We start from the raw sequence: 144,179 nt of genomic DNA, 5'->3' as shown, positions 1-144,179 counted from the left end.
GAAGCTGCTCCGGTGGTTGGGTTAAGGATGGTGTCGACGATGCAGATCTGCGGCCGTGGACGGGGCGTCAGAAGCTGCTCCGGTGGTTGGGTTAAGGGTGGTGTCGACGATGCGGATCTGCGGCCGTGGATAGGGCGTCAGAAGCTGCTCCGGTAGGTTGGATGAGGGTGTGAGGAAGCGGATCTGAGGCCGTGGACATGTGAGTTGGTAAAGCGGCCCCGGTAGGGTTGAGAATGATATAGGCGAAGCTACTCCGGTAGGGTTGAGGAAGGTGTCGCCGAAGCGGCTCCGGTAGGGTTGAGGAAGGTGTCGACGAAGAGGATCAGAGGCCGTCGACAGGGGTGTCGGTGGGGCGGCTCCGGGGGGTGTGGACGAAGCGTCTCCGGTGGGGAGTACGAATGAGCCGCTGCAGATGCGCGATGGTTGACGAGAGTACCGGCGAAGCAGATCCGGCACCATGGACAAGGCCGGCACTGAATGGGCTGTGGTACAGTGGTGGATGAGCAGTCTACTTGTTTCTAGGGGGTGGGAGGGGTAGATGCGGCCGCAGAAGCAGATCCGGCAAGGTGGACGCCGCTGGTAGTGAATGGGCTATGGTACGCTGGTGGATGAGCAGTCTAGGGTTTCGAGAGGGGAGGGGAGAAAGGGCGATGAAGTACGGACGGCGTGATGTAAGATGCTCTGGTGCTATGGAGTGTGGAGTTAGTCATTTTTGCGGGAGGGTGAGAGGAAATGGGGGTGCCGTGTAGTGGGGGAACCGGAAGTTACCAAAGCAGCCCCGACCTATCATGTAGACGAGGGCGGTATTGTAACTGTTGGTCTCTGTGCACCAAGGACAAAAGGGGGATTTCGCATGCTAAAGACTAAGGTGGCGGAAATTTTAGAAGGAGGCGGGAGATTTTGCCGCCCGCGGGATCGTTCGTATCTAGTTTCAACAAATTTTGGACCGTGCTAGCGGGAAGGTCATGCTAGACTGTGTACACGGGGCACGCGTCAACAGTTAATAACTGGTGTGAAGTCCACCCCAGAAAAAAGACAATAACTCAGGATGATGCGCCGATAACTTGGACGTTCACACGGGCGTGGCCAATCGTACGGGTGTAGTGGCGCGTTCACAAAAGAGGGATCAAACGCTCAGCCTATGTATTTCTCGTGTAAATAGATAATTTAGTGCCATTGGTTATTTACTTAACATAATGCATTGACATGTTAGTGTAGAGGCGCACAATAAGAAATGGATATTGTAGTCAGCTACTTAAAAGTGTTACCTCATATGATTACATAGCCTCCATTTCATAAATTGCGTACCCGTTGAATTCATATATGAATATTACATATATTACTTCAAAATAGAAACTTAAATCATCCAAGACTAATGAATTTGAATGCAAGAGTAACAATGGTGCATGTTCATGATAGCTACATTGGTTGTTTGAAGAAACATCACTGTAACTTTGGCATGCACAACTAAAAGGGCTTATTTAAATAGAAAAAAATGTGATATGTGAGTGTCCAATCTTTATAGCGTTGAATCGATTTGTACCTTTGGCCACGATGCGAAGTAGATATTGACTTATGTTCAAGCGATGCATGTCCACGATCGCTAGATAGTGATATGTGAATGAATTGTGCAATCTCTCTCACACGCATACATATCTCATTTCCCTGTGGGCATCGGAATCACACACACGCACTTTGTGTATTTCTCTCCCTCCGTCAGGGTTAAATTCGTCTTTCTACCCCATCCTACAAGTCTCTCACACAGAAACACACACGCTCTCTATGTCTAACACGCCCACCCCTTTAATTCCGCCCACCCACAGCAACTAATGTCTCTCACACATATGCTATCTACCTATCCCTTAATATAGCTAGATATGTGTCACACAAACTTCTTCTCCCTACTAGCAAGATGCCCATGCGTTGCACAGAACATCAAGATGCATTTGTATGAGAAGTTTATCTTATGGGAGAAAAGGATGAACGAGGGAATGCCTTATTTGTGAATGCGGAGAGGGGTGTGGGTATTTTTTTGCAAAATTGCCATAGTTTCCTTCCTGTCCATCGGATATAAACTGGATGGCCTATATTGGAGGATGGCAGGAACACCATCATCACCAACTCTGTTTTTTATAAGAGTAGAGATATGTGAGTGTCACTGCCCCCTCCCCACACACCCACACTTCCCAGCATCGAAGGAGTAGGGTGACACCTCGATCTTGATACTAATCTATCGACTAGCTTCTCTCTCAAACATACACACACACACACACACACACTACCCGGCACCGAAGGAGCTAGTAGGGTGGCACATCGATCTTGATAATAATCTATCTACTCCTCTTTCAAACACACACACACACACACACTCGCTAGTTGTGCCTCTGTGCCTACCACGCACACTCTCGATACGTCTTTCTCTCCCCCCCCCCAACAATGGCAGCAGAAGGGTGACAACTCGATCTGATCATAATCTGTCAATTGGTTTCTCTCTCAAACATTGTGTCTCGGTGCCTCGCTCGGTAGCCCCTCGATATGTAGACTTCTCGCGCGCGCACAGCTATAGTGACGATTCCGCTGAACCCAGTCTGCCTTGTTTTTACCGGCCTCATGTGATAGTTTTCACCCTATTTTCTGTTAATTAACAAGGCAACCTTTTCTTTGTTACTACCAATGAATCTGAAATCATTCGGGGCAAACATAAAATATATCACTTCAACCCAATTATCGCAGCAACTATTTTAAAAGAAATAAGCTAGCTGCCCGTGCGTTGCACGGAACATCAAGATGCATTTGTATGAGTAGTTTATCTTGTGAGAGAAAAGGTTGAACGAGGGAAGGCCTTATTTGCGAACATGGAGAGACGTGTGGGTATATTTTGCAAAATTGCCATAGTTTCTTTCCTATCCGTTAGATATAAATCCGACGGCCTATATTGCAGGATGGCACGCACACCATCATCACCAACTCTGTTTTCTACTCCCTCCGTCCGAAAATACTTGTCATCAAAATGGATAAAAAGAGATGTATCTAAAACTAAAATACGTGTAGATACATTTCCTTTTATCCATTTTGATGACAACTATTTCCGGACGGAGGGAGTATTTGTCTTTTTAGAGATTTCAACAAGTGACTATGAACGGACCTTACCAACATACTCAAAAAAGTAGTCCATAATTTTGATGTTACCCTCTTTTCTTGGCGGTGCAGTGCCATCTGGATACCTCATGAATAAATAAAGTACTACATGATACTAATATATGATACATGGCGCAGGAGTACTAAGTATTATTAATACAGTTTTGCTAGAACTCATCTAGATGAGATATAATTTGGTCTCATTCATCTTTTATAGCCATTGGATGTGATGCTATATAATATGCGTGTGTGCTGACATGGGTTGTATTTGTTCTTGTGCAACGAACTGACCACTACATGTCATGTTTGATAGTCTCAAGTCATTAAAAGCATACAAGCCCCACATCTCTTCTTGGTTGATTCCTCTATTTATGTCAAAAAATAAGAAACAATGTGAGAGTTAATGCACCACGCCTGTGTGTTTACTATTTCGTTTTCGTAAGATGATTTAATACTCACCTAGACGGAGGGAGTATTCGATTTGACAGCGGGCGGCGCAGTTCCTGATACGGCTTTAATGCAGACGAGGGAGGGAGTAGCGGTTCCCGATATGTTGAATGGCCAATGCATCCTCCTTCAATTAATGCATGAGGGAAGTAATGGGAGGAGGTCCGGGAAAAGAGGCTGCACGATGTGAATGCAACGCAGTTTGCCCTCATTGCCCTCATATAAAGGCGCCCCTCCATTCCAATTCATCTACGACATCGTACGCAACTAAGCATTTGCCTAAGCACCAACACTAAGCACAAAAGAGCTCACTCCAGACCCATGGCGGCGATGCTCGTGAGCGGCCAGTGGCTGCACCAGATGGTCCACGACGCCGGCCTGCGGCATGGCGCCGAGGATCGTCTCCAGACGGTGTTGGAGACCGGCTGGTGGATGGCCGCCTTCGACGCCAACTACGACTCTCAGTTGGACCAGATGATCATTGCCACCAGCAACAAGTTCACCGTCCTCAAGAAGCTCACGGACAACATCGCCGTACTCCTCCAGCCCGCACGCCCGGGCTCCTCATTGCCTGCCAGCCTAATCGGCCTCCATGGCCGGAACCTCTTTCAAGCACTGGTGGCCCTGCGACTGCCCGCTGACGCCACAAAGAATGTCCACCTAGAGGTTGGGCTCGCCACGAGGCGCCTTGCCCTGCAAGAATTCATCGACCTACACATCCACATGTACGAGGAAATCGTGTACATAGGTATCTACAAGGCCAGTGAGGACGCTACGACGTTGGCCTTCCTCAACCGGCTGGAAGCCTTGGATGCCTTTGCTGAGAAGCACCTCGACCTCCCCACAAAAGCCGCCGGTCGGTGGCCTGGCGCACTAAGTTGAGGAGGAGGAGGTCGTACGTTCGTGGATCCATCTTTCTTCTTGCCTTCTGTAACCACCATTGTGATCGCATCATCGTGGCCTTAATTCTGTGTTGTTGCATTCTCGTTCCAGTCAATACCAACATGTGCGATCCCTTTGCTTAATTATATGCATCGCTGTAACTAGTACTCCATCCGTCAATTTATAAGTTGTGCTTACCTTTTCCATCAACTTCGTGCAACACGCAGGCATCTTGCTAGAAACACTAGAATATGTCTATATAATCCGTATGTGATAGTCCATTTGAAATCTCAAAAAAGACAAATATTTAGGTACGGAGGGAGTAATATATTAGGAGTATATCAAAAAAATAGTGATTTCTTTCAAATTTGTGAACAAATACTACTATTCTACTACTTTGGATCTGTCGCAACGCACGAGCACATTGCTGGTAAAACGAAAAGGCCTGCCGCGTTCACGTCGCACCCCCACACACCCGGGAATCGGGAGTACAACACGGCCCGTCCGGAATGACACATGCCTTAGGGATGGCGTGTTGCCTAGCATTTTCACTTTCATGTGGGACCGCCGTTGAGCAAACCGACACCCCACCCGCCGCCGGGTTGGAAAAAAGAAACGAGGGGAAGATCTAGCTGTAGCACAGAAGCCAAGAAATTTGGTGTCAGACGGGGCTCGTTGATAGAGTAGGAGCATTCCGTACTAGTACTACTCCTACTAGTACCAAGTTTGTACTCCTAATACTATATTACTAGTACTACCACTATACAACTAGTAGGTACGTGCACGGCACAACATCGTAGGAACAAAAAAGGGAAGATCTTGTTTTGGGTGATTTATATTTTTTTCAATCAACGTAGTAGGAATAATATGATGTGGGGGGCACCCATGAAGCTTATGTGGCTTGGTTGCATGGCTACAGAAGGTTAGAGAAAAATAAATAGATAATGTGTTTAGAGTGCACTCCACTAAATAGATATATATACTTTGGATCCATTGCAACGGACCGGCACATCTATATCTATACCCCCTATATAGTGTGTGAAAAACTTTGAAAGTTGGTCATTGGATGAAGCCAATCCGACGGTACAAAGATGGCAAATCCGAGCACTACTGGCCATTGGATATCATCCACCAGATTCTGCCACATGTATAATCTAGAAGACTCCATGGTTGAACTTAATTCATGACTAAGGGCCTCTTTGATTCATAGGATTGCAGAAACACAGGAATAGGAAAAAAGTAGGATTGGAATGGCATGTTCATTGGATCCCTATAGGATTTGAGTTTGTTTGATTGTGTCACATGAAAAACAAAGGATTTCTTTCAAGAGGTTGGAGTGCATGTTAGAATTCCTGTGAAACGTAGTACAAATGAATCCTTAGGAAAATATTCTACATGATTCAATCCTACGAATCAAACGACCAACATAGGAAAAATTCCTAAGGATTCGAATCCTTCAAAGATCCTATGAAAATCCTTTGAATCAAACAGACCCTAACTTTGCCACAACTAAGCTTAGGCAAAGTTATTAGTTCTTCAAAACGAGAGAAACAAGTTGGCAAGCCTAAGGGAATCTTGCCACATTTTTTGTGTGTATGTCATGTGGGGCCTTAGTGTGGCTTGCCTAAGGTGTGGCTTGAATCAAACACTCGCCTAAGTTCATCAAACTTGCCTAACCTTACATTCCACCAGATTTTGCCACATGTTAGAATCCAGAAAGCTCCACATGTAGAAGCATAATGCACAAACCACCAGAATCTCATGCGTGCAATGCACGTGTACCTTACTAGTGCTAGTTGGTAGTAGTAAGAAACAAATTCCAGTTTTGGCACGAGCTCGTACTGCGGAAGCACCACAAGGCCTGCCGCAGGAGTTATATTTCCCTCTCAGGGCCCACGGGACCGAACTTCAGTGGCTTAGTGGTAGAAACAAGAAACGTGATGGTCGCCGTGGTTCAACTTCCATGGACAAGCTGTCATGTCTGCTGACACATGTATATCAAAACTAGAGTGTTTATATTTCAAGCACGTGAACAAGTATTATTCTACTACTTTGGATCCATTGCAACGCACGGGCCAGCACATTGGTAGTAGTAGTGTCCATCTCTATCTCTAGAGGCCTTCCCTCGTTCATCCTTTTCTCTCACAACATAAACTACTCATACAAATGCATCTTGATGTTCCGTGGAATGCACGAGGATGTTTCCTTGGGGGTCTCTCCAGCGCGGCGTGGCCGTAGTTGCAAGTTGACGCCCCTTGAGATGCCGACATTGAGGGGCACTCGAATTTCCTCCGATGAGCAGGTAAGATGAGTTTGATCACGTAGTAAATGCATTCTAAAGACTACTTCCATGTCCATTTCCTAATTCTCCCCCTGCCCACTGTTTCACAGGTTAGGCTCGGTGCGAGTGGAGATTGGCTTGCATATGTACGGGAGGGTACCAACATCAATTTGCACAACATTTACAATGGTGAAACCGTTCCCGTAGAACCTTTGTCCAACATTGGGATCAGCCATGCAACGGGCGACCACATGAATTGGTACGATGGAACCACGGTGAGATTGAATAAGATAGCATGAACCTTGCACATGGCGGTCAAAGGCGGACAATGCTGGCTGCGGCCGATTTGTTGCCGTACGAGTAGGAAGATGTTGTGCTCCTTTCTATCCTACGATATACTCCCTCTCTCCCAGTTTATTTGTTTTGAATCTTTTCGTCTTATAAGTTTCAAATTCAAATTTAGAGCTCCCCATCACATGTTGAGATTACAATGTCTATTAAATCGTTGTGTGCATGCATAATAAAGAAACAAATCTCGAGTTTGGCACGAGTTCGTGCTGCGGGAGCACCACAAGCCCTGGCGCAGGAGTTACATTTCCCTCTCAGGGCCATCGGGACTGAGCTTCAGTGCCTTACTACACCTACCTTTGAGTCAATAACATGTGGACCCGATAGGTGACTGGTCCACATGTAATGCTCCCATAGGCAGAGGGGCAGTGGGGCCAAGAGGGGTGAGCCACAGGTCGGGGGACGTGTGGTTTCAAGGGTTCGAGCGACGTCATGGGAATCGCGGGTGGTTGTGGTAGAAACTTGATGTTCGCCGCATTTTAGGTGGCCCACATGTCATGCACACAAAGGCAGAGGGGCGGTGCGGCCGAGAGGGGTGAGGCGCACGTCGGGGGGTGTGGTGCCGTGGGTTGGAGAGGCGTCGTGGGAATCGCGAGATGAAACATGATGGTCGCCGTAGTTGAACTTCCATGGACAAGCGGTCATGTCTACGGACACATGCACTGCATACCGATCACTCGAAGGAGTAGCAGAGAAAGCTATATATGCGGATAAATAGTTCCTTATAGTCAAGAGGACCCATGCTACTACTCTGTTCCAAAGACATGCACACCATCGAAATAGTCCATCTATATCAATATACACTGAGAGGGGATACATTTTTTACAAGAGAGGAAATAGTTCATCCATCCATAATGCCCTCCTGCTGGTGCAGCCTTTTCTTCTTCTTCTTCTTCTTCTTTTTCTTCTTGTTCTCATTCTCTATGGGAGACCGCTTTGCAACAAGCTCTTTGGACCTTGCAGCTATCTCAAAACTCACACAGGCATCGAGGGCAGCATATTTTATCCGCTCGTACATCAAGGGATAATTCTCCCATGCAGACGACCTTAATGCCACCATCTCATCACCCTTCTGAAGATTTGTACCGAGCATAAAAATTTCTACGTCGAATAGGGATGGTGTCTGTTTATCACAAACTTCTACAGGAATTTTGATTCTGGTTTGTAGGTCAGTGATGCTATTCAAATCAAGCTTGTACGGCTCCAGCTTCTGTTTGTCCCCTTCGATGGCTGACCCACAGAAGTATATGTCCTTCCGAGACAAGAAATCGTGAAGCTCACCTGGTATGGAGGGCGAGTGCATGATGTGGTACACCAAAACATCATCTTCGAAGCACAGCTGCAGGACGGCGGCACGCTCGATCTTCCCAGGGGCACGCTCCGTGTACTCTGCATCGGGACCGATGACCCTCATCTCTACCTTTTTGAGGGAGTTGGATACATTGTTAATCCACTGCCGAACAACCCTTGGGTGGACGGTGACAGTGGCAACTATGCGCATCGAGCCTTCCACGAGGACATGTTGGACGCTAAAAACCTGCATCTCGATCTCTATCGCCATTTGGAACCGCTGGAACGGAGGGCTATGGTTTGGAGAATTAGGATTAGATGGCTAGTCTAACTGAAGTAGTAGATGATTATTTAAAGAGGTTAAAACAATGTGAACGCAGTGGGGTTTGGATGCAAATGAAGACGAAGGGGAGGTGAAGAAGCCGAGGAGAATTGGTTCCCGATGGAGAAGTAAATGGGAGAAGTGGCGTGCAGGCAGTTGATTAGACGACTAGGTAGACTAAACGAAAAGGCTATGCGTGTAGACTGATGAGTCGTACCTGTTCGTGTACGTGCCCATCCTGGGACCTATGCAAACAGATAAAAAAATGTGTCGTAGTTTTTTTTTAGCGTGTGAGTGCGAGACACAACATTCTCTGGTTAAGGAATACTCCCTCCGTTTAGGTGAGTATAAGTCACTTTATGAAAATCAGGTTTTCCCAAAACATTTAGGCGTGGAGCATTAACTTCCTACTCGATCCCCTCCCAGCCTTGTTAGCCAGCATTCTCTTCCTCTGCTGCCGCGTTCTACCTTTCCATTTTTCCTCTTCTCAAGTGTGGAACGATCTGCATGCCATCCTTGATGCACCAGAACGACCACTGCATGCATCTCGGCAGAGCGTTGATTGGGCATGCACGAGAATTTGGTTCTACTCGCAATATGGATGATACCTGAACGATGAAGTGAACAGGCATGCTAGCACGGGAGACCTATTTACGCTATACAATACTGGAGTACTCATGTACCTACTGGTAGTAGTAGTAGTAGTACAACTGTGGTACACTTGATAGTCAAAATACTATTCATCCGGTCCTCACAGTGAAGTGACAACACCCTGCGCCTGACACTAGTCCAGGCGGCGTGTTCAGGTTGCCAAAGTCAGCTTCACCATGTGCACAGTGCAATCTGTCACCGCCGCTGTACAGCACATTGGCGCCTCGCCTCGTCTCCCTCTCTGCTCCCATAGCACCACTCCATCTCCATCTCCTTCTCCGTCTCCATCTCACTGTGCCCCCGTGTACCGTCGCCTCACTCGCCTCCCCCAGTACCACTATTCCCTCGCTAGCCGCTCCAGCACCGACATCTTTCTCCCCCATAAATCAAGCCCCCTTCCACACTCCACCATGTCCGAACGCGAACCGCGTAGCATCCATATGAGCCGCGATTGGAGCAATCTCCCCAGTGACATCCTCGACCTCTGTTGTTCGTGTATGGATATGTTGAGCGCCCTGCGGCTGGCTGCATGCTCGAGGGACATGCACACGGCCATCATCGAAGCGAGGCCTAAGCTTTTCAAAACACCCTGCTTGCTGCTATCTGGTCTTGCGAGATTGGCTCACCATGATACGGAGGCGTGCATGATGCCCCTCGACTTCAATCCGATCTCCATTAGCCGAAACTTCTTTGCAGGTATGTACTGGGTCGCCGTACATCGTTTCCCTCGACATCGATCCAATCACCATCACCCGAAACTTCTTGGCAGGTATGTACTGGGTCGGCATGAACTCCCACTGGATGGCTGCCTTCAGAGAAGACGGTAAAAAGTTGGTGCTCGTGAACTTCCAGATCTCTCGTGAGATTATCCTTCCTCCGTTGGATTATATAGAGTATTACCATCGCGGTCCAAGTCATCTAGATTACTACGTCAGTTGGACGAACCTTGTTTTGCAGAAGATTGTAATCTGCCAAGTGCCCACACGACATGCGAATTACGCAGACTTCAAGCTAATTGCCTTTGTCGACCGCTGACTCGCCTATCTTTATGTCGGTGCCTTCTTTAGCTGGAGACAACTCGGCTCGCAGTGGATCATCGTCAAAGCTGATACACACTTCTGTGATGCTATTGAACACAATGGCATCATCTACGCGATCGACAAAGCAGATGGCACCACGTATTGCTGGGACGGCGCGTGTAAGTTGTTTCCTCTCATGTTAATGATGACGCCATGACACTGTTTGAACTTTTTGTGATGATTGGCATATCTCTGTTTGAGCAGAATTTGAGTAGAACTATGGCAATGCATTAGAGATGCCGTAAATCAGCTATATTTGGAATGAGTTAATTCGTGCGATTGTGACCATGTCATTACAGCCAATTTGTACCCTGAATAATCACACGGTTAGGAATATATGGATATTATCCTTATTTTACAGTAATCTATATACTACTACTAAATATGAGTGTGTATCAATGGCCATGTTAGTTTCCTCATTTTCATGATGTAGAAACATGCACCACACTGTTGGTTTCATCCAACCATACATTAGGGAAGTAAATGTGCATATGGAGAACTCTATATTTGGAAGTAGTGAAATCCTGCAATGCTTACCATGTGTACATACCTATATTCGCCCTTCAGCAATCAATGGCTAGAATAATATCCTCACAAATTTTTTCCCACAGAACACGAGTATATAACAATGCATGGTCTGTTAGTTTCCTTGAAGAATTTGTTTGTGAGGACAGAACATGATTACATAACATGCATGACATGGTAGTTTCCTGTGAAGAATCGATTCCGAGATAACATGAGTATAACCATTCATGGCACTTCTATATTTTTGAACCCAGTCTACATTTCCCTGTATTTTCCTCCCAGTTCCAACAGGGACATATCAATGTTGTTTCTTGCATTATCCTACTCATACTCTGAACAATGTTGATCTTACATTAACAATGCATGTCCTTTTTGATATGATACAGTGTCCCTACAGTTACTGCCCTTTGTAGTCACACCACCTTTGCCAAAAACAGGGAAGCACAACTGGTTCCTCGCTCGATCAGACGACGGCAAAAGACTGATGATCATTCGGACACATGACCCGGAAAAGCTATATTGCAAAAACCCCACTGTATACAAGCACCGTGTAATACGTGAGTATCCGGATAGTGGTTGTTACGTCTATGAGCAGGATACCGGCTTGTTGGGGCCTTTAGGACTTTTTAGTTGGAGGCGGGTAAACAGCCTTGCTTCACACTCTCTGTTTCTCGGACTCAATTATCCGATTAACCAGGAGATCACCGTTGGCAAGGACCTTGATGGCAGAGAGGCTCTGTTTGCTATGGAAAACTGTGTCTACACGACGAGCCCTAGGAGTTCGGGAGCAAACTCCCCTGATTGTCAATGATACAGCCTGCAGCCAAAAGAAGGTGAGAATGACAAAGGCATCCGGATTAACTTTGATCCTTGGATGTCTCAATTACGACAGGCAGTGATGTGGTTCGAGCCTTCAGGTTGATAGGTAATTGGGCTATTGCATCGAAAGGGTGGAGTACTGGTGTCTCCGGATCACTGGTCGCTGAAGCGGGGCTGCAAATTATGATGGTGTTGAATCATATCTTCGAATGACTTTGTTGTCTTTGTTGTTGGTTCTGGATGGGTAGTTCTTTCTTTTGTTATGCATATTCCTTGTCATTTGGTCATCCTCGTCTATGTCACTCTTACTATGTAATAGGTGCTTCTGTTTAGAATGTCATTCTCGTCTAGATCACGAGAGTCTGAGCACTGCAGATGGGTGCGTTTTGGTGGTGTAGCAAGACTTCTTATGAACTATCATGTCTTGCTGTTTATGTCAGTAGTAGTCACTAGTCAGTGTTTGAATGTTGTATATATCGTTGTTTGGAACTGTTTATTGTCTCGAACTACTGGTGGGCTAAATGAGGGCATCACCATTCTCCAGTGTTTAGAGTATATCTCCTTTTTTCAAGTTATATAATTTGAGCTCAGTGTATTTTCGATGATGTACACTTGTTTGGGCTAGTGAGGTGTCGTTGAATATGGGCCGAGTAGTAACGCAATGCCAAACAGGTCAATTATGACTCTCAGACCGGGCTCTCAAAAGATCCTGAAAAAAAGGTCGGGCTCTCCAAAAAAGAATGAATAAGGACTCTTAGGCCGACATGTGGGCGCCACCGGTGTTTTCGTGCGCTTGCGCGCCGAGAGCATATTGGCGCGTGCTCGAAATTCATGCTACCTTTTCATCCGCAGTCTCCCGCCCCTCCCCCACCTCTGGAATCTCGATTCCTACTCCAGTTCCCCTAAATCGCCCTCCTGTACTCCCTATACTCAAGCGCACTATCATGTCGCCAGTCAACGCGGATCTCCGAGCCGGAGATCCTGAGCTCCGTCCTGCCTTCGGTCGTTGCGTGCTGTCGCTCAACAGTGGCATGGCGGCGCTTGACGACCAGTTTGCCAGCAAAGTGCTGATGGTAACCATCAACGGCGACCGGCCTCCCGTCTCGCCGGATGACCTTGTCAAAGCTCTTGGCATTGCGCACGGCATCCAAATAAGTGACTTGCTCATCGAAGTCTGTCTGCCACAGGATGATTTCTTCATCAGGTTCAGGACAACTTTCGACTGCAGTCGTGTGTTTGAATCTTCCCGGCATTTGTTCTGCGATGGTGCGCGGGTGAGCTTTGATCGGTGGCACCCAGGATGGGGCTTGGTGCCCTCTGAGCTTGAGTTTTTAACAAAGCTTACCTTCCACGGCATGCCTCGACGTGCTTGGAACAGCGAGTACATGAACGAGCTTATCAACAACTTTGGAGGTGAGCTCGTAAGTATGTTTGTTCCTCCAGACAATTGGGCTCTGACGGTTATGGCATGGATGAAGAAGCCGTCCAGCATACCGAAGGTGATTGGTGTTGAGATACCGGTGCAGGAACCGGGGTTGTACTATTCGTCGCCACCAAGGCCGCCACGGACCACATTAGGGATGTACCTGCATCGAGTGTTTGTGCATGTCGAAGAAGTGGTCAATCCATCAATCGAAGTCCTGTCGCCGCCGCTGGTGCCAGGGTCCGTCGACGACGTCCATTACAGGAGTCAACGTCAGACTTTCCCCGTGTTGCTTGGAACGATGGATGGCACAGGGCCTACTCCATCGCGCGGTGGAGGCCACTGCTTCTTTGGGAGAAGAGGCAGGGCTGGCTGCCTGGATGTGCTCTAATTTGAGGTAACAAATGAATCTTGTCAGATACTAGTTAAATCCGAGCTATGGGTGTGAAGCACTGATATGCCAGTACATTTGATTGTGACATGTTCTAATTTTGTACCTAAACTTTTTTTAGAAAGGGTTGTACGTCAACTTAATGTGCTAGGAGAACTTATTGTGTTGTCTGTCTGTTTTCTTTGCACAACATTCAAGATATTTCCCCGTCATTGATAAAGACGATGAACCGTTATGTATGACTTTGTTGGTTTCAACATAGCCCTTCCTGTAGCGATCCACTGCTTCCATCCTGATTGTGCCGCCTGCGTGAAATTTTTGTATGCAAGTTCAGTGTGCTATGATGTTCAGTGTGTCAACTATATAAGTTTTTACTGAGCATCAGCAAAGCATATGGCTGAAAGATGTATTTACGAGCATCGACTGATGGGTCTCTCTCTCTCTCTCACACACGCACACACACACGCGTGCATGCACACACACACACACAAGTGGGACCCGTTGAATTATTTATTCGCTCGTGACAGCTTTTAATTAGGTTCCACTCTAATCTAACTTTTTTCTTAAGTTATTAATTGAGCTCAGTGACTTCAAAAAGTTATACAAAAGCCTTGTTTGGGCCTTTCCGGCGTCGTTGAATGTGGGCTGAGTAACCATGTTAGGTTGTACTGTACTACACAGGCCTTTTTTCGCTATTTTTTCTTAAACAATACATTTTTTTATTAATTTTCACAAATATTACGCTGGGTAATATTTTTTTCAAAAATAATACATCGTCTGCCCGCTGCAGGCCGACTGGGCCTAGTCGGCCCACAGCAGGCTGATTGGATTCCAGTCGGCCTACAGCTGGCCGACTGGCCCCTGTCGGCCCACTGTGGGCCGACTAGAGCTAGTTGGCTCACTGTGGGCTAATTGTTTTTGCAAATGTGTTAATCATGTATTTAAAAAAAATGTGTATTGTGACCTCCTCCGCTCGCTGTGAGCCCACTGTTGACTAAAATATATGTTTTAAAAAGTGTTAATCATGTATTTAAAAATTGTTAAATGTGTGTATAAAAATGTTCCTTATCTATACAATTTTTTTAATGTGTGTATAAAAAATAGCTTTTTTTCAACATCAGCAATGCAACCGGGCCTACAGTTGTACACAATATCCGAATTAACTTGTTATTCTCCGCCCCGCTGGGCTGCAAACTTTCCTAGGAGGTATGCATTAGGCGTAACAAGAAAATGGACTTTAAGAAATAATAAATGGAATGTAATTATAATAACTGGACAGATACAATGCACCAAACACGTAATTAGTTTGAAAATATATTATTTTTGGAAATTTGAAAAATTTAATTTCATTACTTGTTGCGCGCGCAATATTTCGTTGGATTTTAACGTAATACAACTTTATTTCAAAATTATATTTAACCTGACTAGAAATTTCGGATACAAATATTTCGGATCCCATCAAAATGTGGGATTTTTTTTTTAATTCTGTTTTGAGCGGTTGTTTGAAATTATTAATCGTTGTCCTAGCTAGAAGATGGGTTGTACTTTTAACAAACTGTAAATGGGCTGTAGTAAATTCCATTAGAATTAAAAAATGGGCTGTACATTCTTACAAATCGCAAATGGGCTATATGTTCTCTGCCAAATCCGAGCTGTGGGCCTACTAAGTTAACGCGTACCAAGGGCTTTGTCAACTTAGTCAATATAAACGATTCTAATTGCAGTGATCGTACGATGTCCATCCAACGGTCGTAGTGCTTCTTCAACCTCTGGTCTTCTTGCTCCAGCCGCCCAAAGCAGCGCCGGTCGTGTCGCGTGCTCCTGCCTCCCGTGGCCGGCTGTGATGCCGCGGAGGCCTCACCACCCCGTACTACTCCCACCGCTGGCCAGGCCATCCCTCTACTCACCCACACCCCCTGTTATTCTGCGGCGACGGCAGCCTCACACCGCAGCCGAACCAGTGAACCCTCGTACTCCTCTCCGCGCGGGCTTCCACTGCTGCGTCTTCCCCGGCTCTGCTTCGTCCCCTTCCTAGGCCTCGCCGTCGTCTAGACCACTGCCATGGTGCTCTCGGCGCGGCGTGGTCAACGTGGTCAACGACCGACTTCCATCGAAAGAGTACTGTACGTGGAGAGGCTGACAGCTGGGTCCACGGCACCCGCAAGGAAGTGCTTCCTTATTACGCGCAAAATAATTATTCCTCCACCTGACAGCGGGGACCCATCGGACGGGCCACCGTATTTCGCGAATAAAATGATTCACCCGCTGACTGCTGGGACCCACGAGCTACATCTTCGCATGCAAGGAAGTGCGTCCGAAAAAAATGATTCGCCCCCAGACTACTGGGACCCACCAGGCCCCCGACTGTTGGGACCCACCAGCTACATCTTCGCATGCAAGGAAGTGTGTTCGGGCAAAAAAAATGATTCGCCCCCTGACTGCTGGGACCGACCAGCTACATCTTCGTAGGCAAGGAAGTGCCTGACAGTCGGGACCCACCTGGTCGAAGCGTACGTAGCGTTGTCATTCTGGTCGCGAACATGTACGTACATACTGTTCGATGTAGAGGCGCGCACGTGCCATAGTAGAGGCGCACGCGTGTCGTAGTAGAGGCGCGCACGTAGCATGTACACGTACGTACAGCGGCTAGGGTGCAAGAAAGAAAATACGGCCATGTATGTGTACATACGGGCGGGGTCTCGAACGCCTACTCGCGCATACGTACAGCGAGGGCTCGTGTACATGGCTGGGTCGGAATGGAGAAACAACGTCGTCGTCGTGTTCATGGGGAGGCAACGGAATGCGTCGTGTTCATGAGGAGGCAACGGAATGCGTCGCGTTCATGGGGAGGCAACGGAATGCGTCGTGTTCATCGGGAGGGCTTGGACGGAACAGGCGATGGAAACGAGGCCTGGCGTACCGCAGAACGGAGGAAACGGCCTTGTGTTCGACCGGCCACAATCGAAACGGGATCCTGTTCATCGGGAGAGGTCTGGTGTACCGCAAGACGGAGGAAACGGACCTCCTACGGTCCAAACAGGGGTCCTGTTGATCAGGAGGGGTGTGGCGTACCGCAAAATGGAGGAAACATACTTGTGTTGGAGCGCTACGGTCGAAACGGAGGTCTTGTTCATCGGGAGGGGTGTGGCGTACCGCAAAACGGGACTCCATGGGATATTGTTCATCTGCACCATCGACCCCCTCCAGCCTCCACGAGCTACTGTTCATCCACCGTCGACCTCCTCCAGCCTCCACCTGCGACTGTTCATCCACGGGCTCCTGTTCATCCAGCCTCCACCGCGCGCTACTCCACCGGCTACTGTTCAACCACCCCTCCACCGTCTACTGTTCATCCAGCCCTCCACACCATGGGGTCCTGTTCAACCACCCCTCCATGGGCACCCCTCCACCGTCTACTGTTCATCCAGCCCTCCACACCACGGGGTCCTGTTCAACCACCCCTCCACTATCTACTATTCATCCAGCCCTCCACACCACGGGGTCCTGTTCATCCACCCCTCCACGGGCACCCCTCCACCATCTACTGTTCATCCAGCCCTCCACCACACCACGGGGTCCTGTTCATCCAGAGGCAACGCCACCGCTCACTGTTCATCCAACCCCCCCGCCCCCGCAACGCTCACTGTTCATCCCATCGATCGGCTTCAGTTAGCAGTAGTAGCGAAGGAATCGCTCGATCGGGTTCAGTTAACAGCCATCGATCGATCGCTCAGGTTCAGTAACGCCTAGCCTGCAGTGCAATTGCTCAGGTTCAGTTAGAGCCCAATGCCTCGCTCGGGTTCAGTTAGAGCCAACGCCTCGCACACACGCGCGTACATGTACGAGAGAAACGCGCATCGCTCGGTGTCGGTGTAAAAACCGGCGGATCTCGGGTAGGGGGTCCCGAACTGTGCGTCTAGGCCGGATGGTAACAGGAGACAAGGGACACGATGTTTTTACCCAGGTTCGTGCCCTCTCGATGGAGGTAAAACCCTACTCCTGCTTGATTAATATTGATGATATGGGTAGTACAAGAGTAGATCTACCACGAGATCAAGGAGGCTAAACCCTAGAAGCTAGCCTATGGTATGATTGTTGTATATCTATCGACTAGCCTGGCCTCGGTTTATATAATGCACCAGAGGCCTAGGATAACAAGAGTCCTAGCCGAATACGCTGGTGGGGTGGAGTCCTTGTCTTGATCGCCAAGTCTTGTGGAATCTTCCTTGTATGCGACAGCTGTCCGAACTGGCCCATGAGTATGCGGCCATGGGGGTCCTCGGCCCAATCCAACTGATCGGGAGACGATGTGATGAGTACCCCCTAGTCCAGGACACCGTCAGTAGCCCCCTGAACCGGTCTTCAAGTTAGGGACGCTCCTCGATTCTTCCGAATTGTTCTTCATCTTCGGTTGACGGTCTTGAAAACTGGTTCAACAAATCTTCTCATCTTCGATCTTGAGGATCGCCAAAATGCATTCGGCGAGTTTACACGTCGGGTATCCGAGGAGCCCCTTTAAGTTTCCGGCCTTTATCAATGCCTTATTATTTTTATGCCACACCTCGGGTTTGAAGTTGTTCCCGGAAGGCAGTGTCCTCTTGCGTCCGAGCTCTAACGCCGGACTGTATTCGAGGTATCTTTTGCAGCCGAGCACCAATGTCGGACCGCTTCCCAGCTCTAACGCCGAAATGTATCCGAGCTCCAACGCCGGACTATGTATCCGAGCTCCAACGCTTGACTATATCCGAGGTGTCATATCACCTTGGTTCAAAAAAGTTTGAAGGAGTTTAGTCGAGCTTAACGCTGGAAATGCCCTCTACGGAGCCAGCCACTAGCGCCCGAGCTTTATGCCGGACTGCTTCCGAGGTGGTGCACCAGCCCGAATGTGGGCCGATTTTTGTGAATATTTTTTGTTGGTGCAATTTATTCTCTGCCGAGATATATAGCCAGTAGCCCTCAAGGTGTGTATCGGTCTAAAACCCGAGATGCACCTGAAGGATGATGTAAGACCGCTGATCCTAGTAGCCCTTGAGACTCAGGTTGATTTGCAAAATCGGCCTGAGGATCAAGTCCAAGCTCGGCAGAATACTTTGGGTCACTAAAAGCGGCGTGCTCAGTCCTCGAGACTCAGGTTGGGTGCGGCCGACCAACCTGAGGATCAAAATCTCCTCGGAAACTATATTGCACATAAAATTTTCTGCATTGGACAAGCAATGCAGTAGCCCCCGAGACACTGGTCAGGTGACAACACCAGATCAGGGGATCGATGTGCCCCTTTAATATATGTAAATAATAAGCCCGAAGCCCAGTAGACCCCGAGCCTTAATGCGGGCACGGGTGGCCGAATTAAGGATCAATATCCATAATAAAATCACAAATTATGTGTAATGACTCTATGTATCCAAGTGCTTTACGTCATTAATGCTCAGATCCACATTGTACAAAACTTTGTTAACCGACCATCGGCTTCCACCTCCTCGGCCAGTAGCCGAGGAGTGTTTGTCCTACTTTATAAAACCTTTATGAGGGCAAAGATTTACAACAAACAAGGCAATCTGGCCATACGGTTTATAAACAAAGGTACGCAGAGAGTTATATTACTGTTTAACAGAAGAAATGTCTTCCAAAGAAAATAGTCCCGCTATCGGTTCCTTTCTTTGGGTTGTCATGCTAAGCATGATCATTAAACCTCAGCTCTAATGTAAGAGCAAAATATCGAGGATTTAGTTTGGGAGGCCAGTTAATAGCCCCCGGTAGTGTTTGGCGACAGTCGGGGTCAAGCCGTAAACACTTCAGCCAATGTTATGAACGGCCCGTCATTTAACATAGTCATCGGATCGCTGACCAGTTTACGCTTATTGTGACAGTCAATTTTCGGCTTTCTCCACTGAGGTGCTTAACCATGTGAGCTGGAAGCACAATCGCAGTGGTTCTCCCTTTGCACGCTTAGCCGAACAAAACGGAACGTAGGAAGCAAGTGCAGGAGCCGGGCAACCCAACTATTGACTGAAGACACAATTCGAAACCGATGCATATATAGCAATATCTGAGAATGTTTTTGCCGAATCCCTAAAGGTGTCCGGTGTTGCACTGCGAGACTAATGCTGGAAAAGCACAAATAGTTTAAAAGTGCCAAAAAGCTTGGAAAACCAAGAAACGTCAGTAAAAACATGACGTCCGAACAAGATCAAGTGTTCGGTGCCAATCCGAAAATTGGTCTTAGAAAAAAGAAGTGCTTCTGTCGTGCTTTAACGTGATACATCCTATCTCAAGACTTCGAGCGGGTCAGCCTACGGCTTCAACCTCCTATCCCGAGGGCGGAGTACTTCTCATTAGGCCAGTTTAGCAAACTAAACTCTAGCAGCTTTGAGAGAGAAATTAGGCTCCCCGGCTAGTGACCGCACACTCGCGTCAAAAAAAGGAGTGATAAATAATAATAAAACTTTGCAACGACTAAGAAGAAGAACACTTATTATAAAACGGCTCAAATAAACTTAAGAGCCCCCAAGTGACTTGGGTAGAAGAATGATTGCATGTACCGAAGTACTTATATCATATCTATGTTCAACCGAACTTTAAACGCGTCTTAACCGACCGTCAGCTTCTCCCTCTTCGGTCAAGGACCGAAAAGTGTTATGTACTCCATCGGTCGAGAATATCGACGGTGTTTCCAATAACCAGGCAATCAGGCCATAAGGGTGTAACAGACAAAGCGCGCTCAGGGAACTTATGCTATATTACCGTGAAGTGTAAGAAGCATCTTCGAAGAAAATAGTGCCCCCACCGATACCTTTCTTCGGTGCTCATTGTTATTATGAGACTTGTGCAATAGATTTTTTGTACTCATGAGTTCCGTTGTGTGCCGACCATCATTGAAAACTATAAGAGCGCTAGCTTTCGGCTTCACCCAGTCTGAGGTCCGGCTCGGTTGACCCGATCGCGACAATCGCAGAGGTGCTCCCTTTACTCCCTAGCCGAACAATCGGGAACGTAGGGGTAAACACAGGAGCGAGGCAACCCAGCTTGCAAATTGCTTAAGTCAATATGGTGCATATTGTGGCGTAATACACGAACAAGGAACGAAGCCGTACAAGTATAATCATATGCAACATGAAAAGCTTCATAAAGGAAGCCCCCAAGTAAACAGGGTATTTGAATTTATGCGTCACAAACAAAGTTTGGACAAGAAAAAATTTTACAAGCAACTTTTTTCCAAAAAAGTATAATGCTTGGTCGAACCGAACGCAAGTTAGAAATTAAAGCTTTGAGCATGAAAGCGACTTAGCTGGTTAATGTGTTCGGTATTGATGACGCGGTCCGAGCTTGATGCGGGGCAAGGTTCCATCCCTCAAGCCGGTCCTGAGGTGGCGGAGCGGAGAGCTTGACACGCCGAAGTGGTGACATAGCACGATCAATGCAGACCGGCAGAGTGATGCCGAAGTCCCCGGATCATTTTTCTATGCACAAAAAATAGTGCCAACCGGAGATAATAGTAATAATGATAATTAAAAAACGTTGCATAATAAATAATTTATGCAAAGTGAGTAATAAAAGAAATATGGCCTGGCGCCAAAGTCAATGTCGATGCAGGGCATCGGCGTGATGTAGTAAAGGCGTGGCAAAGCCTGAATTCACAGGTCGGTCCGAGCTCCGGATGCGGCGTTCGCCGGACTATGTACGGAAATTGATCGAACCACCACGCGACCTCGTTAATGCGGTCACCATTTGATAGACCTGTGTACATATCATGGACAAACCAGAGTAATAATTCCTTGGGAAAAATGAACCCAAACAAGCAAAAAATACTGGGATTAATAGCACCTGGTTTACTTGTTGTAGCAATCCGAAGGAAGGCGATTCCCAAAATTGGGACTCGCTCCGCACACCCATTACCTGATGGGCGATAAAACGACGGCATGGCAATGCTGGTAAAGGTTGGCTCACCGAGGCAAAGCCCTCGGTCCAGCTAACGTGACGGAGCTGGTCGGCTAGTGACGCCAAAGTGTCCGGAGTAGGTTGATGAAGAGATGGCGAAGCCCCCGGTCCAGCCGAGATGTCGAAGCCTCGACGTCAGCCGATGAGTCGAAGTAGGTCGGCGTGATGGACACCAGCTTGAAGAAGCAATAGTGCGGCCCTGTCGATGCAGGTTGTGACATGGTCGATGCCGGCTTCATGAAGCGACCGTGCGGCGATGCCGGTATGCCCGCTCCGTGTAATCCGTGGGGCGGCGATGTTGGTGATGATTTATCCTTCGCGATGTCGGACTCTTGTTCGGCTTGCCGAGATGATGATCCGAAGAAGTTGAGCTCGGCTCAACAAAATGATGCCGTGTCTAGCGCAGGTCGGCAGCCGTGGAGTAATATTGCCGGACTGGTTTGACACCAGCATGATGTTGAAGATCATGTTCAAAAGATCTTAAAGTTAGTGGGATGTGTTCGGGAACAAAACACAATACCCCATACAAAACTTCCTTCAAAAGGGATGTCCGAAATCCCGTTCATAAAAAAGATGAACTCGGGTCGGATTCGTTTTCGCGCAGAAAACAGATCCGAAAAGTGATGCACTAATCGGAAGGTTCCCGGAGTTTGGACGGTCGGATCGAGCTGCAATTTTGAGAGGTGGTAGATACAGGAATTCCGCAGCCGATCAACGGTTGGATCTTCCAAAGGACGTCCGAGCTAGAAGCTGGACACCACGCCCTAAACTCATCCAAATTCCCGTCCAGATTTGACAGGGCTCCGGTATATCGTGGATTGCCAGAGATTCCTCCATCGGAACTCGACGAAATTTTCCAGGGTTGTTGTAGACTCAATTCCGCACAATTCCACCAAAGCGATCGTCAAAGCGATACTCAAGACGGTGGTGGCAGCAGATACGAGTTTGCTGTCCAGAAAAACAGCACGGTCGCTTGAGGGCAATGTTGACGTTGAGCCCCCGAGCTCCATAGATAATTCCTCCGTGATCTTGATAGAGATCGGAGTTGATGTTTGATGAAGGCCCTCATCCAAACATGGTGATCCGAACACGGGGCGCAATTCTTGGTCGAACCAAGGTGACCAGTCGAACTGGTGACGAAGACGCCGAAGTCGCAGTTGATCTGCAGGTGAGCCATCGATCCTTTTGTTGATCACACAGTGGAACTCTCAATGAAAGCACCAATGTCGGTGTCAAAACCGGCGGATCTCGAGTAGGGGGTCCCGAACTGTGCGTCTAGGCCGGATGGTAACAGGAGACAAGGGACACGATGTTTTTACCCAGGTTCGGGCCCTCTCGATGGAGGTAAAACCATACTCCTGCTTGATTAATATTGATGATATGGGTAGTACAAGAGTAGATCTACCACGAGATCAAGGAGGCTAAACCCTAGAAGCTAGCCTATGGTATGATTGTTGTATATCTATCGACTAGCCTGGCCTCGGTTTATATAATGCACCAGAGGCCTAGGATAACAAGAGTCCTAGCCGAATACACCGGTGGGGTGGAGTCCTTGTCTTGATCGCCAAGTCTTGTGGAATCTTCCTTGTATGCGGCAGCTGTCCGAACTGGCCCATGAGTATGTGGCCATGGGGGTCCTCGGCCCAATCCAACTGATCGGGAGACGATGTGATGAGTATCCCCTAGTCCAGGACACCGTCACTCGGCCCTCGACCTCCCACCGTAACCGGGAACTCTCCGAAATTTTCCTCCCCCTCGCTTCTACCATGGTTTTTTCCGTCATGGACGGCCCAAAGAATGTCATGCAGCTGCGTCTCCGGCCCGACCAGGACGAAAAGCCCATTTTCTGTCATGATTTTTTGTCATAGAAGTAGGAGCCCACCACATCTATGATGATACCGGGTTTTGTCACAATTATCGTCGTAGAAGTGTCATATGTATGACAAAAAAATTTCGTTCGGCTCAAAATGTCACGGATGTATCTTTTTTTGTAGTGCATGCAAGTACTTGGGGTTGCAGCTCGCCATCAGATGCCTTACCAGAAATGATTGTCAACCTATGCTTGACCAGGTCAAGCGTTTCGTGCCGGCATGGCAGAGAGGACTCATACAACGACCCGGACGGCTTATCCTTGTGCAGTCGGTCATCTCTGCTAAGCCAATCCACCATCTCATGATCACGGCTGCACCTGACTGGGTTTTTGAGGAGATGGACAAGTGGATGCGGTCCTTTTTCTGGACCGTGAAGGATAAGGTGAACGGCGGCAGTGCCTCATTGCTTGGAGCACTATGTGTCGGCATAAATGCTATGGTGGGCTCGGTGTGAAAAATCTCAAGTTACAAGGACTAGCTATGAGGGTGAGATGGGAATGGCTGAGACGGACGGAACCCAACAGACCTTGGTAGGGGCTGCCTATGACTGTGGATTAGGAGGCACGAGAGGCCTTCGACAGTTTGGTCAGCATCAGAGTGGGGAGAGGCGACCGGGTGCTATTTTGGAGGGACCGATGGATACATGGTTTCGCAGTTAAGCACATAGCCCCACTGGTATTCGCCACGGTACAGACACGAGTTATCAACAAGTGCACGGTGCAGCAAGCTCTCTCCGATAATAGTTGGCTGGAGGACTGCCAGTTAGGATTCTCCTTCATGGCCCAACTACAGTTGATGCACCTCATCCAAGCAATTGGCACGGTTCCACGGGATGCGGAGGTTTCGGACAAGTTTACCTGGCCATGCTCAAGCTTGGGCTGCTACACTGCTAGATCAACGTATAACAGACTATGTTTGGGATACATCAGGTCGCCCATGGCGACTTGCATTTGGAGGAGCTGGGCACCTCTGAAGTGCAAGCTATTCGCGTGGCTAGCTATGCAACATCGCATATGGACTTCAGACCGGAGGGCACATCACGGTTTACAGGACGAGGTTTCCTCTTGCTACACTTGCCTTCAAGATGAAGATAATGTCGAGCATATCCTTTGCACGCGTACCTATGCCCGAGAGGTCTGGCACAGACTTTGGGATCTTCTCGGAATCAATGTCAGAGGTTACTTGGCCGGCGACACAACTCTTGACTGGTGGCTTCGTGCAAGGACGACCTTTCTCTCTGCTGAACGGAGGGGTTTTGATTCCATGTTCATCACGTTGATCTAGGCGCTATGGAAAGAACGGAACGCAAGGGTTTTTAATAGGCTAGAGCAACAACAGACTCCAACGGAACTGGTGGTGACCTTATTGGATGAGGTTGCCGAGTGGAAGGCAGCCGGGCTGGGTGTTGGAGGTCTCCAACATTTCGTGAGAAGTTAGCCTAGGTTCCTTGGTTGGTGTGGGTGTGGATTTGTTCCCGTGCTACCCATTTGTTTGCATTCGTGGTGCACGTCTTGTAAATATTTCTTCCTTCTATAAAAATATGGTACGTCTTTGGCGTACTCTCGAAAAAAAAGAAAACTAAAGACTGCGAACCAATCTGTGGTTATATGGTTAGATGGACAATGATATCCCCAGCCCATCAAGATTCAAGCCCTGATGTTTGCATTTATCATGGATTTATTTCAGGATTTTCATCGATGTACGTTCAGTGGGAGGAAAGATTCCCGTCAACTATGAGGCGCCTACTACAAGGTGCCTACGGTGACTTCGTAAAATCTCAAGATGACCTGTTGCTTGGGTCTGATGCATTAAAAAAACTAAAGACTCGTAATAGTAATTTTAGGACAACAAAAGAGGAGAGAAATTATATAGTTATTTGAAGAATGATGTAATAGAGAAGACAAAATATCAAATTTTGAATAAAGGTGAAATGCTATAGCCATCACAGTGTACGATCGAATGTCCAAAAATTGAATGAAAACGAAAAAAACAGTTGATTCAAAAATCCAGCACGAATCACAGCACGGATCGTACATCCAGAGAAATTTTGAGTGAAGTTTATTCAAAACGAAGAAAAAAACAGTCGATTCGAAAATCCAGCACGAATGGACCTGTGCCCTTGGTGATGATATGGTCGATCAGGCTTCCTCTGAAGATCAGGATCCTTCTAGGCAATGGATCCGGGGCCGCATTCCTTCCGGCGTGGAGGTGCTCAAGCGGCATGGCCCGGGCGATGGGATATGTCCTCTATGTGGGACGGCGGAAGACTCGGACCAGATCTTCTTTTTTTGTGTGTCCCCCAAGTTCCTATGGAGTTGCTTTCGCGAGGTGGTTGGTGTTCGTTGGTGCAACACCAACTTCCAGGATCTCTTTGCCGAGCTTCAGACCTTACCCCTAACGGGCCGCCACATTAGGTGGCTGGCCATTGGGGTCCTTGCATGGACGCTTTGGATGGTTCGAAATAAGCTTGTGAGCTAGCGTGTCCCTCTGTGTTGTGTGACTGACGCAGTGTTCAAAATGTGTATCTATTTGCAGCTGTGGAGGGCTCTTAGCCGCCTTCAAAACCGGAACGCCATCAACATCATCATCGCTGACCTTCGCTCGATGGCTCTTCGCTTGGCATTGCCACTTATTCCACCACCACCGGAGCCGGATTAGCTTCTTCATGTGACGCCCCGAGACCGATGCGCCAGGTGTCTTCCAGTTATTCACTATTGTTGCCATGTCATTCGCTTGCGTGTTGCATCTTGCCATGTCATCATGTGCATTGCATCATCATGTTTTCAAAACTTGCATCCGTCCCGGCCTCCCCGTTCCTTCCGTTGTCCGCTCTGAGTCCAAACACCCTTGCACGCGCCCGCGGCACATCTGAAATATTGTTTTATAAGTGGCCGGAAAATGTTCTCGAATTGGGTTGAAAGTTGGCGTGTGGTCTCATTATAGTGTAGATAGACCGCCTGTCAAGTTTCATCGCATTCGGAGTTCGTTTGATAGCCCAACCGTTAAACTATAGCGGCATTATAGCCGCGCACACGTCGGACGTTTTCGGTCTCCGGAAACAGTCGCCGGGCCTCTCTCTCTTCTCTTCTCTCAGCCTAAAGCTTTCTGCACAGTCCGCTATCAACCGCCAGGCCCCGAAACCCCTCCTTGCACGGTGCATCGACTCCCTCTCGTGCGCGTCCGAAAGTTGTCCCGAACCCGACCCGGGCAGTCGTCACCGTTGGATCCGGATCATCCCCAAACGTCTATAAAACATCACCGTTTCCTTGTTTGGATTCCCTAACCCATTCATCTCCGACCGTCCGATTTTGATCGGATGATCCAAAATACTCCCTCCTTCGATATTCTGGTATATATAGTAGATAAACTCCTAACCCTAAATTTTAGGGACAATGCCCCATCCATCTCCTCAACCGCCGCCGCCACTCTCTCCCTTGGGATCCTCCCAGATCCCCTCCTCATCTCCTCCCGCACCAACCACAGCTCCACCTCGTCTTCAGCGCCGGGCCAACCAGCATCGCCGCTGCCAACAACCAATGGACCGATCCAGCGGCCAGGGAACAGAGACCCCACACCCCTCGCTCCCGAGCGGAGCTCGATCCCCATAACCTGCGCTTGTGCTCCCCTGCATCTGCGCTCGAGGCCGCGGCCTCCTCGTCTCGATCCATGGACGACTCGCCCAAGTCCAGCCGCTAGACCAGCAGCTCCACATCGCCCTGCCTCGACGGCGACCTGTCGGACCAGGTCACTCCATCCTCCTCCTCTTTCTTTTCCTTCTCTTCCTATTTCTTCTTCCCCCTCGGTCTCTCAGCTCTCCCTCTCTTCTCCGTGGGCAGGAGCCTCACCACTGGAAGCCATGCGCCGCTGCCTTCTCGCGCCGACAGCAAGCCCCAACGCTGGCGCCCATCTCCAAGTCCTCCGCCCGTTTCCCCGCCCCCGGTGCCGTCTGCAGCTGTACGAAGACACCAAGGAGTCGTCGCCCCGCCAAGTTCCTCTGTTCGACCCGCAAGTCCGGCCCCACTGTCCCGTTCCTCGCCCGTGCGCCGACGTCTTCAGCTTCGCCCTGCTGCCATGTCCCGCTGCCGCCGTCTTCTGCATCTCCACGGGTATACTCTGCCTCTGTTCTTCAGAGACAAGCAACTCGCACGCCCCGCGTTGACTCCTCGTCGCGTGGATCCAGCCGGCCTCGTTCCGATCCCAAGCCCAGCGCCTCCCCAACCCACATGTGCAGTCTCCGCGTGGCCCAGATCCGCCAAACCAGGCCTTGGGCCGCCTTCCCACGCCGGCCTGCTCCACACCACTGTCCCGCGTGGGCTACTCCCCCTCAACGACCCGGTTTGGCCCAAAGTGAGCGGCCCCTCTCCACTCCCTCTCCTGTACACTATCGGGCCAACCAGATTCGGCCCAATGTGTTTTTTCCCTTGTCTGTGATTTTAGCAATTAATCCTGAGACAACAGTTTTGCAGAAACACCCTTGAACTTCATTCATATTTTAACTCACAAACTAAGCATCACATGTAAAAACTTAATATATGAAACTTGCTTAGAATTTTGTGTAGATTAATAATTTGCCACTTTCATCTATGTTTAAAATGTTGTTTTTTTAAATTTGCTTAAATAACTTGTTAAAATGCTTTATTCCATAACTAAATAACCATAGCTCCAAATTTAATAAACTTTATATGTAAATGGGGTGGAAAAATGCCTAGTTTAACATGGTGACATTGCTTTGCATGTTTAACAACTATAAAATATGGTTTAGGGCAGAACAGTACCAAAACCTAAAATATGCACATGAGGAGTTTTCGGACTTGTTGTTTGTTGTTTCCGCCTCATTTAAACTTGCCTAGATAGGTAGTTTTCATTTGCTTCACCCCTTGCCATGTTAATCAACATTTAATTTTGTTTGGTACATAAACGAGAGAGAACTAAATAAGTCAGGTGGTGTTTTCTTCAATATGCAACTCCGTTGCATATTGAGCTCCATTTAATTTGTAGGATTGTTTGTGCATTTTGCCATGCCATGCCTCATTAAACCGGACATGCATCTTACTTGGTTGCGCATCATGCCATGTCTATGTGGTAGTTATTTACTATGTTGTTTGCTTTTTTCCGGTGTTGCTTCTTCGGGTTGGTTCCGATAACGTTGCGTTTGTGAGGATTCGTTCGACTACGTCCGTTTGTCTTCTTCATGGACTCGTTCTTCTTCCTTGCGGGATCTCAGGCAAGATGACCATACCCTCGAAATCACTTCTATCTTTGCTTGCTAGTTGCTCGCTCTATTGCTATGTCGCGATACCTACCACTTGCTATATCATGCCTCCCATATTGCCATGTGAAGCCTATAACCCACCTTTCCTAGCAAACCGTTGTTTGGCTATGTTACCGCTTTGCTCAGCCCCTCTTATAGCGTTGCTAGCTGCAGGTGAAGTTGGAGTTTGTTCCATGTTTGGAACATGTATTGTTGGGATATAACAATATCTCTTATTTAATTAATGCATCTATATACTTGGTAAAGGGTGGAAGGCTCGACCTTATGCCTGGTGTTTTGTTCCACTCTTGCTGCCCTAATTTCCGTCATACCAGTGTTATGTTCCTTGATTTTGCGTTCCTTACACGGTTGGGTGTTATGGGGACCCCTTGACAGTTCGCTTTGAATAAAACTCCTCCAGCAAGGCTCAACCTTGGATTTACCAATTGCCTCACCACCACCTACTTTTCCCTTGGGAGTCGCTCTCTCGAGGGTCATCTTTATTTTAACCCCCCTGGGGCCAGTGCTTCTCTAAGTGTTGGTCCGAATTTGAGTCCTTTGCAGCGCCACCTCAGGGAAACTTGAGGGCTGGTTTTAGTTGTACGGAGTGCTCATCCGGTGTTGCCCTGAGAACGAGATATGTGCAGCTCCTATCGGGATGTCGGCGCATCGGGCGGTCTTGCTGGTCTTGTTTTACCATTGTCAAAATGTCTTGTAACCAGGATTCCGAGTCTGATCGGGCCGTCCTGGGAGAAGGAATATCCTTCGTTGACCGTGAGAGCTTGTGATGGGCTGAGTTGGGACACCCCTGCAGGGTTTTGAACTTTCGAAAGTCGTGCCCGCGGTTATGGGCAGATGGGAATTTGTTAATATCCGGTTGTAGAGAACTTGAAACTTAACTTAATTAAAATGCATCAACCGCATGTGTAGCCGTGATGGTCTCTTCTCGGCGGAGTCCGGGAAGTGAACACGGTTCTTGTGTTATGCTTGAACGTAAGTAGTTTCAGGATCACTTTTTGATCACTTCTAATTCACGACCGTGCTTTGCTTCTCTTCTCGCTCTTATTTTGCGTAAGTTAGCCACCATATATGCCAGTGCTTGCTGCAGCTCCACCTCATTACCCTATCCTACCCATAAGCTTAAATAGTCTTGATCTCGCGGGTGTGAGATTGCTAAGTCATCGTGGCTCACAGATACTTCCAAACCAGTTTGTAGGTGCCGATGATACCGTGCAGGTGACTCAACCAAGCTCAAGGAGGAGCTCGATGAAGATCTTTTTCATCATGTTGTTTCGTTTCAGTTGATCAGTAGTGGCGACCAGTCGGGGCGATCGGGGATCTTTTGCATTTGGGGTAGTCTTCTTTTATTTTGGTTCCGTAGTCGGACATTGATTGTATCTGGTTGATGTACTGCTATATTTATGTATTGTGTGAAGTGGCGATTGTAAGCCAACTCTGTACCTCTTACTTATTCAGTACATGGGATGTGTAAAATTACCCCTCTTGTGACATGCCTACAATGCGGTTATGCCTCTAAGTCATGCTCCAACACGTGGGAGATATAGCCGCATCGTGGGTGTTACAAGTTGGTATCAGAGCCTTCCCCGACTTAGGAGCCCCCTGCTTGATCGAATCACTGGCGTTGTTGAGTCTAGAAAAATGTTTTGAGTCTTATAGGATTATATGTATCAGAGAGTAGGATTCTTTTTACTCCTCAGTCCCTTCGTCGCTCTGGTGAGGCCTCCTGACATAGAGTTTTGACTCTTCTCTCCTTAAATTTCACGAAATAAAATTTAGGATCACGCGGGTATCTTGGAATTGTTCCGATGGTTTTGTGACGAGAACATTGTTCTTGGTGCCTCCTGACATTTAGGGGTTGTGGCAGTGTCCCGGGGAGTTGAGCTCCAGGTGTTGTCGTCACAATTTTATCGTTGCAATTCTGGAATACCTGAGTTTCGCTGACATCGAAAATCTCTTTTATGCAGTTGTTGGTGAGATAACCTCGACGCCACCCAGTACTGGGGCGGGAGTTCGGGAGTATTGCCATAACTCGTATAACGGATGCTTTTCGAAGGTTGAGGTAAATGATTTCCGAAGGTTTCTTGGTTATGTGTTGAAGGATGAATACAACTAGATGTAGGATTTGCTAGTTTTTGGTGAGATATTATGCTTCCCCTATATCCCCAACACCTGATTGCATAACCAAAAAGTTTCGGGAGTTTATAAGTGGGAATTCAAGTAGCTCTTAGGATATCTTTCCGACAGATGCATGATACGAGATTGGGGTTCGACGTCTAGTGGTCCTCCTATCCACGGTTGGTTTTACAGTGGTCTCATTGTGTCTTAAAGAGTCCTTGGCTATGCTGACTCGGGGACACTTCGTATGTCATGTGCACTGCCTTGTACATGATGGTGTTGTATGATCGAGCCCGTGTGGGCCCCACCACAAAAACTTCAGACGAAATCTCTATCATATGTTTGTTCCGGCTTATTCTGCAAGCCAATCCTTTGTTTTGTTTTCAGTTGTGGTATTCGAGTTGCTTTGAAGTCAAAGGTTGTTTCCATACTTTTCCTAAGCGGTGTTCTCATATTCCTATGCGAATACAAATCCTTATTGATCTTTGAGGTTGCCATCTCAATTTCTTTTGAACCGGTGTGTCTCGCTTCTAGTGGATCCGATCATTTCAACATCCGCAAGATCAACTCAAGTCTTCTCAACATTGTTCGTTTCATCTATCCCCAAGTTTGCCTTTGTTTTCCCGCCCACCCACCCCCTTTTTCTTCAAGGACTCAGATTTCTTAATCAATTATCCATCTTATTGATGTGAAGTCTCTCCATTCTTTTCTGTCAATATTCTTATCCAGTGATTCTCATGAAGATGCTCTACAAGTTCATCATTATTCGTTCTTTTTTCTCCGGTGGATTCAATTCAAGTTTTGTTGATCATATCCTTTCCTCGTTTTAAATGCTTTCCATGCTGTTGCATCTCTTAATCATCCACCTCTCGCTATTCATTTGTTTCGGAGTGCTGAAGATATCTCAGAAGGCTCGTCTTGTCATTCAAGATCCGTTCAACTTATTTCGTGGTTGTTATCTCATTCAAGCCATTTAAGTCAACCGGCACAATCTATATTTTAAATCATCAACGGTGTTTCTCTTGAGTGGGCCCTAACCCACAGGTCTTTTCCTAGGATCTTACCTGACTCTTCTAATTTTCCCGGAGCTTCTCAAATTCTTTTCGAAGTTTGACGTAAGAATGAATTATCATCAGTCTTATGTATTTTCTCCAAGACCTGTCAAATTCTTTTCACCGTTGGCTCAACCTTTCTATTCGTCATCCCGGAGTATCTCAACTGTTCATGGTGGTGTTTCTCTTTGTCATTCTCAACACTTGAAGACCGAAGAAGAGTTTTTCCTCCATATCTTATCCGTTCACTCAGAGATTTGTGGTTCTAGTTTGAGGCCATCCTCTCATAATAGTTTTGATTGTGGGAATTCTTTTCATCCATCCGGAGCATTTCATGAGTTGTTTTCTCTTTTCTTTCCTCTGGAGCCCATCATTTCAGAAGAATTAATCATTTCAGCTTCCAGCTCTCGTTTCTCCAAATCTTACCGGTCCATCATCCAAGTATTCTCTAATCAGCTCGGGATCTCTTCGTTTCGCTTGTATCTAAAAAATTCTCTCAAGTATCTTCATTCATTTCCCAATTATTCCCGGTGAATTGTGCTTTTGCTACTTTTCTTGTTCAATTCTTATGGTGGTTCGTTCAAGAATTCTCTTCTGTTGCTATTCTATTTATTCATTCATTGTTCCCAAATCCTACCGGTGGTTCGTTGAAGACCTTCCGCAAGTTTGCGCTATATCTCTCCTCAATCCTTTTTCAAGAAGAATAAGTAGTATGCCAAATCCACTGCTTGTCATCAATTTAATTGGTGAAGGATAAGCATAATATAATTCTTATTCTTGTTTCATCAAGTAAATTCAATTCCTTATTCCGGAGGCTCATCAAGTTCTCGGTTTTCAATTGTTTCATCTTTTCTTTCCCGGAGTTCCAAGCTCTCGCAATTATATCACCATGGAGATCCATCTAAATCATTACAAGGCTTCACCTTATGTTCTCAACTTCTCTTTCTTTTGATCGTTCTTTTATTTCCGGAGTTCTTCATGGAGGCTCAACATGGTGGTTCATCAAGGATTTAATTCCTTCTCGAAGTGTTCATCGAGATTCTTTTCAGAGGAGCTCAAGTATTCTTTATCTTGCATTTCAAAGTGCAATTCTTTCAACCTTATCATTTGAGGTGGTTGTCGGTGTCAAAACCGGCGGATCTCGGGTAGGGGTCCCGAACTGTGCGTCTAAGGCGGATGGTAACAGGAGGCAGGGGACACGATGTTTTACCCAGGTTCAGGCCCTCTTGAGGGAGGTAAAACCCTACGTCCTGCTTGATTTATTCTTGATGATATGAATATTGCAAGAGTTGATCTACCATGAGATCGGAGAGGCTAAACCCTAGAAGCTAGCCTATGGTATGATTGTATATTGTCCTACGGACTAAAACCCTCCGGTTTATATAGACACCGGAGGGGGCTAGGGTTACACAAGGTCGGTTACAAAGGAGGAGATATACATATCCATATTGCCTAGCTTGCCTTCCACGCCAAGTAGAGTCCCATCCGGACACGAGACGAAGTCTTCAATCTTGTATCTTCATAGTCCAACAGTCTGGCCAAAGGATATAATCCGGCTGTCCGGATACCCCCTAATCCAGGACTCCCTCAGTAGCCCCCGAACCAGGCTTCAATGACAATGAGTCTGGCACAGAGTTGTCTTCGGCATTGCAAGGCGGGTTCTTCTCCATCTTCCGAACGTTTGTAAAGCAGTGTCCAGTCCCATAAATGCTTGGACCTCTTGGCTTCTATGCCCAATAAGGGCTATCTCCCATGCGTTGAATGAATACGAGGCACCAGGGCGTTTTTACATTCACCCCCCTAGCCAGATAAATAAATTGTCTATTAAAGGGATGGGGATCCTTAGATCCAATCCATACCATCCTCCCCCAGCAAGAATCCATCAGAGCGTGTTTCGGGAAGATCCATTCCAGAATGGCCGACCTCGGCAGCTCCTCCTCCCGCCCCCGTAGCCCTAAGCCCGGTGATTGGGAGAGGTGTTCAGTCCTGCACAGTCGATAAGTCGAACTGCAGACTAAGGGATTTCTCCCTCCGGCATATATGGTGCCCATTCGAGCCGGGCTTGCCACCTACAATGGCGGGGAGCAAGTGGAGAGCTTTCCCTGCCCCTCTATGGGGGAACGGGTCTGCCTTGTTCCCTATTTATTAAGAGGACTCGGATTTCCAATTCATCCGTTCCTCCGCGGGCTCCTGGAGTTCTACGGCCTCCAATTACACAATTTCACCCCTGCCTCCATCCTACATATCGCCGGCTATGTTGCTCTCTGTGAGTTGTTCCTGGGCTGCGAGGCTCACTTCAAGCTGTGGAAAAGACTATTTTGCCTCATCCCTCGCACACAGAGGGGGTCACTTTATCAAGTGGGTGGAGCCGAAATATGGCGCATCGCCGATACCGGATACCTGTCCGGTACCCCAAAGAAGTTGTCCGAAGACTGGCCTTCAGAATGGTTTTATATGGAGGACGTTCCCCTTCCGGACCCTGTTCGGCAGGGTCTTCCTGGGTTCAACAATGCTCCTCTAAAGAAACGCCGAAGTTGGCGCCCACGGAGCCCCCAGGTGGAAGACAATGGAGAAGTCCTCTATCTGATGAACCTGATTAAAGCACCGGCTCGATCAGGATTGACAGTAATCGAAGTTATGTCGATTTGCATAATGCGGGGAGTGCAACCACTTCAATATCGTGGGCACCCCTTGTGGTGTTTTAACGGGGCAGATGATGCCACCCATTGCGGGCGTAAGGGTCCGGACAATGTCGCCGCTTTAGCGAAAATTCCGTCCGAATTGTTCAAGGGTGAGGAAGAGGAGTTCACCCACATCAAGCCACGAGATGGATTCTCCATGTACAATCCTCCAAGCTGGGTAAGTTATATCTTCCTACTCCCATTTCTCCTGCATTTTTTGTCATAAGTATTCACCTTGCCAATTTGCGGTAGGAACTGCGAAAAGCCATAAAGGAGGTCAGCAGCCCTTCTCCACAACCAGAGGACCCTGACCGGGCCCTCGACTCCGAACTTGAAGAAGATCTGGTTATATTCGTGGAGCTGATAAACCGGCAGTTCTATCAGTTAAGCTGCGATGATGCCATGGTGGCCATTACGGCCGACTATCCTGGACTGCTCCCTGCATCGCACGTAAGAAAAACCAAAAATCCCAACTCCAAAAACTAGGATCCCCTTTTAGGCACTTCACCCACCATATGGCATTTTTACAGGGAAGGCATTCGGGACGCCCTGCCGAACCCGCAGCAACTCGCCAACAAGAGGCACCGAGGCCGGGTAGGCCAAAATGGAAGGCGGTCAGGATGGAGACGCTGGCGCAAAGGTATGACAAAAGACCCCGCTCCGTGGTTGTCGTCTCTCTTGAAATATAATGACGCCCGTGTTTCTTTAACAGAAAAAACGCTCGCCAGAATATGTCCGGCGATGTTACTAATCACGCTTCCACCAGTCGGACGCCAGGACCGGACATAGAGGCGGAAACCAATATGGGGCGGGCGCCGGATAATCCCCCTACAGAGGATGCGGATAGATTATCCGCTACAAACTCAGAAGTGGAAAGCGCCATGAATCATAGGCGCCGCCGGGCCGTACTCCATGACGTTTGTTTCTCACTAGAGGCATTTGATGCCTTCAATTCTGGAGAGGCATACCTCCGAGCTACTCAAGATGGTCTAGCCAGAGCCACGGATCAGTATGTAAAGGATGTACGGGTAAGTAAATCTGATGATTTATATGTATCAGTAGCCCCTGAGACTTGAAACAGTTAGCAGAACTGATTTAAGGATCATCTTTATTGTGCTTTCTCACAGAGAAGAATACTAGGCTATCACAGGAGCTAGAGGAATGCAAGACCCAACTGCGGGCCGCTATTGCCGCATTGCAGGAACCGAAACAGTCACCCGCTGGTAACATTTACTTTAAAGAATGATGGTTACCATATAGTGTGCGGCGTGGCTGTAGATCGAACAATAGATGTTGCAGATGAATCCGGAGAAAATCCGGAGGACCAACATGTTATGCGATAGCTAGAGGCTGGCAAACGCATGTTGACTGAGGTTAGGCGGGAGGAAAACAATCTACAAGACGCCAATATCAAGCTGAACGTGGAACTAAAAGACGTTCGAGCCCAACTTGCAGACTCCGAGAAGGAGAATAGGCGGCTTCGGCGCGGCATTTTCAGTAAGTGCTTGAACGAATCCTTTTAAAGGAGTTCGGTGAAGAAGCCGACTAACAACGTTATGTCTGTAGGTATGCTGACGGGTCGTCCCATGGAGGAAATGCCCGGGTCTGCGGGTGATCTTCTATCTGAGCTCTCACATCTACACGAACAAGTTCGGCAGGTGATGCAAGGTGTTGCCCATGCCTTGTGGCCATCCGTCTCTCGCCAGAGGGCGTTGCAGAGCTTTCAGAGAAGCTCAAGGGAGCATGGCGGTGCTTCCGATTATGGAAGATATCGGCCTGCCGATAGGGTGCCAGAGAAGCCTGGGCCATGGTGAAGACGCGGTATACCAAGGCAGACCCAAATCACATGGCCGAGGTCGGACCTGTGGGGCCTGACGGAAAAGAGATCCCTGTTAGCTCAGTTTATGGGCAAGTAGAATTAGACGCAAAGTATTCCCAACAGGACTGTAAGCTAGACCGCGTGTTGGATGATATAGAAGAGGAATTTAGTTAGTCCGATGACTATGTAATTAAAGTGACATGTATAATGCCTTCTAGCCGGATTGTAGATCATTTGTCTTGGCGGACCTTTTCGCTTCAACCTCGGGACCCGATAGTCCAGAGTGTATCCGAATACCCGCTCAGTTATATAAGAACCGGGGTATGCGTGGAGACCAGGCGTAGGGGTCATTAGTGCTTGAACAGACAAGTGCCCAACTAGTTATGTTATATTACATGGGTAGTAAGAAACATCTTCTAGGGAGAATAGTTCTGTTAAGGGTTCCTTTCCTGGGTAAGCATGCCCTAAAGTGCATGTCCGGACTGCGATAGGAAACGCAGGAAAAACATCTAGGGGCAGATATGGACAATAAATAAAAAATCATCTTTTGTTCACCGACCGAATATTCCCTTAAGAACGCTAGCTTTCGGCTTCACCCAGTCTGAGGTACACATCCGGCTGACCCGGCAGTAACAATCGCAGAGGTGCTCCCCTTATGCCCTAGCCGAATTAACGGGAACGTAGGGCATAAATACAAGAGCCAGGCAACCCAGCTTGGCCAAAACTTAAGTCATATCTATGCATATAATGGCGAAAAAAGGTACATGCGGAAGCATGACACATGTGTGGGGCCTGAGGCCCAGATAAATAATTAAGCTTCTGTGGAAGAATCCCCCATGTATGATGAGTGCGGCTAGCGCATCTATAATGTGCAAGCGAGGCACAAGTTAGCCCTTGAAGGCCTAGAAAAAGAATAAAAGAAAGGAAGAAAGAAAAACAAGACAGATAATGTATATGCAAAAAGTGGACAAAGGGAGGGGACGAACATAGAGTCCGGTGCTAGGAGTAGAATCTTTGGAGCCTGGCCGCGTTCCATGGGTTCGGTTCGAGTCGACTAGTCGATGCATCCCGCAGTCGGTACGCTCCACCGGTCAGAACTTGGTCAATAATGAAGGGACCTTCCCATTTGGGCTCGAGCTTGTTCTTTTTCTTATCCGGCAGGCGTAGAACTAGTTCGCCAACATTATAAGTTTTGGCCCGTACTTCTCTGCTTTGGTATCTGCGAGCCTATTGCTGATAAAATGCGGAACGGGGTTTGGCTACGTCACGCTCCTCCTCCAGGTGTCCAGACTGTCCTGCCGATTGAGCTCGGCTTCTCTTTCTTCGTACATGCGCACTCAAGGTCAGTCATGAATTATGTCACAGTGCAAGACTGCCTCTGCGCCGTACACCATAAAGAAGGGTGTATATCCGGTACTACGATTTGGCATGGTCCGCAGCCCCCAGAGTACGAAGTCGAGCTCCTCTACCCAGTGAGTGTTAGACTCCGTTAAGGAACGCACTAATCTGGGTTTAATGCCGCTCATTATAAGACCGTTTGCTCGCTCGACTTGACCGTTGGTTTGTGGGTGATAGACTGAAGCATAATCGAGCTTGATGCCCATTTTGCTGCACCAGAGTTTTACCTCATCGGCTGTGAAGTTTGTGCCATTGTCAGTGATGATACTGTGGGGGACGCCATAACGGTGTACGACACCAGATATGAAGTCTATCACTGGTCCGGATTCGGCTGTTTTAACAGGTTTGGCCTCTATCCATTTGGTGAATTTATCCACCATGACAAGTAAGTATTTTTTCTTGTGGGTTCCCCCTTTAAGGGGTCCAACCATGTCAAGCCCCCAGACCGTGAAGGGCCACGTAATGGGGATTGTTTGGAGGGCGGTGGATGGCATGTGGCTTTGATTTGCAAAGAGCTGGCAACCGGCGCAATGTTGGACCAAGTCCTGTGCATCTGCCCGGGCCGTTGGCCAATAGAATCCTGTACAGAAGGCCTTGCTTACAAGAGCCCGGGCTGCGGCATGGTGACCGCCGAGTCCGGCGTGGATTTCTGCCAAAAGGTTCCGCCCTTCCTCTTCGGAGATGCACCTTTGAAGGACTCCGGTAGTGCTTTTTTATACAATTCTCCCTCGTGGACCCTGTAGGCCTTAGATCGCCGCACTATGCAGCGTGCCTCATTTTGGTCCTTCGGAAGTTCCTGCCTAGTTAGGTAGGCCAGGAATGGTTCTGTCCACGAGGCGATAATGGCCATTATTACGTGGGCTGAAGGTGTTATTTCGGTGGGGGGGGGCCTCCGATTGTGTCAGAGTATTCGGTATCGGGCATTTTGGCCGGGTCCGGACTATTGTTACCGGTGTCCCCTTCCCATACTACGGATGGCTTGACCAGCCTTTCCAGAAATATGTTGGGGGGACCGCATCGTGTTTTGCGCCGATGCGGGCGAGGATATCCGCCGCTTGATTGTTTTCCTGAGCCACATGGTGAAATTCGAGTCCCTCAAACCGAGCTGACATTTTTAGGACGGTGTTTCGGTAGGCCGCCATTTTCGGATCCTTGGCGTCAAAGTCTCCATTTATTTGGGATATTGCAAGGTTTGAATCCCCACGCACCTCCAGGCGTTGAATGCCCATGGAGACTGCCATCCGAAGACCATGCAACAGAGCTTCGTATTCGGCTGCGTTGTTGGAGTCTATATACAATATTTGCAGTACGTACTGAACGGTATCTCCGGTTGGGGACGTCAGGACGACGCCAGCCCCTAGATCAGCCAGCATTTTAGAACCGTCGAAGTGCATGATCCCATTGGAGTATGCGTCGTACTCCTTAGGGAGTTCGGCCTCCGTCCATTCGGCGACAAAGTCGGCCAATACTTGCGACTTAATGGCCCGTCGAGGTTTGTATGTTATGTCGAACGGGAGGAACTCAATGGCCCATTTAGCAATCCGGCCCGTAGCGTCGCGGTTGTTTATAATATCACTAAGTGGCACTTTCGACTGTAATCAAACACTCTTGAAAGTAGCATCGCAGCTTCCGGGATGCCATGAATATCGCATAGGCTATCTTTTGATAATGTGGGTATCGTGATTTGCATGGAGTGAGGACAGTGGATACATAGTATACCGGATTTTGAAGAGGGAATTTATGTCCGGCAGCTTCTCGTTCGACGACGAGCACTGCGCTTACAACTTGATGAGTTGCCGCAATGTACACCAGCATTGGTTCGCCGATGTTTGGCGCGGCCAGGATTGGGTTGGTTGCCAAAATGGCCTTTATTTCTTCCAATCCGGCTGTGGCAGCGTCCGTCCACTCAAAGTGTTTGGTGCGCCGAAGGAGGCGATAAAGGGGTAAAGCCTTTTCTCCTAAGCGGGAGATAAAGCGGCTTAGAGCCGCCACGCATCCAGTTAACTTCTGGATTTGTTTGAGGCCTGTTGGGGTAGCCAACTGTGACAAAGCTTGGATTTTGGCCGGATTAGCTTCAATACCTCTACTGGAGACAATGAAACCCAGGAGCTTTCCGGCTGGTACGCCGAAAACGCATTTTTCCGATTGAGCTTGATGTCGTATGTTTGGAGGTTGTCGAATGTGAGCCTCAAGTCGTCTATCAAAGAGTCGACGTGCTTGGTTTTGACGACCACATCGTCTACGTATGCCTCTACTGTTTTGCCGATTTGTTTCTCCAGACATGTCTGAATCATGCGCTGATACGTTGCGCCGGCGTTTTTGATCCCAAAAGGCATTGTGTTGAAATAGAAGGGACCGTATGGTGTGATGAATGCCGTTGCGGCTTGGTCGGACTCCGCCTTCTTGATTTGGTGGTAACCGGAGTATGCGTCGAGGAAACACAATGACTCGTGTCCTGCGGTAGCATCGATAATTTGATCGATGCGGGGGAGGGGGAAGGGATCCTTTGGGCAAGCTTTATTGAGGTCCTTGAAATCGACACAAAGGCTCCAGGATTTATCCTTCTTTGGTACCATCACCAGGTTTGCTAGCCAGTCCGGGTGTTTTATCTCTCTGATGAATCCGGCCTCCAATAACTTGGATAGTTCCTCTCCCATGGCATGTCTCTTAGGTTCGGAGAAACGTTGAAGAGCTTGCTTGACCGGCTTGAATCCTTTTAGGATATTGAGGCTATTCTCGGCCAACCTGCGTGGGATTCCTGGCATGTCTGAGGGGTGCCAGGTGAATATGTCCCAATTCTCGCGCAGGAACTCTCGTAGTGCGGCGTCCACGGCGGGGTTTAACTGTGCTCCGATGGAGGCTGTTTTTGTAGGGTCCGTTGGGTGGACTTGGAATTTGACTATTTCATCCGCTGGTTTAAAAAAGGTGGACTTGGATCTCTTATCGAGTATCACGTCGTCCCTGTCCACTGTGGAGCGTAGCGTGGTTAATTCCTCGGCCGAGAGGGCTTCGGATAATGCCTCGAGGGCCAGTGCGGCTGTTTTGTTTTCGGCGCGGAGTGCTGTGTCCGGATCACTAGCGAGAGTGATGATTCCGTTGGGCCCGGGCATTTTGAGCTTCATGTACCCATAATGGGGTACGGCTTGGAAGATCGTGAACGCCTCACGTCCTAAAAGGGTGTGGTATCCACTGTTGAACGGGGCCACTTGAAATGTAATTTCTTTGGACCTATAATTCTCTGGCGTACCGAATACCACATCTAGTGTGATTTTCCCAACGCATCGTGCCTCCCGACTCGGTATGATTCCTCTGAAGGTTGTGCTACTTTGCTCAATGCGGTTCCAGTCTATTTCCATTTTTTGAAGAGTTTCCTCGTAGATGAGGTTTAATTCGCTGCCGCCGTCCATGGGTACTTTGGTGAGTCGAAAGCCGTCCACAATTGGACTGAGGACCAGTGCGGCTGGTGCTCGGGCTGTTCGGAATTTAGGTTCATCACTTGCATTGAAGGTAATAGCCGTGTCACTCCATGGATTTATTGTTGCTACGTGGCAAATTTCGGCCATGCTGCGGAGTGTTCGCTTGCGCCTATTATTTGACGCAAATGTCTCAAAGACTATTAACACCGTATTGTTATCCACGGGATGGTGCTCTGTGGTATTTGGGATAAGAAGATCCTCACCACTTTTGCCCACCTGCTGGAGTATCCAACATGCTCTAAGGTTGTGCGTTGGTATTGTATCCGATGTACTATGAATTTTGTAGGGTCTGTTAAGCCATCCCTCCAGTACGGTTCCATGCCCTGTAGAGGATTTTTGTTTCTTTGCAACTAGCTCGGGTGTCTTACGATAGTGCACCCTTTTACTTTGGACTGGGTGTGTATTTGGAGCCAAATTATCCCAAAATTTTGTTTCGGTTTTCTAGGCGTTTTCCATCACACAGTACTTTCATACTATGGACGCCAAGTCAGCGAAGCGTGATATGTCACGGCGACTTAAGGCGTTAAGGATTCCCTTGTCCGTGCAATTATTGCAGAAAAGTGAGACTGCATCTTCCTCGCGACAGTCCTTAACCTTATTCATCACAAGGAGGAATCTGGCCCAATAATGATGTACTGTTTCATGGGGCTCTTGCCTGATGTGGGAAAGACCGTTTATGTCTGGGTGGGTGGGTGGATTTGAGTCCGAACCCCTACCCGATCTAAGACCTAGGGGCAGAGGAGTTTCCAATCTTGGAAGCTCGGGTTCCGGAGTGTTTCCCGATAAGTCTGGCCCGCTGCCTGATTCTAGGTTCAGGGCTTGGGTGGTGTCCTCTCGTAAGTGGGTATCCGGCTCGGAGATCTCAGGAATCCGGACATAATTAGTCCTCAAAATAGAGGAAGAGTTGCCGCATTGTTCCTCCACCACCGCAATGTGATGGGTGACCGATGGAGAGTTAATCTCCCTTTGATCGGGTTTAAGCCCAATCCGATCATAGTTCGTAGCGACTCCCAAGGCGGCGATGCGATCCTAGAGTTCGTTTAGGGAAGAGAGCTCCATTGGATCCATCTGCTCGGCGACTTCCGAGCCGATGTGGAAGCTGTTTTTGATGACCCGAGAAGTCATTGTCGGTGCAGCGGCTGAACGGGCAGTCATGATGAAACTGCCTAGCCGGAGAGTTTGGCCGACAACCAGAGCTCCCCCGGCGGTAATGTTGCTTTTAACAACGAGAAGAGGCATCCTTCCTTACGGCGACGTCACAGAGGAACTCTCAATGAAAGCACCAATGTCAGTGTCAAAACCGGCGAATCTCGGGTAGGGGGTCCCGAACTGTGCGTCTAAGGCGGATGGTAACAGGAGGCAGGGGACACGATGTTTTACCCAAGTTCGGGCCCTCTTGATGGAGGTAAAACCCTATGTCCTTCTTGATTTATTCTTGATGATATGAATATTATAAGAGTTGATCTACCATGAGATCGGAGAGGCTAAACCCTAGAAGCTAGCCTATGGTATGATTGTATATTATCCTACGGACTAAAACCCTCCGGTTTATATAGACACCGGAGGGGGCTAGGGTTACACAAGGTCGGTTACAAAGGAGGAGATATACATATCCGTATTGCCTAGCTTGCCTTCCACGCCAAGTAGAGTCCCATCCGGACACAAGACGAAGTCTTCAATCTTGTATCTTCATAGTCCAACAGTCCGGCCAAAGGATATAATCTGGCTGTCCGGATACCCCCTAATCCAGGACTCCCTCAGTGGTGTTATGCCATTCGTGACAATTTGAGTTCGTGTTTCATGATACAACAATTGTCAAGAATGAGATAGTTAAACCCACCAATTTCTTCGAGCATGAGCTCTTCTCAATCCATCAATCGCTTTGTTGGAGTTATCTTGGGTTATATTTCACCTAAAGCTTTCCCTAAGGATTGTTGCTATCTGTGGTGCTTATAAATGATCCAAGTTCTTCATTTATCCTCCCGGTGAAATAAGTTTCTTGTCTCCTTGTTCATATCAATCCAAATCTTGTTTCCATTTATGGCAGGTTTTCATCTCAAGTTCTTGAGATGTTTTCCATAAGCCCTCAACAAGACTGTTCTTTTCGTTGTTGATTTCCCAACAACTCCGTTAAATCCTTCTTTTTTAGGATGCTCTCTCAAATTCATTTGAGGTAGAACATGTTGTTTTCTTCTCCGTTCTTTTCATTGCATTCTTTCATTTCTTCCGGTGGCATTGTGATGATGCTCTGTTCACTCATCATCTCGTATTGTGAAGATCATGCTCTTTCCTTTGCTTATCCATTCAACTGGAGTGTCGTGTTTTCATTCCAGTTCTCTCATCTTATCAAGTTTTAACTCCTTTCTCAACCGGAGTGCTGTCTGAAATCTTTATTACCCCTTGTGCCATTCTTCCAATAGTTCCGGAGGCAGCGTGTTGTTGATTTCATCAAGTATCCTCTCATCTTGTCAAGTTCTTGATAATTCCTTCCATTTGCAGTCGGAGTGTTGTACAAATTATATCATTATTTTTCCTCCTCTATCTTGTTTTAACCGGAGTGTTGTCATAATTGATCTTTATCATTCCTTCTGCATCTCGTTTCTACCGGAGTGCTTGCATGTACTTCTTGTCCTTTGTAACACTTTTCTTATGCCTTTCAACCTACAAGGTTCTAGTAATGTTCCTTGTTCCTCTTTTCTAACGGAGTGTTTTCAACTTTGTTCATCTCTGTTGTATTCTTTTCTCGAAGTTGTTCAACCTCTCAAGGTTCTTTGGTTTCACTCGTTTGTCAAAGAAGCAACTTAGTTTTACCCCTTCCTTTTCCTCTTCCTTTTCCCTCCGGTGCTATCCTAGATCTCGGGACGAGATCCTCTCGTAGTGGTGGAGTATTGTGACGCCCCGAGACCGATGCGCCAGGTGTCTTCCAGTTATTCGCTGTTGTTGCCATGTCATTTGCTTGCGTGTTGCATCTTCCCATGTCATCATGTGCATTGCATCATCATGTTTTCAAAACTTGCATCCGTCCCGGCCTCCCCATTCCTTCTATTGTCCGTTCTGAGTCCAGACACCCTTGCACGCGCCCGCGACACGTCCGAAATATTATTTTATAAGTGGCCGGAAAATGTTCTCGAATTGGGTTGAAAGTTGGCGTGTGGTCTTATTATAGTGTAGATAGACCATCTGTCAAGTTTCATCGCATTCAGAGTTCGTTTGATAGCCCAACCGTTAAACTATAGCGGCATTATAGCCGGGCACATGTCGGACATTTTCGGTCTCCGAAAACAGTCGTCGGGCCTCTCTCTCTTCTCTTCTCTCAGCCTGAAGCTTTCTGCACAGTCCGCTATCAACCGCCAGGCCCCGAAACCCCTCCTTGCATGGTGCATCAACCCCCTCTCGCGGGCGTCCGAAAGTTGTCCCGAACCCGACCCGAGCAGTCGTCACCGTTGGGTCCGGATCATCCCCAAACGTCTATAAAACATCACTGTTTCCTTGTTTGGATTCCCTAACCCATTCGTCTCCGACCGTCCGATTTTGATCGGATGATCCAAAATACTCCCTCCTAACGATATTCTGGTATATATAGTAGATAAACTCCTAACCCTAAATTTTAGGGACAATGCCCCATCCATCTCCTAACCGCCGCCGCCACTCTCTCTCTTGGGATCCTCCCAGATCCCCTCCTCATCTCCTCGTGCAGCAACCACAGCTCCACCTCGTCTTCAGCGTCGGGCCAACCAGCATCGCCGCTGCCAACAACCACTGGATCGGTCCAGCGGCCAGGGAACAGAGACCCCACACCCCTCGCTCCCGAGCGGAGCTCGATCCCCGTCACCTGCGCTTGTGCTCCCCTGCATCTGTGCCCGAGGCCGCGGCCTCCTCGTCCCGATCCATGGACAACTCGCCCAAGTCCAGCCGCTAGACCAGCAACTCCACATCGCCCTGCCTCGACGGCGACCTGCCGGACCAGGTCATGCCATCCTCCTCCTCTTTCTTTTCCTTCTCTTCCTATTTCTTCTTCCCCCTCGGTCTCTCAGCTCTCCCTCTCTTCTCCGTTGGGCAGGAGCCTCACCATCGGAAGCCATGCGCTGCTGCCTTCTCGCGCTGGCAACAAGCCCCAACGCTGGCTCCCATCTCCAAGTCCGCCGCCGCGCCACCTTCAAGCCTTCGGGCGCCTGGTCCCCTGCCTGGCCCGCTTGTTCTCTGCACGAAGGAGGCGCAACGCCAGTGCCTCGTCTGCCTCCCCTGCTAACGCCTCGTCGCCGGGAGCCCCGCTTCAAGTCCCTGCCATGGCTGCTGCCCTTCTGCAGAACCTCGTCGCCAGGGAGCCGTCGTCCCCACCTGCCTCCGCCCGTTTCCCCGCCCCCGGCGCCGTCTGCAGCTATATGAAGACACCAGGGAGTCGTCGCCCTGCCAAGTCCTTTTGTTCGACCCGCCAAGTCCGGCCCCACCGTCCCGTGCCTCGCCTGTGCGCCGATGTCTTCAGCTTCGCCCTGCTGCCATGTCCCTCCGCTGCCGCTGCAAGTCCCGCTGCCGCCGTCTTCTGCATCGACATGGGTATACTGCTGCCTCTGTTCTTCAGAGACGAGCAGCTTGCGCGCCCTGCGTTGACTCCTCGTCTCGTGGATCCAGCCGGCCTCGTTCCGATCCCAAGCCCAGCGCCTCCCCAACCCACATGTGCAGTCTCCGCGTGGCCCAGATCCGCCAAACCAGGCCTTGGGCCGCCTTCCCACGCCGGCCTGCTCCACACCATTGTCCCGCGTGGGCTACTCCCCCTCAACGACCCGATTTGGCCCAAAGTGAGCGGCCCCTCTCCACTCCCTCTCCTGTACACTATCGGGCCAACCAGATTCGGCCCAATGTGTTTTTTCCCTTGTCTGTGATTTTAGCAATTAATCCTGAGACAACAGTTTTGCAGAAACACCCTTGAACTTCATTCATATTTTAACTCACAAACTAAGCATCACATGTAAAAACTTAATATATGAAACTTGCTTAGAATTTTGTGTAGATTAATAATTTGCCACTTTCATCTATGTTTAAAATGTTATTTGTTTAAATTTGCTTAAATAACTCGTTAAAATGCTTTATTCCATAACTAAATAACCGTAGCTCCAAATTTAATAAACTTTATATGTAAATGGGGTGGAAAAATGCCTAATTTAACATGGTGACATTGCTTTGCATGTTTAACAACTATAAAATATGGTTTATGGCAGAACAGTACCAAAACCTAAAATATGCACATGAGGAGTTTCCGGACTTGTTGTTTGTTGTTCCGGCCTCATTTAAACTGGCCTAGATAGGTAGTTTTCATTTGCTTCACCCCTTGCCATGTTAATCAACATTTAATTTGGTTTGGTACATAAACGAGAGAACTAAATAAGTCAGGTGGTGTTTCCTTGCCATGTTTAACAACGAAGTTGCATATTGAGCTCCATTTAATTTGTAGGATTGTTTGTGCATTTTGCCATGCCATGCCTCATTAAACCGGACATGCATCATACTTGGTTGCGCATCATGCCATGTCTATGTGGTGGTTGTTTACTATGTTGTTTGCTTCTTTTCGGTGTTGCTTCTTCGGGTTGGTTCCGATAACGTCGCGTTTGTGAGGATTCGTTGGACTACGTCCGTTTGTCTTCTTCATGGACTCGTGCTTCTTCCTTGTGGGATCTCAGGCAAGATGACCATACCCTCGAAATCACTTCTATCTTTGTTTGCTAGTTGCTCGCTCTATTGCTATGTCGCGATACCTACCACTTGCTATATCATGTCTCCCATATTGCCATGTGAAGCCTCTAACCCACCTTTCCTAGCAAACTGTTGTTTGGCTATGTTACTGCTTTTCTCAGCCCCTCTTATAACGTTGCTAGTTGCAGGTGAAGTTGGAGTTTGTTCCATGTTCGGAACATGGTTATTGTTGGGATATAACAATATCTCTTATTTAATTAATGCATCAATATGCTTGGTAAAGGGTGGAAGGCTCGGCCTTATGCCTGGTGTTTTATTCCACTCTTGCCGCCCTAGTTTCCGTCATACCGGTGTTATGTTCCTTTATTTTGCGTTCCTTACACGGTTGGGTGTTATGGGGACCCCTTAACGATTCGCTTTGAATAAAACTCCTCCAGCAAGGCCCAACCTTGGATTTACCATTTGCCTCACTACCACCTACTTTTCCCTTGGGAGTCGCTCTCTCGAGGGTCATCTTTATTTTAAACCCCCCCTGGTCCAGTGCTTCACTAAGTGTTGGTCTGAACTAGAGTCCTTTGCAGCGCCACCTTGGGGAAACTTGAGGGCTGGTTTTAGTTGTACGGAGTGCTCATCCGGTGTTGCCCTGAGAATGAGATATGTGCAGCTCCTATCGGGATGTCGGCGCATCGGGCGGTCTTGCTGGTCTTGTTTTACCATTGTCAAAATGTCTTGTAACCGGGATTCCGAGTCTGATCGGGCCGTCCTGGGAGAAGGAATATCCTTCGTTGATCGTGAGAGCTTGTGATGGGCTAAGTTGGGACACCCCTGCAGGGTTTTGAACTTTTGAAAGCCGTGCCCGCGGTTATGAGCAGATGGGAATTTGTTAATGTACGGTTGTAGAGAACTTGAAACTTAACTTAATTAAAATGCATCAATCGCGTGTGTAGCCGTGATGGTCTCTTCTCGGTGGAGTCCGGGAAGTGAACACGGTTCTTGTGTTATGCTTGAACGTAAGTAGTTTCAGGATCACTTTTTGATCACTTCTAATTCACGACCGTGCTTTGCTTCTCTTCTCGCTCTTATTTTGCGTAAGTTAGGCACCATATATGCTAGTGCTTGCTGCAGCTCCACCTCATTACCCTATCCTACCCATAAGCTTAAATAGTCTTGATCTCGCGGGTGTGAGATTGCTGAGTCCTCGTGGCTCACAGATACTTCCAAACCAGTTTGCAGGTGCCGATGATACCATGCAGGTGACTCAACCAAGCTCAAGGATGAGCTCGATGAAGATCTTGTTCATCGTGTTGTTTCATTTCAGTTGATCAGTACTGGAGCCCAGTCGGGGCGATCGGGAATCTTTTGCATTAGGGGTAGTCTTCTTTTATTTTGGTTCCGTAGTCGAACATTGATTGTATCTGGTTGATGTAATGCTATATTTATGTATTGTGTGAAGTGGCGATTGTAAGCCAACTCTGTACCTCTTTCTTATTCAGTACATGGGATGTGTAAAGATTACCCCTCTTGCGACATGCCTACAATGCGGTTATGCCTCTAAGTCGTGCTTCGACACGTGGGAGATATAGCCGCATCGTGGGTGTTACACTTCATTTGCGATGTGCCCGCCTTTTTTTATTTTAAAGGCTTGTTGAGCTCTGCCCTCAGCAGTAACCTTTCGTACTCCGTACTTTGTGTCGTGCTACCTTGTGTGTGTGATGTATTGAACCTTGTGGCTGTGATGGTTTGCTTTATATATAAATAAGAAAAATCCTATTTGTACATAGAAAAAAAATTCTGTTCTACTAAGTTAACCTAGCTACAATTACTAGAGCAATGCTAGATCAACGGACTGTTTTACTGGGTTTTACGGATCAATCCAACATGGCAGTCTGTGATTCGATGTTGGTTGGGGTACTCGGCCCACCCCGCTGAAAATCAGCAGGGCAAGATTAGTTTGTTGGAAGCATCCCGTATTAGCCCCGTAATGATCCGTTGTTCTAGCATTTTTGCTCTTATTATGGCCCGTCCGGCACAACATCTCATCCCCAAAAATGCTAGACTACCTTTACAAAACTAATACAGACTAGCAAAACTAGCTTCCCACTGATTTTCAGGAGGGGTGGCCCCTTCTCACCCCTTAAACCCAATCCTATTCTTCCACGTTTGCTACTCTGTGAAGTCTGTAAAAAGTCTCCCGGTAAGTGCAGCATCTCTGCATCTCATGCCATGGCCCATCTGACACAAACAAACACATGAACAGAGGTCCAGATCACGGTCTTCATCACCCGATCTCAGAGCTCTCGCATCCACATTGCGCCCGGAAACCTCCTCACAGCCATGCACCGCTGCTCGCAGGAAAATCCCACCCAAATCTTTCTTGTTAGGATTTGCCTGCTGCTGCTGCATACACTCCGTATCATGCATGCGACACCGGGACACGCATTTCATCTCATCTCATCTCATACCCTCGTATCCGGCGTATCTCCGCCCCGCACAACCAAACCAACCAGCCCGAGAAATTTAAAGCTCACATGGGGTGTAGGTGTAGGTACGTACGCTTGCGCGCGCGCGTGCTCCGTGATCATGCCACTCCATCCGTCCATCCCCCGGCCGGCCGGCCCCAGCCACGCAACGGCGCGAGAGAAAGGAAGGAAGACGGAGCCACCTGCAGGTCCAAGGAGGAGGCGTACTGTGCGCGTACAGCTAGCTAGCGCACGCGATCAGGCCGGCGTGACACGGAGGGCCGGGGGAGGGGACTCATGTGCGCCCGCGCCGAGTTTGGGGAGGAAGCCCATGTGGCCGCCATGTGAGCGCGCCCACGCCGCCCCTTCCTTGCCTTTTCCTCAAAAGCACACACGACACACTCCCTCCCTCTGCCTCGAGAGACACCAAAATTCCATGGACGGCTCCATATGCCACCACCACCATCACCATGGATGCTCCCTATGCCAAGATGAGAGAATTACATTTACCCGATCGGTTCTCACCGAGATATCGTTCTCGATCGGCATCGGCCAATTTTCTACCATCGACGATGTCGGTGCGGCGGGGGTTCCGTTGGGTGTCCCATCTGCGCTAGCTAGCTAGCTTTTGGTGCCTGCCTACACATGCTGGCGGAACATGGCCGGCCATGCATGCGCTGAACCGGCTGCCAAGCCATGACAGCCCATGCGCGCGCGGCCGGCCGGCGACATGCGCATGCCAACGCACCTACGTTTCCCTCATCACTCGCGGGGTTGCCAACCCGGGGGGCGACGCCACATGTGCCGCCATGTGCTCCGCCTGCCCGTCCTGTTTGCCTGCCCCTCTTGGCCCCGGCCCCCCCGTACGTCTCCGTCCGCAGCCTCCGATGATCACCGATGAAAACGGTTTAAGAGCACGGATCACATTCAGCACCCGCATTGTGCTACACATTCGTACGTACATAATATGCTCTACTTTACAAGCCATGTTGCACGCATACATAACATGCGTTTCTCGAAAGGATCATGGCAGAGTGGCAATAACAAAATGCAGAGCAATCAGATACGGGGATGCTCACTCCTACCTTGTACTCCCCAACTCAAGCGTCAGCCACATGCGCGCATGTTCAATTGAAAACAATCCGAGCTGTTCATCCATGTGTTGTGCAAATCCCTGATACTATCTAGTTAACCTTTTTCCAAGCTTAAACAGGATAGGCTGGCGTTGCATGAGAAAAGAGGCAAAAGACGCCTGCCATTGGCCACTCCCAGGACCACGGCCCAGATGGCCGCAACGCATGCTAGCTCACACCACATGTGCGTGGCGGCATGCCGTCTTGCGCCCGCTCTTTTCGTCCCCGCCTCGCGGATATATATTCACGCACACACACAATGTCAGAGTCAGGCACACAACAATTTGGCTAGGCAGTGCGTCGACATCGAGGAGGAGGAGTCCATTGCTCGAGCGGAGCAGCGGCAATGCGGGGACCTGGCGGCAGCAGCACCAAGGCCTTCAAGCAGGGGTTCCTCAGGAGCTTCCTCCTGAGCCTGAGATCCTGCGGGAACGGCGCCATGGGCCTGCAAGAAAGGAAGCGCGCCGTCCGGTCGTCCGCCGACATCGCCATGGCCACCACCCGCGGCAACGGAGCCATGTGGCCGCAGGCCCTTCTAGCAGCAGCATCGTCATCATCTTCGCCGTCGTGGAGTAGGCGGTTGCCGGCTGCAGCCACGGCGAAGGCGACGACGAGGCGGAAGAAGGTGGCGAGGAGGTGCTGTCCCCAGAGGAGGACGACGGCGAGCAGCGGCGAGATCGCGAGGAGGCTGGTGAGGAAGCGGACCAAGGTGCTGCGGGGGATGGTGCCCGGCGGCGAGCTCCTCGACGGCGCCTCGCTGCTCCGCGAGGCCGTGGACTACGTCGTCCACCTGCGCGCGCAGGTCGCCGTGCTCCGCCGCGTCTCCAACGCCATGCAACAGAGACCGTCGTCCCACCACCACATGGCAGGTCTGCTCCATGTCTGTGCCCTGCATGCAAAGCATGACCATGTGATTCACTTTGACTTATCATCATGATTCGTGCAGGGGCTGTTGCACCTGCACCGCCAGTGCAGTTGAAAACAGAGACGACCGGAGCGGCTCAAGCCTCGGATGGAAACCAAGAATAGCGAGGCCGCAGAAATCAGGAGCCTCCGGGAGCGCTTGCGGAATGGCCAAGATCTTGTACTGTTCAGAGGCATGAGATCTAGGATCTCGGAACTGCGAGGCATGAGGTAGGAGGCAGGTGTTAGCAGCGGCCAGTTGTAGTGTCAGCGAGGCACAGAAATTTTTGGGTGCACTAATTTATGGCCAGCCGGGGAGATATGCAGGTGCTGGGAATTGCCAGCTCGATCATGCTTGTAAAAATGGACTTGGAATTCAGTTGTGTTCGCTTCAGTTCATGCTGATTTGTTTGTTTCGTCTTCCTTATTGTCCTCTGTAATATGATACCAAGGTCTTGTCCTCGGCGACGAAAAATTTATGTCGTCTGCTTGTTGGTGTTGTCCTAATGTTGATGTTCTAGTCTTCATTGGTTGGACCGGTATTCATGATGAAAATCCTTATCCCGCCTTCGGGTGGGTCTTGATGATGATGACACAAAGGTGTACTGCCTTTTGACGGTGCTGATGCCGAAGAATGGTCACGTAGTTGTAGGTAATTTTTGCCGCTTCTTGTAATGTGTTGATCTTTGCTGGCCTGTTTCGTATACCTTGTTGCAAGAGGTTTTATCAAATATTCATATTCATGGGGGTTTCGTTCTTATGTCATTTCAAAAATTGAAACAATTGGGACTTTTCGAAGATTGGATGTAGTTAGTCAATTTACTAATGGGTGATCTGGTATGTGCAAAAGGAAACTCCGTCCTCGATTCTGCGAGATTTTTTATGAAATCTTTTCGTGTGCATCTTTTAGGTGGAAGCTTTGATTTCTCACAATATTCTTTTTATTTGGCTTAATTTTTTTCTAATGATCGATCCAACCTCTTTAAAAAAAGAATCGCGTACCACCCTGTTCACTGATTGCACACACCTCTGTCAGACATGGCCTTTTTTTTCCAGGAAATGGACATCATATGGCTTTATTGATTGAACAAACAAGATATAGTTGAGAAAACAAAATCAAACACAGACGATACACAAATTTTGAAATTAATGCCAATGTAATGAAGTCGTCATCTTATGTTCTTCGCAGCTCGGTGTTTCACCATTTCTTTGATGGCAAATCTATAAAAGCCAAGCTAGTACAAGATGGACTGACATAGAACGATTTAAAGAGCCACACGAGCCACCTATTATCATAAGACTTGAGAACCTAAAATTGCTAGATGAGGTATAATTAAGGATATTAGCGCTAGAGATGTAAGAATTTAGTTTTAAGGTTCTAAAACACACATAGCCGATCCCTTGAAGGCTTTAGAGGAGTATATTCTTTACTCCTCGCGTTGGTCCGCCCTTGAATTTATTCATTCTCCGGAAAAACATCCACCCCCTCATCAGCGCCCCTCTCTCTTCCTCGCACCTCATCCTCGCTGCCGCACCCAAATTCACCCTCCAGAAGCCAACACACCGTCGGAGGTTGCCGCTACCGATGTGCAGCACGGATCCACGCCATGGTTCGCAATGAGACCGGCGTCGAGACCGCTGCGGCGCCCCCACTCCACTCCTTCACTGACCAACCGCCGTCGTGGGAGGCCTAGATGTCCGAGATCAAGGATACATACAAACTCCGGCGCCCGGTACTGGGTGGGGTCCTTCCAATCGGCAGAGTTGGCAACGAGGGCTTATCGTATCAAGGTAGTGGGGATCTACGACAGCAAGGCAAAGTTGAACTTCACCTTGGGCTGCCCCAACGTCCCGCCGATAGTCAACCTCGACCCTTATTGGTCTCCCGCCATTAGCTGCGGGAGAACCAGTATGCCATCGAGCGGATCAAGGTGGAGTGTGCCAACGAATCATACATGGTTGAGCTCCACCAGAAGCATCCGAGCTCGTCGTGGAGGAGCATCGGCATCTCGAGCTTTACAACAAGGGGATGTCCGACGAGGACGAGGCCGGGCCATTCAGTGGGTGAGGTGTGGTGTTGTGGACGTGATTGATCTCTCATCGAGATCCGGTAGTGAGCAGATCCGCCTAGATCCGTTTTGCATCTTTGGCCGATGCTTTCGCAACGAAGATGACATGGGCAAGGGCGGTTGTGGATGAACTTTTTCTATTGTCGTTTCATTCCTAGTTAGTAGAACATGTCAAGTTTTGGTAGTTCGATGACATGCGTGAAGAACATTGCATCAGACTAGTATGAATTTGAGGATTTGGTTGAGGGAGCCGATTGTGGAGGCACATTTTATTATGTCATGTCACTGTCCGCAGACGCGTACGGCGATACGGGTGCATCCACAAATATATAGGAGTCCGAATTTGCCAATTCCAGTTGTAGATGTCCTAAGTGCCCAGGTCCAAAAACTTGTTCTTAAGCAGGGTTGTTTTACCCAATTCTTATTTGTCGCCTTAAGCGCCATTTACAGACTATTGGATTAACTGGCGCACACCCCATGCAACATGAGGTAGCAAACGGGCCGTCTCATGTAAGTTCATTTGCCATTGGTTTTGTAGGTTCCGCAGGCTTCTTCGGGCGGGTTTTCTTTTTGTTTTTGCAGCAATGATTTTGCTCAGCGAAATGTTTTTATTTTTCTTTTTATATTTTTCCTTTTTTCCTTTTTTGTAAACTGAAACTTTTTTTCTAATTCATGAACTTTTTTTTTCAAATATATGAACTTTTTCCAATTGCATAAACTTTTAGCTCAAGAACTTTTTTCAAATTCGTGACCTTTTTCAAATTTCATGATTTTCTTCCCAAATTTCATTAACTTTTTGAAAATTAATGAAGTTTTTTCAAATTCATGAAATTCTCTCAAATTCACGAACTTTTTTCGTTTCTGTGAACTTCTTCCAATTTCTACAAACCTTTTTCAATTATGTTAACTTTTTCAAATTCATGGTTGTTTTCAACTTTTTAAGAATCATTTTCTAATTTATGCTTTCTTTTCAAATAATTTATACGGGGTATATAATACCCCCTCTCCGTCCCATATACAAGATCTTATTACATCCAGATTGGATGCAATAAGATCTTATATATGGGACGGAGGGAGTATATGCTAATGTTGTACAAAAGAAATGGTCAAATGGCACTGTTTTCTCATAGTAAACAACTAATTGAGTTCGACCTGGTGCTTATTGGCTACGGCACAACCTGTTAATTTTTTTTCTTTGCGTTTGCTTGTGAGAGCATGTTGCTGGGCCGGCCCGCTACAAGTCACGTTTGAGTGTCAGCAGACCTAACCGGCGCTGACAGCGCCAAATATGAGGTCCCGCTGTTTTATGCTTTCACATCGTTGTCCTCAGCGGTCAGGCCGGCCTAACAAAAAAATGAGTTTTTCTAACCTAATATGGAGGCTACAGAGTTGTTTTTGTAACTTAGGAGCTTTATTGATTACTCAAGGGTAATACATTCGCCGATAATACAATCACGGAGAAATTCTGGAACATAGTTAGTAGCAAGCAGCAGATCCTCAAAAAATAAATAGTAGCAAGCAGCAAAGATCGATTCTCAACAAAGGAAAAAGGCGCATAATAATTGGGACAAATCATTTTTTTTAGTGTGACTGAGATGGGTAGCTATTCTCAGTCTTTTTTTGTGTGACTAAGATGGATAGGATTCTCAGTCTTTTTTTGCGACTGAGATGGATAGCGATTCTCAGTCTTTTCTTTTTTTTAAGAAAAAGCGATTGTCAGTCATAACTAGCAATGGGTCCATTTTTTAACACAAATGAATTGGTGTAATTGAAAACGGAACGACTAAAACTCAGTAGACTAATTTCTTACAAAGTCTCAGTCGATCCCTCGATTGATTTTTTTATGCTAGTTGCTTGTCACGTTTAATCGGCCTGCTAGGATGACACGGCCGGCCGGCCTGTTTTTTTTTTTGTCTGTTGGGTTGTGGATGGAAATAGACCATGCAAAGTGCAAAGTTGTTGTCTTGTTTTTTTAGTAGATCAAGCTATCTGTTCTATCTTCCCCTATATCTTTTAGCATGTCTTAATCAATATACATATTTATTTTCCTCCATGATGTGGGTCAAGGTTTGCTCATATAATATATTTTTTGAACCAGGCATTACCCTTTTCTATTACTGGAACATAATGAAAATATAACAGTCCAAAGAGGGAGAAAAGGGGAAGCGAGTTCAACGCATCGCCGGGAAACCCACCGTGAGCACTCGCCATCGAGATTACTCACTGTGGGACGAAAACCCGACGACGCCATACTTCTGCAACTAGGAACCAGCGCCAGTCAGCCCCAAAAGAGCACAAAACACAAGCTCGCGACAGTCGAGCAGCATAAGTTTTCAGACCCACGCAGGGGAGAGCGACTCAAACATCAAGCTAAACCAGAGGGACGCATCTCCAGCAGAATCAGCAGGCCGCCTCTTCATGGCTCGCAGCACAAATCCTCATCATCATTGATGCATTCTCCTTCAGCATCTTCGCCCCGTCCCTCATGGCAGTCGCGTCATCTTGCTTCATCATTCCTGCCCAGTAGCAAATTAAGGCACAAGCAGAGAAGGTACATTCAAACGGGTTTGTAAGTGGTTTGCATTCAAAAGTAGCCCTGTTGCGACACAACCAAATCGCCCAACACACAGCAGCGATCCCTGCTGTATATAATTTTTCCCCTCCAGGTAAGAATGTAAAACACCACGAATAGGCCTACCAAATATTATCAGGGCACAAAGCAGTGCCAAACATGCATGCCACTGTCCTCCGGGTTATCCTAGCAACAGGGCAAGTAAAGAACAAGTGTTGTGCGGTCTCTCTTCCTCCGCAAAAAGAACATTTTGGATTCCCTTTTGAACCTCAGTGTTTCATCACATCCCTAGTCAGGACAACATCCTGAAAAAATTGCCACAAGAATATTTGAATTTTGAGAGAGATTCTGGCACTCCAGATTCATCTGTAGTCGCATCCAGCAACATTCTTTTTCAGGAACGAGTAAACAGATTTGGTGGTAAAAGAGGTTCGCCCACCCAGGCCCCATTTGATTATATCAGCAGCATCCGAAACACATGCTTCTCTAGCCATTTTCCCCACAACACCCCATTGGTCATTAAGCTCACTATTCAACCTCCTTCTAAAGAATGAGGAGGGATCAGCATTTAGGCATTTATCAACAGTGCACTCTAGATAATTGCAGATAGAGAAAAGACGAGGAAACTGCACAGCTAGAGGGATATTGTCCCCAATGGGGTCAACCCATAATCTAGCAATGTTTCCAGACTGCACAATCACTCTCCTCCCTGCCATATAAAGATATTTCACCTTCATGATGGCTTTCCAGCATGGTGAGTCATTGCACTTCATTTTAATGTCAGCCACAGTAGCCCTACTGAAATATTTAGCTTTCACAATATCCTGCCATAAGCCAGATTTAGTTTCTAACTTCCACCACCATTTAGTAAGCAGGTTGAGGTTCTGCTTATGTAAATCTTTCACACCCAGCCCTCCTTTATTCTTGGATCTACAAATTCTAGTCCACTTAACAAGGTAGTACCGTTTCTTATTCTGGGTCACATGCCAAAAGAATCTCTTTCTACACTTGTCAATCCTGGCAAGTATAGTTTTAGGTAAAAGGAACATGGACATATAGTAGAAAGCAATGCTAGAAATATTCGCATTAAGCAGCGTCAAGCGTCCTCGAGATGAGGCATTTCCCCCCAGGCCAGAGTCACATCTCTTAATAAATCTGGACTCTAAAAATCCCAGTCAGCTACTCGCAAAGAAGAAAAGGTCACTGGCACCCCAAGATATTTCATGGGAAAGTGCCCTATTTGACAATCAAAAATATCAGCATATGCTTTAAGTATATCATCATCCCCCCCTACACACAGGATCTCACTTTTCTGGAAATTGATTTTGAGCCCAGACATGAGCTCAAAAATGTAACAGCAACTTCATGTTCACAGCTTTATCCAGATCATGATCTATGCACAAGACCGTATCATTTGCATATTGCAATATGGCCACTCCATTTTCAACAAGATCTGGAGCGAGTCCAACAACTAGATTATTTTTCTGCGCCTGCAGTACCATTTGTTGGGGAACGTAGTAATTTCAAAAAAATTCCTACGCACACGCAAGATCATGGTGATGCATAGCAACGAGAGGGGAGAGTGTGATCTACGTACCCTTGTAGACCGATAGCGGAAGCGTTAGTACAACGCGGTTGATGTAGTCGTACGTCTTCACGGCCCGACCAATCAAGCACCGAAACTACGACACCTCCGAGTTTTAGCACACATTCAGCTCGATGACGATCCCCGGACTCCAATCCAGCAAAGTGTCGGGGAAGAGTTCCGTCAGCACGACGGCGTGGTGACGATCTTGATGTTCTACCGTCACAGGGCTTCGCCTAAGCACCGCTACAATATTATCGAGGATTATGGTGGAAGGGGGCACCGCACACGGCTAAGAAAACGATCACGTGGATCAACTTGTGTCTAGGGGTGCCCCCTGCCCCCGTATATAAAGGAGCAAGGGGAGGAGGCCGGCCGGCCCTATAGGCGCGCCAAGGAGTCCTCCTCCTCCTAGTAGGAGTAGGACTCCTACTTGGAGGGGGAAGGAAGTGGGGAGGGAGAAGGAAAGGGGGGCGCCGCCCCCCTCTCCTAGTCCAATTCGGACCAGGGGGGAGGAGGCGCGCGGTCCACCCTGGCTGCCCTTCTCTCTCTCCACTAAGGCCCATATAGCCCATTACTTCTTCCGGGGGGGTTCCGGTAACCCTTCGGTACTCCGGTTTTCTCCGAAATCACCCGGAACACTTCCGGTGTCCGAATATAGTCGTCCAATATATCAATCTTTATGTCTCAACCATTTCGAGACTCCTCGTTATGTCCGTGATCACATCCGGGACTCCGAACTAACTTCGGTACATCAAAACTCATAAACTCGTAATATAACTGTCATTGAAACCTTAAGCGTGCGGACCCTACGGGTTCGAGAACAATGTAGACATGACCGAGACATGTGTCCGGTCAATAACCAATAGCGGAACCTGGATGCTCATATTGGCTCCTACATATTCTACGAAGATCTTTATCGGTCAGACCGCATAACAACATATGTTGTTCCCTTTGTCATCGGTATGTTACTTGCCCGAGATTCGATCGTCGGTATCTCAATACCAAGTTCAATCTCGTTACCGGCAAGTCTCTTTACTCGTTTCGTGATACATCATCTCGCAACTAACTCATTAGTTGCAATGCTTGCAAGGCTTATGTGATGTGCATTACCGAGAGGGCCCAGAGATACCTCTCCGACAATCGGAGTGACAAATCCTAATCTCGAAATACGCCAACCCAACATTTACCTTTGGAGACACATGTAGAGCTCCTTTATAATCACCCAGTTACGTTGTGACGTTTGGTAGCACACAAAGTGTTCCTCTGGCAAACGGGAGTTGCATAATCTCATAGTCATAGGAACATGTATAAGTCATGAAGAAAGCAATAGCAACATACTAAACGATCGGGTGCTAAGCTAATGGAATGGGTCATGTCAATCACATCATTCTCCTAATAATGTGATCCCGTTAATCAAATGACAACACATGTCTATGGTTAGGAAACATAACCATCTTTGATTAACGAGCTAGTCAAGTAGAGGCATACTAGTGACGTTTAGTTTGTCTATGTATTCACACAAGTATTATGTTTCCGGATAATACAATTCTAGCATGAATAATAAACATTTATCATGATATAAGGAAATAAAATAATAACATTATTATTGCCTCTAGGGCATATTTCCTTCACCATTTTACACAGGCACTCAGCAGCAATGTTAAAAAGGAAGGGTGACACAGGATCCCCCTGTCTAACCCCTTTAAAGCTCTTGAAATATGGCCCCATAACATTGTTCAACTTCACACTAACTGTGCCATCAACCAAGACACTTTTAATCCATCCACACCATGTGGGACCAAACCCTCTCATCTCGAGACATTCCAAAAGAAAGTCCCAGTTCACTTTGTCATATGCTTTCTCGAAATCAAGCTTAATGACAATACCCACCTTCTTCTTGATGTAAGTATGATGCAGAATTTCATGCAAAGATAATACTCCATCCATGATATTTCTATGTTTGATAAATGCATTCTGGTGTCTGCTAAACAGTTTATCAGCAAAGGGAGCCACCCTGTTATCCAGCACCTTAGTTATCAGCTTGTAGGGGCATCTAAGCAAGCAGATCGGCCTAAACTGCTGAATCTTATTGACCCCATTGATTTTAGGCAGTAAAGTAATAATGCCATAATTCAATCTACAAACATCAAGATCCCCTATATGAAAAGCAGTGAACAATCTCATGATATCACTCTTCACTATCTCCCAGCAATGCTGGTAAAATTCAGCGGGGATATTATCCGGGCCAGGGGCCCTGTTGCTTTTCATGGAAAATAAGGCTCTCTTCAATTCTTCCTCTGTGAAAGGTCTATTAAGAATCTCGTTGTCCAGCTCATCGAGCTTTTCTTCTACCCCCCAAATATCAGGGTCAAGGTGGAACATGTTTCCCTGAGCTGGCCCAAAAAGATTTTTGTAAAAATCAGTGGCATGCTCTAGCAGTTTCTCAGTCCCCTCTATCACCGTATCCCTAATATGAAGCGAGTGTATAGTGTTTTTCCGCTTATTACCGTTAGCAATTTTTTGGTAATAAGCGGTGTTACGACCCCCCCCCCCAAGCAGCCATCTCTCATTAGACTGCTGCAGCAAAAAAAAGCTCCTCATTGACAAGAATTTCATTCATCTCCACAAGAGGTTAGTCTTCCTACAGAACAACTCATGGTCTATATCCCCCTCCTCTTCTATTTTTTCAATGTTAGCAAGTTCTTCTCTAATCTCCTGCTTCCTTTTCTTTTCATGACCAAACTTATTCGATCCCCAGCCTTTGAAAAACTTCTTAAATCTTTTTAATTTGATATTTAGAATATCAACAGGATCGGTGGCATTCACATTCCGATTCCATATTTTGCTAACTAGAGGAATAAATTCATCAGATTTTAGCCAGCTTATTTCAAATCTGAACTCTCTTTTTTGTGGGGCTCTGATAACATGATTATCAGAGTACAATAAAAGAGCATTGTGATCAGAAACCTCCCTAACGAGCTTCTTCATATTAGCCATAGGAAACATCTCCTCCCATTCATTACTCATAAGCACACGATCCAATTTCTCCAAGGTAGGATGAGCTTGATTATTAGACCAAGTGTGCGCCCCCCCACTCATATAAATCTCACGCAAACACATAGTGTTAATAATAGAATTGAACAAGTCAGAATGTGTTGTTCGACGCCATATTTTATTCTTCTCCCCACTATTTCTGAGGATATTGAAGTCTCCCCCAATCAATAAAGGTGTTTGAATATGGCAGCAGAAGTCAGCCAATTCACTAAGAAAATCATTTTTATCCCCCTCATGGGCTGCTCCATAGACACTAAAGAGAGTCCAAATCTTCTTCATACTGATATCATAGAGAGATACCTAGATAATGAACCTGCCTTTTCTCCAAGCAACTACTTCAAACTTCTCCTTCCGAACCCCACACAGGATACCTCCCGCCTTGCCAATTGAGGGGATCCATTCCCACTCAAACAAATTGTGTGGATCGAGCTTCCTAAAATAACTATCCAAAAAAATCTTCTGTAATGTTTCTTGCAAACAAAGAAAGTCAAGGGAATGGTCCTTAATCATATGGGAAAGGCAGGTTTTCACCCCTTTCTTTCTTGCCCCCCTACAATTCCAGAATAGACCTATCATTTATATCTTTTCCCTTTTCGCCCCCCTCTGGTGGCCCTGGTATTATGGACAGGGCTGCCAGCCTGTGTTTTTTCAACAGGATTTTTTTGGCTTCTAGTAATGGGCCTAGAAATAGCCACTTTCACTTTAGGGCTTTTCCTTTTCCTAGACCGAACCAAGGCAAATTGTTCTTCTATGTCCTCTTCCCCATCCCCCCAATCAGTATTAACTGGGGTTTGGTCTCCCTTACCATTAGTGATATACATCACTTCTTCCTCTACCCTCACATTTTGTCCCCTCTCTGTTTTGGACATTTCCCCCTGACTATTTCAAGTTATCTAATAATATCCATATTAGAGAAGTTATTGTCAGGGAAGGCCACCCCCATTTTCACAGCACGAACCATAAGTTCAGGATTAGACAGTGCATCGAATGAGTTATGATTAGCTGAATTACCTTCCAGATTTCTCTTCTTGGAAATGGCAACAGCTCTCTCTTGCATTCTTCCTTCCATATTCTGCAAGTTCCTCAAGCTAAACCTCTGAACCTCTTCAGATAAAAGGGGAGGAGTAGGAATCACCTCTCCCACATCCTCAGAGGGGGAGGCAAAAATATTTGGTAATGCGATAAACCATTTAATCTATGCGCCAAGATTCGTGCAAATTTTTGTTGCATTTCCTTTTTCCGGTCACAACATCGTGTAATATTTTTTTCAAAATGGATTGAGCCAATTCATTTTGGATTTGCAGGTTAGTTTTCCTTTTAATTTTGTTTGTTTTTGTTTGTTCTTTTAAAATTATTAGCTATTTTCATTCTGCTCATTCTTTTCTTGTTCTATTTTTCTCTCATAATTCCTTCTTTGAAATATGTTCGTGCGCTTTTTTATTTTTTATTTTTGGCTTTTATTAATTCTTAATTTTTCACATTTATTGTCGTCAATTTTGTAACCATACTATCAGCTACATGTACATCTATCCACATGCGACTGCACACATCATATCCGCGTGTAACTATGTTTTTTTATTAATTCGTTATTCTTTAGCCTCAAAGGAAAACTTTGCAGTATGCATGTCCATTAATTCATGCACAACTAAATACGTCTTACTACACATGCAATTGCTGAAGGAGTGGCCTTTGCATATATTTCTCTTTTTTCCTTTTTTCGTGTAGAGAGGGGGTAGTTGCATGTTTGTCAATAGGCACGCAACTGCAAGGGTTGTCCCCGACTACAACTGCATGTCTTTGACGCAACCGCAACTTAACGGTTTGTTTGTCAGGAGAGGGGGATAGATGCATGTCTATCAATAGGCATGCAACTACAAGTGTCGTCCCCGAGTGCAATTGCATGTGTTTAATGCGACGGTAACTTTGTGATGTTTTGTCGGGAAGGGATAAGTTGCATGTTTGCCACTAGGCACGTAACTGCAAATGTCACTCCCGCTGCAACTCTTTGCTGTTGCATGTCTATCATTAGGCACGCAACTGCATGCCCACACACCCCGGTCGAAACTGACCTTTGTTTTTTCTTTTGTAAGTGGGTTATGCAAGAGGGGTACAGTTGCATGTCCAACACTAGGCTTTGCGGCTACGAGTATCGCCCCATCTACAACTGCATGTCTCCCTCCTGGCTGCAATTGGTCTTGTGTTTTTATCAGAGGACGGCGGGAGAGGGATGGCAGTTGCATGTCCAATACTAGGCGTCGGGAGATATGGGGCCCAATTGCATGTCCCATGCTAGGCATGCAACTGCATGTCTTCTACCTTGGTCGTAACTGCATGTCTTATAACTTGCTTGCAACTCGACTTCCATTTCTTGTCGTACGGGGAGAGGCGCCAGTTGCGTGTCCCACACTAGACATGCAATTGCATGTCTTCTAACTTGGTCACAACTGGGGACCTTGATTTTCTGAGAGAGAGAGAGAGAGAGACCCAGTTACATGGCCCACACCAGGCACACAACTGCATGTCTTCGAGCATGGTCACAACTGCATGTCTTATAATTTGGCTGCAACTTGACCTTCTCTGTTTGTTGGATGAGGTGAGGGGCCAGTTGCATGTCACAGAATAGGCACACAATTGCATGTCTTCTAACCTGATTGCATTTTGTAAGCACCTTTGTTTTGTCAGAGAGGGCGACGACAAGAGAGAAGCATGTCCAACTATAGCCACATAACTGATCTCACAACTAGCTTTTTTATTTTCTCACAGTGGGGAGTGGGCATTTCTCAAGATATTTTGGTCTTTTTGTTATTTTTTAAAAATCATATACAAAATTTTTTTGCATTGAATTTTTTCCCCAAGGAACCAGAACAAAAAATTAATTTGTTTTTGTGGAAAAAATAGCATATTAAAGCTGAAATAGTTACTTTTGTCTAGATCTAGGGACACATAAATGTTTGTTGTGGTGGAATGGAGTATCTATAGACGGTGTGCTGCTCTTTTTCTGTTTGAAGTCTCTGGAATGTGGACCCACGCTCAACATCTTTCTAGAGGCCACCCCAACGGTACTGTTTGAACTGAGAGACGAGCAGGGACAGAGAGAGAACAGGTGAGGAAGGAAGCCGCATCACGGGGGTAGGCACATCGAAGCTTTCCGCAGCGGAAGTCGCCGGTGACAGGATGCTCGGCGATGCGAGCGCCCCTCCAGACTCCAGTATGTGAATTTATTTCAATTTTTCATTTTTTATTTTGTAGTTTCTGTTTTTATTTCTATTTCTATTTTATGTTTTGGATATGTGTTATTGTTTCTTTTCTAATTTAGTGATGTTTTGGATATTTATCTAAAAAATAATGCCACTCGATTTTGCGCACACGTGGACCACACATTTTTTTCTTAATTTATTTTTCTTCTTTTTTGTGGCAAAAATATGTGCTCAAAGAAATACAAACACGCTACATTTTTTAGAACAACTACACTTTTTGTATGCATTATGTTTGTTTGAGACACACTACAGTGCAAATCGTCTTGGAGAGCTGACAGACACCCATATATTTGACAGCCCAAATACAAACAAAGAAAAAAAAATAAACCAATCTAAAAGAAAGAGAACAAAAAACAATAGGAGGCTGCCCACGTACAAGCAAGAAAAAGAAGCCCAACACGAGACAAGCAATTTGGAAGAACAAAATAAAGGACAAAAGCAGCCCACCAAAGAAGAGAAGAAAAAAAAGACAAAAAGAAAGCCCTGTACACGTTAAACAAGCCCAAAGAGAAACGAAGGAACGACAAGGAAATCGAACCGGGCATCTGCAGAACGTTGAAAACTTTGATAGGACTGATATGCAAAGAGTAACTCTAGTATGTCACCATAATTTGGATCTCCATCACTATAAGAAGTGTGCTCCATATTGGAGGCTGCTGGGCTGTGCGCAAACACATGATCACCAAACGCCAGCCTTTATATTTGTTCTTCTCATCCGCTTTCGTTATTTGGTTTAATTTAAGCGACATTTGATCAAACCAAATGGTTCATAATCGTCATCAGGCATGATAAACATAATTAGCAACTATATTTGCATTACATATATTTTGCAACTTGAATTGTCGTTAAGCGACATTTTCACAATATGCAATGTCTATAATCGACATTGCTAGCTATTACTATCTACACTGCTTCGTCGCCGCCACCATCAAGTCGACGTCCTTGTCCGAGCCCGACAGCTCATCGATGTAGGCGAAGTCGGTATCCTCCTCGAAACAATGAGCGGCGACTGTAAGTTTGTCTTCCTCCTCCTAGTTGATCGTTACGGGGCCGAAGCGGTCGCGGATGTGCTCCCCTTCGTGGTGGCAGACCTTTGCCTAGAGCTTGGAGGGTTGCAATACGACCCCGAGTGGGTCCTGGGGATCAGGTTCGAGCTTGGCCTCGATAGGGATGTGCACAAACGGGACAAGGACGCCACGGGGCCGATGGGACATCGTCGACGACGGTGATGAGGGTCCCAAGGCTCCAGATCAATGAAGTCCATTAGACTAGAGGCGCTCAATCCACGGGAGGCGCCAGAAATTGGCAGCCGCCGCCAATGGAGCCGCCAGTGCCACACATGTTGCAGGAGGATGTAGCGGTTGTCGCGACTAGTTCGCTGTGAAGAGAGTTTGCACAACCTGGGATAGGAGGGTCTCGTATGATAGCACGTTCAACTAATAGGTTGTGTCAAAAGCAGTTTGGGATGCTCTCGGGATCGCACCAGATATCAATTTCGCTAGTATGATTGATCGGCCCGGAGCAGAGACCATGGAGTTTATCCTATGCGACTTACCCTATCGGAGATTGTATTATGGACCGTTGGAGTTGCCGGGGCTCATATCTATGTTGTATTGGTACCTTTGGCGGCAACGTCGGCAATTCGTTCGGGGAGAAGACATTTTCTCTCCAAAAAGGACTACGCCGATGGTCCTTGCTTTAGTTCTGAATTTTTCTCGTGCAACGAAGATAAAAAAACACGCCTAAAATCAACAAGTGCCTGGTGTTTCTCTCTGGACAAAATTTTTTAAATGTTAATGCATCATTTACCGAGGGTGACTACGCAGGCTCATGTGGAGCTGTGATCTGTGATCATTGGGGAAGTTTTATAACGACATCTACGACAAGACTGGAACATATAGCTGACGTGTTCATAGCTGAAGCAGTTGCCTTGCTTGAGGGGATGAAGCTAGCAAGAAATACGGGATGCTCTAATCTAGTGGTGAGATCGGATAACAACACAGTGGTGGATGTTATAAACTGCAACCAAGGGTATTCTATGGTGGTAGCGCCAGTTCTTGATGATTGTCGTAGTATTTTACTAAATTTCGGGAGGGTTAATATTGATAAGTAGAGAGACAACTTATGTAGCTCATGAGTTGGCTAGATAAGAACGTGCAAATAACCCTTCTCTTTGGGTTGATGCCCCACCTGAGTTCATCATAAAACTGTTAGCGGACAATGTAACTATTATTTGATTAATAAAGTAACTCTTCTCGTAAAGAAAGGTTGTGTCACGGCGCGACACCATTGTCATGGTGAGTCGAGGTGTTGGCTAGGGGAGGAGGCAGCGAGGAGGAAGGGAGGTGTTGGCTAGGGTTTTGGAGATGGGACGCCTTGTCGTTGGGGTTTTATAGTCGAGGACCGCTGGAAGATGTTGTCATGTGCGTCCATCCAACAGACCATCATGGGAATCTGAGGCAGCAACCCATCGTTAATAGGATGGGTGGTTAGCGGTAACGTCACCCCTCGCTGGTGATTATCTACGCGGAACTGCTTCGCAGACGACAAATATGCGCACGACCACTGCACGATAAGCATCTAGCGGCCTGCTGTCTGCTGTTGCCATGCAATGGACGGAGCTGATTGCATTGTCGTGCACACATCGTCCGCCACTATCGTGTGTATAGCACTGCTCTTATCTACGACCGTGGCGCGGGGAGGGAGATGATGAAACTTTCTCGCATTGATGATGAAACCTATTTTTGGAGGCTGCGAGGTCATTTTGGAGTGAGCTTCACAAATTTTGCCTTTTGTGATGCATACAAGCGCCTTCACAGTCTAATCTATGGCCTGCTCCGGCTGCTAGGCATGTCACCTTGTCGGTCGACGGCTCGTTTTCCTTCGATGGAACTGCGGGTTTGGATTGATCCTAAGAAACTCAGACAGTGGATTGATCTTTGCAGCCTGCCGAACCTTTTCTTCTGTAACGATGCGCTTGAAGCGGAACTACATGCATTGAGAGAAGGTCTTGCAATCACCATGGAGCGATCAAACCAACCGGTGGTAATTCAGTCTGATCCCTCTATGGTTCTTTCTTCACCGGCCTCAGATATTTTGGACCGGGTCAGCATATGGTCATTTAATCTCGGAGAGTAAGTTTCTTTTAGTTGATAGAGAGTTTTTCCTTTAAAAATTGCTAAAAATCAAATCAGAGTAGCAGATCGTCTGGCAAACTATGAGAGGTTAGAGTGTAACATGATTTGTTGGCTACAGAATTGCCTAGCTTGTATCGCCGAGCTTTTACCAGCTGATTGTAACTCTGCTTTAAAAAAATTCGGCTACCATGGAATAAAACTCTCTTTCTTCCGAAAAAATAAAAAACTGCTATAATATTCTTTTTTCTTTTATTATTGGTCCTTGTGCTAGCAGTTATTGTGGAGTAAAAAGTTGCTCTAAGGCTGGTTGTAATGGATAGTATCATATACTAGTATCATGTATACCTGGCCATGGGAAGCCCGGTCCAGCCCGGCCCGAAAAATCCCGACCCTGCCCGGCCCGAAAAATCCCGACCCTGCCCGGCCCGACGCTGCTCCCGGGCCGGGCCCGGGCCCATCGGTTTTGCACTTTCCTGAAGGTCGGGTCGGGCCGGCCCGAAGCCCAACGGGCTTTTACGTGTTCGGGCCGGACTCGGGTCCAGAAAACAGGCCCGATGGCCGGGCCGGGCCCTGGCCTGGGTTTTTTGCGTCGGGCTTGGCTAGGCCCGGCCTGAAGCCCGGCCCGGCCCAAGGTATGGCTAGGTATAGTATCATGTATGATACTAGTCTATGATACTACATCCCTAATGCATAGTATCATATGTTGGTATCATAGAAGACTACATTTAGAGCATCTCCAAGAGCCGCGCAACACGCCGCGTACTAAAAGTCGTGATACATCGCCGGGTTAGCCAGCTTTTGCGCGCAGCGGTGCGCTGGCTCCAGCGGCCGCCGCAAATTAAAGCGCGCCCATGCCGCTTCAGCAGACGCGCTATATTTCAGTTTTTTCTACTACATATTTGGTTTTGTAGATAGTTCTTCTACTACATATTTGATTTCGTAGATAGTTCTCCTATTACTACTCGTCCGACTCGGACACTGTCTCAGTGATGTCCTCCTCCGACGTCGGAGCGTAGGCGTCAAGGAACCGCTCGTCGCCGGAGTTCCAGGAGGACGCATCTCCTAGCGCCTGGATGTATTTAGCGACCGCCGCGTTCGCTTGTCCTCGCGATAGTCGGCTCGCTCCTCTCTCCTCTTCGCCCTCCTCGCCCTCCTCTGGGCGAAGAACTGTTCCTCGTTGGTGTCTTTCGGGAAGCGATGACTCCACAGCGCCATGGCTTGCTCGTCCATCTCGGCCAGCCTGAGACGATGCTCCCACCTCCGGTGCTTGCGATGATCCTCGTCAGTGAGAAGCCGCGGGAAAGGCGCCAACTCCTGTGCGCGCTCCCGCGTCGCCACGTCGGCGAAGTTCATGTCCTGACGGGACCGCAGGAGGCGCCATGCCGCAGCGTCGTACGCGCGGGCGCCCTCCTGGGCGGTGTCGAAAGTTCCAAGACGGAGCCGCATGCCGCCGCCCGACCGAATCTCGGCGGAGTAGGTGCCGGACGGACGCACGCGAACGCCGCGGTAGCCCGTACATCCCCGACGCCGAGGCGGCATCATGGCGCGGTGGTGGCGTGTCGGTGGCAGAGCGCGGCAGGGGGCGATGGAGAGACGGATAGATCGGCAAAGGGCGATGGAGAGACGGAGAGAGCGGCGGAGGCGCTGCAATTTACGTCCGGCGCGCCAAATGTAGCGCGCGAGCGGCCGCCTTTTCCCTCGCGCGCGAAATCATTTCCCGCGCCCGCTAGTTTCGCGCCGCCGCTGGAGCGCGCGTAAACGTCCCGCGCGCGTTATAAAAGCCAATTTACCGCGCGCGCGTCTTTTGATGCGGTTGTTGGAGATGCTCTTATTGTCATGCATGACACAAAGTAGCACATTATTTAATATGATACAATATCATGATATGATACTCAAACCTTTCTTTCTCCATTTAATTCTATGCCATCTCATTAAAATTGCTTAGTTGACATGCATGATACTACCTATAATACCCATTACGCCTAACCTAATCAATTCTTAGAGAAATCTATGTTGCATGATGCTCCCTCCAACGCGAGAAGCTCTGCCGAAAACAAACACCAAAAACACAGGAGAGGGAGGCGACATCGATTCCTCCCGCGCCGCCGCTCCCTCCTGTCCTCCTGATCCGTCCGATACCCCGATACCCCGATGCCGTCGCGCTCGCTCCGCGTCGCCGTCATCGGCGCCGGGGCCGCCGGCCTGGTGGCGGCGCGCGAGCTGCGGCGCGAAGGCCACGCCCCCGTCGTGTTCGAGCGCACCGACGGCGTGGGCGGCACCTGGGTCTACGAAGCCGACGCCGACGCGTCCGCCTCGCCGGAGCCGCCCGTCACCCAGCGGCGCTCGAACCTCTACGCGTCCCTCCGCACCAACCTCCCGCGCGAGTGCATGGGCTTCCTCGACTTCCCCTTCGTCGCGGGCCCCGACGGCGACCCCCGCAGGTTCCCCGGCCACGCGGAGGTGCTCCGGTACCTCCAGAGCTTCGCGCGGCGGTTCGACCTCCACGGCCTCGTCCGGCTGGAGACGGAGGTGGTCCGGGTGAGCAGGGAGGCGAGCGGCACCAGCTGGCGCGTCAGGTACTCGAGGAAGGCGCCCGGCAGCGAGAAGCGCGAAGCGGAGGAGGAGGTGTTCGACGCCGTCGTCGTCTGCAACGGCCACTACTCCAAGCCGCACTTCGCCGACGTCGCCGGTAACACATTGTCGATCCATTCTCATTCTCCGCCGGCAGGCACTCCTGGTGCTGCGCAACGCGTCGCCGATCGAGCTCGTGACAATTTGCTTTGGTGCCGCAGGCGCGGATGCTTGACCTGGGAAGCAGCTGCACAGCACCGGCTACCGCGTGCCCGAGCCATTCCACGGCCAAGTGCGTCCGTCCTTCCGTGTGTTTTTGCCCAGTGATTGTTTTTTTTTTTTTGAAAGGCCCAGTGATTGTTTTCTTTTGCACTTGTCCGATGGTCGATGCGATCTGAAGTTTCTCAACGCTCTACAGTAAATTCATTTTGGTTGGCAGGTTGTGGTGGTGATAGGGTGTGGACCGAGTGGCACGGACATCTCGAGGGACATCGCTGGCGTCGCCAAAGAGGTCCATCTCGCCAGTAGATGGGCGTTTGCTGCCACTAGCGAGAAGCTGCCCGGACATGCTAACATGTGGCTTCATTCGGAGGTAAGGCCAACTCCACCGCGCGACCCTATCCTATCGGGTCCTGTCTGTTTGAGGTAAAATGGACAAAAAAGACGGTCCAACGCGCGGGAGCAAACGGATTTTTGTCTGCTTTGTGTCCGTTTTCGAACCATCCCCGGCCCAAACTTGCGCCGGTTTTGTGGTGAAACGGACAGCGCACGGACGGGCGGGACGCGCGCGCTTGTCCTCCCCTGGCCCGCCTGTCGGTGGGAGAAACCAAAAACCCCCCGACGGCCATTTGGCGCCATTTTCCTCAAACCCTCCCACGTCCCTCCACCCCCCCCCCCTCTCTCCCCCGTCCATGGCCGATGCCCTGCCGAGTTCCGGCGGCCTGGCCGTCGACCCGACCGCAAAGGTGAAGAAGAAGGCGCCAAGGAAGCCGCGGTCGGAGTACACGCCAGAGGAGATCACCAAGTTGGACGCGGAATCGGTGAAGAGGAGGGAACGGAGAGCGGCCGTCAAGATGAATGTCGCCGCGGCCAAGTTCGCCGCCCAGCGCGAGGAGCTGGAGGCCGCGCGGCGTAAGGCCGCTGCCGACGAGAAGGAGGACCTCGTCAACAAAGCGCATGCCATCCTCATGCTTGGCATGGGCCATTCGGCGGGGTTCCATGCAGCGGCCGTCGGCCCGACGAGCACAGGCTTGTCCGTCGCCCGGCCTACGCACTGCCAGTCGCCGACGTTGCGCGCCGCGCCCATGTCGTCCGGGTTTCCTTCACCCAGGCATGACGACCAGACCCGTTTCTCGGCGTCGCCGGACGTGGGCTTGTTCACGCCGTCCACACCAGGCCCCGCAGCCGTCATCGACCTCAACATGACGCCTGGGTCCAGCAGTGGCGGGCGGCCTTCCATCGAGATGCAAAGAAAGCCGGCGCGTGCACCGTTCACGGGCACCATGCCGGCCCCCCGCTGTTGTTTAACGAAATGCCAACCTCAACGCCGACGGTGGACCACCCCTTCTACAACCAGTACATGGAGGACGTGATCTTCCAAGGTGGGCATGGCCGTGCCTACGACCCCGATGAGACCCAAAGTCAGGATGGCCGCGCCCAGTACGTGCCCGATGAAGAGGCCGACGACCGTGCTGACTACGACCATGGTGATTCGTGGCATGAAGACGATGACATCTATGTCGAAGGTGAAGATGAAGATGAAGCCAATGATGTTGATATTAGTGGCGCTCCATTGTTCATAGACGAGCTCACCCAAAGAGCGGAAGCACAAAAGAAGCGGAAGAGCATTCGCACCGGTTCATATACACAAGATGAGGACAAGTTGATTTGCCAATGTTGGATGGAGATTAGCCAAGATCCAAGGACCGGCACGTAACAAAAGGGCATTGTTTTTTGGACGAGAGTCCACAAAACATTCCATGAAAGGAAGATGTTTGAGCCCTACCAAATTACAAGCAACCATGACATCGGTTCGATTCAAAAAAGATGATTGTTCATCCAACAAGAGTGCAACAAGTATTGTGCCGCATTTGAGAGCGTTGAAGCACGGCCCCTGAGTGGTCTCGGCTTTCTAGCCCTTGCTACGGCCATGAGACTTCGGCCATGTATATGTTTGCATGTTCACTTGTTGTTGATCATGTGGTGTAGGCATTTCAATCTTTGAAGGCATTCAAGGCCCGGCACAATGACAAGCCATTCACTCTTACGCATTGTTGGACGATCATCAACAATTGCCCTAAGTTCAAGGATCAATACCGTGAACTTCAAAGGAAGAGAGGCAAGAAGACGACCAAGTTCGCCGGAGATGGGGATGACGAGGCGTTGAAGAGGCCGAGGGGCAAGACCAACTCAAAGGTGGACGACATACGTGACGCCTCATCCATGGCCTTGTATGAGACTTTGCATGGCATGATGTCACATAAGGATGTGAGGGACGAGAAGAAGCGGCAAAGTAAGGACGAGCAAATGAAGCAATACCTAGACCTCCAACGACAGAAGTGTGAGATGGAGGAGGCGGCCAAGAAGAAGAAGATAGACATGGAGGAGGCGGCCCGGCAAAGGCAGCTCGACATGGAAGAGGCCGCCCGGCAAAGGCAGCTCGACATCGAGGCCGACAACGTTAAAGCCAGGCAGAGGCAGCTCGACATCGAGGCCACCAATGCCGCCACCAAAGCGAAGGAGGTGGCCCTTGCGATCATGAGCGTGGACTTGTCAAAGATGGGCGACAAGACGAGGGCCTGGTTTGAGGCCAAGCAGAAGGAGATGCTCGATGCCGAAGGCCTGAACTAGGTCGTCCGATCGGCGTGGCCGTTCTTTTTGGAGGCTGGCATGGGTGCCGCCCGCCCGCTGGGCCGCTGATAATGTGCCGACAAAAAAACATTCATTTTGGAGGCCGGCTATGTTGCCGGTGAGGACAACTATTCATTTTGGAGGCTGACTGTGTTGTCGGCCGCCGGCTGTGTTGCCGGCGATGGTCGTGTAGGCCGATGGCTTTGTTGCCGGCGTGATGAACTCGGGTCATGAACTGAGGCTTGGCATTTGAAACGTCCTTTTTTTAAAATAGACGCGGACAGGATGGGGCAAAAAGATGCGGCCACATGCTGGGCGCACTGCCACCGCATCCTAGGACAGGCCCGGACACGACCTCAAATCCTTACCCAAAGGGATAAAAATCAGACAAAACAGACGTCTGTTTGAGGTCGCGCGGTAGAGTTGGCCTAATACTTCTATCAGCATATCACAGTAATAGCAACCAAAAAATTTAGAATGCAAACTTTGCACTGTCCAGAACAAAATGAATACTTAATACCAACAAGTCACGCAATTGGTTGGCTAAGCTGATTGCACTGTCCAGAACAAAATGAATACTTAAATTACATGTACCAACCAAGTCACGCAATTGGTTGGCTAAGCTGTTGGGGGGAGGGGGGGGGGGGGGGGGCGTGCGGGGTCACCAGATTTAAGGCTGGTCATAGTGGGAGTAACATAGGTAGTAACATAGATGCCACATAAGCAAAAATGATGATGTGGCAAGTAGTTAATGAGGAGAGAGGCAAATAGAGTAACATAATATGTTACCATCACATAGCGGTTTCCAATGCATAATGAGTCTACAAAGTAATAAATGAAGGCAACTATGTTACCACACCTATGACACTACCCACTATGAAGGTAGTAACATAGACTAGTAACATATGTATGTTACTAGTCTAAGTTACTCCCCACTATGACCAGCCTAAGAGAGAGGAGCACACGCATTTTAACTATGTTGTGTGATTCGAGACTATACTAACTTGAATTACATCGTAATGAGTTCATGCTCCAATTAATTCGTCCAAAAGTCTGAACTAATGAAGAGAGGTAGGCAATATGTTTCAACACACTCCTTCACATATAGGCTTTTTTAGTCCTTCGACCGTTAGACGTGTGATTGATGTAGACTGTAGAATATATTTTCAAATACTGTGTTGGTAGTCTTGAACTCGAGAACTAATCAACTCATCCAAAAGTCTAAGTGGTTGTTTGGTTCTCAGCCACAGTTTGCCAAGCCAAAATCTGGCAGCCACAATTTAGTTGGCATATGTTTGGTTTTTGCTACACTTTGGCTTGCCACACTTTATTGCTCCTATGGTCCACTTGTCATAGAGACAATTTTTTTGCCAAAGTTTGACGTTCAATTTCTCAGCCACATTTGTTTGCCTTGCCACACTTTGGCTTGGCCACACTAGTCTCCAACCAAACAGTCCCTAAGCTTATAGGGAGAGGTGGTATGATATAAATATACTGCATATTCTAGTAGAAGTCATATCACACCCAAGGTGCTGGTGGCATGTTTGGTTGCTGACCTGGGCTCTATGCATGAGGACAATCGATGTCTGGCTAATGAAATACTTTTTCATAGCTAGGCTGCCTAAGCTATTTGTGTACTGATCTCTTGAATTAGTATGGGCTGCTCAGTTTTGTTCGCCATGCATCTCGTTTTTGGATGAGTATGTGACTCACCTAGGCCACCTGGCTCAGTCTGGTCGTATGCCTAGATGACTGGGATTTTTTGTTGAAAAGGAACATCTACGCAAATGAATTGCTAAAAAGGACCACCTGCAAATCAATTTGACAAAAAAGATCCCTTCGATCGTGGCGGCAGGTGCGGCAGACGACAGGTGGCACCAGCCGCCACGCTGCAAGGCGGCAGCACTTTATCGCCTGACAGAATGGGATCTGGCGCCGGCGACGGAACCGCAGCGGCGTGTGGGCCCCGGCCGCCAAGGCGCATGGCGGCAGTACTGTACAGCCTGGCCCCTGCCGCCTCGTGGGCTGGCGGCAACACAATTGCTTGATCAGGCCTGATTGTAATCGATACGATTAATTAAGAAAAAGGAGGGGTTGATCACATGCATGTTGCATGCAGGTAGGCGTCGTTTTCTCTGTGAAAGCACAGAGCAACATCATTTGTTCTCTAGCGGATGTTTATATATGCATCAAAAGCATTGTCACCATTCTGATTTATGTGGCTAGCGGCTGGCCGAGCGACCAGCTCTTCCTATCGACAGAACATGCCATCTTAGGGCATCTCCACCCGTTGGCTCTCTAGGAGGGGCAAAAAATCACTCCCTAGGAACGCACCGGCGCTAAACCGCGTACTGGGGGCGTGATGCCCCCCAGTCGCGGCGTCCATGGTTAATCAAAAAAATCAAATACGGCGCAAAAACGACTCAAATTTAATGCAAACATCGGTGAGTTCGTTCAAACTTAAACATATTTTACAAAAAAAGGAAGAAACTACCGCGGGCTATCCCCGCCGTCTCCCTCGCCGCCCGCCCACGCGGTTCTACATGCCGAGGAGGCTGTAGAACCGCGTGTAGTCACCGCCGTCGTCGTCGTCGTCGTTGTCGTCGCTGCCCCCGCCTACGCCTCCGCCGTCCCTACTGCATCCCTCCCCCGGTTGGCGCGGCGGGTTGGACGGTCCGGGGGCGTCGTCATTGTCGCTGTCGAGGACCACGACGCTGTGCTCGTCCTCGAGCCCACGCTTGCGGGCGGCGATCTCCTCCAGGGCCCGGCACTGCCGGACCATCTCGTCGCGGAGGTAGTCGTCCCGCGCCCACCGCAGGGCGTCCTCGTCGGAGAAGCCGCGCCGGGCTATCTCCTCGTACTCCGCGGGGAGGCCGGGCTTCGGCTTGGGCTCGACGAGGACGAAGCGGCCGATGGGTGGGGAGGCGTTGGCGCCGATGCGGACGCCGGAGCTGCGGGTGCGCGCGCTGACCGGCGTGCCCTGGGGCTCCGGCTTGACGGGGCGGAGGCAGGGCGAGCCGCCGGACGAGGAGGAGGACCCCCCGGTCTCCATGCGCCTCGGGGTCCAGAAGCTTCCTGGCCGGCGTGAGAAGGAAGGGGGACGGGGTACTCGAGGCGCGGCGTGTTGCGCCCTCGATGTACTCGAGGACGGCCTCCAACGTGTGCCCGGGCACGCCCCACCACCGACGCCGGCCGACGGCGTTGAGCCTGCCGCAGGGCTCGACGCCGTTGGTGGCCTCGAATTGCTCGGCGTGTCGGCGGCGGAAGTAGGGCTCCCAGAGCGGGCTGTCAGGGACGTACCGTGGCCCCTCCCTCGCCGCACGCGGCAGGGACGAGCGGATGCGTGCGATCTCCGCACGCCGCGCCGCGCCGGTGGGTATCGGGGGCACCGGCACGCCGCCGGCGCTGATCCTCCACGCCTCGGGTACCCGCATGTCTGGCGGGACCGAGTACTCGCCCTCAAAAAGGAGGCGAGCCTCGCTCTCGTGAAGATGGCGGCGGCCGAATCTGTTCGCCGCCGCGCCGTCGCCTGGGAAGCACCCAGCCATGGGTGCTGGAGACGGCGAGAGAGAGGAGAAGGAGGAACGACGATGGCGAGAGAGAGGCGAGGGAGGAACGACGACGAGAGAGAGTACGAGTCGCCGAGTGCTCTGGGGCGCGTCTTATATAGGCCGAGGCGCCGCCCGTGCGCGAGCCGCCGTGAGTACGCGTGGCGGGCGAGGGAGGGCGAGGGACGCGCGTCATCCGGTCTTCATTGCGCCGCCCGTGAGGCATCAATGGCGCAGGCTGACCGGCGCGGCGGTTTTGGCATTGATTCGCCGTGGGAAACGAGGCGATGAGGACGACGAAGGGCCGAGAAGAGGGTAGAGTCGCTGACGCGGCGGGCCCGCGGCTGTTTTGCGCCAAAACAGTTCGCCCCGGCACCCCCGGGCGCCCCCCAGCGCGCCGGGTTCGGCCTGGGTCCGCCGGCGCTGTTTTCGGTCCAAGCCGGCGAAAATTGGGCTCCTGGGGGGCGCGATTGGGCCGATTTTTCGGCGCCGGCGTAAAAAAAACGCCTGGGGAGGCCTTCCTGGGGGCGCGGCTGGAGATGCCCTCATCGGCTGTAGCACCGACCCCGCAACAGGGCTGCCGCCAGCCCGCGAGGCGGCTGGGCCCAGACTGTACAGTACTGCCGCCATGCGCCTTGGCGGCCAGGCCCCACACACCGTTGTTGTTCCGTCACCGGCGCCAAATCCCGTTCTGCCAGGCGATACAGTACTGCCGCCTTGCAGTGTGGCGGCAGGTGCCACGTGTCGCCTGCCGCACCTGCCGCCACGGCCGAGGAGGTCTTTTTTGTCAAATTGATCTGCAGGTGGTCTTTTTTAGCAATTCGTTCGCGCAGATGGTCCTTTTCGACAAAAAATCGATGGCTGGCCAGGCTAATCGCCCCTGTAGTTCGTCCAGCCAGTCAACCGGAGAATTTATCAGGTCATCAACCAAATAAGGTGCATACAGTTTCCAGACACACTTGAGGCCACACAAGCAAACCAAACACAATTTAAGTTAGATTCGAACTTGAAACTATGAAACCGTAGATATTAGACCCGGTAATTTCCAACCTTAGCCATGATGGAAAAGTAATTTTGCATTCAGGTGTTTCCTTGAAATGTGACAAAATGTAGGGAATGCAAGGAATTCGAAACATGGAAACTTTCATAACAAAATAATAAATGCTTGTGCCATGTGCAAAATAACTTGTCTTCTTTTAGGGTTTCAATGCAAAACCACCTTGAATAACAAGGCTAATGTTTGGGAATGGTTTTTTGATGGTTAATGTTTGGGAGTTGATCTTATTCCAGGATTCTGAAATAAATCTAAATAAGTTACTGGTCTAGCAAAAAAATCATCAACCAATATCAACATTTTTATCCCATAGAAAAAACTATAACGAATTTATCTTCCTATTTTCGCACATTGTCCTTTTTTATGATTCTATGCGGATTATCTCCAAAGCATTCACTACATTCAAATTCACTTTTCAACACTACTACGGTGTTTATTTTAATGGTTGTAGAGAGTTTATGGTTCCATTTAGATAGCTTCCTCGTATGGGGTTCAAGTTGAGCCCGGGACAATAATTAACTAGATGATGGTTGCAATATAATTCATTGATATTTAGTTATATGGAACATTAATATTTGGATTAATTGTATGAGAACTAAATCTGAAAATATGTATGTTGACTATATTTTATTATTGTATAGTTATAAATATTTATTGAATATATGTAACATAATAGAACATGAAGAGTTTCCCATGCATGGTAGCATTTTGAGGTGGGCCTTCTCCGATGCATCACTGCATGTTAACAGAAATACATTAGTGGGGATCATCCATTTAGTTACACAGGATTATGATTCGAAGTGGAATATTTTTTTTAAATGCATACCTTTGTTTATCTTATCCTTTTTGAAATGATGTTTATCTTATCCCAAGGGTAGATACAAGTACAACTTCCCATTCCTCACCAACGATACAACCGTCTCCGTGGACGACAATTGTGTCGATCCACTGTACAAGCATGTGTTCCCGCCACAGGTTGCTCCTCGACTCTCCTTCATCAGGTTGCCTTTAAAGGTTTGTTTCTATCTTAATATTTGTAGTGCGCCTATATAGCAGGCTCACTATTTTTTGGCAATTGCGATGAGTTCTTTATTTATTTTATGTTCATAAGAATAAGGATGTCTGGAATTTTTCAGCTCAAGTAATATATTATTGTACATATGTAGGATGCGGTTTTTTTCGGACATGTATCCAAGCGAGGATTAAATCTGAGCCATCAATAAAGACTTTGAGATCTCAGGGTAATATAGTATAGAACTAAATACTACATGACATATATGAAATGTGTACACCATCAATATAACAAGGAATACTGATCTAGTATACCTCGCGGGTTGTTAGCATGCAATAATTATTGTGTTAGAAGTACATGCCGAGTAGTTATTCCACGCGGTAAGTCATAGCTAGAGTTTCAGTAATCAATGAGATTTAGATTTCGGAGCTAATGAAGGCACGCCTTAGTACCGGTGAAAACCTAGAATCTACTCTATGTTAGACTTCAAAATTACCATCAACTTCAACATACAAGTGAAGTGTGCACCATGACAAAATGGTTAAAGAGGACGAGACATATATGGCATTAGTAAATGGGCACTTGGATGGGGAAGCACGCGGGTCTGGTGCATGAATGCATATACACAAATGCACATGGGTGGACATGCATGCAGATGACGGGGCGGCCGCTCAGATTGCTGGCTAGCTGCAACCCATGATATTGGTGTCCACCTAGTTGACTACGTCACTGGAGATTGGATCCGGGACGGCGGCAGCCTCGCCACGGATTGCTGTCGCCATCAAAACATTTTGTGAGAGTTTCATCTCAACAAATATGGTGGTTCACTTCGGCGGCGAGATGCAAACTATGAATGATGTCTTGATGCAGAGGGATTGTTGTGCAGTGGCGGCGGTCATATCGCTTGTAGCTGCTGGGATCGTGGAAAAGTGGTGGTGACAACACATGAATGACCTCGATGGTGGTGCTACTTGAGCACCCGGTCTTGAGTTCCGGGGTGAAAGCCTTGGTCTGGCCCGAGTTGGGTATACCTGACAATGGCGATGTTTTCACATCGTTACCTTGTTGAAGGCATTGTTCGGAATATTCGGACTGATTCTTCAGGGTGAAAACCTAGATTCCAGCCTTCGGTGGCTGGATCCGGTGACGTAGACACTTGAATGTCACACCCTTCTTTAAGGCGTTGCTGTTGAAGAACCTTGTCGTCCCCGTGGTGTCATGAGATTGTCGGTGCAGATATGGTCATTGTTATAGTTTGTCGATCGTGATGTGATCGCTTTGGAGCTTTTTTCTTCTTTCCTCGCCTACACATAGCTTTGGTCTTGTATGACTTTGCTATTTGTTGGCGTGTTTGTGTGCGTGCGTTGGTGTTGGCTGTGTGCATCCTAGCTATGCAGAGGCCGGGTGTGTGCTCATTATGTTTATAACTTCTTGATGCTCCATTTTGAGTCAATAAAATCCATCCTTTATCGAAAAAAAATGGGCACTTGGATTGCATAGGATGGTAGTACCATTGCACATCTTCTCATAAAAAAGGTACATTTACACATCAATAACAGGCATATGAGATGATAAAAACCAACATAGTGCACTCGTAAAGATTGGGTACATGAAAGCTAAATCCATTGGACATTCTATGGAACACCTGCTATCTATATCCTATTTTTTGCTGATGTTGTCTTGGTGCATTGAACAGTTAGTTTTGATCATCTCCCTAATAAGAATTTTTTGTGGTTTACTACTTTGTTGTTCATGTGTTTTTCTCCGTTTTACCCCATCTGCCTGTGAAGTTGTGCATATTGTGAGTAGGATGGTATTTTCAAATTTCAGGAATCTAACATATGGTTACTTATTTTTTTTTAATTTCCCACTTTCACATACCTCCACTTTGTATGATTATGCTAGTGTTTTGAATGGATGATTTGTTAGTGTTAGTATTAAGTTGTCATATTAATGAAATTTGGAAGTATATCAAACGCAATCGATTATTTGTTATAGGTGGACTAGTTTAATCTTATGTGCTGGACATATTTTCAAAATTAAGATTTCGGATTCGTGAAATTTTTAAATACTTACCGCATTTTAGAAACAGAAATCATTTGTATGCAGTATGCACATACATAACAGAATATGAAGATAGACCTAAAGATGTTCTAGCATGGGACTTCACACTGATTAGCTTATTCAGTACACATTCTTGATTTCTGTTGGCAACCGTGAGAAATTAATGGGTGGTGCAGTTAGTAAACATGTAGTGGGGCCACATGAGGTAAGAGTAGACCGAGTAGAATCCCTCGATTCCATCCATGAATTAAAGAAAACTATAGGAAAAGAAGCGAATTAATCCAAATATACTTGATTTAGTTTCACTTACCCTAGTCAAAGCATAATGATGGTGCATTTCATCTCTTGTTTGATCAATCAGAATTCCAATAACAAGGAGATTGATCAAACGGGTTTCCTAGTAGTTTGGTATAAGAATCAATATTTCCTCGATCTTGGGAGGTACGTGTAGGAATGAAGAAAACTCGGTATAAGGGAAATGCAAAGGGAAACGTTTTCCGCCGGCAGACCGGCTGAACGCTCGGTCGGTCACTCGCGAGCCGCAGGATGGATTGTAATCGTACGATACACAACGCGCCGCTCTACCCAGGAAATATCTCGCCCAACTAGTACTATCCTTATCCGTTTCCTTGGGCGTTCCTTCCCCACCACTCACTCCCAATCTCTCACAGAGCCATGGCTGCCACAAATCTATTGCGTTACTTCCACCGGCCTCCTCCTCTACCCAGCTCCTCGCAGCTGACCCACCGGCAAAGCTCGCTGCAGCGTGCTTCCGTTGGGGCCTCCTCCTCTACCCAGCTCCTCCTTTGCTGACCCACCGGCAAGGCTGGATGCGGGGCGCTGCCGGTGCTTGGTGTTGGTCGTTTAGGTGGTGCACGGTAGGAGCGGGGAGACTATGTGCTGCGCGCGGCCGGGACGGCGCTGCCGCATGCCTGCAGAATCGCGAGCGACGGGGAGCGCTAAGATAGGTTGCTGGAACCACTTCATTTTTTGCTGGAACCTTTTTTTTATTTTGCTGCAATTGATAGGTTGATGGTGCCGTCGCTGCCGTGACTTCTTTTGCTACATCAATTTTGTTGTTAGAACCACATCTGATTTTTGCTGGAACCAGCTCCTGACTTTGCTGCATTAGGCGAAAATGGTGGTGGGCTGCGATGGCAGTGCCCGCCATGTTCTATTTTTGCTGGAACCACTTAAGATTTTTGCTGGAACCCCTTTTCCTTTTTGCTACAAATCGGGGATGCTGGAAACGGGGACATCGGGGATGCTGGAACCCGTGGTGTTTTTTGCTGCTACCAGCTGTAATTTTTGCTGGAACTGGTGTGTTCTTTTTCCTTGGATCGGTGTCGGCGGTGATTTTCTGCTGGAACCAAGTTCTATTTTTGCTGGAACCAGTGATATGTTTTGCTGCTATGGGAGGAATTTTGTGCTGGAACTGGTGTTTCCTTTACTTGAATTGGTGCCAGCGGTGAATTTTGTTGGAACCAAGATGTTTGTTTTGCTGGAAACATAGATGTGTTTTGCTGCCACCGACGGTAATTTTTGCTACATGGTACTACCATCGTCTTTGAATTTTGCTGGAACCAAGATGTTGTTTTGCTGGAAACAGAGATGTGTTTTGCTGCTACTGACGGTAATTTTTGCTACGTGGTAATACCATCGTCTCTGAATTTTGCAGGATCCAGTACTCTTTTTTTGGTACCATTGCTTTGTTTTTTGCTGAAACCAAATGATTTTTTCGCTACCACTGTCTTTGAGTTTTGCTGGAACCAAATGATTTTTTTGCTACCATTGTCTTAGTTTTTGCAGGAACTAGCACCTATTTGTTCTACTACCATCTTTGGATTTTTTGTTGGAACCGTCGTCGATTTTGCTACAACCGGCAAATGTTTTTGCTACGTCCATTCATGACGAAGATTAGCTACATCCTTTTTTTCATGGTGTTTCTGCAGGCTCGACGAAGATTAGCTGCGGGCGGGGGTGGCCGGCAAGCACGGGCGGCGCGGGGGTGGCCGGCAAGCATGGGCGCGAGCGCGGGGGTGGCCGGCGAACACGGGCACGAGCACGGACGGCGCGAGTGTGGCCGGCGAGCATGGGCGCGAGCACGGACGGCGCGAGGGTGGGCGAGCACAGGCGCGGATGCAGACGGCGCGAGGATGGCCAGGGAGCACGGGTCCGACCGTGGGCGGCGCAGGGTGGACGGCAAGCATGGATTGCGCGAGACAGGCGGCGAGCATGGAGATCTTCCTTTTTTCTTTTTTCTTCACGCGTGTGTGAAAGGGAGAAGTCGACTCAATCGCGCTATCCAGACCGTTTATTTGTACGGGATCCAACGCCTGGCAGCGGACCGGCCGAAACTTCGGCCGGTGCGCCGGCGCCTAGCAGCATGCATACATCGTATTCGACTAAAGAGGCGGCGTGGTGCATTATACCGTTCGCGAGCTGATCCTAGCAAATGAGGTGATCGAGTGTGTTGCAGTTTGTCAACTACGTGGCCTGATGCACATTGATCGTTCAATTTAACACAAATTGAATACAGTTAGGAGATACATCACTGATCTCCAACGAATGGTTGGTCCAGATTTACACCTTGCTTGTCACCATGTCCCATAGTGTATTTTTTTTACCTTTATAGCACTTTCTACATACAAATGAAAAACAAATACAGTGTTGATGTAGGTTACGAGCTTAAATGCATGAACATGTGGAGATGAGTGACGATCGTTGTTGAATAGTCAACGGTTAGGAGAAGTTGTTATCTCCATAATTTCTCTATGCGGATTTGCTAATTTTCATATGAGGATGAAATAATAGTTTTTTTCCACTCATGATTGTATATGATGGTTGTTCTGAAGATAAAATATATCCATAACTTCGGATGTTGTGCTTTGGGGAGAGTTGGCGTCAATGCAAGAGCAATTGCTCACGGGGTAGTATGTGGCTAGGTTTTTTTTTAAGGAACCGGCAGGAGCACTGCCTTTTTCTTTATAGAAAGGAAGGAGCAGAAAAGCGCAATTTACAGAGGGGCGAGTGGTTTTAGGTACCGCTGCAGGACTACAGAAGATTGAGAACTACCCAAAACTAGTTAGCCAATACCCGTGTTTGGGAAGCATCCTGTAAATGCCAGGTCCTGCTGAATGATAGCGTCTAGGGCGAGTGCGGCAACCTCACGGTGCGTCAGTCTTTGTCCGGTGAAAACACGCCTATTCCGCTCCTTCCAGATTGACCTAGATGATTCTCCCACTGCGCCGCCGGCGGCCCTGCTTGGACTATGTTGTCAGTGTTTTATCCCACCAGTCGGACACGTTCCCAGGCTCCGGGAGGAAGCCCGAGATTGGTACGCCCTCGTTTGTCCAGGTGTTCACCTGGTTCCAAACCGCGACCGTGAAGGGACAGTCCTTACAAAGGTGAGTTGCAGTTTCAGGCTATTGGAGGCATAGCAGGCACCTGGGGTCATGAAGCCATCCCCTCACAGCCAGTATATCCGCGGTGAGGATTCTCCCATGAAGAATGAGCCAGGCGAAGAATTTGCATTTAGGCTCAGCGTTTGCGTGCCAGACCTTCGTCGTGTCGAACCGTGCATAGGAGCCGAAGAATTGTGCGCCGTAGGCCGAAGCCACGGAATACGCCCCTGAGGTGGTTAAATTCCAGCGAATGCAGTCCTCTTGGGCAGGCTGAAGGGTTGCCTTCCCGATCTGCTCCCAGAGAGTCACAAATTCTCCTAGTTGCTGCATGGTCTAAAGTTTGGCGACCGCCTTTATCCAGTTCTCGTTCGTGAGTTCTTTGTGCACCGATCTGTTCTTTCTGGAGGTGATCTTGTAAAGCTCTAGAGCCACAAGCCTGAGGGGGGCGCTTCCGGTCCAGTTGTCCTGCCAGAAGAGGGCCTTTTGCCCATTGCCCAGCGTAATCAAGGTGCATGCGCGAAAGAGGTTCATGTCTCCTTGGTCACATGGTAACTCGGATCCCACCCATGGCCTCTCTGGGTCAGTCCATTGCAGCCACGGCCACCGTAGACGTAGGGCGCGGCCGAATCTCTCTAGGTCCATGATTCCCAAGCCGCCCAAATGCCTGGGGCGGCAGACAGTCTTCCAGTTAACAAACGAGTGGCCACCCGATGTCTGAGTTTGGTCCTCTTTCTGCCAGACGAAGGCCCGAATGATTTTGCCAATCTTTCGCAGGGTCCCCTTTGACAGGTTAAGGGCGGTGATGTGGAAGGTTGCCATGGCCGTGAGAACGGATTGCGCAAGAGCCACCCTCCCGGGTTTGTTGAGGAGTTTTCCTTTCCATCCAGGCAGCCTACCCGTGAATCTGTCAATGAAAGGTTGCAGATCAATCCCTCTTAGCCGGTGAAAATGCAGTGGTAGCCCCAAATAACGTCCCGGGAAGGTGGCGATCTTGGAGGGGAAGACTGATAGCACATCTTGAAGGTCAATGCCCGCACATCTAATCGGGAAGACCTCAGTCTTGGTCAAGTTTGTGACAAGTCCGCTTGCATCTCCAAAAGTCTTCAGTATTGCCAAAATCGCGTGTAGCTCGCCTTGTCTGGGTTCACAAAAATGCCCGCATCATCGGCGTAAAGGGATATCCTGCATCTGGCCGTCCTTGCATGAATGGGCTTTAGGATGCCTTGCCGGGAGGCAAGTTGAAGGATCTGCTGTAGCAGGTCAATGGCCAGGATGAAAAGCATAGGTGATATTGGATCGCCCTGGCGAAGGCCTTTTGCGTGGCTGAACTTTCTGTCGGGGTTTCCATTAAGAAGCACCCTTGATGAAGAAGAAGACAAGGAGAGGCAGATCCAGTCCCGCCAACGTTGTCCAAACCCCAGGCGTTGCATGACCTCGAGCAAGAAGGCCCAATTTGTTGGGGAACGTAGCATAAATTCAAAATTTTCCTACGTGACACCAAGATCTATCTATGGAGAGACCAGCAACGAGTAGAAAGAGAGTGCATCTACATACCCTTGTAGATCGCTAAGCGGAAGCGTTCAAGTGAACAGGGTTGATGGAGTCGTACTCGTCGTGATCCAAATCACCGATGATCCTAGTGCCGAACGGACGGCACCTCCGCGTTCAACACACGTACAGCCCGGTGACGTCTCCCACGCCTTGATCCAGCAAGGAGAGAGGGAGAGGTTGAGGAAGACTCCATCCAACAGCAGCACAACGGCGTGGTGGTGGTGGAGGAGCGTGGCAATCCAGCAGGGCTTCGCCAAGCACCATGGGAGAGGAGGAGTAGGGAGAGAGGTAGGGCTGTGCCAGAACTTCGTGTATAGCTCACATGCGCCTCTCCACTATATATAGGGGTGGAGGGGCTGGTTTCTTGCCCTCCAAGTCTATTGGGGCGTTGGCCAAGGTGGGAGGAAAGAAATCTCATTATTTCCTTCCCCACCGATTGTTATCCCCCCTTTTTAGGGATCTTGATCTTATCCCTTCGGGATATGATCTTATTCCTTCTAAGGGGGGATCTTGGTGCGCCTTGACCAGGGGTGTGGGGCCTTGCCCCCACTACCCACGTCCATGTGGGTCCCCCCATGCAGGTGGGCCCCACTCCAGAACCTTCTAGAACCTTCCCGGTACAATACCGAAAAATCCCGAACATTTTCCGGTGGCCAAAATAGGACTTCCCATATATAAATCTTTACCTCCGGACCATTCCGGAACTCCTCGTGACGTCCGGGATCTCATCCGGGACTCCGAACAACATTCGGTAACCACATACAAACTTCCTTTATAACCCTAGCGTCATCGAACCTTAAGTGTGTAGACCCTACGGGTTCGGGAGACATGTAGACATGACCGAGACGTTCTCCGGTCAATAACCAACAGCGGGATCTGGATACCCATGATGGCTCCCACATGTTCCACGATGATCTCATCGGATGAACCATGATGTCAAGGACTTAATCAATCCCGTATTCAATTCCCTTTGTCTATCGGTATGTTACTTGCCCGAGATTCGATCGTCGGTATCCAATACCTTGTTCAATCTCGTTACCGGCAAGTCACTTTACTCGTTCCGTAACACATCATCCCGTGATCAACTCCTTGGTCACATTGCGCATATGATGATGTCCTACCGAGTGGGCCCAGAGATACCTCTTCGTTTACACGGAGTGACAAATCCCAGTCTCGATCCGCATAAAACAATAGATACTTTCGGAGATACCTGTAGTGCACCTTTATAGTCACCCAGTTACGTTGTGACGTTTGATACACCCAAAGCACTCCTACGGTATCCAGGAGTTACACGCTCTCATGGTCGAAGGAAGAGATACTTGACATTGGCAAAGCTCTAGCAAATGAACTACACGATCTTTTGTGCTAGTCTTAGGATTGGGTCTTGTCCATCACATCATTCTCCTAATGATGTGATCCCGTTATCAACGACATCCAATGTCCATAGCCAGGAAACCATGACTATCTGTTGATCACAACGAGCTAGTCAACTAGAGGCTCACTAGGGACATATTGTGGTCTATGTATTCACACGTGTATTACGATTTCCGGATAATACAGTTATAGCATGAATAAAAGACAATTATCATGAACAAGGAAATATAATAATAATACTTTTATTATTGCCTCTAGGGCATATTTCCAACAGTCTCCCACTTGCACTAGAGTCAATAATCTAGTTCACATCGCCATGTGATTAACACTCACAGGTCACATCGCCATGTGACTAATACCCAAGAGTTTACTAGAGTCAGTAGTCTAGTTCACATCACTATGTGATTAACACTCAATGAGTTTTATGTTTGATCATGTTGCTTGTGAGAGAGGTTTTAGTCAACGGGTCTGAACCTTTCAGATCCGTGTGTGCTTTACAAATCTCTATGTCATCTCCTAGATGCAGCTACCACGCTCTATTTGGAGCTATTCCAAACAACTGTTCTACTTGGAGCTATTCTAAATTATTGCTCCATTATATGTATCCGGTCTCTCTACTGAGAGCTATCCGGATAGGTGTCAAGCTTGCATCGTCGTAACCTTTACGACGAACTCTTTTACCACCTCCATAATCGAGAAAATTCCTTAGTCCACTAGTTACTAAGGATAACTTTGACCGCTGTCCTGTGAGCCATTCTTGGATCACTCTTGTACCCCTTGACTGACTCATGGCAAGGCACACTTCAGGTGCGGTACACAGCATAGCATACTGAAGAGCCTACGTCTTAAGCATAGGGGACGACCTTCGTCCTTTCTCTCTATTCTGCCGTGGTCGAGCTTTAAGTCTTAACTTCGTACCTTACAACTCAGGCAAGAACTCCTTCTTTGACTGGTCCATCTTGAACACCTTCAAGATCATGTCAAGGTATGTGCTCATTTGAAAGTATTATTAAGTATTTTGATCTATCCTTATAGATCTTGATGCTCAATGTTCAAGTAGCTTAATCCAGGCTTTCCATTGAAAAACACTTTCAAAATAACCCTATATGCTTTCCAGAAATTCTACGTCATTTCTGATCAACAATATGTCAACAACATATACTCATCAGAAATTCTATAGTGCTCCCACTCACTTCTTTGGAAATACAAGTTTCTCATAAACTTTGTACAAACCCAAATTTTTTGATCATCATCAAAGCATACATTCCAACTCCGAGATGCTCACTCCAGTCCTTAGAAGGATTGCTGGAGCTTTGCATACTTATTAGCATCTTTCGGGATTGACAAAACCTTCCGGTTGTATCACATACAACCTTTCCTCATTAAAATCGTCGAGGAAACAATGTTTTGACATCCTATCTGCAAGATTTCATAAATAATGCAGTAATCGCTAATATAATTCCAACAGACTCTTAGCATCGCTACGAGTGAGAAAATCTCATCGTAGTCAACTCCTTGAACTTGTCGGAAAACATCTTAACGACAAGTCGAGCTTTCTTAATGGTGACATTTACCATCATTGTCCGTCTTCCTTTTGAAATCCATCTGTACTCATTAGCCTTATGACCATCGAGCCGTTCTGCCAAAGTCTACACTTTGTTTTCATACATGGATCCTCTCTCGGATTTTATGGCCTCAAGCCATTTATCGGAATCCGGGCCCACCATCGCTTCTCCATAGCTCGTAGGTTCATTGTTGTCTAGCAACATGACCTTCAAGACAGGATTACGTACCACTCTGAAGTAGTACGCATCCTTGTCATCCTACGAGGTTTGGGAGTGACTTGATCCGAAGTTTCATGATCAATATCATAAGCTTCCACTTCAATTGGTGTAGGTGCCACAGGAACAACTCCCTGTGCCCTGTCACACACTAGTTGAAGAGACGGTTCAATAACCTCATCAAGTCTCCACCATCCTCCCACTCAATTCTTTCGAGAGAAACTTTTCCTCGAGAAAGGACCCGATTCTAGAAACAATCCATATTGCTTTCGGATCTGAATTAGGAGGTATACCCAACTGTTTTGGGTTTCCTATGAAGATGCATTTTATCCGCTTTGGGTTCGAGCTTATCAACCTGAAACTTTTTCATATAAGCGTCGCAGCCCCAAACTTTTAAGAAACGACAACTTAGTTTTCTCTAAACCATAATTCATACGGCGTCATCTCATCGGAATTACGTGGTGCCCTATTTAAAGTGAATGTGGTTGTCTCTAATGCCTAACCCATGAACGATAGTGGTAATTCGATAAGAGACATCATGGTACGCACCATATCCAATAGGGTGCAACTATGATGTTCGGACACACCATCACATTATGGTGTTCCAGGCGGTATTAATTGCGAAACAATTTCCACAATGTCTTAATTGTGCGCCAAAACTCGTAGCTCAGATATTCATCTCTATGATCATACCATAGACATTTTATCCTCTTGTCATAATGATCTGCTACTTCACTCTGAAATTACTTGAACCATTCAATAATTCAGACTTGTGTTTCATCAAGTAAATATACTCAACATTTACTCGAATCATCTGTGAAGTAAGAACATAATGATATTCACTGCATGCCTCAGCACTCATTCGACTGCACACATCAAAATGTGTTACTTCCAACAAGTTGCTATCTTGTTCCATCTTACTGAAAATGAGGCTTTTCAGTCATCTTGCCCATGTGGTATGATTTGCATATCTCAAGTGATTCAAAATCAAGTGAGTCCGAACGATCCATTTGCATGTAGTTTCTTCATGCATATACACCAATAGACATGGTTCGCATGTCTCAAACTTTTCAAAAACGAGCGAGTCCAAAGATCCATCAACATGGAGCTTCTTCATGCGTTTTATACCATTGTGACTTACATGGCAGTGCCACAAGTAAGTGGTACTATCATTACTATCTTATATCTTTTAGCATGAAAATGTGTATCACTACGACCGAGATTCAATAAACCATTCCTTTAGGTGCAAGACCATTGAAGGTATTATTCAAAAATAGAGTAACCATTATTCTCCTTAAATGAATAACCGTATTGCGATAGACATAATCCAATCATGTCTATGCTCAACGCAAACACCAATCTCGGTGGTAGAGGGAGCGTGCGATGCTTGATCATATCAACCTTGGAAACACTTCCAACATATATCGTCAGCTCACCTTTAGCTAGTCTCCGTTTATTCCGTAGCTTTTATTTCGAGTTACTAACACTTAGCAACCGAACCGGTATCCAATACCCTGGTGCTACTAGGAGTACTAGTAAAGTACACATTAACATAATGTATATCCAATATACTTCTATCGACCTTGCCAGCCTTCTCATCTACCAAGTATCTAGGGTAATGCTGCTCCAGTGGTTGTTCCCCTTATTACAGAAGCCCTTAGTCTCGGGTTTGGGTTCAACCTTGGGTTTCTTCACTAGAGCAGCAGCTGAATTGCCGTTTCATGAAGTATCCCTTTGTTCCCTTGCCCTTCTTGAAACTAGTGGTTTCACCAACCATCAACAATTGATGCTCCTTCTTGATTTCTAGTTTCGCGGTGTCAAACATCATGAATATTTCAAGGATCATCATATCTATCCCTGATATGTTATAGTTAATCACGAAGCTCTAGCAGCTTGGTGGCAATGACTTTGGGGAAACATCACTATCTCATCTGGAGGATCAACTCCCACTCGATTCAAGTGATTGTTGTGCTCAGACAATCTGAGCACAAGCTCAACGATTGAGCTTTTCTCCCTTAGTTTGCAGGCTAAGAAAATCGTCGGAGGTCTTATACCTCTTGACGTGGGCACGAGCCTGAAATCCCAATTTCAGCCCTCGAAACATCTCATATGTTCCACGACGTTTCGAAAACGTCTTTGGTGCCTCTACTTAAACCATTTAATTGAACTATCACGTAGTTATCAAAACGTGTATGTCCGATGTTCGCAACATCGACAAACGACGTTGGGGTTCAGCACACTGAGCGGTGCATTAAGGACATAAGCTTTCTACTGATCGCATAATTGCTACTATCAACTTTCAACTATATTTTCTCTAGGAACATATCTAAACAGTGGAACTAAAGCGCGAGCTTACGACATAATTTGCAAAAGGTCTTTTGACTATGTTCAGGATAATTAAGTTCATCTTATGAACTCCCACTTAGATAGACATCCCTCTGGTCATCTAAGTGATCACATGATCCGAGTCAACTAGGCCGTGTCCGATCATCACGTGAGACGGACTAGTCATCATCGGTGAACATCTTCATGTTGATCGTATCTACCATACGACTCATGCTCGACCTTTCGGTCTCCGTGTTCCGAGGCCATGTCTGCACATGCTAGGCTCGTCAAGTTAACCCTAAGTGTTTTCGCTGTGTAAAACTGTCTTACACCCGTTGTATGTGAACGTAAGAATCCATCACACCCGATCATCACGTGGTGCTTAGAAGCGACGAACTGTAGCAACGGTGCACAGTTAGGGGAGAACACTTCTTGAAATTTTGTAAGGGATCATCTTATTTACTACCGTCGTCCTAAGCAAACAGGATGCATAAACATGATAAACATCACATGCAATCAAATAGTGACATGATATGGCCAATATCATTTTGCTCCTTTTGATCTTCATCTTCGGGGCTCCATGATCATCATCGTCACCGGCACGACACCATGATCTCCATCATCATGATCTCCATCATCGTGTCTTCATGAAGTTGTCACGCCAACGACTACTTCTACTTCTATGACTAACGCGTTTAGCAATAAAGTAAAGTAGTTTACATGGCGTTCTTCAATGACACGCAGGTCATACAATAAATAAAGACAACTCCTATGGCTCCTGCCGGTTGTCATACTCATCGACATGCAAGTCGTGAATCCTATTACAAGAACATGATCAATCTCATACATCACATATCATTCATCACATTCTTCTTGGCCATATCACATCACATAGCATACCCTGCAAAAACAAGTTAGACGTCCTCTAATTGTTGTTGCATGTTTTACGTGGCTGCTATGGGTTTCTAGCAAGAACGTTTCTTACCTACGCAAGACCACAACGTGATATGCCAATTGCTATTTACCCTTCATAAGGACCCTTTTCATCGAATCCGTTCCGACTAAAGTGGGAGAGACTGGCACCCGCTAGCCACCTTATGCACCAAGTGCATGTCAATCGGTGGAACCTGTCTCACGTAAGAGTACGTGTAAGGTCGGTCCGGGCCGCTTCATCCCACAATACCGTCAAAACAAGATTGGACTAGTAACGGTAAGCATATTGAACAACATCAACGCCCACAACTACTTTGTGTTCTACTCGTGCAAAGAATCTACGCAATAGACCTAGCTCATGATGCCACTGTTGGGGAACGTAGCATAAATTCAAAATTTTCCTACGTGTCACCAAGATCTATCTATGGAGAGACCAGCAACGAGTAGAAAGAGAGTGCATCTACATACCCTTGTAGATCGCTAAGCGGAAGCGTTCAAGTGAACGGGGTTGATGGAGTCGTACTCGTCGTGATTCAAATCACCGATGATCCTAGTGCCGAACGGACGGCACCTCCGCGTTCAACACACGTACAGCCCGGTGACGTCTCCCACGCCTTGATCCAGCAAGGAGAGAGGGAGAGGTTGAGGAAGAATCCATCCAACAGCAGCACAACGGCGTGGTGGTGGTGGAGGAGCGTGGCAATCCAGCAGGGCTTCGCCAAGCACCATGGGAGAGGAGGAGTAGGGAGAGAGGTAGGGCTGTGCCAGAACTTCGTGTATAGCTCCCATGCGCCTCTCCACTATATATAGGGGTGGAGGGGCTGGTTTCTTGCCCTCCAAGTCCATTGGGGCGTTGGCCAAGGTGGGAGGAAAGAAATCTCATTATTTCCTTCCCCACCGATTGTTATCCCCCCTTTTTAGGGATCTTGATCTTATCCCTTCGGGATATGATCTTATTCCTTCTAAGGGGGGGATCTTGGTGCGCCTTGACCAGGGGTGTGGGGCCTTGCCCCCACTACCCACGTCCATGTGGGTCCCCCCATGCAGGTGGGCCCCACTCCAGAACCTTCTAGAACCTTCCCGGTACAATACCCAAAAATCCCGAACATTTTCCGGTGGCCAAAATAGGACTTCCCATATATAAATCTTTATCTCCGGACCATTCCGGAACTCCTCGTGACGTCCGGGATCTCATCCGGGACTCCGAACAACATTCGGTAACCACATACAAACTTCCTTTATAACCCTAGCGTCATCGAACCTTAAGTGTGTAGACCCTACGGGTTCGGGAGACATGTAGACATGACCGAGACGTTCTCCGGTCAATAACCAACAGCGGGATCTGGATACCCATGATGGCTTCCACATGTTCCACGATGATCTCATCGGATGAACCACGATGTCAAGGAATTAATCAATCCCGTATTCAATTCCCTTTGTCTATCGGTATGTTACTTGCCCGAGATTCGATCGTCGGTATCCAATACCTTGTTCAATCTTGTTACCGGCAAGTCACTTTACTCGTTCCATAACACATCATCCCGTGATCAACTCCTTGGTCACATTGCGCATATGATGATGTCCTACCGAGTGGGCCCAGAGATACCTCTCCGTTTACACGGGGTGACAAATCCCAGTCTCGATCCGCATAAAACAATAGATACTTTCGGAGATACCTGTAGTGCACCTTTATAGTCACCCAGTTACGTTGTGACGTTTGATACACCCAAAGCACTCCTACGGTATCCAGGAGTTACACGCTCTCATGGTCGAAGGAAGAGATACTTGACATTGGCAAAGCTCTAGCAAATGAACTACACGATCTTTTGTGCTAGTCTTAGGATTGGGTCTTGTCCATCACATCATTCTCCTAATGATGTGATCCCGTTATCAACGACATCCAATGTCCATAGCCAGGAAACCATGACTATCTGTTGATCACAACGAGCTAGTCAACTAGAGGCTCACTAGGGACATATTGTGGTCTATGTATTCACACGTGTATTACGATTTCCGGATAATACAGTTATAGCATGAATAAAAGACAATTATCATGAACAAGGAAATATAATAATAATACTTTTATTATTGCCTCTAGGGCATATTTCCAACACAATTTACCGAGTCAAAAGCCTTTGAAATATCGAGCTTGAGAAAGAGGCCCGGGATGTTCCGACGATGCAGGTCCTTTATGAGGTTCTGAACATGCAGGAAGTTGTCATGGATGGAGCGTTTCTTCATGAAGGCACTTTGGCATTTGGAGACCAAACTGGGCAGTATAGGAGCGAGTCTATTTGCCAGCAGCTTGGAGACGATCTTGGACAGGCTATGAATCATGCTGATTGGTCTGTAGTCTCTGACCACACGGGTGTCGGCCTTCTTGGGGAGCAGTATGATGTTCGCGGAGTTAATGAGAGAATCACAGTCGCCGCGGAGGTTAGCAAGCTGAAGGATTGCGTCAACAATGTCGGTTCGGATGATGTCCCAACATGCTTTGAAGAAGGCTCCAATGAACCCATCCGGGCCAGGCACTTTTACGGAAGGGAGTGAAAAAACCGTGTCTTTTATCTCGTCCTCATTGAAAGGTGCCTCTAGTTCTGAGAGATCCTGCATGGTCATCTCCAGGTTGTCCCGATTTAAACTTGAGTTACGGGGCGTGGGAGTACCCAAGTGGTCTTGGAAGTGGGAGAGGAGCACATGTTCCTTATCCTCGGCCGAGATGGCAACACCATGGTCCGTGTGTAGTGTCTGAATGTAGTTTTTTCGCCCGCGTCCATTCACCTTTGCATGGAAAAACTTTGAGTTGACGTCCCCAAGCCTGATACGCGTGAGGCGTGCTCGCTGGCGGAGCTTTATCTTTTGGAAGGATAGGAGACCAAGATATGAGAGCTTAAGCCTACGTCTGAGCCCCAGTTCTGCTGGGGAGGGGGACCTTCCCTCCTCGGCCAGGTCGAGCCGCCAGATTACCTCCTTTGCAATGTCAATCTGTGTTTTAAGCACTCCAACTCTTTCTCTTTGCCATTTCTTGAGGGCCTTTGCAGTCCTGGCCAGTTTGATGTGTACCTTGCGAACTGGGTTGGTTGACTGGACGTTTTTATTCCAGGCTGCGGCCACCGTTTCCTTGAAACCTGGGAGACGAAGCCAGAACTCCTCAAACTTGAAAGATGGACGCCGACATACCTCCGTATCCCCAAGGAGGAATAACGGGGCATGATCCGAGCAGGCCGACGAGATGGCTTGAAGGTGCGCATTGGGGAAAAACATCCCAGTCGTCCGAGTGGAAGAAATGATCTATCTTTGTGAGCACTGGATTCACTTGAGCATTTGACCAAGTGAATTTTCTGCCTGACAGTCGAATCTCTTTTAGCTGTAGGTGATTTAGCGCAGAACGGAAACTACCCATGAGGCGGTTATTGATGTTTTGGTTGTTCTTGTCAGCCGCTCTGGTGATGAGGTTGAAATCACCAAGAATGAGCCATCGTGGCTTGACAACATACTTCAGCTCTTTGAGATCGTTGATGAACAGAAGCTTCTCTTGTTCTCCCTGAGGGCCATAAACGCAAGACAGTGTCCAGTCGAGGCCCTCAGCCAGCATGGTCACGGTGGCAGAGATAGTTCTTTACGAAGCGTGGAAGTCCGAAAGACTGAAGTAACAGTCAGAGACAGCCGTTATCATGCCCCCCCTAGAGCCAACAGCCGGGAGGACCTTGTAGTTTGCAGTAAAGGAGGGTCCGAGCATGCTTGTAATCAAAACATCATCGACGTGATCAAGCTTAGTCTCCTGGAGGCAAACAATTGTGGCCTTGCAATCTCGGACGAGGTCCCTCACGGCGTCGCGACGGGCAGGGGCATTTAGTCCACGCACATTCCAGCATATAAGTTTGACATTAGGTTGCGCCATATGAGGAAACAATAAGCACACAGGATCTGAAAACTTGAGACAGTTGACGAGGATGCACACTGGGGTGCCGCTTTGTGAACCTGGGGACACTAAGTTGCGTACACTGGTTCTGAAGAACTCGAAAGGGGGCAGCAACGACTGAGTGGCGAACGACGACACACACGGTAGCAAAGCAGTACGTAGAGGAACTACACATTGTCAACTTCAGGTTCTTCAGTGGTGGTGGCTTTCTTCTTTTCTGGCTTGGAGTTTGCCGCCTTAACATGCTTCGTGAGAGTCTTGATTGCCGGGATGACCGGAGCAGCGAGGGGCGTGTTGAACAGTGCCGCATAGGCCGTCTGCACCCCGGCGTCCATCTCTGACTCCGAGCCGAGCAGGTTGCAGGCACGAGCAATCAACTCCTTTTTTTTCCAACCGGGCTCTCACCCCTTTCCATTAATTTCTCAATCAACGGAAATACATCAGTCAGTATCCAAGTTTTTGCCGACTAACCACAACCCACAAGGGGAACTAGAACCGAACTGAGAAACGCAAAAGGAGACTGAAAGGGGAAGAGCGAGCTGGTGCACCAACAGGAAACCCACTGCATGATGATCCTAGAGCGGACCATCCGCCGTGGGGCGAAAACCTGATGGCACTCACAAGCAACTGCCCGACTGAAAACGAGTTCAACGATAAGACTACTGGCTAACAGGTTTTGCCGCGGCAAAATATTACCAAAAGACGCCATAACCGGCGGGCATCAGACCCCAGTGGTAAGCCAAATCATAAAACACCAACGGAGCTCAGCTAGCGGATCTGAATCCCGTCATTGTCGTCGAGAAGGAGTCTGCCACGAGGAAAGGATCTATCCGCCAATGCAGCAGCCGCCTGAGCCAATCTCTTCACACCCGTCTGAAACTTCACCTTGTCATCTTCTTTAAGTAAACCTGCCCAATAATATAACATAAAAGAGCATGCAGTGAAAACAGCCTCCAACGGAGTGCGAGCAATATGTTTATCAAAAGTGACTTTATTTCGAAGGATCCAGATCCCCCAGCAAACAGCAGCGATAATCATCATATAGAACTTTTCCCCTCCTGGAAAAAACCTATACAGCCACGCCCAACTTTGCCACAGCGATCGGGGGCAGCAAGATGCTCCACCCGTCATTCCCAGTACGCCCCAAACTGTGCGAGCAAGTGGGCAATTAAAGAATAGATGGTTTGCTGTTTCAATATTTGTACAAAAAGAACAAGTAGGATCCCCAGGCCACTGCCTAGCCCGCATATTGTCTCTTGTAAGTACAGCATTTTGAAAAAGCTGCCATAAGAAAATTTTAATTTTTAGAGGGATATGGGCCTTCCACACCCACTTATAGTTGGGGCCAGATAGGTTCTTTTCTAGCCATTCATAAACCGACTTAGTTGTAAATTTTCCTTTACTATTACATTTCCATGAGATAGTATCCGGAGAGCTAGTCAAAGTCAGCTGCCTGGCTTTCTCAACCATCCAAGTCCATTGGTCATTCAACTCTCCAAACAATCTGCGTCTAAAACCCAGATTATAGTCGTTTGCAACCTAGGAAGCAACAGTGCATTCTTGGTCATGGCAAATACTAAATAGATCTGGGAAGCGCTCACATAGAACTGTATCATCCACCCAAGGGTCGTGCCAGACTCTTGCCAGGTTACCACTATTGATATTAACTTTCCTTCCAACCATATATGTGTCTTTGACTTTCATGATAGCTTTCCAACTCGGAGAATCCGAGAAACGGGTCCGTATATTAGCTACTGTTTTGTTTCTAAAGTATATGGCCCTCACAATCCGCTGCCACAGGCCATTGCCTGTTTCAAGCTTCCACCACCATTTAACAAGCACACTAATGTTCTGCTTATGAAGATCCTTGATCCCCAAATCCCCAATCTTCTTAGAACGACATACTCTATCCCACTTCACCATATGGTATCCATGTTTCTTGTTCTTTTTCCTCCAGAAAAATCGTCTGCGATGTTTATTCATTTTTTCAATAAAAGTTTTATTGAAAAGAAACATCGACATAAGATAAGATGGAATCCCATCCAGTCTGGACCCCAACAGAGTAAGTCTGGCTCCTAGTGATGCTGCATAAGCAATCCAGGCATCCATTTTTTTAATCATCTTACCTTCCAGGAAATCCAATTCTATGTTCTTAAGGGTAGAATATGTAACAGGGACACCCAAATATCTCATGGGCAGTGTGCCCACTTGACAATTAAACATGTCCGCATATACTAAGTCAGTCTCGTTATCCCCTCCGATAGTAAAAATCTCACTCTTGTCAAAATTGATTTTCAATCCTGACATGAGCTCAAATAGGTAAAGCAAAAGTTTGACATTGATAGCTTTATCAATGTCATGTTCAAAACATACCACCGTATCATCCGCATATTGGAGGATACCAACACCTCCGTCAATAAGATCAGCCGCCAAACCCTTAATGAGGCTGTTTTTTTGTGCTGAAAGCACCATTTTAGTTAGACATTCAGCCGCCATATTGAATAGAAAGGGGGAATGAGGGTCACCCTGCCGTACCCCCTTAGCACTTTGTATATAAGGGCCGATCTCATCGTTAATCTTGACACTCACCGTGCCGTTCTTAAGGATTTGAGAGACCCACCCACACCACTTAGAGTTAAACCCACGCTTCTCATGGCAGTCAAGCAAAAAATCCCAATTAACTTTGTCATAGGCCTTTTCAAAATCAAGTTTAAGGATCACACCCACTTGCTTTTTGATATGAGTATAATGCAACACTTCTTGCAGGGAGAGAATACCATCAACAATGTGTCTCCCTTTAATAAAAGCATTTTGCTGGACACTAAACAACTTATAGGCATATTTGCTTACTCTAATATCCATAGCTTTGGTGATGAGTTTATAGGGGCAACGAAGTAAGCAAATTGGCCTATATTGCTGGATTTTTGTAGCATCTGCCGATTTGGGTAAAAGAGTTATAATGCCGTAGTTTAGACGTTGCACGTCCAACTTGCCTTCATAAAACCACTCGAAAAGACGGAAAAGATCCGGGGCAACCACCTCCCAGCAATGTTGATAGAACTCAACAGGGATATCATCCGGACCAGGGGCCCAGTTGGATCTCATATCAAAAAGGGCTTTTTTAATCTCCTCAAGAGAAAAAGGTCGAGTTAAGTCTTCATTATCAACATATGTCATCCTCTCTTCCTGAGACCATAAGTCTGCATTGATATGGCAAAGGTTACCCGGAGCCGGCCCAAAAAGGGTTTTATAATACTCTGTGGCATGGGACAACAAGTTTTTGGTCCCTTCTATAGTCACAGATCCATACTCAAGAGATTTCATGGAGTTTTTCCTGCGACGCCCATTAGCTACTTTATGAAAAAAGTCAGTGTTATTATCTCCTTTCAACAACCATCTCTCGTTATAGAATTGGTGCCAATGAAGCTCTTCTTCTACATACATCTCGTTGAGCTCTACTAGGATATCGAGCTTCCTAGTGTAAGCCTCCCCGCACAGCCTAGTGGACTCTTCAATCGCCTCCAACTCTTGCAACTCAAGTTTGATAAGTCTCTTCTTGATCTTATTATGCCCAAATACATTGGACCCCCAACCTTTGAAGAATTTCTTGCACCTCTTCAGTTTAATGTTTAGGACATCAATGGGGTTAATAGTATACACTGGCCTAGCCCAAATATCAGCCACTAAGGGAAGGAACTCTGGATTATTAATCCAAACATTATCAAATTTGAAGCACCTATTCCCTGGTGCTATAGATGAGGCAACCCCACCATCCAATAGTAGGGGATTGTGGTCAGATAATTCCTTAACTAGCTTGCTCACCGAAGCGAGGGGAAATAAGTCTTCCCACTCCAGAGACATCAACACTCTATCCAATTTTTCAAGGGTTGGGTTTTCCTACTTATTGGACCACATATAGCACCCCCAGCCATGTGAATTTCTCTTAAACCAAGAAGGTGGATAACAGAGTTAAAAACATCTGAAAAATGAGATAGGGGTGTTTTTTTGTTTTTCTCGCCACTGTGGCGAATAATATTGAAGCCCCCCCCCACCAAATATGGTCTTTTAATATTATGACACAATGAGGATAATTCTGTGATGAATTCAGGTTTATGCTCATCATGAGCAGCACCATATACTATTAGAAGAGACCAACTACATTTCTTGTTTTTATCAAACAAGTCCATTTGCAGGATATATTGTCCCTGTTTAGATCGGAGAACATCAAATTTATCTTTATTGAGGCCACACAGAATACCTCCCGACTTCCCCCTCGAGGGAACCCATTCCCAATGAAATTTCAGATATGGGTCTATCTTCCTAAAAAAGGAGTATTTATAAGATCCCTTCATAGTCTCTTGTAACCCAATAAAATCCACCTCATTGGCACATATCATGTCCGTGAGGCAAGTAGACATGCCTTTCTTACTTGCCCCCCTACAATTCCAAAAGATGCCTTTCATTTACATCGCCCAGGCTTATTTTTCACTCTGGGGGGTCTGCCAGGATCCATGGCAGCCGTACCCTCTTCTTTTTTCTTTTGACTTCTTGTCATAGGCCTAGCAGATCTTATTGGGGATATAACCACCCCTGATCGTCTGCGTTTATCTCTTTTTTTCCTGTGTTTTGATTGAACAAGGATAAATGGCTCCTCCACATTACTATTATCATCATCCCAGATTAAGGATAAAGGGACATCATTACCCAAACCATCATTTATAGTGATACTAGTATTATTTGCATCATTGTTTTTATCATTTAACAGATTTCTAGAATGCTCTAGCTCTCGAAGAACATCTATAGTAGAGAAATCATCATCAGAAATTTTAACCCCCATAAGAGCAGCGCGTAGAATAATGGCATTATCAGATAGAGCAGAAAATTGGTTTTTAGAGTTGTGTATTTTCATACCTTCAGAGTCTCGTTTCTTCCTGTTGATAGCCACTTCCTCCACTCTCCCCAATTTCTGCATTTGCCTGCATGGAACTTTTCCCTCATCAAACATAGAGTCATGGATAGGGGACCCCGATGGGGACTCAACAGTATAGGTGCTGCATTTCTTTCCCTCTTCTGTGGAACCCTCTTCAAGGGGCACAATATGAGGCAGGGAGGGCCAAACCACATAATCTGACAAGGAAGGAAACATATTCCCGTGAGTGTTTTCATCATGACAAAGGTATAATGGCGAGGGAGGAGTATGAGTAATAATCCCCCACGCACCTTTCTGACTGTTACTCTCAGACGTGGGAGACCCACCCGTTCTCTCCACCTCCAGCACCTCAAAATTTTCCCCATAGGATGTATTGCCAGTCTGAGAACCATAGTTATTTTTTCCCCATCTTCATGCTCTCTAGTCATAGTTTCTATCAGCAATTCAGTGTGGTTTCCCTCCTCACTGTCCTCCTCTTCTTCACTCTCTGCAACAGCAGCAAGTCGCTGTGTTCCTTTTTCATAATTTTGGGATGAATAATTACCAACCATAGATGCACTGGTTTCTCCTTGCCCAACAGAAGAAGAAGGATATAGGTCTGTCCTTGCTTTCTTGGGGAAAGAAGGGGATGCACTACTGTCTACAGCAATAGAATATTGGCTCTTATGAGCCCCCATTGTCACACTTTTTTCAACTTCATAAAAGAAGTCATAATATTGCTCACCCAACATTCCTTCAGCTGAGGGAGCTTTTTCTTCACCTCCATGCACCCCAGCAAGATTCTAGCATATTCAGATTTGTGGATCGTGGCCTCATCCACTTCCAATGTTATCCCCACCAGCCCTCCAACATATGCAATATGTTCAGCACATCTTTTTTCAATAGGAATGTTACGAATCTTTACCCAAGCCTTTTCCATAACCCCTTTGGCCCCTATCGAAGCAGACCAAGGAGTTATGCATACCACAACATCTCCCTCCTTCAGAGGCATGCGCTTCCCATAGCAGCAAGCTCTCTCCACTTCGCTAGCATTGGGAAAGCGCATGACAAACTGATTAGGGCTAATAGAGCGAGTCGTGCAATGCCATTTTTTCTTTCCAGGTTTTCGGGCAAAGATGGCATTAAATTCTTGTTCTATCTCTTTCACAGACGCACATCCTTCCACAACAGTAATCACCACATTGTTTGTTTTTTCAGTATTTTGCTTAGATGCACACAGATCAGGGATATACCAAAAACCATATCCCGGAGATTGAAACCCACACATCGATGGAACACATTCCCAGGGCCTCAAAGTCTGACATAATTGAGCCATATGACCTAATTTGTTGCATTTTTCGCACCGAATGGTAGGACAGCGAGGAGAGAAGTGACCTGGGAGGTTGCAGTTGATGTAGAGTTCGCTGGTGTTCGACGTTGGGGCAGATGGAGGGGGTGGCGGCGCCGCTTTGTTGGTCACCGTCGTCTCCTTGGCCGCCCCGCTCATCGCGCGCGCAGCCGCCTCCCATCTGTCCCCGACTTCACCTCCTCCAGATCTCGGCCCCCCGGACACCGCCGGTGGTGGATCTGGTCGCTGCCAAACCATATTGCGGGTTTGATTTGGCAGCGGTGCCTTGTGCCCTCCGTTGAAGCCGCCTCGCGCCGTGTTGTCGCGCCATCCTCCGGATCTTCCCCCACCTCGATCTCCCATCGCCGCGCTTGACGAATCTCCCGCCCGCTCCGCTGCAACTACTTGAGCGAAGGAGCGACCGTCGTCGTCGACCTTGCCGCGCCACCAGCCGAAGGAATCTCTCGGGGAATATGAGGACAAACCCTAGCTCTCCCCCACAGGTGCCCGAAGAGCGGGGCGAGGTGTGCGTCTCGTGCGCTCACTGTGGTAGGTGGGGGAAGAGATGTAGTTCCCCCTGCCTCGCACGCTCTAGAGAATTCTACGTCCTTAGCGCAGCTGGGGCCCTCCTGGCAGTCGATGTTCACATGCCGCCCATCCGCCATTGGCGGGCGGTGGGTGGGGCTCGAGTCCGCCTCGTCACGGTTCGGCTCGCTCGCCCGATTAACCGCACTTCTCCCATGAATCGCGTCACGTCCCGTACCGTGCGCCGCTGTTGCTGGCGACGACCACGTCGCCGGTAATCGCTCCCGAATCTTCGCGAAGTGACACGGCAGCGAGACGATGTCACCAATGTCGATGTGCTCCCCCGCTCGCAGGAACCGTGCGTCGACCGTGATCCCGCGCCCATCGATCAGGACGATCCTGAGAGCCTCTCGCCGCAGCACCAGCACACCTTGTGGAACAAGAGAGAACGCGTCTGCGGATCGGCAGCGAAGGAGACGTGCCATCGCACGTCGGGCGTGTCGCATGACATCGTAAGAGTTGTGACATGCATATGTTGCTAGTTCAGAATTCGGCGGGAAATGAAACAAGTCGGCAGGCCCTGGCCGTCGGATCGACCCCCGACGGCGTCGACCGGTCACACGGACCCTTCTCCGGCAGGTCCACACAAATCGGCCTCTGCTTTGCCGCCCAACGTCGACCGCCGAACTGCCTTGCAGGGCTTGACGCGTCTTCTTTTGCGCGAGCCTCCCGCTCCTCCGTGGCGAGGAGAGGCTGACTCCTTTGGCTCCTTTGGTCCTGGGCGGTTTAGGCACCGGGGCAGGAAGCAGGGGCACCACAGGGGGGGCTGCCACGGAGTCCAGGAACCGGCGAAGCACACAGGGTGCGGGCGTGGTGCTGTTCTGGAGCGCCATTGCGTCGTCGCCTGTTGGGGAACGTAGCAATAATTCAAAATTTTCCTACGTGTCACCAAGATCAATCTATGGAGTCATCTAGCAACAAGGGAGGAGTGGATCTACATACCCTTGTAGATCGCGCGCGGAAGCGTTCAAGAGAACGGGGTTGATGGAGTCATACTCGTCGTGATCCAAATCACCGATGATCCTAGCGCCGACCGGACGGCACCTCCGCGTTCAACACACGTACGGAGCAGCGACATCTCCTCCTTCTTGATCCAGCAAGGGGGAAGGAGAGGTTGATGGAGATCCAGCAGCACGACGACGTGGTGGTGGAAGTAGCGGGATTCCAACAGGGCTTCGCCAAGCGCTGCGGGAGGAGGGAGATGTGTCATGGGAGGGAGAGGGAGGCGCCAGGGCTTAGGTATGGTTGCCCTCCCTTCCCCCACTATATATAGGGCCAAGGGAGAGGGGGAAGGTGCAGCCTTGCCCCTTCCTCCAAGGAAGGGTGCGGCCAAGGGGGGGAGGAGTCCATCCTCCCCAAGGCACCTCGGAGGTGCCTTCCCCCTTTAGGACTCTCCCCTCCTCTTGTCCCTTTGGCGCATGGGCCTCTAGGGGCTGGTGCCCTTGGCCCATGTAGGCCAAGGCGCACCCCCTACAGCCCATGTGGCCCCCCGGGGCAGGTGGCCCCACCCGGTGGACCCCCGGGACCCTTCCGGTGGTCCCGGTACAATACCGGTGACCCCGAAACTTGTCCCGATGCCCGAAATAGCACTTCCTATATATAATTCTTTACCTCCGGACCATTCCGGAACTCCTCGTGACGTCCGGGATCTCATCCGGGACTCCGAACAACTTTCGGGTTACCGCATACTAATATCTCTATAACCCTAGCGTCACCAAACCTTAAGTGTGTAGACCCTACGGGTTCGGGAGACATGCAGACATGACCGAGATGACTCTCCGGTCAATAAACAACAGCGGGATCTGGATACCCATGTTGGCTCCCACATGTTCCACGATGTCAAGGACTTAATCAATCCCGTATACAATTCCCTTTGTCTAGCGGTACGATACTTGCCCGAGATTCGATCGTCGGTATCCCGATACCTTGTTCAATCTCGTTACCGGCAAGTCTCTTTACTCATTCCGTAACACATCATCCCGTGATCAACTCCTTGATCATATTGTGCACATTATGATGATGTCCTACCGAGTGGGCCCAGAGATACCTCTCCGTTTACACAGAGTGACAAATCCCAGTCTTGATTCGTGCCAACCCAACAGACACTTTCGGAGATACCTGCAGTGTACCTTTATAGCCACCCAGTTACGTTGTGACGTTTGGCACACCCAAAGCATTCCTACGGTATCCGGGAGTTGCACAATCTCATGGTCTAAGGAAATGATACTTGACATTAGAAAAGCTTTAGCATACGAACTACACGATCTTGTGCTATGCTTAGGATTGGGTCTTGTCCATCACATCATTCTCCTAATGATGTGATCCCGTTATCAACGACATCCAATGTCCATGGTCAGGAAACCGTAACCTTCTATTGATCAACGAGCTAGTCAACTGGAAGCTTACTAGGGACGTGGTGTTGTCTATGTATCCACACATGTATCTGAGTTTCCTATCAATACAATTCTAGCATGGATAATAAACGATTATCATGAACAAGGAAATATAATAATAATCAATTTATTATTGCCTCTAGGGCATATTTCCAACAGTCTCCCACTTGCACTAGAGTCAATAATCCAGTTCACATTGCTATGTGATTAACACTCAAGGTCACATCCCCATGTGACTAACACCCAAAGAGTTTACTAGAGTCAACAATCTAGTTCACATTATCATGTGATTAACACTCGATGAGTTCTAGGTTTGATTATGTTATGCTTGTGAGAGATGTTATAGTCAACGGGTCTGAATCTTTCAGATCTATATGTACTTCGCAAATTTCTATGTCATCTCCTAGATGCAGCTAGCTTATTCCAAACAACTGTTCTACTATACGAATCCAGTTTACTACTCAGAATAATCTGGATTAGTGTCAAAGTTTGCATCGGCGTAACCCTTTACGACGAACTCTTTTACCACCTCCATAATCGAGAAAATTCTTTAGTCCACTAGTTACTAAGGATAACTTTGACCGCTGTCTTGTGATCCATTCTTGGATCACTCTTGTACCCCTTGACTGACTCATGGCAAGGCACATTTCAGGTGCGGTACACAGCATAGCATACTGTAGAGCCTATGTTTTAAGCATAGGGGACGACCTTCGTCCTTTCTCTCTCTTCTGCCGTGGTCGAGCTTTAAGTCTTAACTTCATACCTTACAACTCAGACAAGAACTCCTTCTTTGACTGATCCATCTTGAACACCTTCAAGATCATGTCAAGGTATGTGCTCATTTGAAAGTACCATTAAGCGTTTTGATCTATCCTTATAGATCTTGATGCTCAATGTTCAAGTAGCTTAATCCAGGCTTTCCATTGAAAAACACTTTCCAAATAACCCTATATGCTTTCCAGAAATTCTACATCATTTCTGATCCATAATATGTCAACAACATATACTCATCAGAAATTCTATAGTGCTCCCACTCACTTCTTTGGAAATACAAGTTTCTCATAAGCTTTGTATAAACCCAAAACCTTTGATCATCTCATCAAAGCGTACATTCCAACTCCGAGATGCTTACTCCAGTCCTTAGAAGGATTGCTGGAGCTTTGCATACTTATTAGCATCTTTCAGGATTGACAAAACCTTCCGGTTGTATCACATACAACCTTTCCTCAAGAAAATCATCGAGGAAACAATGCTTTGACATCCTATCTGCAAGATTTCATAAATAATGCAGTAATCACTAATATAATTCCAACAGACTCTTAGCATCGCTACGAGTGAGAAAGTCTTATCGTAGTTAACTCCTTGAACTTGTCGGAAAACATCTTAACGACAAGTCGAGCTTTCTTAATGGTGACATTTACCATCATTGTTCGTCTTCCTTTTAAAATCCATATGTACCTAACAGCCTTACGACCATCAAGTAGTTCTTCCAAAGTCTACTCTTTGTTTTCATATATGGATCCTCTCTCAGATTATATGGCCTCGAGCCATTTATCGGAATCCGGGCCCACCATCGCTTCTCCATGGCTCGTAGGTTCATTGTTGTCTAGCAACATGACTTCCAAGACAGGATCACGTACCACTCTGAAGTAGTACGCATCCTTGTCATCCCACGAGGTTTGGTAGTGACTTGATCTGAAGTTTCATGATCACTATCATAAGCTTGCACTTAAATTGGTGTAGGTGCCACAGGAACAACTTCCTGTGCCCTGCCACACACTAGTTGAAGAGACGGTTCAATAACCTCATCAAGTCTCCACCATCCTCCCACTCAATTCTTTCGAGAGAAACTTTTCCTCGAGAAAGGACCCGATTCTAGAAACAATCCCTTATTGCTTTCGGATCTGAGACAGGAGGTATACCCAACTGTTTTGGGTGTCCTATGAAGATGCATTTATCCGCTTAGGGTTCGAGCTTATCAGCCTGAAACTTTTCCACATAAGCGTCGCAGCCCCAAACTTTTAAGAAATGACAGCTTAGGTTTCTCTAAACCATAGTTCATACGGTGTCATCTCATCGGAATTACGTGGTGCCCTATTTAAAGTGAATGTGGTTGTCTCTAATGCCTAACCCATAAACTATCGTGGTAATTCGATAAGAGACATCATGGTATGCATCATATCCAATAGGGTGCAGTTATGATGTTCGGACACACCATCACACTATGGTGTTCCAGGACGTATTAGTTGTGAAACAATTTCCACAATGTCTTAATTTTGTGCCAAACTCGTAATTCAGATATTCATCTCTATGATCATATCATAGATATTTTATCCTCTTGTCACGACGATCTTTCAACTTCACCCTGAAATTACTTGAACCTTTCAATAATTCAGACTCGTGATTCATCAAGTAAATATACTCAACATCTACTCAAATCGTCTGAGAAGTAAGAACATAACGATATCCACTACATGCCTCAGCACTCATTGGACTGCACACATCAAAATGTATTACTTCCAACAAGTTGCTTTCTAGTTCCATTTTACTGAAAACGAGGCTTTCAGTCATCTTGCCCATGTGGTATGATTTGCATGTCTCAAGTGATTCAAAATCAAGTGAGTCCAAACGGTCCATTTGCATGGAGTTTCTTCATGCATATATACCAATAGACATGGTTCGCATGTCTCAAACTTTTCAAAACGAGTGAGCCCAAAGATCCATCAACATGGAGCTTCTTCATGCGTTTTATACCGATATAACTTACGTGGCAGTGCCACAAGTAGGTGGTACTATCATTACTATCTTATATCTTTTGGCATGAACATGTGTATCACTACGATCGAGATTCAATAAACCATTCATTTTAGGTGTAAGACCATTGAAGGTATCATTCAAATAAACAGAGTAACCATTACTCTCTCCTTAAATGAATAACCGTATTGCGATAGACATAATCCAATCATGTCTATGCTCAACGCAAACACCAATCTTGATGGTAGAGGGAGCGTACGATATTTGATCAACCATGGAAATACTTCCAACACATATCGTCATCTCACCTTTTGGCTAGTCTCCGTTTATTCCGTAGCTTTTATTTCGAGTTACTAACACTTAGCAACCGAACCGGTATCTAATACCCTGGTGCTACTTGGAGTACTAGTAAAGTACACATTAACATAATGTATATCCAATATACTTCTATCGATAGCCTTCTCATCTACCAAGTATCTAGGGTAATTCTGCTCCAGTGGCTGTTCCCCTTATTATAGAAGCACTTAGTCTCGGGTTTGGGTTCAACCTTGGGTTTCTTCACTAGAGCAGCAGCTGATTTGCCGTTTCATGAAGCATCCCTTTTTGCCCTTGCCCTCCTTGAAACTAGTGGTTTCACAAACCATCAACAATTGATGCTCCTTTTTGATTTCTACTTTTGTGGTGTCAAACATCGCGAATATCTCAAGGATCATCATATATGTCCCTGATACATTATAGTTCATCACGAAGCTCTAGCAGCTTGGTGGTAATGACTTCGGAGAAACATCACTAACTCATTTGGAAGATCAACTCCCAGTTGATTCAAGCGATTGTTGTACTCAGACAATCTGAGCACAAGCTCAACAATTGAGCTTTTCTCCTTAGTTTGGCTAAGAAAATCGTCGGAGGTCTTATACCTCTTGACGTGGGCACGAGCCTGAAAATCCCAATTTCAGCCCTCGAAACATCTCATATGTTTCGCGACGTTTTAACACGTCTTCGGTGCCTCAACTCTAAACCCTTTAACTGAACTATCACGTAGTTATCAAAATGTGTATGTCAGATGTTCGCAACATCCACAGACAACGTTCGAGGTTCAGCACACTGAGCGGTGCATTAAGGACATAAGCCTTCTATGAAGCAATGAGGACAATCCTCAGTTTACGGACCTAGTCCGCATAATTGCTACTATCAACTTTCAACTAAAATTTCTCTAGGAACATAACTAAACAGTAGAACTGAAGCGCGAGCTACGACATAATTTGCGAAGACCTTTTGACTATGTTCAGGATAATTAAGTTCATCTTATGAACTCCCACTCAGATAGACATCCCTCTAGTCATCTAAGTGATTACATGATCCGAGGCAACTAGGCCGTGTCCGATCATCACGTGAGACGGACTAGTCAACATCGGTGAACATATTCATGTTGATCGTATCTTCTATACGACTCATGCTCGACCTTTCGATCTCTTGTGTTCCGAGGCCATGTTTGTACATGCTAGGCTCGTCAAGTTAACCTAAGTGTTTTGCATGTGTTCCGAGGCCATGTCTGTACCTGCTAGGCTCGTCAACACCCGTTGTATTCGAACGTAAGAATCTATCACACCCGATCATCACGTGGTGCTTCGAAACAACGAACATTCGCAACGGTGCACAGTTAGGGGGAACACTTTCTTGAAATTTTAATGAGGGATCATCTTATTTACTACCGTCATTCTAAGCAAATAAGATCTATAAACATGATAAACATCACATGCAATCAAATACTGACATGATATGGCCATCATCACTTTGCTCCTTTTGATCTCCATCTTCGGGGCTCCATGATCATCATCGTCACCGGCATGACACCATGATCTCCATCATCATGATCTCCATCATCGTGTCTTCATGAAGTTGTCTCGCCAACTATTACTTCTACTACTACAGCTAACGGTTAGCAATAAAGTAAAGTAATTACATGGCGTTGTTCAATGACACGCAGGTCATATAATAAATAAAGACAACTCCTATGGCTCCTGCCGGTTGTCATACTCATCGACATGCAAGTCGTGATTCCTATTACAAGAACATGATCAATCTCATACATCACATATCATTCATCACATTCTTCTTGGCCATATCACATCACATAGCATACCCTGCAAAAACAAGTTAGACGTCCTCTAATTGTTGTTTGCATGTTTTACGTGGCTGCTATGGGTTTCTAACAAGAACGTTTCTTACCTACGCAAAAACCACAATGTGATATGCCAATTGCTATTTACCCTTCATAAGGACCCTTTTCATCGAATCCGATCCGACTAAAGTGGGAGAGACACACACCCGCTAGCCACCTTATGCAACTAGTGCATGTCAGTCGGTGGAACCAGTCTCACGTAAGAGTACGTGTAAGGTCGGTCCGGGCCGCTTCATCCCACAATGCCGCCGAATCAAGATTGGACTAGTAACGGTAAGCATATTGAACAAAATCAACGCCCACAACTACTTTGTGTTCTACTCGTGCATAGTAACTACGCATAGACCTAGCTCATGATGCCACCGTTGGGGAACGTAGCAATAATTCAAAATTTTCCTACGTGTCACCAAGATCAATCTATGGAGTCATCTAGCAACGAGGGAGGAGTGGATCTACATACCCTTGTAGATCGCGCGCGGAAGCGTTCAAGAGAACGGGGTTGATGAAGTCGTACTCGTCGTGATCCAAATCACCGATGATCCTAGCGCCGAACGGACGGCACCTCCGCGTTCAACACACGTACGGAGCAGCGACGTCTCCTCCTTCTTGATCCAGCAAGGGGGAAGGAGAGGTTGATGGAGATCCAGCAGCACGACAGCGTGGTGGTGGAAATAGCGGGATTCCAACAGGGCTTCGCCAAGCGCTGCGGGAGGAGGGAGATGTGTCATGGGAGGGAGAGGGAGGCGCCAGGGCTTAGGTATGGTTGCCCTCCCTTCCCCCCACTATATATAGGGCCAAGGGAGAGGGGGAGGGCGCAGCGTTGCGCCTTCCTCCAAGGAAGGGTGCGGCCAAGGGGGGGAGGAGTCCATCCTCCCCAAGGCACCTCGGAGGTGCCTTCCCCCTTTAGGACTCTCCCCTCCTCTTGTCCCTTTGGCGCATGGGCCTCTAGGGGCTGGTGCCCTTGGCCCATGTAGGCCAAGGCGCACCCCCTACAGCCCATGTGGCCCCCCGGGGCAGGTGGCCCCACCCGGTGGACCCCCGGGACCATTCCGGTGGTCCCGGTACAATACCGGTGACCCCGAAACTTGTCCCGATGCCCGAAATAGCACTTCCTATATATAATTCTTTACCTCCGGACCATTCCGGAACTCCTCGTGACGTTCGGGGTCTCATCCGGGATTCCGAACAACTTTCGGGTTACCGCATACTAATATCTCTATAACCCTAGCGTCACCAAACCCTAAGTGTGTAGACCCTACGGGTTCGGGAGACATGCAGACATGACCGAGATGACTCTCCGGTCAATAACCAACAGCGGGATCTGGATGCCCATGTTGGCTCCCACATGTTCCACGATGATCTCATCGGATGAACCACGATGTCAAGGACTTAATCAATCCCGTATACAATTCCCTTTGTCCAGCGGTATGATACTTGCCTGAGATTCGATCGTCGGTATCCCGATACCTTGTTCAATCTCGTTACCGGTAAGTCTCTTTACTCGTTCCGTAACACATCATCCCGTGATCAACTCCTTGATCACATTGTGCACATTATGATGATGTCCTACCGAGTGGGCCCAGAGATACCTCTCCGTTTACACGGAGTGACAAATCCCAGTCTTGATTCGTGCCAACCCAACAGACACTTTCGGAGATACCTGTAGTGTACCTTTATAGCCACCCAGTTACGTTGTGACGTTTGGCACACCCAAAGCATTCCTACGGTATCCGGGAGTTGCACAATCTCATGGTCTAAGGAAATGATACTTGACATTAGAAAAGCTTTAGCATACGAACTACACGATCTTGTGCTATGCTTAGGATTGGGTCTTGTCCATCACATCATTCTCCTAATGATGTGATCCCGTTATCAATGACATCCAATGTCCATGGTCAGGAAACCGTAACCTTCTATTGATCAACGAGCTAGTCAACTAGAGGCTTACTAGGGACATGGTGTTGTCTATGTATCCACACATGTATCTGAGTTTCCTATCAATACAATTCTAGCATGGATAATAAACGATTATCATGAACAAGGAAATATAATAATAATCAATTTATTATTGCCTCTAGGGCATATTTCCAACACCGTCGTCTAGTGACGTGTGGACAGGGGAGGCCAGAGTCAGAGTTGCCGTGGGCGTCGTGCTGTAGGGCCCCAGCAGCGCCAAGGTCGGTAGTGGCGTGGCCACTGGCGTGCGCACAGGGGAGTCGCGTTCTGGTGACGGGCCGGTCGTGGCCATCGGAGAGTGGGGAGGGGAACCATCGTGGTTTGTTGCCTTCAGGCTGGATAGGGGAGGCATGGCGCCAAAACCCGGAGGAGTGTCGTCGATGCAGAGCGCCTCGAGTGCATGGCCGACGCCAATGCATGCGCCGCCGCCGGACCAGGCTTCCATCCCCACGGTTGAAGGCGCGGGCGTGCCGGCCTCCAGGGACGGTGAAGACACCGAGCCGGCCCCCGCTGGAGTCGTGGCAGACGCGGCCGGCAGGGCGATTAGTCGACGCAGTTCAGACGCCTCGCGGAGCATCACAACGCGAAGAGCCAGGCGCTCGTCCGCCTCCTTGCCACCGAAGACTCGTCGGACCTTTGCCTCGGCCAGCGCCACCACCCCCATCTGCCGGAAGCAGCCCACGGCGGGGGAGGGATCGGCAGCGTGGCGCCTCCCGCCGTTGCGCGCCGACCCCCCGACTGCCCGTCACGCCTTCGTGGGGAACGCGAGCGGGGACGCGGAACGACTGCGTCATGCCTGCGCCCAGAACGCCGGTCGCCGTGCGCACTCGACCTGTCGTCGTTGTTTTCGCCCTCGTCATCACGCCGCCGCGGCCGCAGCTCGCGGCAGGCTCCATCGCTGATGTCGCGGCCCCGGGGTGCATCCCGCGTCGTGGTGCCATGGGAGTCGAACTCCCCTGGGATGACGACGTCGTCAGTGGACACGGGCACATGGCCGTCGATGGTTCCGCGCTGGCATGTAGGAAACACGGATGTTGGTGGCGAGTATGGCATTTGGCGGCCGTCCTGCGTCTCCATGTCAAGGGGAGCTGATGTATAGTCTTCAACACGCAGGAGATGGACGATGACGCGGATGGTGGCGCCGCGAAGGCAGCGTGCCGGCTGCCGCGCGGAGATGTTGCCCCTTGAAACCATTGTATGGCCTTTGCGCCATTAGAGCAAAGGAGTTTCAATCAATTTATATTGAGAATCTGAGATCTTGTAATCATGTCTCATTAGAGGTTTCTCCTTGAATTCCTTTAGTGTAACACACATTCCACTCTAGCACTTACCGTTATAAGAGAATTCTTCTTGTTCATCTACTCAAACCAAATTTACCTCACCCAACTTTGTTGACATATTGATTCTTAAACTCTCATGCAATCAAACAATTATTGTCCAGGTGAACATCTAGGCCCAAAAGGTTTCAAGGGACCACATCAAGTATAGCGGTTTTCATCTTAGTTGAATCAATGAATATATACTTTCAATAGAAATTCAATGTGTCTAACCTAGTATTTCATGGGAATTACCAATTGTTGAGATTTCTGATTTAGACTCCTTGGTTCCACTATTCGGAACTACGACTCTATTCTGTCTTAGAAAAACCGATCCGACTGAGAATCTCGACTTTGGCTACCCTGAATGGCAAAGTACATTTGTATGAGACCAAAAACATGCCTATGTCGGGGAGGGTGGAGGTCCAATCCAAAAACTATGCCGTCGCCTATGTCGAGTAAAAACCTTAATGATCACTTGCTCCAATCACGTACACACTGTTGTGAATAGCAGCCGATACTCCATTCAGCGTAGCATAGACTATGTACGAAGGCAGTGCGTACATTGATAGATAGCCTGCATGGGAGAATGATCACAATATCTCTAGGAATATATATATTGACAACATTTTTTGACGGATACAAATTGGACGCAAGTTTGGAACACTGACCACGTAGAGTGCGCGAATTTGCACGGAAAGAAGAGTTGTTTAATTATCTCGTCATGAGCAAAAAACTACACTTCTTGATTTTTTGTCAATTGCGACGAGCCAGGTTGTCCTTTGTCAAGACTTTGTCTACTGCGAAGGTATCACATGAGAATCTTAAATTTTAGTGGTATCTTCAGTCTTTTGATTTTTTTTAATTGTTCACTGGAATCTTGTGAAAGCGCCTGGTATGTAGAGTTAATCACATCCAAGAGCACATAGGAGTATAAAACATTGCGATCTTGAAAATGCATCTCAGTTCCACTCTGTTCGGAACGTCCATCCAGGTGGTCCCTTTTCCACTGTTCGAGCTGCAGAGCCACTGGGTGGCGGGCGTTCTGTCGGGGCGATTCAAGCTCCCATCCAAGGACGAGATGATGCGAGACGTGGCGGCCTTCTACTCGCGTGTGGGCGCTCGCGGATGGCCCCGAAGATACACCCACAGACTGCGAGACCGCGAGGTGCGCGAAATTCGTCCGAAATAAGATTGCTTTCCCAGCGCTCGATCAACCCGGCGCGGCAAAATTTCTATGTTGACACCGTTCATGCATTCAGTTCGAGAACGAGGACTGGCTCGCGGAGCAATGCCGGCGGGGCGGGCCCGAGGGGTGGAGGAGGGAGATGTTCGACGCGGCGATGCGGGTCATGGTGGAACGCCCGGAGACCTACCGGGACGAGTGGGACGGCGGCGACTACGACCACTTGCTGGCCCGAGCAAACCGAGATTTCACGGTGCATCTTCCCGCCCCTCTCCGGCCTTGATTGATCGCCGTTCATTCCCCATCGAAATGCTGATATAAACCCTATTGTCCCTTTTTGGGGGTTCTTGTCATAGAAAAAAGATGACGGATCAAAACAAGTGTGGTGTCTTTGGGTGGTTCGATTAATCCATTCTCTTGTCTTGTCAAGCCGGTATCAATGGTACATTTGATATGAATGGAGTACAACAATACATATGGATGGAGGAGGGAGCGATCTTAGTTGCTTCGTTCCAGCTGCATTATGCACCTGCGCTTCACCTGCGTCGACGAGGAGCGATCGCATCACACCGGCGTCAGGCCGTGCTTGAGCGCCGCCTTCCACACAACGTCGATCCGGTCGACATCGAGGGCGCCCACCTCGTGGTGCTCCCACCCCTCCAGGAAGTGCACCACTCCGCCGGCGTGGCACGCGTGCACCACCCCTCGCTCCATCGAGTACTGAAACAAACACACGATCGCTGTCAGTACACGCGGGACGGCATGGATCATCAGCCGGTCATGGTTGTGTGCGTCACCTCGCAGGAGCCGAGGCCCTGCACGTCCTTGGGGAGCCTCATGGCGGCGAGCTTGCCGTAGGTGCAGTCGCGGCGGAAGCCGATGATGGGCGGCACGACGAACTGGTGGAAGTGCGTCCCCGGCGGCGCCCACCGCTGCTCCCTCGGCGACAGCCACTTGCCCACGAGCCACGTCTGCAAGCACACCCAACGTTACCACCATGTCAACACATCATACAAGGGTGGAACTACAGATTGATCAGCAATCGGATCGGATGGTTGAACGGCGGTGAGACCTTGCAGTTCTGCGCGGCCTGGTACTTGGTGACCTGCACCAGGTACTGCTGGAACTCCGCCGGCGCCTCCCTCTGGATCTTCAAGAACCTCTCCGACGACATGGTCAGCATCTGAAGCAAAAAGGAAATTGTCACAACTAGTTGACCCTCTCAGTTAGCCATCTTTGTGAATTCAGGGACGGATACGTACGATGACTCTGATCTTCTTCCAGCAGAGGTAGAGGGCGATGGCCCGGCCGAGCTTGGACGTGGCGCCGGTGAGGAACACCTCCTTGGTGTTGCTGGGGATCTCGTTCAGGATGACGGCGGCCGTGAGGGTGTTGCCGTGCACCACCCTCACCCTCAGGTCAGGGTGCTTGTCCACGAACAGTGTGCCACCTCCATTCAATGCCTCGTTCTGTTACAGAAAAAATAAATTAACTGGGAGTTTTCAAGATAAGAAAAAAAAATCAGTTTTGCTAAGTCTCAGCCGACTGAGACTTTGTTATATTTCAGTTCAATAGTCGATGATATATTCCTTTGATCTTGCATTTTTTTTCTTCAGTTTTTTCATTTTTCTTCTTATACTATATCATTTGAGTGAGACCTGAGTCGAGACCTAGCCACACCCTAAAAAAAATTAGGTACTTCTTAGAAAAAGATTGTTCAGAAGCTGGATGGTTGTGGGAGGACTGTTCTCGTATAAACCCGTCACTGTGAACAGCTTGGAATTGTGCAGGTACAGCAATACAGAGGTACACTGTACCGACTTATCTGCCGGCCTCCGTTCGTTCAGCACGGCACAGGCTGACAGTCACAGCCCAGGCCTCGCGCGGGACCAGGCCGCCGAATCCACGCAGAGATCTTGGCAGCAACCAACCCAACCCAACCCACGCGCGACCACTCGGACGGCGCAGGCCGACTCCACTCTTCGCCGGGCCTGGCCTGCTCTCTGCAGGCCCTGTGCCCCTCGATCCACGCACAGTGCTTCTCCACGGCAGGCATGCATGCATGCACCAGACACTGAAATCACGCGCCGCGATTGGGCCACGTGAGCGCACCAGGACAGGATAAAGAAGCCGCGCCACAGCGCTCCACGGCAAACGCCCCCAGATCGGCCGGGCCGGCCACCGATGGATAGATAGATGGCTCCGTGGCCCACTCGCAGCCGCAGCGCTGTCGCCGGCACATGGAAGCGCGGGAACGGCAAGGACAAGTTGGCCACCTTTGCTAGCTAGCGCGCGCATGGGGTGCTATTCCTGCCAACGACACAGTAATGTGCCTCTCCATGGCCGACCTCCCGATCCCGATCTCAACTGCACAGTACTAGTAGTACTTCTCCCATGCGCCGCGCGCTTTGCGTCGTCGCCGACGACTAGGCCCGCCCGCCATTCGCCATTGCCGCTCTTCAATGCGCTCACATGCCTACCGATCTCCCGTCTGATTGAGTGCCACCACTCTCCTACCTAGCACCAGCAGTGGCGGAGCACTGTGCCGCACACCACCGCCGCGGGGCGCCGGCCAACCAGACACGGACAGGCCAGCAGCAAAGAGGCACGGGGGGTGGTTGCACCGTAGCCTCTATCTGTTCTCAAGACTCGCAACCAACACCTAACGAAAAGAAGATGTGGCTTCACTCATTAATGGAGAGACGGATGGCGCAGTGCATGCACGCGGTGGATACCTTGTTGAGGGCGGCGAGGCTGAGGACCTTGACGCCCATCCGGTCGGCGCGGAGGATGGCGAGCTCGATCTGGCGGTTGATGCCGGCCTTGGCGGCCGGGATGAAGTACTGGAAGCCGTGGCGGGGCACGCTCCAGGTCTGGTGGAGCCGGCCGCGGAGGTAGTAGAAGCTGACGAGGAAGGTCTTGGAGCAGCACCACATGAGCATCCCGTAGACCAGGGCCACGGGCCAGAAGGGCAGCAGGATGAGGTGGTTCTCGAACGGCACCGACGAGATGGAGCGCAGCACGAACGGGACGTGCATCGACGACATGATGTCCACCACGTGCACCAGGAACACGAACTCCGGCACCCCATCGTTCTTCCCTGCACGCCCACACACGAACGCCCGGCCGTTAATCACTACAAGAAGTTCACAGAGCACACGCCTGCCGGCCGGCCACTGCTTGATTAGTTGGTTAATGAAGTGCTGAACGGGACCAACGCAAGAAGGCAACACATGCATGCATATGCAATTATGCATGCCTCATTAATGTTACTATGCTCCAGTAGTCCAGTTAGTTCGTTCGTACACGTACTACTCCTATCGCTACTGCGCGAGAATAAAATTGATGAGTGTAGGGGGCCCTCGGGTGATTAGCAATCGCGTACCCTTGTAGATCTCCTTCTGCAGCTCCCATGACTTGGAGTTTAGGGTGCCGCCCAGGAGGTCGAAGAGCGGCATGAACAGGCAGAAGTTGGAGTCCTTCTCCCTGTGGTGCAGGCTCAGATACCTGCATACAGCAAAAGCATTACGTATGCATTAGCACAACGGCAATCGACCTTAGTTACTGTGCTCTGCAACGTGATTGCAGCAGCTTTACTGCACTCTGCAACGGATAATGGATGGCTGGTGTGAGTGTGTCACGTGCAGGCGGCAGCGGGGAGCAAAAGAAATTACCACACGCGAAGAAATTACTGTCAAATGATTGTGTGCTTATTGTACTGTAAACAAGAAAAGGTTTTCGACTCACGTCGGGGTGTAGATGAGGTATCGGAGCGGGGGAACGGCCTCGAAGACCCTGTGGGAGATGACCTCCACGTTGCTGTACCCCATGCTCCGAAGATAGTCGAAGGTGAGGAGGTGCACGTAGACCAGGCCCAGGGACCCAGCCCCCATCAGGAAGGCCCCTGCCAGCGGGACCCCCATCGTCAGCGTCAGCAGCAGGGCCTCCAACGGCGTGCCGAATCCAGCTGCCACCAAACAAGACCAATAAAACTTGGTCACATATGGAAATACTTGATTGATGCTGCATTGTTACCATGCACGGTAACTATTGACGCCGCAAGGCTGCGTGCAGCGTGCATGGTAAAAACGTATACTCCTACGACGGAGAATATCGTGGCACAATGCGGTTGGCACTGGTGTCTGGCGCATGTCACGAATCAGAGAAAAAAGACGGGGCTTGCATGCAGCCCGGGCACACATGCTTTGTCGCTTCTTTTTTTGCCACTGGGGCTGTTTGGTTGGCCGGAGCTCTGCCCGGCCCGGCTCTGCGGCCGCGATCCTGCAACCATGCTTCGCTGCCGCGTACTACCGCGTACGTATACGTACGTACCTGTCAGTGGTTGGGTCACCGGCGTGGAGTGGTGGCCGGCGTGGTACGGGCCGAAGAGCGGGGCCCCGTGCAGGGCCCGGTGGGCCCAGTAGAACACGGGCTCTGAGAAGCCCACATGCAGCAGCAGCGCGATGCCCAGCCCGCGCGGGTCCCACACGCGGAGATCCTTCAGTCCCGGGAGGAGGGGCAGCGGGCCGTTGACCAGCGCCGCACCAATCAGCGTTTGCAACACCAGGAAGTTATCCCTGCGGGTGGGTCCAACACAGCAAGAAAAAAAATCATTTCATATCTCAGGAAAGTACTCCCTCCGTCCGAAAATAGTTGTCATCAAAAAGAATAAAAGGGAATGTATCTAGATGTATTTTAGTTCTAAATACATCTTTTTTCATCCATTTTGGTGACAAGTATTTTCGGACGGAGGGAGTATTAATACTACCGAGATAAACTATACACCATTTTACCGGCTTTTACTAGCTTTTTTTTTTGAAAGTCCGGCTTTTACTAGCTGCTGCCGGGTCATCTTATCAAAAATGTGTGTGCCGACGCGACAGTGGTATCCCCAACCCACCAGGGTTCAAATCCCGGTGCTCGCATTATTCCTGAATTTATGTATATGAGCGCTTGTGTCTGTACTGATGCTAAAAAAAAGAAATGTGTGTGCCGACATAATAATCTATATATATACCAACATAAAAAGACTCAAAGAGACAGATTCAATTAATCTTGGCCATTGAATCATGTTAATCCAACGATCAAGCCCGCTTCAATGTCGAGCGCTCAACACGTTTAGCGTGCAATTAATTTCATGTTAAATATAATGTTAATCACATGATAACACGTAAATAATATCCTACTTAATATCCGCATACAGTTAATGTATTTCTAAATTAAATACATTGCACCTACGCATTTGACTAGTAATGTTCAAACAATGTACATGTTTCGGCGGCGTGACATATTGACCGGGAAAAGGGGGCTTGGGAAACGTCATGGCGGTTGGAGAGTGCCATGGCGATTGCCGGAGCGCCCGACGTGTCCAACATCTCTTTGGCTCGGCGGAGTCTAGACTCCGGACGCAAGGAACATTCCGGACGGCTTGACGCAGAACTGCTCGGTTTATAGGTCGGAGTTGCATTCAATGGCGCCATAAACTAACTGTCGTGCTGCACTTAAATAAATACTCCTGTACTGTAGTAGCTTCTTACCCAGGCCCACGCGGTTCGCGTTGAGGCAGCGACCTCAGGAAAACCCGGCGAGCGAGGCAGCGAACTACCGGAGCTTGTTACCGAGTTACCTACCGGCATGCAGGCCGCGTGCGGATCGAGCGAGCGAGCGAGCGAGCTCGACGAGGAGGAGGAGGAGGAGGAGGAGGAGGAGGAGGAGGGGGAGGGGGAGAGGAGTGTGGTTACCAGTCCCACTCGTGGTCGACCTGGCGGAAGTCGACGCCGTCGGGGACGACGCGGCGGCGGCGGGTGAGGAAGAGCATGTTGCTGTAGGAGAACCAGAACTGGTAGGTCAGCCCGCGGGCGGAGAAGAGCGCCAGCAGGTGCAGCCACGGCGAGCCCAGCGGCGCGCCGCCCTGCTCCGCCCACTCCTGCGCCACCTTCCACACCAGCGGGCCCAGCAGGAAGTACTGCGCGCGCGTCCGTCCGTCGATCATGCAGTTGCAGCACAACGAAGATGTCAGTCAGCGAGGAAAACATTGGCACGGTGATAAGGGTGAGCAAGGAGGTGCTCGGCGCGTGCCTTGTATATGCCCAGGCTCGCCCATGGCCAGGAGGAGAGAGGGGGCGCCATGGCAGAGGAGCTTCTCGGGAGCGGGAGCTCGGGGGAGGAGAAAGGGGGCGGGCGGGGGGCTCTTCTCTCCTGGCTGAGTATGATTTGGCCGAGGCGTGCCTCCTCTCCGTGCGGTGCGTGCCTGGGGCTGGGGGATTCCCGTGCTTATAAAGCGGAGGCCGGAAAACAAAATCAAGCGGGAGCGGTACGCTGAATAATTGTGGGTGACTCGGGCCGTGGGCCCACGGGCAGGACGCTGAGGGACGGCTGCCACGTGTACGAGCGAGACGTATGGGGGCGCGTACAGTAGTACAGGGTACGGCGCGATGGGTGGCCGGTAAATGGAACGATCGAGAGATCCATCATCTCTACTGATAAAACACATGTTTTTACAAACTTAGTACTACTCCCTCCGTCCAAAAATACTTGTCATCAAAATGGATAAAAAGAGATGTATCTAGAATTAAAATACATCTAGATACATCCCTTTTTCTCCATTTTGATGACAAGTATTTCCGAACGGAGGAAGTAGTTAGGTAAAGGAATCATCAATACATACGGTTAAGTATGTACTTACCCTCGAATGGGGTCTGATAAGCCATCACATTCTTGAAGAGAATTTGGACGTCAGAACGAAACGCGCCGACACCATATGATACTATAAAAAGGAAACAAATCTCTACAGAAATGTCACTGCTCAACTACAAAATAATAATAAAAACCTACACGACAAAAAATGTGCCAACAAGGTTTTAATATATTTTTTCAATGATAAAAATGATCCAACAAATTAAAAATGTTATGAAAACAAAAAATAATAACTGCCAATATGGAAAAAGTATAATTGCCATGAAAACAGGATTAATTGTATGTTGTAAAATCACTCACATGGCACAAAAATTAAGGAAAAAATGTTCTCTAGAAGCATGGCAAATAACCATACTGCATCTAATGATCACATGATTTTTTACCAAAACTTCCCATGGTGCACAATTTTTTTAGCATGCTCTATTCAACAGATTTGTTGTATTTTTTAAGAAGTTACAACAAGAACAGAATTTGGGAACGATATGCGCGATAAAAGTTTCCATGGTGGTGTAGACATGACGATGTAAAACACAAAACAGTTTCCCATGTTTGAAAATAATAAAAAATGGCATGGTCCACGGTATAATTTTGCCATGGTTGAAAAAGAAAATAGCCATGGTGCAAATAATAAAGTTGCCATGGTTCATACTTTTTTGTGCCATGTTATGAAGTATGAATTTGCCATGGTTCAAATAATAAAAATTCCATGGCCATAGAAATAAATTTGCCATGGTACATAATATAACTTTGGCATGGTCTAAAAAATAAAAGGTAGCCATGGTCCAAACAAATAGAAAACAATTGCCATGGTTGAAAAAAAATCTAACATGCTGCAAACAATAAAGTTGCCATGGTTCATTTTTTTTGCCACCTTATGAAGTATGAATTTACCATGGCTCAAACAATAAAAAAAAATCCATGGTCATAGAAATAGTTTCCCATGGTCCATAATATTATTTTGCCATGGTTTAAATAAAAAAACTAGCCATGGTTGAAAGAAAAAGAAATAATTTCCATGGTTGAAAAAGAAATATGCCATGGTGCAGATAATAAAGTTGTTATGGTTAATAAAAGATGTTGCCATGGTTCAAACAATAAAAATGCCATGGTCATGAAAATAAATCTGTCATGGTTAGAAAATGAAATTCGTCATGGGCAAAAAAAATCATGGTTTTTTAAATTGGCGTGTGAGGAAAACATTTGAACTTGCCATGGCAACATGTCTTAAAGTTGTCATGGCAACTGTTAAATGATGTGTGATGAACTCATAACTTGCGGGGAAACATAACTTAATTTGCCATGGCAAAAGCACATCTTAATTGCCAGGGCGAAAGTACATTTTAGTTTCATGTCAAAAATACTATAAAAAACATTTAAACTTGCGATGAAGACATATCTTAAAATTTTCCATGGCAAGTGTTGAATGGCGTGTGAGAAAACTCCAAACTTGCATTGGAAACACATCTCAATTTGCCATGATAGAAAAGTGTATATATTAGTTTCCATGGTATCAAATACACATGTTAAGTTTGCCATGGCAACACAACTAAGGTTGTGATGGTAAAAAAATCTAAGTTGGCATGTCAAAACATTAACTAAACTAATGCCGACATCATGGACGTAGGTTGAACCCAAAAATCGTGTACACATAAAAATGCCATGTTTTTCCCAAAAAAAACTTCCACCTATGCACATACAAAATTTCCATGATCATGATATTACAGCAAATCACAAAAAAATCATGTAGATGAAGCAAAACAAAAAAAGAAAACAATTTGGCACATACATGCCGATAACCTCATTTGATGGAATCATGACATAGAGCTACTGAAAATGAAAATGCCATCTCTAAGGTGGTAAGAAACTAACTACACACATAGCGTGAAGTTTGTCAGGAGCAAAAGCACGGTAGAAGTTGACATCTACTCCCCCCCTGATTCAAAGCCCCTATCGGCCTCATAGCTATCATCACCGCCCGCTTCCTCGTCGTCGAGGAGACACCATGTCGCTAAAGTTTGCCATGGATTTTGGAGGTGTAGCGCCCGTGTTGTTGGAGAACGCAGTATTTCAAAAAAATTCCTACGATCACGCAAGATCTATCTAGGAGATGCACAACAACGAGAGGGGGAGAGTATGTCTACGTACCCTCGTAGACCGAAAGTGGAAGCGTTAAGTAACGCGGTTAATGTAGTCGAACGTCTTCGCGATCTAACCGATCAAGTACCGAACGCACGGCACCTCCGCGATCTGCACACGTTCAGCTCAGTAACGTCCCTTGTACTTTTGATCCAGTTGAGGCCGAGGGTGAGTTGCGTCAGCACGACGGCGTGTTAACGATGATGATAAAGTTACCGACGCAGGGCTTCGCCTAAGCACTACGAAAATATGACCGAGGTGGAAAACTGTGGAGGGGGGCACCGCACACGGCTAAAGATCAACTTGTGTGTCTATGGGGTGCCACCCTCCCCCGTATATAAAGGAGCGGAGGAGGGGAGGGCTGGCCCTCTCTATGGCGCGCCCCAAGGGGGATTCCTACTCCTAGTAGGAGTAGGTTCCCCCCCTCCCCTAGTTGGAGTAGGAGAAGAAGGAAGGGGAAGAGGGAGAGAAGGAAAGAGGGGGGCACCGCTGACGGTGTCCTAGAATAGGGGGTACTCACCACGTCATCTCCCGACCAGCTGGATCGGGCCGAGGACCCCATGGCAGTTTACTCATGGGCCACTTCGGGAAGCCCATGCTGCATTCAAGGAATATTCCACAAGACTTGATGATCAAGACAAGGGCTCCTCTCCACCAACGTATTCGACTAGGACTCTTGTTTTCCTAGGCCTCTGGTACATTATATAAGCCAGGGCCAGGCTAGATCATTATGAAATCAATCATCATACCCCTAGGGTTTAGACCACAACATATGATCTCGAGATAGATCGACTCTATACTTGATACTCCATCAATATAAACAAGAGCAGGACGTAGGGTTTTACCTCCATCAAGAGGGCCAGAACCTGGGTAAAACATCGTCTCCTCCGTTCCTGTTACCATTGATCCGAGAATCCACAGCTCGGGACCCCCTACCCCGAGATCTGTCGGTTTTGACACCGACAATGGTGCTTTCATTGAGAGTTCCGCTGTGTGATTGGAAAAAGATCAATGGCTTGCCTGTAGATCAACTTCGACGTTGGCGTCTTCGTCACCGGCTCGACTGGTCACCTTGGCTTGACCAAAGACTATGCCCTGCCTCCAATCGTCATGTTCGGATAAGGGCCTTCATCAACATCAACTCCGATCTCTATCATGATCATGGAGTAATCATCCATGAAGCTCGGGGGCTCAACGTCAACATTGCCCTTGGGCAACCGTGCTGTTTTTCCGAACAGCGAACTCATATCCGCTACCACCAGCTCCTCGATCATCGCTTTCACGATTCCTTCAATGGAATTGTGCGGAATTGAGTCTACAACAACACTGTAAATTCATCGTGTTCTGATGGAGCAATCTCCGCCGATCTCTGATATACCGGAGCCCTGTCGAATCTGGACGGGAATCTGGACAAGTTTGGAGCGTGGTGTCCAGCATCTAGCTCAGGCATCCTTTGGAAGATCTGTCATGGGTTTGTCACGAAAGATGTCCTTGTGAAAGGACTTAGTCGTGGAGCCATCGCAACGGGTTAGCTTAAAGGGGTTAAACCGGACAAAGGGGCACGGGAAGTTTATACTAGTTCGGCCCCTTCGATGAAGGTAAAAGCCTACGTCTAGTTGTGATTGGTATTGCTTGGGTTTCGAAGGCGAGGGAGCGAATCCTATTTTTCTGGCTCTCGAGTTGTTGTCCCTTGAACCGCTGCCGGGTCGTCCCCTTATATACATGGGTGGCGCCCGTCGGTTTACAGAGTCTCGAAGCCGGATCAGAAAAGTTTCCGGTTCGGTCTCTACACTTCCTATCTTACAAAGCAAGTTACATGATTAAGCCAGTTTACATCTACAGGCCTTAACTTTCTTCTGGGCTTTGGGCCTTCGTAAGGCGCCATCATCTCCACATCTTCATGGGCTTCTACTCTTCATAAAGTTAATCCGGCTACTACTGGCCGGTTTACGTCCAGTAGTAATATCCCCAACATTAGGCCCCAGATTGATTTGAACAGGTTTCATGTCAATCCTTAGTAAAAACTTCGTCTTCCACATCTTCTCATACTTTGGTAAACCACCGTGACGTCATCTTCTTAGATCCTGATAAATTGTCGTGACGTCATCTTCATTAATGGTTCTCCGACAATCGAGGCGACAACTCCGCCTCACTTCTATGTTTTGGCTCCTCGATTTTCGCGCCTGACACCTATCCCTTGCCTTTATAAATAAGACCGAGGGGTCATTTTCACTTTTCCCCCCTCGTGCCTCTTCGCGTCGTCTTCCTCGCGCTGCTCAACCTCCAGAGCTCCGCCGCCACCATCGACCGTCGCCTCTGCTCCGACTCCGGCCGCTGCATCACCCTGAGCGCACCAGAATACTGTGGCATCTCTCCGCCATTCCCATGATACTGGTAACTCTTTTTCCTTCCACCCTAGATCTTGTTTTTAGGGTTTCACTACTCATCGGAGTTCATCAAAAAACTCAGTGGTGTTCTTCTCTTTTCCTCTCTGTAGCATCCCAGGCTAGGTTGGATCTGTTCTATCCTTGCGCGACCATAGCCGTAATCATACTCTCCTCATTAGACTCTTTCGTTATATTAACAACAACTTATCTGAATCTGCTGAAAATACCTGAAGCTTGAACCTGAATATATTCCATTTTCTGTCATCCCTTAGATCTGAAATTTTCATATACCTTTGTGAAATCTGTTTCTCCTCACACCAATATAGGCGGTTTAACTTTGTGCAAGCAATCTATACCATTAGCCCTTTGATAAACCGGAGGAGCCTTTTACCTCCATAGTTATACTCCGGTTTAACAGTGTCTGGGTATCCCTGTTCTAGTATTGCCTTTTTATCCATTATTGCATTGATCTCCGGTTTATGCAATTTCACATATCAGTATATCTTTTACTCCATTGCATCTTGTATATCATCATGGGTGATTTATAAACCGGCCTTTCGTTTCCAGCTTGTTTGTTTTGCAATGGCCAAACAATTTACCACTTGCAACTGGGCTCGTTCCCGGGTCACTGAGGAACAATTGAATGATATGGTCAGCATCGGCTCCTTGCCTAAGAAAACTGAAATTAAATGGCGAGTTCCAGGAGCAGAAAACCCTCCGACCCCAAGGCATGGTGAGGTGGTGGTCTTTGTTGACCACATGAGCTGTGGCTTCAAACCGCCAGGGTCAAAGTTTTACCGAGATGTGCTTGCCAATTTCCAACTCCATCCTCAAGACATCGGGCCCAACTCAGTATCCAATCTATGTAACTTCTAGGTCTTCTGTGAAGTGTACTTACAGGAAGAACCAACTGCAGAGCTGTTCCGGGACTTCTTTCACTTAAACCGGCGCACAGAATTTGTAAATGGCCCCAACACTGAACTTGGCAGTGTCTCAATTCAAAAGCGGAAAGAAGTTGAATTTCCTCATGCCAAACTGCACAGCCATCCAAAGGAATGGAACCATACTTGGTTTTATTGCAGAGATATGTCCCCTGAAGATGAGAATCCCCTCCCAGGCTTTCGTGATCATCAGCTTTCCAACACCCATCCTATGCCACAACGCTTAAGCTCTGCAGAAAGGGCGAAATATGCCCCTCAACTCGCCAAACTCCGGGCTTTTATGGCCAATGGTTTAACAGGTGTTGATTTTGTGCGCTGTTGGATATCTTGGAGCATCTTGCCGCTAAGCCGGCGTCCCGGTTTAATGTGTGAGTACACTGGTGAGGTTGAAGACCCTCAATGCCATTGCAACATTCAAGTGACTGATGAATAAGTCACTGAAAGTGTAAAGAAAATTTTGAATGAATCGGAACTAGTCTGTAGTCAAACCGACTTGAATCCCTTCTATACCAAGAACAAACCGCCTGCTGTAAGCACTATTCTTCCTTTTCATCTTTGATATCTTTTTATTTGCGCAACTTGTAATCCTTCTTCTGTATATGTATGTATAGGGTGATGATCCCTTCTGGAAACGGAAAACCGTAGAAAAAGCAGTAAAGCCAACTGGGGATAAAGCGGTCAAACCATCTCGCCACAAAACCAAAGCCGTCAAACGAACGTCAAAATGGAAAACGGCTGACCGGATCAACATGGAACTTGATGATGATACTGATGATCCGGAAGTTGAGGTAGAACTTGACTCACTTGGCTCCCTTTTCATGCATCTCATTAACAATGATCTTCCTCAGGAGGACGCAGAAGGCAGTCAAGCTGATGATGTAGAGGTAATTACCCTTTCCTCCGGTTCAGACTCTAAGCCAGCACAAAAACCCCGTCAAGCAGTCCGGAAAGTAAGCTTTTCTCATCCTCTTGCTCACTTGGATCCAACATTTATTTTGAAGACATAGCAACATGAAGCACGCCGGACAACCCGGCACAGTGGTCAATAGGTCACTTCAGCCAGTTTACCTGACACCCCGGTTTGGAAGCGCCAGTCTGAGGTCTCTCCCACTTCTAAAAATTCTTACCCCAAGGCAGGTTATTTCAGACAACCTCTTAATCCGTCCGATTCAAATTATCAGGTGACACCTCCCTCATCATCCGGCGAGTCGACATCAACTCAGCTCCCTCCTCAGAAAACTGTGGCCGGGTAAGCTGTAAAACCTTTTCTTTCAATGCATGACAAATCTTTTGAATAAAATGTTAATCCTATTTTTATCCTGTTTGCAGGGCCAAAGCCAGACCCAGCAAGAAAGCTCGGGTCACCAATCCGCCCAAAGACCTGACCACTGAAGAAGAAGAACCAAGAGGTGAACCGGAACAACCTTGTGAATCGGAGGGCCCTCATCCTGAAGCCACTTCTGATGAACCGCCCCTTAAAGGCCAAAACACTGATGAACCAACAGATGCTGAGCCTGCCGTGCCTGACACTGAACCGGCAGAGCCAAACCGGGCTAGTCCGGTGAGAGATGCTGAAACTCCATTATCACCAGCCAAAAATACTGAAGGCCAAGGAGATGACGTTATCATTACTAGAATGGGCCATAACTCTCCTAGCCATCCCGTAGTCTTGGCTCAACATAGTGCCAAAGAAGAGCGGGCTGCTAGGGAAAAAGGCAAATGGAGGAGTGATTTAGCAAGTTATGCTCATATCAACGCTGAAGAGCTTCATTCTGGCTTCTTGAACCACTTGCACTCAAACCGGGACTAGGAAGCCGGTTTGGTGAATTTGATGAAGGAGCGATATGAGGTATTTTCCTCCCCCTTTGTATATTAATTCAGAGTTTGAAATGCTAGCCGAAGTAGCCCCCAAGGGCCGGTTTATGATGTTAATCATAACCCGGGTCTTTGTAGCACTTTAAGTTTTTCTTCACTGATCCTCAAATTGTTAAGTCACTAATAAGAACCAAGACTCATCTTTTAGCAAGTAGATAGCTTTCTGCCGCGTATCACCCAAAGGCCGGTTTAACTCTGACAAGTTAATCCGGGTTTTAATCCATGCATCCGTTTTTGAACCGACGTACATTAGCCCCCAAGTGTCAAGGATAATGCTTGCATTGTTCTGGAGACTTGTATAAAATGTAGTAATTTAGATCAAATAGGCATTAGCCCCCAAGTACGAAGTGCATAACTTGTTATACACTTTGTACTTTAAAACATATATATATACCCTGTTGTTTGATATATCTTCAATGTTGCAGGCTGAACTAAGTAATAAAGATGCCCAAAATGCTGACTTGCAAGATAATGTGAAGACACAACAAGCAGAAGCTGCGAAGGCCAAAGAAGAGCTGACCAAAGCCCTGGCCGCAATGGAAAAACTAAAAGAATCTTGCAACAAAGATCGTGCTGATTGGGAAACCAAAAAATCCGGTTTAACAGAAAGAGCTGAAGACGCCGAAGCAGCCCTGAAACCAGTTGTGGATGAACTAGCTGGTTTGAAACGGCAAATCAATGCTATGACTTCTGCTATCTTTGGTAAGTAACTCCTTATGTATTTTGTGCAAGTCATGGAACCTTATCATTGATTAGACTGTTGAAGTTAAACCGTGACAGGCACCCGGATTGCTCATCTTGGTACAGACATACGCATGAAGCTCAAAGCGGCATATACTTTGATTAAACAGTTGTACTCTGGGTCTCAGCGGGCTATCTGCACGGCGGCTTTCAACAAACCAGCACCAACCCTGATAAAGGAAACACTTGAGAAACTGTCCATGTTACCAGCCCGGATTGTCGAACTGAAGAAGGCAGCTGCAAGAGCTGGAGCTTTAACTGCCCTTATTTGAGCCAAGGCCTAGATTCCATACCTTGAAGCGGAGGATATCATTAAGGGATACCCAGGCGTGAAGGAGGATGGTTCAAACTTCAATAATGACGACCTCCGGAGGCTGACTAAAGAAATGCGGCCAATAGCCAGGAAGCTGGCCGACGACACAGACTTGTCTCATTTTCAACCGGCCTATGACGCTGAAGGGAAAAGACAGCCTGCAGAAATCCATGAAGTTGAAGAACTTGTACCTCCGATTTGTAAGCATACTTACGCTCCTAATATTAACCCATCCAGTCTTATCCATGAAGAGGCAGTATTTCAAGTTTTAACTGGAATCGATTGGTCGATGGTTGATTTCCAGCGTCTGGGGAGGGATGAAGAAGTGCCCACACCAACTGACCCTCAACCATCAAGCCGTCCAGATGAAGCATCTTAAACCGGTCACCGGTTTACTGGCTAGTGTGTGCCGATACTTTGAAGAACAATTATGCAATTGGAGCCGCTTTGAAAACTTCTTGCAATAGGATAGCCAAAAACTCCTTTATGTATCATGCCATCGAGCATGTTTTGTAACACCTCGTGACAACTTGTCCCGTTTTTTGGGATGTATTGATGCATAGCTCATGATGAGTTGTGTTCCTGAGTATAAGAGCTTAAAAGTATCCAGCAGTTCACCGCTGGACGGGACATGATGCCCAACAAGTATATAAAACTTAGATAAATAATCGAAGTTTTTGTAAAAAATAATATGTGTAACATACCTCAATGGTTGACCAACAGCGTATACGGCAAAGGTGTCAATACCAATCCGGAATGTTGATAACTTCTGTCCTTATTTTGCCGGATTATAATATTAAACCGTACTAGGATATAATAATCACCGGGTTTTCTTTATAGTACTGGCGATTTAATCAAACCAGACCGGAGCGATGAAATGCCGGTTTATAACTGATCATGGACAGACAACTTTAAAGTTGAAAGCCAATCCGGGCCAAGGACACCGGTTTATCAGAACATATTATGAACCTCAATAAAGGCAAAAAAAGACTTAAATAACACTCAATAGAAAAAATGCGAGGCTTTTTACGAGCTGCCAGGCTCCAAATCGAGGCTTTCCATGGGCTGCCAGGCCTCTGAGTTAAACCATTTAACAAAGCCTTTTAAGATGGGCCTCCAATTTAACCAATCATCGTTTTAACTTTGACAAGTTCAGGGTCTGTAGAAGATTGACTTGTCAAACTTTTGGCGGGTCATACCAGGATTACCTGGGCAGGAGTAGCTTACTTGATGAAGGCAGGTTAACCCGGGATTTTAGGTGAATACACCAGGCTTCCAAGCCATGGCTTGATAGCCAATTACAAGGGTCCTTTCAAACTCTTTGTTGCGTTGCACAAAGAGCCCCCTAGTAACTTGTGAGCTTTTTGCTCAGTGTGTGCCCATGTTTGAGTTTGTGCTTTGTGCGACACTCTCTTTGGCTCCACATGATCTTCTTTTATGGCTTTAGAGCCCATCAAAAGGTGCAGCTATGGAGTAATAACAACCAAGGCCCCTAGTGAACTTCCCTTCCGGTTGTTAAACCAATCAAAAGGTGTAGCTATGGTCCAAATATGACCAAGCCCCCTAGTTACTTTGTGCGGCTGCAAAGGCCGATTCAACAAAAAAATTGCTTCGCTAGCATAAACCCTTGTAGGCACACGCATGATGTAAAAAGAATAGAGACCTCGCTTTATTTGGGGCTCCGGTTTATTAAAGAATATTGTCATAAATATGTACATATGAAAAAGCCTATGGCTCAAGTATAGTAAGGCCGAAGAAGAGCTATATTCCACGGCCGCTTGGACTCCTCCTCCGATTTACGTGAGTCTTTGTGCTCTCGAACATCAATGAGGTAGTATGACCCGTTGTGTAGATTCTTGCTGACCACAAAGGGTCCCTCCCAAGATGGGGATAACTTGTGCATATCAGTTTGATCCTAGATGAGCCGGAGCACCAAATCGCCTTCTTGAAAGGTTCTGGTCTTAACCTGGCGGCTGTGATAACGTCGGAGATCTTGTTGATAAATCGCCGAACGTGCTGCTGCAAGATCACGCTCTTCATCCAACAGATCCAAGGAATTCTGACGTGCCTTCTCATTGTCAGCTTCAACAAAGGCTGTCACACGGGGCGAGTCGTCACGGATGTCACTAGGAAGAACTGCCTCTGCTCCATAAACCATGAAGAAAGGCGTGTAACCCGTAGACCTATTGGGTGTGGTGTTGATGCTCCATAATACAGAAGGTAACTCCTCAACCCAACAACCCGGTGTCCGCTTTAAAGGAACCATAAGCCTGGGCTTGATAGCTCGTAAAATTTCTTGATTTGCCCTCTCCGCTTGACCATTAGACTGGGGGTGCGCCACTGATGCTATATGTAAGTGCATCTAGTGCCCCTTAGTGATTTTGGTGTATTGAAGACTTATAGGTTAAGGGACTAATGCGTTTGTGAGTGTACACAGGTCTATAAGTCTATGAGGAGTTTGATATTTACAGAGAAATTCGACCCCTAAAAATGAAGTTCTTCTACTGAAGACTTTTTCTTTCTGAAGACTTTGAAAGTGAAGCAATTGGTGTGACCTTGAAGACTTGGTATTCATTCGAGGAACATGAAGCGTGAAGACTTTTGTTTTCATAGTTTCATTTTCTCTTTCTTGAGTCATAGGAAACACCGTACTGTTAAAGGGGGTCGAGAAAATACTAAGGAAAAATTTCCATGTGATGCTCAACTCAAAATCCTACACCTACCAATCCCTTCGAGTGAAGCCATTGGAAATATCATACAGCTCAGTCAATTTCTTCAGTGACAGAGACGAAGTTCTTCTGGTCTCTCAGGAATTTGTTTCGACTGAGGAGTTAGGAATTCGCCAGTGCGGATTGCCTACACAGTGAGGAACATGATAGCCCTAAGGAATTTGATACTCAAATTTCCGACCATTGCTGTGCTATGCGCCAGCTGTCCCAAAATATCTACCCACCTAACGATCATATCATTGAAGGGCATTTATGTCTTATCATGCCGGGCTGCTCCCTAGGCTATAAATAGCCGCCCCCTACAACCACTAGCTGGTTGGCTGCTCTGAGAGAAACTGACACTTGTCATTTGAGAGCAACCCATCCTCCGAGGACTTTGAGCGAAAATTATTAAGTGAGGAAAAACCCAAACCCAAACACCTACAAACCCCAAGTGATTGAGCATCACTAAAGAGATTGATCCTGCGTGGATCCGACGCTTGTTACCTTTGAAGACTGTGCTTCTTCCAGACGGTTAGGCGTCATGGTCTAGAGCATCCAAAAGGAATTGTGGATCGCTGAGTGACCAAGTTTGTGAAGGTTTGGAAGTCACCTGAAGACTTACCACGAGTGATTGGGCGAGGTCTGTGTGACCTTAGCTCAAGGAGAATACGGTGAGGACTTGGTGTCCTGAGCTGCGTGTTCAGGACTGGATATCCGGGACTGTGTGTCCTCGAGTTTAAATACTCAGGCACTCCAACCAGACGTACAACTGAGACAGCAGTTGGAACTGGTCTACCAAATCATTGTCTTCACCAAGCTTACTGGTTCTATTCCCTCAACTCGTTCATTTCCTCATAACTGTGTTGTGTGCTTGTTCATATCTATGTTTGAAGACTTTGACTGAAGAATCTCTCAATTTCCTCAGTTCAATTTCTTCAGTCTGTTTGTCTTCATCTTGTGTTATCCTGTGCTTACGCTACCTGTACTCTATGCCTGTCTTCATTTCATCATGATGACTATGCTTGTGTTCTGTTATGTTTACTTTTGAGTACTTATTCTGCTGCTAGTAGTTCTTCGCTAAGAAATTTCCTCACCGGAAAATTCCTCAGTGAAGAACTTAAAAATCACCTATTCACCCCCCCTCTAGTCGATATAACGCACTTTCAATTGGTATCAGAGCAAGGTACTCCCTTGTTCTGTGTGATTTTGGTTTAACCGCCTGGAGTTTTAGTTATGTCGACCGCAGGTATGAAGAAAGTGACATGCCCCATCTTTGACGGTCACGAGTATCCCAAGTGGAAGGCCATGATGAAGAAACGCCTCATGGCGATGAACAGCGAGCTGTGGACCGTCACTGAGATTGGTCTGGCCGATCTGTGCAATATGGCAGAAGCTGATGACATTCGCAAGTACACTCTTCTCAACCTCACGGCGAAGGATGTCATCTGCTCTAGTCTGTCACAAAATCAGTTCAGGAATATCATGCATCTTGATCATGCGAAGCTCATCTGGGACCGTCTCTCTGAGGTCTATGAAGGTCATCGAACCTGTCATGATCCTTGGTATGAGGACTTCAAGGAATCTCTCAAAGTGATGAAATTCGAACCAGAATCATCATCTTCTGCATCATGCCTTATGGCAAAAGATGTTGAGGTAACTGAATGCTACCTATCCGAGTCTAGTGATGATGAATCTGGTGATGAATTTGGACCCAGCTATGTCAAACTTGCTTCCCTTGCCACTAAACAACAAAGAGCTTTGGAAAAAGTTCACTACATGCTAAATAAGAGTGATGATATGTTGGGTGAAGAAATGGATCAGTCAAAAGCTTTGGCTGAAAGTCTTCAGAGACTTCATACTAAGTATGACACCCTTCAAGATCAACATAACACTCTTTTATCTGATCATGAGAAGCTTTCTTATGAATTTCTTCAAAGAAATCAAGACCTTGAGAAGCTAAGAGTGAGTTATGAAGATCTTCAGAAGGAGCGCGATTCATTACTTGCTCAACAAATCAACACTTCTCGGGAAGAGTTTGTTCCTCCATGCTTGAAGTGCATTGAACGTGAATCTGCTAATTCTTCACCTGAATGTTCAAATACTGCTAATGTTTCAAATTCTTCACATGCCTCTGCTATCACTAATTCCTCATCTGAGGACATTGCTAGTATCACTGGCGATGCAGGGCTGAAGGAATTGTACATGACAGGCATGTACAAAAGGCTCAAAGGGCACCAGACTCTTTGTGATGTGCTTAAAAAGCAGATCCTCAACAAAAACCCTAGGAAAGAGGGTATTGCTTTTGAGAGGAAACTCAATGTTGATGGTACATATTGGAAGTCTGAGCAGTGCCCCAAAACTACATGGGTTGCTGCAAAGGGACCTCCAGTTGATCCATCTAATTTATCTGGATTTGCATGTGAATCTCATTGTTCTGATGATGAGTCATTTGACTCCAACTATAAACTGTTCAAAATCAGAATGGTGAAGTATTTGCTAGATATGTTGGCACTAACTGCAGGAACGATTCCTCTATGAAGAAAATCTGGGTTCCCAAAAGATGCCTTGAAAATCTTCAGGTGAATGTCATCATGACACCACCTATGAAGAATAGGAACCCCAGATCAAATTCTTCATATGGACCAAATTCTTCATATGGATCCAAGTCCTCATACGGACCAAACTCCTCACATGGATCATATTCCTCAAAAGGATCAAAGTCCTCATATGAACATCATCGTGCTAACCCATCTGTTTCGCAGGGAAGATCTAAGGATTATGGATATGTGCACTATTCTTCAAATCATTATGTCCATAAGTCCTCGAAGAATTTCTCTGCTTACTCTTATGCTTACTCTAACCCCTCTTATGTGAAGCAAAATGGACTGTCATCTATGCCATCTTTCTCTTATGGAGCTCGCAGAATGATGAACTCTTTGCCACCCCTTCAGATGTGGGTGGTGAAGAAAAAGAACTAATCTCTTCTGCAGGGTCAGGTCTCCAGACATACGTAATCGTCTGAAGAATTTGCTGGAGACCTGAGTATGCCTGATAGGACGCAGGCTAATCATGAAGAAATGAACTTTCATTTGTCACGTCCTCACACTGCTTTATCTGTTCTGTTGCTTGATGAAATTGATCTGATGAATTGATGTCATATTCTTCACTGATGAAGTATATGAGTTTGTAAGCTGCACTAATTCATCTGCAGGATGATCAACCCAAAGCCACTGAGTGGGTCCTCGATAGTGGATGTACAAATCACATGACTGGTAACAAGAATCTATTGATGGATGCTCCATTATCTCCGTCGCATCTGAAGCATATCATCTTTGCTGACAAAGGCAAAAGTCAAGTATTGGGTCTAGGTAAGGTTGCAATCACAAAGGATCGACACATGGACAAAGTCATGCTTGTTGAGTCCTTAGGATACAACCTTATGTCTGTCTCAATGCTTTGTGATCTTGATATGGTTGTTGTCTTTGGCAAATACCCTTGTGTTGTGATTATGGAAGCTGACAATTCCAAAGTCTTCGAAGGCTTTAGGAGAGGAGACATGTATATTGTTGATTTCTCTATAGGACCACAACCGGCCGTGTACCTACTTGCAAAAGCTTCAGAAGGCTGGCTTTGGCATCGACGACTTGGTCATGCAGCCATGAGAAATTTGCACACGCTTGCGAAGAAGAAGCATGTCATTGGCATCGAGAATGTCAAATTCCTCAAGGATCACCTATGCGGAGCTTGTGAAGCTGGGAAGTTGACAAAGGCCAAGCATCCAGCGAAGACTATCATGACCATTACTCGCCCATTTGAATTGTTTTACATGGATCTCTTCGGTCCTAATCATTATTCTGCTGTTTCAAATGAAGCATCTCAATATCGCTTTGTTATTGTTGATGATTACTCTCGTTAAACATGGGTACATCTTGTTACTTACAAACATGAAGTGCAGAAAGTCTTCAAACGATTTTCCTCGAGGGCTTCAACCAACTTTGGTGTGAAGATCAAGCACATCAGAAATGACAATGGCACTGAGTTCAAGAATTCTGGTCTCGATGACTATCTTGATGAACTTGGTATTACTCATGAGTTATCTGCTCCTTACACTCCTCAGTAGAACGGCGTCGTGAAGCGCAAGAACAGGACTCTTGCTGAGATGGCTCGCACTATGCTTGATGAATACAAAATGCCTCATCGTTTCTGGACTAAGGCAATTGATACTGCATGCCACATCATCAACAGAGTATATCATCACAAATTCTTTAAGAAGACTGCCTATGAACTCCTCACTGATAAGAAATCCAATGTAAGTTATTTCAAAGTCTTCGGTGCTAAATGTTGGATAAGAGATCCTCATCACAACTCAAAATTTGCACCGAAAGCACATGAAGGTTTTATGCTTGGTTACGGAAAGGACTCGCACACCTACAGAGTCTTCAACAACGTTCTTCACAAGGTTGTTGAAACTGTAGATGTGCGGTTCGATGAAACTAATGGCTCGCAAAGAGAGCACCTACCTACTGCGATAGATGAACCAGCACCTGAGGAAACTATCAAGTTCAAGGCTACTGAGGATGTCATTCCCACTGAAGAATCTGCTAAAGAATTCATTATAGAACATGAAGAACGTCGAGCTAATGCACCTGAAGAAAATACTGAAGAAAATGATGCTGAAGAGAATGCTGATCAAATTCTTCAACGGCAACCAGCTCATCCTCGCATTGCAAAAGAAGTGCAAGTTGAAAAGATCATCAATGTCATCAAAGCGCCAGGTCCTCTCACACGCTTAAAAGCTTCACATTATCTAACTTTTATGGGCACTATGCTTTTGTCTCTATTACAGAACCCACTAAGGTAGATGAAGCATTTCTGGAGCCTGAGTGGATTCAGGCCATGCAAGAAGAATTACATCAGTTCGAGTTCAACAATGTCTAGGAACTGGTCAAACGTCCAGATCCTCGCAGGCACAATATTATTGGCACAAATTGGATCTACCGCAACAAGCAAGATGAAAATGGCCTTGTGGTTAGGAATAAGGCACGGCTTGTAGCTCAAGGCTACACACATGTTGAAGGAATTAATTTCGATGAAACTTTTGCACCTGTTGCTAGACTTGAGGCTATTCGCATATTACTTGCTTATGCTAACCATCATGATATCACTTTATATCAAATGGATGTGAAAAGTGCATTACTCAATGGTAAGCTTGAGGAAGAAGTATATGTTGCTCAACCCCCATGTTTTGAAGATCCAAAGAATCCTGACAAAGTCTTCAGACTCAACAAGGCCCTCTATGGCCTCAAGCAGTCCCTACGGGCGTGGTATGACACCTTGAAGGAATTCTTCATGAAGAAAGGCTTGGAACTCGGTTCACTCGACCCTACTCTTTTCACTAAATCTTATGATGGTGAATTGTTTGTGTGCCAAATATATGTTTATGATATTATCTTTGGCTGTACTGACCAATGTTATAGTGATGAATTTGCCTATATGATGAGTGAAGAATATCAAATGTCTATGATGGGAGAGTTGAAATTCTTCTTAGGTCTTCAAATTCGTCAACAACGCAATGGCATATTCATATCTCAGGAGAAATACCTCAAGGATGTACTGAGGAAATTTGGCATGCAAGATTGCAAAGGCGTCAAAATTCCTATGCCCACAAATGGCCATCTGTGCACTGATGAAAATGATATTGACTTCGATCATAAGGTATACCGCTACATGATTGGCTCTTTATTGTACCTATGTGCATCTAGGCCAGACATAATGCTTAGTGTTTGCATGTGTGCCCGATTTCAAGCTACACAGAAGGAATCACACCATAAGGCTCTGAAGCATATTCTTCGATATCTAGCTCACACACCAACACTTGAATTTTGGTACCCCAAGGGCTCGGCTTTTGATCTCATTGGATATTCTGACTCTGACTATGCTGGTGATCATGTGGACCGCAAGTCAACATCTGATACATGTCATTTCCTCAGACGATCTTTGGTCTGTTGGTCCGTGAAGAAACAGAACTGCGTATCACTATCTACTGCTGAAGCTGAGTACATTGCCGCTGGTTCTTGTTGTGCTCAATTGCTATGGATGAAACAAACTCTCAAGGACTACGGCGTCAGCATGAAGAATGTGCCTCTCTTCTGTGACAATGAGAGTGCCATCAAGATTGCTCATAACCCAGTTCAACACTCGAAGACAAAGCACATTCAGATTCGTCATCATTTTCTTCGTGATCATGTGTTGAAGGGCGACATTTCTATTGAGCATGTGAAGACTGAAGAACAGCTAGCCGATATCTTCACAAAGCCCTTGGATGAGAAGAGATTTAGCAAGTTGCGGTGTGAGCTAAATATCCTAGAATCTTCAAATGTTCTTTGAAAAGGACACTCATCCTAACACTTATGCAAAATTGATGACTTAGATGTGCAACACATGAAGAAACGTTTTTTCTCAATTAATGAAGAATAACACTCTTAGTGTGAAGAAATTAAAGAAGAATTTGATTCTCAGAACCCTACGATAATTGTACGCGGTGTCTAAAATCATCATTCTTATACGGTGGGTCACGCCACCACCAAAAGTTGAAATTCCTCAATTGTTCATATTTTTCAACTTTGCATTTTCTTCACTATTTCCGTCGTTTTTTTTCGTTAGCTATATATATATAGTGTTACTATTCATCACCCAGGGTGCAGAATAAATTATTCTTCACCCGAGGTAATTTTACGATCATTTCATAAACAAATTACGTTTGAAATAAAAATAGTTACGTTCATCTTCATTCGGCACGTAAAATTTGGCATAAGAAAACAAACACATAGGTCATAAGATAAAAAAAATGCATTTTATGTATTTTTTACACTGCGTTTTTACGTTTGTAATTTTACCTAACATAAAATATTTTTTACAGCGACTATATATTCTCTTACGATCTATTTTTACGTATAAAATAAGACAAAATTTACGGAACATAAAATTATGGTGCATTGCTATTAAAATAGAGGGGGGTGAAGAATAACTATTCCTCACCCAGGGTGATGAATAGCGCGACCTTATATATATATGTGTATATCTTTCCCTACCACTAAAGCACCTAATGCTTCTGGTCGTACGTTGCTGTGGCAATTTTGCAAAAAAGTCCATCAATTTTCTGGTAATTAAACCCATAGTCCCTTTTAAGTGAATACTTATTTGTGAAACATTTTGTTTTTGCACAAAACCCCTCATCCTTTGAGGATCGAACCGTCAACCAGGCCCTTCGCCAAAATCAAAAGTTAACAAGGAGAGGACGGCAACAGAACAAAGGGATTACAATCCGCAACATCAGATACTTCCACGAAGAAATCGGATTAGCAGAACCGACACCCTCCGATTTAAATTTGACCCAGATGGTAAAATTTGGGAATACAAAAAATACTACCAAATAATCAGTTAGGAGTAGCATCAAATGCTTCCGCCTAGCGGCCTCGTGACACCGGGACTCCTGCTGGCGAGGGCCGTCTTACCCACGCGGCGGCCCACGCGCAGTGCAGCTCACGCGAGTACGACGAGGGACGGCCCGGGACGATCGATGGCGGCGTTGTCGTTGTTATCATCACGCTTGGAGGCAAGCCAAAGAGTGGCGGTGCCGGAAGCAGGGGAGGACGGGCCCTGGCGACCGGTGAACTCGGAGGTGGCGGCGGCGCGACGATGTCCGGGTGCTGGCGGCAGCGGCGAGGCTCCTTGCGTGCTCCCTACATGACCAAGGGAAAAAGAAAAAGCTAAGATGCATGTGAGGAGACATGAAGAAGGAGAAGGAGAGGCGCTGGAGCTCCGGTGTGGGGCTGCGTGCGTGAGGAATCAGGACTCGGGAGGGCAGTGAGCCCGTGGAGGAAGGAGGAGACGCTCGGGAGGCTCGGTGGTGGCCTCGATTCCATCTGGATTCAGAGCTGCGTGTGGAGAAGAATGCGTGGGGAGAGATGAGGATGAGGGCGGCCGGCTGAGAAGATAAGGTTGGATGGGAGGGAGAGACAGCAGTGCGTCGGGCCAAATGACACCCGTCGCCCACGCGAGAGACAGCTGGTGGAAATCGTTGTCTATATTTTCGAGCGCGTGTCCAACTGACATAGCTTCGGTTGCGTTGGAAGATTGGTTCGTATGTGTTGAAAATTAATAGTAATAAGAAAAAGAGAGAGAGAATTAATAAATGGGCTCATGCACGCATCATGGCTAAACATGATTCCATGAAAGGGATTAATGGGAGCTGCGTGCGAGCTGTGTGCGGACGGCATGCATCGCGGTCAGGCAGGCGAGCTGCGAGAACTGCGACGCATGTGCTTGCTAGGCGCCGCCACCATGTGCTGAATGCTGAGCCGCATACACGCATGCGCTGGCTGGCCACATGCACATGCTCGGGAACCAACTGGGCTGGGCATGCTTTGGGCCTTGACCATCACAAAATATTTTTTGATTGAGCCGTTGAAAAAAATGTACAAAACAATTAGTGTTTTCTTTGTAAGCTATGCTCCGAGTAGGTCGATTGTAATTACATAACACATGTTGCGTTGGGCCTGGAAAATAATAAGGCTCAGTAAGTCGGCTTTTCCTATTAGCATTAAATAAATAATACCACTTCACCTCCTTAGAACCAAAACCATCAAGTTATATATGTCCTGAAGTTACCCGTTACCGATAGACTCAATAAATCAGCTTGTGAATCAATAAGTAGAGAATGAGGATGATGACGCGAGAAGAAGAGAATACTAAAGGAAGGAATGAAGGAATATGCTGCCCTATATGCGCTAATTAAGTAGTGAACAATTACAAAGTTGGACGGAAGACTGCATGGATGAAACTGAAGAAAGTCGCTAACATATCAGAGAGGTAATAATGTCTCCCGTTGCAACGCACGAGCATTTGTGCTAGTATATATATATATATATATATATATATATATATATATATATATATATATATATATATATATATATATATATATATGAGTTTATGTCCTCTACATTATTCACTTATTGCTAATTCTTCAAGTTGGTTTTTCTGCTAAGTGAATGTGATCATACCCTTCCCCTCTATGCTATACTCAACCCAATCTGTTCACAAATTCTTCATGTGCGTTCTATTTGAAACTCGTTCAAAATCTTCACCGTGTCCTTGTCAGCTGAAGAAATTGCGAACGGAACTTTAAAACCTATCTTATCTAAATTTTTGGCTTTGCCGCTCAAACCGTTCCGCATCCCACGATACACTTATCCATTCACCCACGACCGCACACGATCTCCACCTCTCAGTATGTGGGTGACACATGTCAAGCGAATGAGAAGGGTTAGGGGCACGTTCGTCTAATTTCTTCGGGCGAACAGTTTTTCACCGTGGCTATAAATACCCCTCCTTCCCTTCCTCACTTCTTTTACTCCACTCGACCTCTCTCCAGCTCGAGCTTCTCAAACCCTAGCGCCACCGCTACTTCATCATCGCCGGTGAGGAAGAGCTTCACTGCCTCGACCTCGTCGTCGACGTACTCGCGCCGACCGCGGAAATCTTCACTCCGCCGCCGCCGTAGCCGTCTTCCTCCGCCGAGTTAGGGCGTGGAAGATCTACACAGATGAACTTTATCTCTCCACTTCACTGTTCGTCGTGTTCTTCATCTAGGGTAATTAAAAGTTACTTTTACTGCCCTCATTGATTCGAATGATTATCTACAAAATTTTCAAAGGTGTTTTTCTTCATATCTTCACACACTAAACACCTCACAAGTCATCTATTCTTAATTCGTTTCTCTAAGCATCATTTTTCTTCAAGATTCCTCAATTGTGTGGATCTTCGATCTATACAACTCTGGAACCTAAGACAAAGAACACTTAGTGAAATTCTTCAAGACTCGTCTGGTCAAATTCCTCAAACTTGTTCTTTTTGAAAAACCTCCTGAGAATGCATATGACCTCTCCAAATTCCTCGCAACTATACTCTGTTCACAGGTACTCATGTCAGCTACTGAATCACTAGGTTCTCATCAACTTAACTCATTTGCAGCGTTCCTCGAAAAAAGTTGCATACTTCTTCAAAGAATTCAATTGTCCAAATTCCTAAACTGAAGAAAATGGCTGACGGTAAGAAGCCACAGAAAGGAGGAAACAAGACTGAGGTCATGACTGCCTTTGAAATCCTTGATGACATTTACAAAGAGTATTGCACACCTGATGAGGCCAAGTTTGGTAAGGAAAACAAAAATCAACGCAAGGTGCGCATACAGAGGATTGAAAGGAGATGGGCAAGAGAATGGAGGGAGTACAGAAATGTCACTCCCAAGTACATGAAGAAATTCACACTCAATCCTCCATGCCCAAGACCTCCATTGGCACTTGGCCAAATAGCTGATCCCACCAGCCTCAAGCGCGGTTGGGACTATCCTGACGAATGGGCCAAGCGCCAAGCCAAGTTGGCTAAGCAAGCCAGAAAAACAGTGATGAAATTCAATGAAGACTCTGCTGCTGCTGCTGCCTCTGCTGAGGCCTCTGCTGTCAAGCCCAAGAAGGCTATGTCAAAGAAGCCTGCGCGCAAGCCAAGTGCTTCACCAACAATGCCCTCAAGGCCAAGCTCCTCAGCAATGCCCTCACAGCCAGAATCCTCAAAGCCCTCACGGCCAATTCCTCATGCTGCTCCTGCTCCCTCAAAATCCTCAGCTCCTTCAAAGTCCTCAGTTATTCCAACAAAGTCCTCAGCACTTGTGCATCTTGCCTCGTGCCAAAGGACTACAGGCATGTCCATTGACTCAGGAGCTTCAGCTAGTTCCTCAGCTGCACCAACTTCCTCAACGGGACCCTCTCTACTGAAGACAAAGGCCACTGCTGGATGAGGTCCTCGCCCTATTCCTCAGAAGAAGCAAGTAGCCTTCCAAGTGCCGTCTGATGAAGACGAAGCTGATAATGATGAACTTGCAAAAATCATCAGAGATAGGCAAGTCAGGGCCGCTAGAGCCAAGGGAACAGATGTGCCACTGCTTTTGGATCCCAAGTTGATCCTCGAATACATTGATGTTTGGCACAAGGACCCCAACACTCCCATGCTTGATTTCAAGATGACTCCTGGCCAAAGTCACATGCTGACTCACTTCATACAAGAAGAGAAATGGAAATTTGAACAGGGGAGGAGGGTGAAGAAAGCGCAGTACAAGAAAGAGCGCTTTCTGAAGCAAAACGACTGAAGCTTTCACCTGAAGAACTTGTTGCTCTCCAATCAGAAATCAAGAAACTGAGTGATGAATTTGATCGGTATTATGCTGACTGGCTGGGAGCCAAAGTCAGATTTGTAAAGATAACAGAACAATTCACCTCAAATGTTGGAGCCCCAACACAACAGGAAATTCCTCAGGCTGAAGCATCTGCTCAGCCTACTGAAGAAAATGCCAGCATCGCTGATGACAATCAGGCTGCTGAAGAAAACGTGAGTTCCAGGGCTGATGACTGCATTCCAGCCGCTGAAGAAATTGCCAGGGCACCCACTAGTGGTGCGCCTGAAGAAAATGAAGAAAATCAACCAAATTCCTCTGCTCCTCCTGCGCCTACACCAACTCCAATCCTTCCATCTGCATCAGATGTGAAGAAGACCAAGGCTGCGGAGCGTGCAGCAGTGAAGAAAAGGAAAGCATCAGCTGCTTCAGATTCTTCAGCTCTGAAGAAGATGAAGCCTATGACAAGTTCATTTGCAAATCCCATTGATGTTGTTCCCATCTCAACCAGGCCATCAAAGAACCTTGTTCCTTTTGGTGAAGAATATGAGATCCCTAGCGGATCTGATGAAGAAAATTATTCTCCTGCTTCGTCAGAGAAGATTGATGAAGAAATTGAAGTGGATACGATCCCTTCAACACATTTCATCTCCTCGCCCATGCCTTAGTTCACAGCTGAAGAGGCTGGCGTTGAAGAAATGGAAGATGAAGATGTGGACGTTGGCTGCTCCACACCAGTAATAAGTGATGAATTCTGGGAAAATCAGCATCCAAACTCTCCAATGTTCACACCGTTGCAGCAAATACCTCAGTCGCCTGCACAAACTGCTCAAATGGGCTCTGAAGAAACTCACCTCACCTCATCTGTACATGAGGAAATTCCAGCCACTAGTGCTGAAGAAACTATTGCTGCTGAACATCTGAAGACACAGACTGCCACTGAAGAGGAACCAGGAATTCCTCAGCCTGAAGAACCTGAGATTGCGATTCCCGAGGTCGTGATGCAACTCACCGACACTCCTCTGCCCAAGCCCAAGGATCCATTCTCACGCAAGC

General features: G+C 47.5%; 3 protein-coding genes, 1 long non-coding RNA gene and 1 pseudogene across 4 annotated transcripts; 4 read left to right on the top strand and 1 right to left on the bottom strand.

Annotated features, from left to right (window-relative positions):
* Positions 1-50,292: 50,292 nt before the first annotated feature.
* On the top strand, positions 50,293-51,988 carry LOC123132499 (transcription factor IBH1-like 1). Its single transcript, XM_044552299.1, has 2 exons — positions 50,293-51,364; positions 51,442-51,988. Exons 1-2 carry the CDS (start codon positions 50,842-50,844, stop codon positions 51,522-51,524), a joined length of 606 nt encoding a protein of 201 aa, XP_044408234.1. The 5' UTR covers positions 50,293-50,841; the 3' UTR covers positions 51,525-51,988.
* A 17,116-nt stretch (positions 51,989-69,104) lies between these two features.
* LOC123132498 (flavin-containing monooxygenase FMO GS-OX-like 4) lies at positions 69,105-70,517 on the top strand (annotated as a pseudogene).
* A 325-nt stretch (positions 70,518-70,842) lies between these two features.
* Positions 70,843-114,387, top strand: LOC123129540 (flavin-containing monooxygenase FMO GS-OX-like 5). The gene is made up of 4 exons (XM_044549665.1): positions 70,843-71,135; positions 77,977-78,112; positions 113,902-114,075; positions 114,170-114,387. The coding sequence occupies exons 1-4, from the start codon at positions 70,843-70,845 to the stop codon at positions 114,374-114,376; spliced, it is 810 nt and encodes a 269-aa protein (XP_044405600.1). The 3' UTR covers positions 114,377-114,387.
* On the top strand, positions 80,632-82,774 carry LOC123132500 (uncharacterized). The gene is made up of 2 exons (XR_006464787.1): positions 80,632-81,142; positions 82,127-82,774. It is a non-coding gene; the product is annotated as an uncharacterized lncRNA (long non-coding RNA).
* Positions 114,388-114,464: 77 nt separating the features above from the next.
* LOC123132497 (very-long-chain aldehyde decarbonylase GL1-2) lies at positions 114,465-120,335 on the bottom strand. The gene is made up of 10 exons (XM_044552298.1): positions 120,172-120,335; positions 119,835-120,058; positions 118,426-118,670; positions 117,841-118,060; positions 117,479-117,600; positions 116,829-117,193; positions 115,356-115,562; positions 115,166-115,276; positions 114,891-115,064; positions 114,465-114,813 (listed from the first exon to the last, which is right to left on the bottom strand). The coding sequence occupies exons 1-10, from the start codon at positions 120,220-120,222 to the stop codon at positions 114,658-114,660; spliced, it is 1,875 nt and encodes a 624-aa protein (XP_044408233.1). The 5' UTR covers positions 120,223-120,335; the 3' UTR covers positions 114,465-114,657.
* Between the last annotated feature and the right edge of the window lie 23,844 nt (positions 120,336-144,179).

The sequence above is a fragment of the Triticum aestivum genome, chromosome 6A (genome assembly GCF_018294505.1).
Source record: "Triticum aestivum cultivar Chinese Spring chromosome 6A, IWGSC CS RefSeq v2.1, whole genome shotgun sequence".
Lineage (NCBI taxonomy): Eukaryota > Viridiplantae > Streptophyta > Magnoliopsida > Poales > Poaceae > Triticum > Triticum aestivum.
The sequence above is the reverse complement of the archived record's forward strand: the minus strand, read 5'-3'. Positions and strand labels throughout refer to the sequence as shown.

Excerpts from the sequence above, each read along its gene's own strand:
- LOC123132499 (XM_044552299.1), top strand. The coding sequence starts at position 50,842 with ATGCGGGGACCTGGCGGCAGCAGCACCAAGGCCTTCAAGCAGGGGTTC. Across the intron at positions 51,365-51,441 it reads GTCCCACCACCACATGGCAG|GGGCTGTTGCACCTGCACCG; the intron begins GTCTGCTCCATG and ends TGATTCGTGCAG.
- LOC123132497 (XM_044552298.1), bottom strand. The coding sequence starts at position 120,222 with ATGGCGCCCCCTCTCTCCTCCTGGCCATGGGCGAGCCTGGGCATATAC. Across the intron at positions 118,061-118,425 it reads GGTGACCCAACCACTGACAG|CTGGATTCGGCACGCCGTTG; the intron begins GTACGTACGTAT and ends GTTTGGTGGCAG. Across the intron at positions 115,277-115,355 it reads GGAAGAAGATCAGAGTCATC|ATGCTGACCATGTCGTCGGA; the intron begins GTACGTATCCGT and ends TTTTTGCTTCAG.
- LOC123129540 (XM_044549665.1), top strand. The coding sequence starts at position 70,843 with ATGGGCCATTCGGCGGGGTTCCATGCAGCGGCCGTCGGCCCGACGAGC. Across the intron at positions 71,136-77,976 it reads AGAAAGCCGGCGCGTGCACC|ATACAAGTACAACTTCCCAT; the intron begins GTTCACGGGCAC and ends TCCCAAGGGTAG. Across the intron at positions 78,113-113,901 it reads TCATCAGGTTGCCTTTAAAG|GTGGTCCCTTTTCCACTGTT; the intron begins GTTTGTTTCTAT and ends ACGTCCATCCAG.